The following is a 144179-nucleotide window of genomic DNA, read 5'->3' as shown; positions in this document are numbered from 1 at the left end:
AAAGTGCATTCAACTGGATGAGTCAGTATATGATTTATTTATTATGTCTGGGAACTTGAAGGCATAGATCTGGTTTCTTGGAATGTGGTTGTATGAGGGACTGACACGTCGCATTTTCACCGGCTCTACTCGCCTCACCTCGGCACGGCACGGCACGGCACGATTAGGTTGCATCTCCACTACAAAAAAGTACTTACTTAACGTGGACCGAGTCATCACTGCACGGCTGAGAGAAACTGCAGTGACTTTGTTTTATATGTGACAAACACACACACACACATACACACGAGTGACTAGTGACTTTACACCAGACTTCTGCAGTTGTTGGAGATTGACCCGCGTTTTTAGGATTGTGAAGTAGTTTTAACTACAATTCCGCACCGTTCGTCTTGATTTCTGTCCACATGTCCCCGGAGTACAGCCTCCTACTCCACATACTACAGTGGCAGCGTTCTGTGATGCCGCTCATGATCGCCGGCGCTGTCCCTAAATACACAAACTCCACTTTTAAATATAGAGGTTTCCCTGGTAGTTGTTGGAGATTAACCCAAGTTTTTTTTGGATTATTAAGTAGTTTTAAGTGATTTACAGTTCGGCACTGTTTGGCTTGATTTGTGAGTGGGACGTCTCTTCTTGTGACGAGACTGGCCAGTGAGCGGCTGGCAGTCTGACCTATCATCGCATAGTACCTACTACTAGCAGGTACTATGTACCTGGTACAAGGTACTAGTGGAAACGCTACTTAAACCGTGGCGTGGCGTGGCGAGGCGAGTAGAGCCGGTGGAAATGAGCCGTAAGTCAATGCAAACAGTGGTATGAGGGCCCCCTACAATGAGAACCAGCTTAAGACACGGACACTCACAAGGAAAACAGACTTTAGCCATTTAAAAAAACACCTGCTTCAGTATACAACATTTTGGTTCCCAATGCGCTTTCAGAATCAAAACTTACCTGTTCTGTAATATTGACAAATCCTAATGAATATTTCTCATAAGCAGAAGTGGGTATGTGGGGTAGGCTGAGGGTGACCAGAGGAAGTTTCAGTTCATGGCAACAATCACAGGTGCTGCTTAGAAATACAGGAACTTGCTAGTACAATAGCTAGTATCAGCATTTGTCCAATACTGCTTGAAATCACTGGATCAGATATCAGAATAAAAAAGGAGTATGATTGTGTCAAGTCTATATCGACTAAAAGGGCTGAAAGGCCTTTATGCATGAAGTTTGTATGTTGTCCCCGTGTGAACATGGGTCTCCGGGTTCACCGGCTTCCTCCCACAGTCCAAAAACATGCAATATGGGGATTAGATATAGAAATTGACCATAGGTGTGAATGTGAGAGTGAATGGTTGTTTGTCTCTATTTGTGGCCCTGTGATGGACTGGCAAACTGTCCAGGGTGTATCCCACCTATCACCATGTCAGCTGAAGGCTGTCATATTGACAATGGACACACAAAAGTGACATTGAGCCATCACTGTGAAAAGATATTGTACTTTTGTTCATATGAGTACACAAACAAATCAGCAACCAGCAGCAGCTCAAATATTGGACTACAATTATATATTTAACAGTCCAAGAACATTCCCACAAAACTACACCACCATATTTTACAGTAGTTACTTCTGTTAACTGCTAGACAAGAGCTAGCAACATATATGAAAGAGTAAAATGTAAAGTAGAGTAATAAATACTGTTATATGGGTTAAACGTGTGTGTTATTATGAGCTTCACCACGAGTCACCGTCAGCTACACCCGGTAAAGGTGTGATAATAATGTTGATTCATGGTGGACGTCTGTGTGTGTGTGTGTGTGTGTGTGTGTGAGAGAGAGAGAGAGCGCGCGAGAGCTAATTAGCTGACATTGTTGTAATGAACATACCTGTAATGATGCGGACTCTGCTCTGTCTTCCACGGATGATGCGTTCAGGTCACTCTCCCCTCCACACAAAGGAAACGTGTCACTGTATGAGATAGAGCCAATGAGCTGGCGGGAGTTTATACTGTGCTATGGTGTGTGTGTGTGTGTGTGTGTGCGCGCGCGTGAGAGAGAGAGAGAGAGGGACAAAGAGAGAGGGAGAGGCACGCGCTAACTCACTTTTCCCGCTCTCAACTGTGAGCGCGCGTCGGACGTTGTATGGAAGTGGAAAAATCCAGTTTCATTTTCTTCAACGCGTAAACATGTCCTGTTTCTTCACATTTACCTTCTTTACTCTCACTTCCTACACGTGTTTCTGTCAGTTTAAACACAACTGTTTGACTTACTTGCTCTGTCCAACAAACAAGGTTTTACTCTTTCCTTTTGGACTCATCACAGATAATAATAATAAAAAAGTTGTTTTGTTAAGTTTTGTGTTAAAAAGCCTATAAAAATAAAATGAACCATAAAACAAACAAAATAATAACAAAAGGCACATTAATGACTGAGCATAATTGTAACTGAGAAAAAGGCAAGGCAGTTAATGAATTCAAACTGGCAGAGGTTGTTTTGAGGAAGCTCATGTACCACCAGTGGCACTGGTGGTAAATAAAACAATAATGAATGAAATAATAATAATTAAGAGTCACCTATATCTCTCGCTCCATCTTAATCTAATTTCTCCTCTGTGAAGTAAGAGGAGGATGATGAGACAGCAAATTATCTTATTGGGAATAAATCTGCCTCTGCCTTTAACCAGAGGCATCGCCTGCAACCAGGCTCTCGAGAATTAGAATTAGTAATGTTTGCACACACACCAATTAGCAATAGTGAATTTGTCCTCAGAGTTTAACCCTAAACCTTATTACACACTGGTAGTGAACACACACCAGCAGAGTGCAGGAGCAGTAGGCAGAACTTTTCTGCACCGGGGGAGCAATGGGGCATTGGATGTCTTGCTCAGGGGCACCGCAAGACACGGCAATTTAGTTTTATTTATTTATTTTATTTGATCTGTCTTTTCATTTATTTCCTCCTCGCATGATCATCTTTTATTTATTCTTCTGTGCAGCACTTTGGTCCACTGTGGTTGTTTTTAAGTGCTTTACAAATAAAGTTGGATTGGATTGAATGGAAAGGGAATGAACTGCTCAGGAAAATACAGATGATGATGGCGTCTGCTGACAGTCGTCTGTGTCTCAGGCTCTAAAGCCGCCTTCCTTCACTGAGAAACAGAGCGAGTGCTGACCCTCTTGTTGCTGTCCATGGACCCTGTGACTTAGGTGTGGTGATTGACTCTTCTGTGGCTGCTGCCTTGACACTGCACGGTCACTGGAAAGATAAGCAAACACTAACATGAAAACCCGTTTGACCAGTTTTGTAATTACTTTACATGATGGAGGTGTTGTATTTGTACCCATGTTCTAGTTCAGAAATGGAGCATTACTCTCTAACATCGCTTTCCTTGTCTAAATATATATATATTTTAAATTTTGTTTCAAATGTTGACTCACTGCAGCACCATATTTTCTAACCCCCATGGTTTAAATGACATAATTAAACACAGATGTGTTTTCCTCTGGTTGGTTTATAGCCACAGGTAAACCAGACTGGTACATCTAGTGCTAGTTATTTTATGGTAAATAACTATTTTTTAAAGATGGTTAGCAGATTATTCGTTGCATACATGTTGTTTTACAACAGATGGTGTCTTTAATTTTGTTTCACCGTCTCCCTCTTTATGACCTTGATGTGACTTAATGGTCATTGTTCTGTTAATGTAAAACATAGAACATTCAAAATTAGAAAAAGACGTAGTTGTTTTTATTTCAAATTTCTAATTAAAATGAGTAATTACAAATATTTAGATCAACCAACACAGGTGTTTCCGCGCCACCCCCCCCTTCTGTCACCACCGTCAGCATCTGCTACTTTCACGTGTATGAAACCTCAACCACAAAAGCCAGTGTATATTTATCCAGTGATATCATTTACTGATCCAGGTGCAAATCTTCACGGTTTAGTGCAAAGTCAGACTATTGAAAGGGTGGCCCATGAGCCACATGTCGCCCAAAAGCCACCTTTGAGTGGCCCAAAAACACATTTCACTGCCTCTCAAAGACTCTTATATAAATGACTATAGTAGCAGGACCTACTGTATCGATCTACTAAAGAGAAACAAATGTTGCAAATTCTGTGCACCTTTTTGATTTTATGCAAATCGTACACTGTAACAAATTACTGTAAAAATACTGGATATTTTGCACAGTAGTGTACCGTTTCCCATTAATACAGTTGAATACTGTAAATTCTGATGTCTTTGAGGAACAAAATATTAACGGCAAGCTCCTGTAAAATCTTACGGTAAAAAGCAGTATTTATTTAAAATTTACAGCAAGCTACCTGTAATTTTACAGTATAATATAGTATTTTTTTCTTTTTCCGTTTTTTTTTAAATCAGACTTGATCTTCGGTCAGTTTAATAGTTCATCTGAGCAAAATAAAAAAAACTCAGTGAAATTAAAACTAGCCCTACACATCAGTGTTTTTATTTGAGATTGAGGACACAATAACAAAAAGGTGAAGAATTAGTTTTCATCCGGACTGCTGAAAGCACCAAACTGCATGAAGCACTTGAGACATCACCTGCTGCTTTCCTCACCGTTCTCTCCTGAACTGCGCAGCGCACCCTCATCCGTCCTGTCCCCGTGGCTTTCTTAAGAAGGTAAATATAATCTTGCAAAAGACAACATAATGCTAATGTGATTTTGTGTTGGATAAACATTTTATTGACAGTTTTTTGCCAAAAAGATTGAGTCAAAAGTATGTGCCGCATGCTAGCATACGCTAGCATACTCTCATTTAGCAACTATGTGGACACAAGTTTAGCTTTCTGTTGAAGCACAATACTTAAATTAGCACAAGTTGGCTTGTTGTCAGATCTAATTAAGATGGGCTACAAGGTTCTGTTTTACCATTTGTTGTTTTACTTTTTCAAGTAAAATGGTTTATGGGAGTTTATAGGGAGACGCTTGTTATCCAGGTTTATGCAAAAAGCTAAAAAGTAGCTTCAAATGTGCACTAATGTAATATACAGTAGCTAAAAGTTAGTTGACTAGTTGTTGATGTAATGATTTTTTTTTCTTGAGAGAGTATTTTAAAGATTGTTTTGCTGTGAAGGCTTGTAGTGAAAACATGATAACTTGCAACATACGTGGTAAAACCTGCAGGAATACATTTGCACATGTCAGGCACATTATCACACATAATAGTTGTCTGCCTAATGCATCTTTCAAGTGTGGTTTCCCTGAATGCACAAGAGCTTTTTCTAAGTTTTCAGCCTTTCGCTCCCACATTCATCGCCATAAATATGTACGTCCATATTAAATGCAAATGATCTTTATCTTATATATTTTCTCTATTATTACATTTTAGGCGCCTCATTGGGATTAATCCTGAGAGGGGAAGAAAGACCAGCCAGGGGAAGGTGGTGTCAAAGAAGACAGGGAAGCTGGTCCACAAAAAGGCAACAACGGTGAATCCCCATGTGGCCATTCTACTAAAAAATTTGATGGATGACCAAAACTAGCAGTAAGGTTAATTGAAGTTGAATTGGCTGATAATTTGTACTCTACGCTTTGCAAACAGTCAAACCAGACCTGGTCAATTTTGAAAATACAAAGTTTAATGAATGTAATGTTAGCCATCACTTGTCATAGTTCAAGAAAAAATTCTGACAACCAAGTAGTAATGGTGTTTTTATTTTGCAGATACTGAAAATGTTCAGCTTTAATAAATGCCTAATGTTGTAAGGCCATCTCTTGTCTGAGCCATTTCTGTGATAGCTATTTTAATTTATTATTATTAATATTATTATTATGTTTACATGTAAACATTTTAAATCTTTAGTTTATATCACTGTGAAGATCACGTTCTACAGTTTTACAGTAATAAGTTGTTAATGGGGAATACTGTAGGAACTGTAAAATAACAGTATAACTGCAACCAAAGAGCTGACAGTATAATACTGTAATGTTTATTTTACATACAGCACAGTACTGTTATATCTTTACAGTACTAAACTGTTGTTGTAAATCACAGTAGGTACACTGTAGAATAACAGTTTAAAGCTGGCAACTGTAGCTGCCAGTAGTTTACTGTAATTTAACGGGAAATTTTGTTACAGGTCAAATATGATAAATTTATTTTTATTTTCAAAAAGTAACAATTGTTATAGCTTATACTGTGCAATATTTTGGTCAAAAAATATTTCTTTTGCCTTCGATTATATTCAGACTCTGATCTTTTAATTAAGAAAAGATTTCATGTCCTAAAATGTATATTATATTGGTTCTAGTCATGTTGACCACTCAAAGCTGCTTTACACTACAGTTTTGCCATTCACCCATTCACACCCGTTCTATCTATGTGCAGCGTATATTCTATCACTCATCTTTCATGCCCATTCACACGCTCCCGGCATAGCCATCAGGAGAAACATGGGGTTTAAGTGTCTTGCCCAAGGATACATCGGCATGTCGACTCGCAGAGCCGGGAATCAAACCCACAACCTTCAATTTGAAAGACGACTCGCTCTACCACCGTTGTCTGCTGAATTTCAGGGGCATAAAAAGTGAAAGTCCTGGTTCTGGGGAGTAAACCTGACCCAGATGACCTCAGTGGTCTGGTTGGTTCACAGTTAACCAATAGGTCAGAAATGTTTTTGAGCCATTAAACCATTCAGAACTGGAGTTATGTGTTCCACGTGTTTGGTCTTAGTGAGAACACAGGCAGCAGTGTTTTGAATCAACTGCAGCCGTCTAATGGAGAACAGCATTGCAGTCGTCAAATCGACTGCAGATAAAGGCGTGGACCGCCATAAGTCCTTTAAGTCTTGATGTATTCTTAAGATGATCGTACGCAGACTTTGTGACTGTTTTACGGTGACTTTTTAAAGTCAGATCCATGAAAACACCATCATTTCCTGATTGGTTTTTGGGTTTTAATGGGAGTGACTAAAGGTAAGCCTCAACTTTGACTATTTCCTGCTTAGCTCCAAAGACAATTTATTCAGTTCTGTCTCTGTTTAGATGAAGAAGATGAAGTCACTAAACACTCACCTGCATTGTTGTGGTAACATATTTTGTTGTTTTTCAGAACCTGAGCTAGTGGAAGCATGTAAATGTTTAACAAAGGCCCTAGAATTGAGCCTTGGGGGTCCCCACTGGTCATGTTATCTGCTTAGATCTGTGATTACCAATAGACACAAAGTAATCCCTGTTCAATAAGCCAGTGAAGCACTGTACCAGAAATACTGACCCAGTTTTGCAGTCAGTCAAGCTGCATCTTGTGGTCGACAGTATCAAATGCAGCACTGAGATACAATAACACCAAAACAGAAATAGGCCAACACAAAATGCACAATTTTGTGCACAACATGCACAAGGTTTGTCACCGTCCCAATCCATGCTCCGCAGTGAGGGCGCTTTCATACAACGCAGTGAGCAGTGCTCCGGTGTGAGGTGATAGTGGAGTGAGTGTGAAATGATACGCAAAGCATGATATGACTGTCCAAAAATCTGGAATAAAACCTGCAGCATTAACATGAAAGATGGTGACCTTACACCAAGGACAGACATGATCACTTTATCTCTTGTAAGTGCAGATTGACGACAATCTTATCAGGAAATACAGTATAAGGACAGTTCTGTAGGCTTGTCAAACGGTGGTTTCAAGAGTCTGACACTCAGAGAAGAAGATAAAGAAAGCCATAAAGCCAGTCAGTGAAAATTCAAGGGGTCGGGTAGAGTATGGTGAACTTATGACTGACAGATTACACTGTGTTTAAGTAACACGGTGTGTTTTTGTTTGTTCTGCCTCACCAAATGTTGCTTCATGAAGCCACTGTATTATCAGTGAGGTGAGTGAGGCGTGGCATTCGGTAAATCAGTGCCCTGTCGTTTGGTAGCAGATACAGTAAGTCCACTGCTGCCGTCTGATGTTGAAAGACCAAGTTATATTACAGATGTAATAGGAGATATGTATAAAATATGTAACCTCGTAACATAAATAATCCTCCCACTCTCTGTCTGTATGTTGTTTTTAAAGACAATCAACAGGCAGAGATTGTGAGTAATAATGTGAGAATTATCACATGGTGAGAGGAGACAATAACACGCAGTCAAACAGGACATACATTAATTATCAGTGCTGGGTTAAGCCTTTATGTGGCCCTAAGACCTTCCACAACCTGTGCTTGACTATTATTGATATAAATGTAACACCATAAATGGCATTCAGTATAGTTGTTATTTGCACAAAACCAGTGTCACTCGTGTTTTTTTTTAACCTTGCACACTCACTGCATTGCTATGTGCAATGAATGTGGAATACTGGAGTGGTGTCGGTTCACAGGGCTTTAATTAATGGGTACGGGCGGGGACATAATTATGGTTAACGGGTCAGTATTCTGGGCCACACGGTTGGTGTAGTGGTGACCTGTCTGCATGGAGTTGTGTGTGGGTTTTCTCCGGCTTTTCCGGCTTCCTCCCACAGTCCACAAACATGCAATATGGGGATTAGGCAAATTGGACACTCCAAATGGACCACAGTCTCTCGTCTCTATGTGGCCCTGTGATGGACTGGTGAACTGTCCAGGGTGTACCCCTCCTGTTGCCTTATGTCAGCTGAAATTTGCACAGCACCCACCGTGACCTGGAGGATAAAGCGGTAGAAGACGGATGGAAGGATGGGTCAGTATTCTCTGTTTTGCCTCCCTGTTCGGAGGAATAGTCTCCAACTTCCTCTTGTCATTCATCCATCTATATTTTTAACACATCTTTAACACACAACTGCTGGCCCTCATTTTGCTTCTCCTCTGGTTGAAATATTGAGAGGGCAGTGAGGTTTTTTAGGTTTGCTAATGTTCAGAATTTCTGATGTCTAACAGCTGGCTGCTCTCTGAAGGAGATTTGTTCTGTATTTGAAAGATAAAAGACATGTTCCATATTAAAGAGATAGAAGTAATGCACTTTGTTCCATATTTTTGACAATCAAGTCCAGTCAAGTGCAAAACCATGACAGAAAAATGACAGATTAGTCCAGTAATGAAAAGTGTGTGAAATCCTGCTCCTGCTGTCAGGCCGTCTCCATCTGTCCGTCATTCATTATTATCCTACAGAAAATGGGAACTTTTAATTGGTCGTCTGATTCACTGTGAGTTGTAAAGGTAAAATGGTAACAGGAGGATAAAATAGGTGGCGCTGCAAAACAAAACTCCAAACCAAAACAGAGTTTGCAGCCCTAAATTTAAATTGTGAATAAACTGGCTGCACCATTGTTATCAGTGAATGCAGAATTTCATATCTCTGACATACCATGTTCATTTTTTTATCTAAATATAATACATTTCATTCAAATAACACAGTACTGATGTTTGAAGCTTGAAAGGTCATGGAGATTTGGATTAATCCTGCACCTTTGAGGTGTTTATATATTCATGAGCTCTAACACAAACCCCTGTTCTTGTGCACACAGATGAAAAAATGTAACTGTAAGGATTATAGTCATAATCTGCATCACCTTTACATGAAAAAGAGTCAAGAAGTCAGAGAGAAATACATGTGTGATTAGTGTAGTGTAATCTGTCATTGCCATGCTGTACATGACCCATTGCATTTTCACTGACTGTCTTTATGGGTTTTTTTATCTACTCTGACAGAAGTCAAACAGAGTTCATGTATGTGTTTAGAGTGTGTAACAAACATGACATCTGCTCTGGAAACAAGAGAAGAGGTGATTCTGAGGTCTGCAAACACAGGACTGTGGCCACAGAGTTCTTTCACTGTGTTCCAGTCCGTCTTGGAATGTGCAACACTTTTTTTACACCCGATCATTTGTTTTGGACAACACCGTGGAAAATGAAAAACAATTGTTACACCGGTGGTTATGAATAAGCATCTGACATTTCATTCCTATGCCTATGCAGCATTTTTGTTACTACATTTCCAGAGAACATGGCAGTTTACACGTCAAATTTTTAATTACTCAGTCTGTTTGCACCTCAGCACACCAAGTGTGATTGACTAGAACAGTATTTAGTGATTGACTAAGTATTTTGTCGGCGGTTGACACACACACACAAGTGACTGGTGAAGCAGTTGTTTTTTGCATTAGAATCAGTTAATTAAAACTATTTCTTTTGTCGCGATCAGCAGTGCTGTCGCTAAATACACCAGACTCCGTTAAATATGGAGATTTTAGACATTTCCCTGGTAAATGTTGGAGATTAACCCATGTTTTTAGGATTGTTAATTATTTTTAACTGATCCACTGTTTGGCTTGATTCTTGTACCGGACGTCTCTTCCTGTGACGGCACTGTGACATCAATCAGCTTACAGCAATCAGTGGCTGGCAGTCTGGCGACGTCAAGCATAGTATCGACTCCTAGTATCTGGGGAACCTCCCCAGAGCAGGTACTAAAAAAAGTACCTGGTACAAGGTACTATGCGAGTGGAAATGCACAATACTGTAACCGTGCCATTCCGTGCTGAGGCGAGGCGAGGCGAGGCGAGGTGAGTCGAGCTCCACGTGGTCTCCTGTCACAGGTCATAGGTCAACCTCAGGAAAAAAAGATATATCTGCTAATAATAAGACTTATTTTGAGACAAAAGCTTATATTGATCAGGAAAATGACTCTTCAGTGGAGATATCAGTGGAGAAGTCATAATGCAGTCAGAAAAGGACGTGTACATCTTATCAGGATTGTTTGTGGTGTATTCCTTTGAGAATTTCCAATTCTCTGTGTGACTCAGTGTACAGACAACCTCCAGAGAGCTGCTGCAGTATGTGCACGGTGGGAACAGTGGCTGGGCTTTTCCAGTTTCTATTTTCTGCTCCACATGCCTGTAGCAACTGAAGCAAAAATAATCGGGATTCAGCAAATAAATAATACAAATCAGTTGACAGCGGTGATCGTGTGGTAGCACATTGTGACTCCTGATGGCATTTCCAACTTGTCTGTGTTTCACTTTGGGAAATTCGCTGATGAGGCAATATGGAGCAGATGCTTCCTCTGGCGGTACTCCAGAAAATCAGAAGTACTGTTCTTCTGTATATACTGGGGGACGTGGTCAGAGTAGAGCTGAAATTAAGCATAAAAAAAATCATAATTATAGAGTCACCTTACCTCTCTCTCCATCTTAACCCTGAGAACACAGAGCATTTAGGCTGCTTTTTTCCATTACTATGTTAAAATGGCAACAGAGGCTATAAGAATAATTGCTAAATGGAACATCTTATAGCAAATAAAAAATTTTTTTTTTATATGTTCCCCATTTATATAAACACACCTGAGCAGAAACTACAATATCTTTTAAATTTGCAATTAAATTTGTGAAATTTGGATATGTCCATATACATTAAAGAGTTCTGTATTATAACCGTGGCAATTTACTAAGGGTGCACCTGCGGCACAGATCTGTGCTGTGTGAGCACTAAGGGTTAATCTAATTTCTACGGAGCCCCGGACATGAAATTGAAAAAAAAATAAAAATAAATTGTGCCCGCGAAATAGCTATAACCAACCCAGGCCTGTTGGGTCAGAACCCATTGAGGATCTAAATAAGCTAAGCTCAAGTTAGTGGGCGAAGGCTGCGCCCAAGAACCACCAAGGGCTGCATTACACCTCTCAGTGTACACCCTTCAGAAAAGCATTAGAAGAAGAAATAGAAGAAGAAGGAGACAATGAAGAGTCGTTCTCTTTTTCTTTGGTAGCAATGTGTCCTATTCCCTGCGTCCAGACTTGTACCGCCACCCGATGGTGAAGTCAGATACTACAGGATACACGATATGCGACGCATAATGCAAGGCGTGCTTCGTATAGTATACCTCAAAGTTTCCTTATGTGACAAAAGTAAAGAAAGTAAATTTTAAAAATGTGGTTCATTAGTCTTTAAACTTCTTTTTTTTTTAATTATGTCATGTGCATTGGTCATCTTGTGCTACAGCGGTCTTATAGGTTTGTCCACTGGATGCCCTCTGGAGCAGTATATGGATCCTGGTTTATCATTCACCAGTAATTACCCGATTATCTTTTTTTCAGTTTTCTGCCAGCTCCGATTCTTCAGCTCCTGTCACAGTCAGGCACAAAGCGAGTCTTTGTACTCCACTGTGTGTATTTTGAGGTTGCTGTGTCCTAAATGTGTCATAGACGGGAGAAAAAAAGAGTTTATATTTGAAAATAGCCGCCGTACAATGAAGTTGCTGTGATGTTGTGAGCAACAAGCACAAGGTCCTGACTTCTTTGCCATCAGACGTCTTTGTTTACATCGACAGAGAGACCTACGGGGAAGGAATTGGGCTGGTTGCTTATTGGTGGCTGGTTCTTGTACTGTGTGAAAAGGATGGGTTAAATGCAGAGGTCAAATTCAATATCACTAATTGGTGTGAAAAAAATAAACTATTTCATTAACATTGACACAAAAACAACAGATTACTGGGGTCACTGTCTAATGGCACACAAAGGCTCTAAATGTTCTCATTCCCTCAAAAATGGGAAAAGAAACTGCACGGTGAAATTGAATTTAGTCATGAATACTCAATGTGGCTTCCTCAGATGTCCTTATTATTGCGTTAGTTTTCACTTCAGTGTTCAGTGTGGTTTTTATTGGAATTTCCTTGATGGGTTACAAATAACTGCTTGAGCTGAGTAAGATACATTACATAGTTTGTACTTTCTATGTTTTAAGACCTTGTATGTGCTAAAATTTAAGATTTAAATCAAATGTATACCTAAAATTAAAGTTTGTGACTTTGAAGAGAACAATTAGGAGAGTAAGATAAGAAGACTGATACCAAGCCTGTACTATAGCTCAGCACGAGGTCTTGTAACTAAAGAACCTGGGGTGACCCCAGCAACCCCTAAGTATTTCTGGGTTCTTAGATGCATTTGATGCTACATATGAATGGCCCAAAAGGTATTTGCTTTACTGTGTACATTGACAGGCACAGTAAAGTAACACACACACACACAAATAAACCAGATACTACATATTTCTGAACACATGATGGCTGTAAGCATCATGGAAAATTAAAATATAACATAACATAACATAACATAACATAACATAACATAACATAACATAAAATAACATAATATAATATAATGAGTTGACTGGTAAGTGGTATTTTAAGTGCAAATAGACCAAGTCAGCAGGTCCTTACATCTGCACCATGGGGCGTTGCCTTTAGAATGACCTGGTTTCCTCCTTGGATGTAGGTCATTAAATGTGGTTTGATCATCATCGTGTAACCACTGTCATATAAAAATGTTTAGGTTTTTGTAGCCTCAGAATAAGCTTCAACCTCAAACAGGCAGATGCTGATGCTATAGATCAGAAAGTGGGGGTAAGGCCAACCAAACACAAATGCAAACATAAATAAATAAATAAATAAAAAAAACTCCAAAATAACACTACAATCATGATTTAATTAGATATCATTTCAAAGCTTTTTAGGACTTTGCTGGCGTTTTAGGACTTGTTGACTTGCTCTTGATAAAAAGCTGTACTGTGCTTCACTTTTTATTGATTTGTCAAAAGCTTTTGACACTGTGGACTACGCTGTTTTAAAACATAGGCGTCTTTGCTTGGGTTTGTCAGATCATGTAATTTCCTGGTTCACAAATTATTCGAGTGACAGGACACAATGTGTTAAACACGATGGTCTGTGTTCTGAATTTGTGAGTGTCCACAAGGGTGTGCCACAGGGTTCGATATTAGGACTCCTCCTGTTCATTATGTACATTAATAATTTAGGAGAAAATGTGTCAGATGCTAACATCCATTTTTATGCCGATGACACAATTAATTTTTGCTACCTTGGCCAGGACTCCCTTGAAAAAGAGGTTTTTAATCTCAATGGGACTTTCCTGGTAAAATAAAGGTTAAATAAATAAAAATAAAGTGAACTCTGCTCAAACCCTGATTTTAATTAAGAACCTGTGTGTTGGTTTACCTTTAAGGGTCCTAGGCTCTCATACCTAGGTGGTGTTGTTAGCAACACCCTTTTAACAAATTAATTGATTTTAGACCAAAATACACGTACACACAAATATATAGTTATATTACATCACATTTTTCATAATTTTTTTATTCGTTGTACACAAACGTGTTCCCATATATTGTAAATATGCAGTATTTATATTGTATATTGAATGTATATTGAATTGAATATATATTGATGTATGCAAAAGTGTGTGCCCCTTTCCTGATTTCTTAATTTTTTTGCATGTTTGTCACACTTAAATGTTTCAGATCTTCAAACAAATTTAAATATTAGACAAAGACAACCCAAGTTAACACAAAATGCAGGTTTAAAGTGATGATTTTATTTATTATGGGGAAAAAACTATCCAAACCTACATGGCCCCATGTGAAAAAGTAATTGCCCCCCTTCATCAGGTCACTGTGGTTAGTGATTAATAACTACTACTGATTACTGCTAGACCTTTTGAATCAAGAGACGACTTAAATAGAACCTGTCAGACAAAGTGAAGTCAGACAAAAAAGGAGGACATCATGCCGCGACCTAAAGCAATTCAGGAACAAATGACAAACAAAGTAATTGACATCTATCGGTCTGGAAAAGGTTACAAAGACCTTTCTAAAGCTTTGGGACTCCAGAGAACCACGGTGAGGGCCATTATTCACAAATGGAGAAAACATGAGTGACTAGCCAACAAGAATTACCCCAATAGTGTAGCAACGACTCATCTAAGAGGTCACAAAAGAACCCAGAACAGCATCTAAAGAACTGCAGGCCTCACGCAGTGTTCATGACTCCACCATAAGAAAGAGACTGGGCAAAAATGGTTCCAAGATGAAAACCACTGTTGGGCAAAAAGAACATTAAGGCTCATCTCAATTTTGCCAAAAAATACTAAGACTAAGACTTTTGGGAAAATACTCTGTGGACTGACGAGACAAAAGTTGAACTTTTTGGAAGATGTGTGTCCCACTACATCTGGCGTAAAAGTAACACCACATTTCAGAAAAAGAACATCACACCAACAGTCAACCTGGAAGACTTGCGTTGATAAATGGAACCATGAATTCTGCTGTCTACCAAAGAATCCGGAAGGAGAATGTGCGGCCATCTGTTCGTGACCTCAGGCTGAAGCGTACTTGGGGTCTGAAGCAGGACAATAATCCGAAGCATACCAGCAAGTCCACTTCTGAATGGCTAAAGAAAAACAAAAGGAGTGGCCTAGTCAAAGTCCTGACCTGAATCCTATTGAGATGCTGTGGTATGACCTTAAAAAGGCGGTTCATGCCCGAAAACCCTCTAATGTGGCTGAATGACAACAATTCTGCAAAGATGAGTGGGCCAGAATTCCTCCACAGGGTTGTAAAAGACTCATTGCAAGTTATCGCAAACGCTTGATTGCAGTTTTTGCTGCAAACGGAGGCCCAACCAGTTATTAGGTTTAGGGGGCAAACACCAGGGCCATGTAGGTTTAGATTTTTTTTTCCCCTCCCTTAATGGCCACATAGACCAGAAGCTCCAATTAATGCTGTGTGTGTGTGTGTGTATGTATCTGCGTCATGACCTCGTTTATGAAACCCTAAAGTTTCAGAACAAACAGTTGAGCCACTGCTGAGAAAATAGTGTTGTATTGTTTTCCTGGGCTCTGCGAAGTGGATCAGCACTTCCTTAATTTGATGTCGTCATCAGAAATCCTCACCACTCCTCTCACCACCGTAGCGCCTCCTGGTGCGGCACTAGTCCGGGCACATCCGGTTGCGTACATTCAACCGCAGAAGAAGAAGAACTACTCTGGTTGTAGCTGCTGAGATGCAGAGCATCCACCGTGCCAGAGGGGGAGCTGTGTATCTGAGAGCTGGCCTATCTATTACGTCACTTCCAGGTACCTGGCCAATCACAGGACAGTGGGAAAGCTCTCGTTGGCTGGCCAATCACAACACAGTCCACGTTCTGGGGGTGTGGTTTTGGTCTGAAACAGCACGGCTGACGAGCGTCAGTGAGGAGATATTTTGATCGGCTTGTTTGCAGCGATTAGGAGGTTTTTAACCATGAAAACAAGTTAATATATGTAAGTAGACCTCCATAACTAACATATATGTGTGATACAAGCATTCGATGTCGCCTTTAATAATAAAAACATTCATTTAAAAAACGCAGTTTGTTTACTTGTGTTGTCTTTGACTAATATTTAAATTTGTTTGATGATCTGAAACAAGTGTGACAAACATGCAAAAAAATAAGAAATCAGGAAGGGGGCAAATACTTTTGCACACAACTGTATATGTATATGTATATGTATATATATATATATATGTATACACACATATATATATATATATATATATATACATATATATATATATACATATATACCTATATATATACATATATATATACATATATATAGATTTAGATTTCTGAACTGAAAATTGTAATCCCTGCTCTTTTTTTTTTACCCAAACAACACATCACACACATGTTTCAACAGTATTTATGGTGTTGCCATAGATAACACTAAGTGAGCAGTTATAAAGCTATATAGATAAGAAAAGAATATTCTGTACTTCCACTCTGAACGATATTCTGTCACATCAAGTAATGAAACGAGACAACAATAATAATAATAATAATGTTGAACTTGGCCTGTAAGCCATTCTGTAAAGAGAAGCATATTAAATGTTAAATGTAGTGATGATGAGAAAAAAATAAAAACAAAATAAAACTGCATTGAACCTAAGTTTAGTAAGTTTAAATCATCAGGTAAAGGCAACAAAAGCATGGTTTATTGATGAGCAGATATGAGGCACTTGTTTTGTTTGTAAATAAGAAAGAGGAGGAGGAAAATTCCCAAATGCTTTAATTATCCCAGAAATAGAAAATGAAATAAGAAAAAAAAGTCCAGCAAATCATCCAAGGCTCCGTGTTTTTCCCCATCACTACACATGTGCATTTATTAGGTGCCATGACAAAACAATAAATGTCAAAATAATCACTGTATTTGCAGCAAACCGTGAATGAATTGATTATCTCTTAATGAATTACCCCCTTGTATAATCTGTTGATGACAAAGTATTTCTTTTTGAAGGCTTGCATAAGCATGAAGGCATGGTTTGATTGCGTACTTATCTAACTGGTAGGGGGTGTGACTCCCAGAAGAACCATATAAAGCAAAGTGTCAGACTCGGAGAACTGAAGAGCGCAGGCCTCCGACACATCAGCTGCAAACTACTGAGACGAAGCTACAGCCATGACCTCCATCATCAACACCACAGGTACATCTGACTCTAAAAGCTACTCACAATTCCATATTCTCTCTTGTGTTTTGTGGATGAGGAAACCGACTTTGGTTTGCAACTTCCCCGCAGCGCTTAACAAATCCAAGTCGAGGCAGAACATCCACCATTTCACAGACGTGCATGGTCTGCCTTGCATCGAGAAGATCGTGAGCTCAGTGGAGGAAATGCCTGAGTCCATCAGCACCAACATCACCGGCACCATCCCACAGTGGATCAACGGGAGCTTCTTGAGAAATGGACCGGGAAAGTTTGAGATCGGGGATCACAGGTGAGCGCTACCTTTCTGCAAATCATTGATCTAAGAGTCACCTTTTTTTTACATCTATTTATTGATTTTCAACTGGTTGGAACAGAGTAAAACACCCATTTGTGCACATGAGAAATAATGAGGCTAAATACACTAGAGTGGCAGGGATAATCAGACACAGGTGAGACACGTTAGGGCGGGGCAGACGATCAAAAGTAACAGGTAGACACAAGGAAAAACTTCAAAATAAAACAGGAAATGAAACAGAATGAAACTAAAAAAACATAGGTTAAAGAAAACAGATCAACAAAAAGTCCAAACCTATCAAAACACTGAGAATAAATCAAAGGTCTGTGTTAGGATTGTGACAATATTTGTGCGATACATTTAATCGACTTGATATTTTTCAGTGTATTGTTCACTGTATCTTCTCTTGTTGTCCTTCAACCACATATGTATCCAGAGTGGGAAGTTTGTCAAACTTCCAGACTTGTAATATCAGTTTCCCGGCCAACAATTTTACTATTTATGCTGCTATCGTGACCAGGACTCCCTGGAAGAAGAGATCTCAATGGGACCTTCCTGGCTAAATGAAGGATAAATGAGGATAAAGAGATGACTAAGACTTCATAATTATTGCTCACTCTTTCGTCCTTGAGTTAAGTTAAGTTAAAGGGGAAGATTCCCTCTGAAAAGCCTTAGCAAAGACGGATGTAAATATATTTGTCTTCCCTCCATTGTCACCAGGTTCAACCACTGGTTTGACGGCATGGCTCTCCTCCACCAGTTCAAAATATGCAGCGGTCAGGTGACGTACAAAAGCCGCTTCCTGTCCAGTGACAGCTACCAGGCCAACAAGGAGGGCAACCGCATTGCAGTGTCCGAGTTTGGGACGGTCAACGTGCCAGACCCCTGTAAAAACTTCTTCCTGCGCTTCCTGTCGAGATTTGAAATGCCGAGTGAGTTTCCTCAGAAATCAAACGTTTTGTTATTGGGCTTGTGCTGTGTTGTGACCCTCAACATCAACACGCCTCCTCTTTTCTAGAGCCCTCAGATAATGCCAATGTGAGCTTTGTGACCTACAAAGGGGATTATTATGTCAGCACAGAAACCAACGTCATGCACAAGGTGGATCCTGAGACGCTGGAGACGATCGGAAAGGTAACGTTATGTTGAATGTAAAGGTAAAAAAAATAATATCACTTAGTAGGTCATGAAAGTCTTGATCGTATTAATCTGCTTATTTTTTTTGTTTCATTTGGAATTACACAATTCAGTTTTATAAAGTAATTTCATGTACAATTACCTTTGTGATTTAAAAAAAAGAAAGAAAATAAAACATTTAAAAAAAGGTGGCCATTTCAGGGACGTGTATTAAATTTTCCAATCTTTCCCAAGCTCCTCAAATTCGACATTTTGTAACTTGAAAGTGTCTGAGAATAAGATGTTTATTTTGCACATTGGGGACGTGCTTTTACTTTGAAAGAACTGTAGGTAATTTGTTTTATACTTGATGTTAGTCTTACATTTAACTTGAAACCTGCAGGAATCCCTGTAATTATCATCTAATACATAACACTAACACCTGGATCTACTCTGTACACTCATACAGTATTTGTTCCTTGTTAGGTGAACTGGAGCAAATTCATTGCTGTGAACGGAGCCACTGCACATCCTCACACTGAGCCGGACGGAACGACATACAACATGGGAAATTCCTACACCGTCAAAGGTTTGTTTACGAGTCGTCACCTCGACGTTTCCAGTTTCCAGCTGCTCCTCTGAGCCTCATGAATGTGTGTCAACAGGAGCGTACTACAACATCATCCGCGTGCCTCCAACCAAGAAAAAGGCCGAGGAGACACTGGAGGGAACCACCGTGCTGTGTTCCATTCCCTCAGTGGACAAGAGTAAACCTTCATACTATCACAGCTTTGGTGAGTCAAATAAATACCTAATGTGTCGAAAAATGGACCGCACAGGGCCAGCCCAAGCCTTTATGGGGCCCTAAGTTGAATAGGATTTGGGGCCCCCACATCCCGCTACCTAAGAGTAACCAGTGCTTGACTTTATACATTGCATTAATTATAGTAGTGTTATTTACAACAAACCAGTGTCACTCTTGGTTTTAAACCTTTCAGTAAAATCACACAAATGATCTGGTATTCATTTATTAATTTCCGAGGCGAGCTGGGAACATGTAGTGGAAACACTGCAAAAGTGAAGCGCTAAGTGTGATGATGCTGAACCAGTTCAATTAAAACTTAAACTAAAAAACTGAGTACCTCCAAAATAAAACCAAATAACTGAAGCTCAACACTATTTAGACAAATATATCTGAAAATATCTGGATTTCTTTAATATATAAAATGATTTTTTTTTGCCACTTGCTTCTGCCTTTGGCCGTCATCAGCTCTAAAATGATACCAGTACATTATATAGTATAGAGTGTGGTTCTGGACATGTTTTCATTAAGAAAATCAAGAAAAATGGAGAACGTTGTTAGCGCATCTCTTATTTCAGTCCATTCAAAACAAACATTTTCTCCCTCCTGTGCAGCCATGTCTGAGAACTACGTGGTGTTTATCGAGCAGCCCATTAAGATGGACCTGGTAAAGATTGTCACGGGGAAGATGACGGGGAAAAGCATCAGCGATGGCTTTTCCTGGGACCCAACCCTCAACACCATCTTCCACTTGATTCACAAGAAGACAGGAAAGGTAAAGCTCAAACTGTCTGTAATACAGTTTGTCCTCGAAGATTTTGTTGAATGTAACACCAACGTGGGTTCACTCCTGCGTTTCAGGTCAGCTCCGTCAAGTATTTGGCCAAACCACTGTCAACCTTCCACCAGATCAACGCGTACGAGGAGGACGGCTTCTTGATCCTGGACATGTGCGCTTCAGACGATGGACAGGTCATCGCGAACTACAACATCCAGAACCTGCGGAAGTCTGGAGAGGCACTTGATGAGGTTAGCAGGTTAAGTTGAGCTCCACATTCAGCACTTTAATGACTTTTCCAGACAAATCTTTATGTGCAGGGGCGTTAAAAACAGCAGCTGTCTGCATCTCAGTCTAATGGGATGCTGAAATGAAATACTACATGTATTTGTTTTTACATTTATTGACTTATTTTGTTTATGTCGATCCCTTTTTAATTCGTTACAATCTGCAGGTCAACTACAGTGGCCTTTGCATAGCAGAAACCATGTTGTCCTACGTTATACGGCGTCAGCTGATGCCTCAAAACATGAGGAGCTGGTTTATCGATTCAGGCTGCTGTTGAAACGTGGAGGTGCTGAACGACGCCCCCCTGTAAAACAAAACCTTTGTTTAAAGTACATTTAAAACGCTTATTTTAAGGCTATGACAACCAAACAATATCATAAATCTTACACACTGGACCTTTATTGCCAAGTTTAGATTTTCCTTATAGCTTAATTAATCTATTTAAAAATGCATTTATGAATATTTTTATTGTGCAATCAGTAATAATTCAGCAACAACTTAATTATCACTTCTGTTGTCCTTCGCACATATACACCATGAAGCACTGCTATGCTTGAGGGAGGCAAAAAGAAATCTCAAAGTAGTTGTTCCCTTGAAATGCCGCTGCATGTGTGTATGATGTGACCGCGTGTTTACTGAAAACACTCCCGTTTCCTCGTCGTCAGGTGTACAACACCATATGCAGAGCGTTCCCGCGGCGCTTCGTGCTGCCCCTGAAGGTGGACCATGACACGCCCCATTACCAGAACCTGAACACCCGCAAACACAGCATGGCCACTTGTATCAGAACTGAGAGGAACAAGGTAAAGGCATGACTGACATGTATCTATGCACATGTGTGTGTGTGTGGCCCGTCTGGGAGAAGGTGCCAACTCCCACTGATCGAGCACAAAAGACCATAAAGTTCCTTTTTAAGGCTGTGGCTTGATACAATTCTATGACCCAGAGTGTAAACACAGTTTTATGTGTATACTGTACATCTTACATTGTCAACAATGCTTGTTTTGACCTCATATTCAAGCATTTTTTCATTTTATAGTAAAGTTTCTGAATGAACAACAAATAAGATTATAAAGTTAGACGGCAATATGTTAATAAATATTCAAATTTAAGAAGCCAAAACCACATCGATCATTTCTGCATGTGAATGATTCACAGGAAGTGCCCCAAAAGCAAAATCAAGTACCTCCTCCAGGATATAACACATATTTTTTTAATATTAATATTTTTTTAATATAATAGTTTTTATCTTATCTTATTATCCGCTTTGGTTTACTGTTTACTGTGCCATGGGTGCAGGTGGTGTGTACCCACGAGGACCTTCACGGAGACGAGCTTCATGAGTACGGAGGTTTGGAGTTCCCTCAGATCAACTACGGTCAATACAACACTCGGCCCTACCGCTACTTCTATGGCTGTGGCTTCAGACACCTGGTGGGAGACACGCTCATCAAGATGGACCTGCACGGGAAACACATGAAGGCGAGTCCCCTCTAATGTGTCCCGCACAAAGATAATGACACAGTTGTCTCTTTTAATATTGCATGTAGTCTTTAATATAAGTTAGTTATGCAAATTGTTCCCTATGTTGTGGACAAATTGAGAAATCCCGCCCTTCTTCGGTTAGATATCGTGATGTATCGCTCTCTGATTGTCTTTGTATTGTGATATTACTGCTATCGCATATTGTGAGCTACCCTGTGATTCCCACCCCTAATGCAAGAACATTTCCATAAAATTCATATTTTTATCTTACCATCAATATCAAAATATTGAAAATTTGACAATGTAAGCGCTTCTGAATGAAGAGAATGAAGTTTTTGATTTTATTTGATTCTTTTTTTCCAGGTGTGGGAGAAACCTGGTCTCTATCCCTCTGAGCCAATCTTCGTACCCGCCCCTCATGCCACAGAGGAGGACGACGGCGTCGTCCTGTCTGTCGTCATCACTCCAAACAAGGTGAGTCAGGTTAAACTTGGACAAACAGATTATTTCTCTGTACCATAAACAATGACAATGCCAGTGTTCTTTGTTACTATACTTAAGACGTACTTTACCTTACTTTATTTCTATTTCTATCAACTTTTACTCCACTGCATTTCCCCTAACTATCTAAAATCAGAAGAAGAAGAGTCGGTATTATGGTCTTTATTTATATGAGCTTTTCTAGTCTCAATGAGCTGCTTTACACTATACGTTTCACCCATTCACACGCTGCAACATGGCTCAAGGACACATAACCCTCATAGAGCCACCATGGCTCCTCACTTTTTCACTACATTTATATCAGAAAATTACTTTTGATACTTAAGTACAGTAAACGTCATAAACTTTAAGACTTTTACTTAAGTCATTTTATACTAGACTGGCCTTTGTCACGGATGATTCGGCGCATTCCCATAATTCAGCAGTGATACAGGAGTACTTCACAATTACAAATATTAATGTTGTATTAATAATACTGCTGATGTGTGGAACTCTCGCACACTAATCTGTTCTTCTTCTTTCAAGGACAAGAGTACATTCCTCCTGGTTTTGGATGCCAAGACGTTTGAGGAGCTGGGCCGAGCTTCGGTGCCTGTCAACATCCCCTACGGTTTCCATGGGACATTCAATGCTTCTGCATGAACACATGACAGGATGAAAGATGATGGAAACGCTTCTCATGCAAAGTGAATATTTGCCTTTTGTTTATAAGTTGTGTGTTTGTCTAGTTTGGAGTGTTTAAATCTCTATACTGGCATAGTTTGCTTCGATGGAAATGTGAAAAAGAAGAGATAATTGTTGTTTGTAGATATAATAGCTATTAAATGAAGGTGTTATACTGATGTTGCACTGTGACACATATTTACATTTACTTATTTAGCACATGCTTTTGTCCAAAGGTGAGTTCCCACTGAGGGGAAACACTTGAAGTGTAAGAACACAAAGAGTACAAGGTCTGCTCAGTAAATTAACAGTATCTTGTAAAGGGGTGTGGCAAAAAAAATTATCTTCAAAAGGTGTATGATTCAATTAGGTTTTTCCCACCACATGGAAACTACAGACTAGAACAGCCTGGTCTGAAGTGTGAGTGAGACTAAACCAGACACACCACTGCACTATATGCAGTATATGCCACAGGTGCGGCATAAACACTGGCCTCACTTACTTAGTTTTGGCCTAACTTCCCAGACAGAGCAATATGTTTATTAAACGCGTATTAAACGTTTTTTTAAGATGTTTTTTCTTAAAATTATTATTATTATTATTGTTATTATCATTAAGCTTGAGCAGATACAGCACTGAGATGTGCTCTATGAATGGAATAACATTCCAGGTATATTGGAAATGTTTTTGTATTTTGTGTCATAATTTAACTTTGTGTTATTGTTGATAAAGGCACACTAGATGAGAAGAACATTTCAAACTGGCTCTCCATGTCACAAAGAGACATGGAGAGCCCTGGTCCAGTGTGTAAGAATTAGTGCCATCTCATGGTGAGACCGAGAAGTGCAACAAACGCACTATTCCTCTGCTCGCCCTAACCAAGATGTTTTTGGTTTGTATTTTGAGCTTCCACTTCAAAACAATGAGGTACAAGAGCATCTATGGGGCTTATTCTAATGCTACAAAAATCCAACAACTTATTTCAAAACAGTTATACACTATATATATATATACACACCCACATATATATATATATATATAAACCGTTGAAGAGTAAGAGCTGCATCCATCACATGAGACTGGAATGCACAAAGATGCTAAAATGGCAGTCGATGCACCGGAGCCAGGTTCATAGGGAAGACAGGAGAAACCGAGTAGATAACCCTTGACATAAGCCGGGTCACGGGGCCTGGGTCTCAGCAGTTTGCTGGATGGTGTTAATCAGTTGTGGGTCTTGGGGCAAGCAGATTAGAGTGAGCTGCTTTGGTAGATTAAAACTTCCCCACATCTAGAGATGAGGTCAGTATAGAGTAGAAAAGGTCTACAGGATCACTGACCTCACTGAGAGGTCAAAAAGTGAAGGAGGAGCAGAAGCAATCACTGAGGTGAAGAAGGTGCAACTTAAACTAATGTCTGGACACACATACAAAACAAGTCCCAGAGGAATAAGCTATGTGAATTTAAAACATGAATTATAAACAGCTTAATGAAAATGTAAGTTTGCTAACTGACAATAATTCGAATATTGTAAATATTCTCTGAATAAAAAAAAGACTGATCTTTTGTGCATGTGTCTTCGCCTCGTGAATGTTTCCACAATCAGTCTCTTCTTTTGTATTGTTATCATTAATGGACAATTGAAGTACTTATTACATAAACTCTAATTCCATAACACTGAGTTATTATCATTATCAAAATGTTTCACAGTTTGAGTTGTGTGGACCAATTGTGCCCTCTGCTGGCCACACACTGAACATGACTACTGTGTACAGCCTTGCAGAGATTGACGAGGTGAAATATTGAATGGAAATTCAACATAACTTTAAACAAAATAAATTGTTTTTTTTGGAGGTTGCAACTTTGCCTTTGCAATGTTTTTTGATGTGTGCATCACAACCACACGATATAAAGCACTTGTAGTCCCTCTATTAAAGATCAGACCAGATCCTGTCTGGTCTAATGTTAGTTTTCACATCTTCAGAAACATCACACAGAGTCCTTACACACATTCGTCTCTCACCCCTGCAGTGCATCTTCCATCTGAACACACTGAGCTACACCTCAAGTTGAATTCACAAAACTAAAATGATCCATCCATCATTGACTGCTTTATCCTCCACTGGAGGGTCACAGGGGGGTGCTGTGCCCATCTCAGCTGACATAGTGGCCCATCACAGGGCCACACACTTAGAGACAAACAACCATTCACTCTCACACTTACGGTCAATTTAGAATGAGTAATTTATCTCATCCCCTTGTTGCATGTTTTTGGACTGTGGGAGGAAGCTGGAATACCCGCAGAAAAACCCACGTACACACATTACATTATATTACATGACATTTAGAAAGGCCCTTCTGCATGGCTCGAACCCGGGTCTTCTTGCTGCAAAGGCAAGGGTGCAAACCACTACTCCCACAGTGTGGCCCTGAGTAGCATCAAGAAGCATGTTCCCTCATATTTATGTGGTCAGACGAGGAGAGCAAACACTCAGGAAGAGAATGAACAACGTAATGAGGTAAAACAGTTAAATTCTAAAACCTTTACATTTTCATGACCATTTTTGTAAAGGATCTAAAAATATTCTGCTTAAATTCTCATTGTGTTGTTTGTCTGGATTTCAAAAAGCTACTTGTGGTTATGACTTTGCCTCATTGCTTGTATCTTATTCCTGCAGGTATGGGTATGAAGGATTGATCCTGTCCATCTATGGCATGAACTGCACAGAGCTGGAGTGTCCCCCAGACAGTGTGCAATTTCTAACAGCCTGAGGCAGTTCTGCAGTTATTGAATGTGGAAGGTGCAGTATTTGTTAAAGCTAAAATGTCTATCTAGGTGGCACTTCGAAGAGAAGCCTTTAAAAGGTTATGGATCAAATCAAAGATGGAAGAAAATCAAATATGGCTGAAAAAAACATGGCCCAAGGGTTCCAGTGACACATCGTTTGTGAAAAACGGATGAACAAGTCAAAAGTTAATGTACATACATGTCCAACTTTGTCCTGTTGGTGGCGCTAGAGCTCTCGAGCTTGCGTTGCTTACACAGTATCACCACTTGAACCCAAGTAAAACTGTTAAATTATTACAATATTGGGGAATTATTACATTATCAGGACCTGCGAAATGAAGGATAACCTGATGACGTAATAACCTCCCGTTAATGTAATACTTTATTACATTATTGGGAAATGCACTTTATTACATTATCGGGAAGTTATTACATTATCAGGTTTTATTACATTATCAGGTTCTACAAGCTCTGTAATGATTAGTTATTGGTACCATGATATATCTAAAAGTCACATTTTCCAGATTTTACTTTTCATACTGCATCGTATTATCTTTAGTAACGTGTGCGCACATGAAATATGCTGTGAATATATTTGAATAAAATAGATTTATTGAAGACTTTAATGATCATGTTTTAATTTCCGTTATGTGTAATTGTGGAAAAATGCATATTGATTGCACAATATAAAACTACAACCACAAAGTTTTATAATGTAAGGAAGTATGTAAGGAAGTCACATAACGTGATCTGAGGTGGGGGTTTTTTTCTCTGAGCACCACATCCCATTTCTATGTCAGAGCTCAGAAACCATGCACATATACAGTAAAGCAGTTTTACTATTGTGACTGTTTTGTTCTTGTACCATTAACATATGAGAATGAACCAATGAATTATGCTTAGAATCAGATTATTGATGGTTCACGATTAACTCTTTAAAAACAGGACACAGATATCCACCAATGAGCCACAGCATTAAAGCCTGTAACCAGTTTTAATGATGTGACCAGTCAGTGTAACTCATATTGACCTCAATGAGTATGAATAAGTTCTTCTTCTAACGTCCTTTATGGATTGCATTGTGCGTTGGTCAGTCAGTGTGGTTCTGGAGTTCCCCATTTCTTCCTTCATACGCAAGATAATCTTAAGGCTGGGACACACCAAGCCAACCTCAGAGAATGAACATCAGTATCAGCAGACAAGTGCATCGGCTTTGTTTCTACTCATTTCAGCAAAAAAGGTTAGAACACAGCAAAAACTTCAGCCGCTGACCCTCGAGCATGAACCTTTTTACATTTGACTTTGTGTGTGATTTTCTCTTAAGGCATTTTGGTATACGCGGACCCAACACGCATCGTGCAGGCTGCGCAGATTTTGGAAACGTGTGCAAAGAGCGCGCTATAGTATAATACTGAATTTCAGTAGTACTGTATACTTGGTGAGCAGAAAAAGTAGTCGCCAAGGACAGCCATGCCACTAATTGCACTACATCCCCTTCATTTTGTGTACAAATTTGCTTTGTCTGTGAAAGCACTTGATCAGCATGTGTGTTTTTGTTTTATTAGTATAAGTATGATACATTTTGGCAATTTTTCACAAGAGTAAATACTGTAATCCCATTCAAACTGAGATTTACTCCAACTATACACTCACATCAGTGAACACATATCAATTTGTTTTATAAAGTAGTCTCACACTGTAAGGAGGCTAGCAATATGTGAGTGTATATTTGAGCATTTCAGACAAACACTGCAGTGGTCAAATGTACAGTCAACACAACTATTGACAAAAGAAAAACAGAAATAATTCCTCAGCTAAATGGAATGCTGCTAACTTGCTTTCTTGTGTCGCAAACAGGCCGCGATTAAGCCTTCAGTTTATCAGAAATCAGAGCCAAAGTTTGCCTCAGACGGTTTTTCTTCTCCTTCAGAAAAGACTCCAGGTTTCGAGCTTCGGTCAAAATGCCCTCCATCTGCTTCATCTGTGCCTTGTCTGCTGCAGCTCTCACGCTGAAACAAAACCATAAACACTGACAGTGATGTTGGGTAACAGCGAACAAAAATAATATTTCATTCTTAATCAATTCAAATGGTCACTCTTCAATATCCACAACAAGCAGCACAGAGAATCACATGCTCACGATGAAGCTGAAGGTTACTGCTGCTGTGTGAGCAGAAGCAACATTTACAGGCTAAAACAAAGACGACCCCTGACCTCCCCACTGGAGGGCACCAGAGTACTACGCTAGGTCACAAAGCCCTTGTGATTTTATGTGAAAACTCTACTATTCACATAATTTCTGTGAAGAAAACAATGACATTTAAGGGCTACATTAAATATTCATTAGTTATTCATTTTTCAAAAACAAACAAAAATCAGTGTAAACTTTTTACAACTCAAAATGTGAACAACCACGATATTCAGAGTTAAATTCTGGCTTACGAAAAACTTAGAAATCGAATTAAAAAAAAGTCAGACTGCTTGGACTATTAAAATATGTGTATGACAGTGAAATTAAAGGTAAATAATACTAATACTCTACCATTCATTTCAAAGTGCAGAGAAGTTTTATGAAACTGTGCTAATTTGTTAAAAGCACAATTCATGTCCTGCGAATGAACTATTTATCCTGTTTACTGAGTGTACCTTATCTTAAAAACATGTTGACTGGCTGTAAGACAGCTTCCCCAGTAGGTTCAGTTGTTATGGGTTTTTGTGACTGAAGTGTTTGAAAGCCTTCATTTGAATCTAAGTAAGCACTTACAGATGCAGACAGCTGTGGACCAGCAGCTCCCATGTTTTGTCAGCTAAAATTGATGTTAATTTAATTTACACCTAGCATGACAACTAACAGCAAGAGACAGCAGTGAAAACACCCTTATTTTAGTGTTCTTTTGTGCAAGTGTATGTTTGATTTTGTGAATAAAAAAAGAAAAAGCTTTTTATGGCTGCTTTTTGGCACAATGAGTGTAAAAGCACAGTCACATGTATTTAACAGACTGTCTCTGTATAAGTACCACCTCTGCTCAGCAGGAAGTGCTGAAACATTTATCAACCGCAAAGAATTAGAAAAGTAAACATGCATGAATTCAGCTGTTTTTCCTAAAGACCTCATGAGACTCTGCACGGCATGCATTTCCCAAATTAAGTGCACACGTATAAAGGAAATTAAGAGAAGAGTTCCAACAAATAAATAACTAAAAATGTAATTGCTCACCTTAACACTTCAGCAAACTGTGACAGCAGCAGGCTGACCTCTTTATTTGCATCTGTAACACAGAGCAGACCACAAGAAGCATGACTCCATCCATCCATCCATCCATCCATCCAGCCAGCCAGTCAAAGAACATGGAGACAATCACTGGTGGTGGTAAAAACATCTTTCATCAACAAAAAAAAAATAATTTGTTCTCATTTGATGTTATATCTTCGTTAGGAATTCAGCAGGATGAATTCATTTAGATTATAACAGCCATTTTCAGACAGATAATGTCCAAAAAATTAGGTCCAGACATTTCTTTGGAGATGATCATCCCCATGTGATGAAAGAGCTTGTGGTTCAGATGTATCCACAACAGCAGGAGAATCTCCAGAGAATCCAGGCCAAGAGTTGGAGACTGGCTTAAGCATCTAAGAGACACAACACTCGCCCAGTCACTCGTTGTGGATTATCTGGAGTTTCTCCTGCTATGTTCTCCATGAGCTCACGCAAACATTATACAGACATTACACTAAGAAGCTGGCAGGAGAATTTGTGAAGAATAGGAGTGGGAATCTCAGGGTACCTCACAATATGATATGGAATACATGGTCCACAATACCAGTAATATCACAATACAGCAATTCTGCTATCATCACTATATTACAAGACAATCATATATCTGCGATATCTGTCTAACTGAAGACAACAAAACATCCATGAAAAGTTAAAAGTGCAGGATTGCATAAAGTGCGTAAAGTCTATGTATTGAACATTATCCCACTGTAAACTATCTCTTCTCCAGCCAGATAACTTCTACCCAAGTTTCCCTCATTCATAAGAAGACATCAACTGGCGAAGCCCAGCTAGTGATATTGGCAGGGACTGTTTACCTTAGAGCGCCTTAATTTTAATTAAAATATCAATATTTGCCCTGGTGTATTAATTATCATATTGTAGGTGGAAGGACAACAGATTGACATTTTCCATCATATTACAAGATGAATAGACCCTTATCAAACATCTTGTTACTGTTTCACACCTTGCTGCTTAGTTTACAGATACCTTCGTTCTAACTTCCTGTGACATGTTGCTTTTTTTTTTCTATAGCAGCGTAAAAACATTTAGTGTCGTGCAATTTACTTTTGTTCAGTTGTGAAAAAAATATGAAGTATATGCAGTTTACTACTGTATTTAGAGTGATGCTTTACATACCTGCACTTATAGACTCAAATAAATCTGATGACTCCAAAGAGGACGGTGCAGTGTGAGGTCTTTTCTTTTTTAATGGTGATTCATTGTGATTTTCAGGTGCACGTTCAATCTATTGAAAAGAAAAAAGACAAAATCAATCAATCTATCTATCTATCAACAGTATATGTAAAATATTGTACAATTCTTTATTAATTTCATCATTTAAAAAATTAACACTGAAGCACTTATGTGTGTGTGTGTGTTTTCTCACCTCTTGGGCTGTCGTCTGTTTAGAGCCTTTGTTGTTGTTAGCTGCCTTCTTTTTTAGCACCAGTGGAACAGGCTTTCCTGCCTCTGGTGTTGCTTCTGCCATTGTGATGCAATGCATCTGCAGAGATAACAATATTCAACAGATGACAATATTCAAATCAGAAGTAGAACAAGAAAAAGTGGCTTGAAACATTGAGGATTAGCAAGTACAGAAGATACAAGAATGAACTAATGGACATTAATAATATGCACTATGTGAAAATCAGTTTTGTTGCCAAGCTGGTAGATATGCCCATTTTTGGGCAATACGTTGTGCCAGTTTTCTTTTTTTCCCTCTGTCTGATTAAATATAATAGTTTAATAACAACAAATGATTCATAACTTCATAAAAAAAACATGTATTAACATGTATGAGTAGTCTATCCAGTCTTCTTTTATGTCTACTTTCAATCAACACAATCAATAAAATAAACAGGCAAATCAGAAACCTATGACATTTGTGTGGCGGTCACTAGCTAATATATGCTACATGTATTATTATACTAATGTCTTGCTAAGTAATTTGAACCACATGTATGAAAACAATGATTTAGTGTCAGTAATACACTCGTTGTTGTTAACATTACTGGTTGTTACTGGTTCAATTAACATTATTACCTAAACTAACAAAACCTTTTGAGCTAACTAGCAAAGAAAAAGCTAACACAAACTCTGAGGAGTTAAAGCTAGTTAGCATGTAGGCTAAGAGCAAAAATATTTAATGTGATTTAGCAAAGATATTGTTTGGGTGACATTTACTTACAAGACACGCAGTCTCCGTGTCAACGTCTTAAATGTGTCATGTGTCCCTGTAGCGAACGAACAGGGACATAAACTGTCAGTTTATTTGTAGCTAGTGTTTGTTTATTGAATTTTTATATTAAGTCAAAACAACGCGCGTGCAATTACCGTCACGTGCTGCATTCACTGCCTGTCGTAAATTCTGGCGTTTTCAAGAGAAGATACTGAACGTTCTCGATGCAATGACGGCATATTTTGAGACTGTTGTGAGCAATGTTTGCAGGCAAAAGTCAATAGCTAAATTGCGTTCATATAAAAGGAGCAGATGCATTTTAAAAAGAACATTTTATTTTGTATGATTGATTACCCCTTTTTGAGACAAACACCATTATGTGTTAATATTATTAAAGCACCAGTTGTAAAATTATTCAGACTTTATTTGGTTATTATTATTATTATTATTGTCATTATTAATATATGATGATAATAATCATCATGATACTGTCCAGGGTGTACACCGCCTATTGCCCTATGTCAGCTGAGATTGGCACCCCCCGCGACCCTCTGGTGGAGGATAAAGCAGTAGATGATAGATGGATGGATGGATGGATCATCATCATCATCATACCAAATGCCCTCTTTTTCAGATCTTCCTGTTTGTTTATTTTTATATCTTTTATTGTTTGTTCTGTTGTGTAAATTTGTAAATGTCTATATATTGAGTTAATGTGTGACTTTAGTTGATTAGTTAACAGAACACAGTTGTATCCAGTGTTGGAATGTAAGTAGAAAATTCACATATCAGTACATTACTGTTATTTATATTTTTATTTATTATTTTTACTCCACTACATTTCTCAAATAAATTGTGTGCTTTCACTCCAGTATATAAATTTACCCTAACTATCTTCGTTACTTGTAGTCTTGATGACCACTCAAAGCTGCGTTTTACCATTCACCCATTCACTGTCACAATCATGTTCAGTGCAGTTTTGACTCACTCTACTACTGAGCTACTGTCGCTCATCACTTTTTTAATACTTTTGCTTATATATTACTTATATATTATATTATAATTACAGTAAATGTAATATTCCTTTATTCAATTAATATTGTAAAAGTTGACTTCAGCCTCTACTAAAGCCATTTTTTTTGGTAAAGTATCCCTTTTAGGTACTTTATAGAGACTGGTTGTATCATTTATGATCAACCAAATATGGTTGACGCCCAGAAGCAGAAAAACTCTTGACTGTGTGAAACAGTTAGTTTTCACACTCCTTATCTCAGACAATGTGTTTAAAGGAGAATCACAGCTGTTTCTGTTTGACACCTCACACTAACTAACACCTTAGTTGACCGATCACAGCTGCAGGTTGTTTGTTGTTGTTTTTTTGTTAAATTCCCAGTGTTCGCACAGATTCCATTCAAAGAACCGAACTATTGACTGTTAAAGACATTCCAGTAACAATATGTTAATTAACAACAATGAGGAATGTGTGAGAGACACAAGAGGATGAATTTCAACTTTGTAATAAGGTAATTGTCACTTCTGCGTGTGTAGGTATTACACAAATAGTAGTCTACAGTCATTTTTGTTTCCAAATTATTACCTGAATGGTGCAACTGTAACAAAATCTTCTCTACACCACACTATAATCATTGTAATTGATTACCATTTTGCTATTGTACTGTAATGTAACGTGCTGCCACTGAGGAGGACAAAGATGTATTGATTTTATTATTGCACCTAACAGGAAGAAGATGTTTATATAATAAATATATGGGGAAACAATAACATATTGATATGAAGATATTGGAGGACAAAAAATGGGAGAACAAAAATGTGCAAGATGAAGCAAAAACAACCCATAAAGGTTTGTTGTGTAGTCCCCTAATGTGAGATATTCAAACACAAAGCTAAAATAAAACAGAACAGAACAGCAAATAACAACTTGCAAATACTATAAATATATTATGATGGTGAGAGTTGTTATGATATGGAATTACGTATTTGATCCAAAAAGAAAGATATGGCAGATTTCTGAAATGACTGTAGGAATTTCTAACATGAGAATGTAAATGGTTTTAACAGTAAAGTCCTTGCAGTAAATGATGGAAACAGAGTGGGAGTGAACCGTGAATAGAGACTGTGAAACAAAACAACACATTAAAAAATAATAACACACAAAGCGTGTGAAGAGAGACCTGGCAAATCTATAACATAATGTTATCATTTTCATTAAATGTTTACAGCAACAATACTTGCCCATACAATGTTCCAAGTACGCTGTTTGATCAAGAAGACAGATTATTTCATTAACATTTTCCATATCCTTTTAAAAATAAGGGCGTTAGGATTTTTTTCAGCAGAAAATTTGAAACCGTAAGAGTTACATAACATTTAGTGACAGTGAATCATTCCATAATGTACATTTGGTAAAGTATTTCTGGTTTGTTGGTTCCTTGGCATCAAAGAAAGAAAGAATAGCAACAGTCTTTAAGGAAACAAATTAAAGCAATTTTTTTTTGCACAAATTAAAGTTGTTTGTTATGTAAACTGGCTGTTGTGGACATTCACTGTCTTCAAATCCCATCGGTCTGAGTCAATTAAATCAATACAAAGGAAGATTACAACTAAGTATAAGGTGATAAAGTGTTGGGTTTAGCTGCAGATCAATGCTGCAGCCCAGTGGCTGTAAAGTGGCTTATCTATAAAATGATACCATAAAGCAACAGTATAAACTAAAGACGCAAAAATCTGCTTTAAAATTATATAGATAATTCAAGGCTCATAAAAATAATGACAATAATAAGAACACAATTGTTAATGTGATTGTTGATTAATGACATAGGTGATGCTTTCCATTCAGGAGGGAACTTCAAAACGGGCTGTGACATTAAGGCATAAATGTTACCTCAGGGTAACATTATATAATAACAAATGGCAAAGGAAACTGCAACAAATTTAATCACCTAATTTGCCAGTCAGCAATAACTGTACATGAGTAGTGCTGTAATAGATACTGACTGTGTGGACACTTGTCAGTTATCCTTTACTTGTGATTAACATGTATCAGAATATAGATTACAGAATCCGTGCAGTTAGAAATTCTGTTAGATTAATCAAAATGGCTAAAGGACTTTGGATAACGAAAACAAAACAAAAAAGAAAACAGTGCCTCTGAATATTACAGTAACAGCATTTGATGACATTTGAAACAATAACTTTTGTTTCGGGTGCAACAAAAAAAACACTACAGAAACATGGAATTCGTGTAACTATTATTGCACTCAGATACAGTATTAGGGGTGGGAAATCAACCATGATACGATATTATCACAATATTTAGGTCATGATGGAATATTATCACGATATTTAGGTCACGATACGATATTATCACAATATTTAGGTCACAATACAATATTATCACAATATTTAGGTCACAATGCGATATTATCACAATATTAAGGTCATGATACGATATTATCACAATATTTAGGTCACAGTATGACATTATAACGATATTTAGATCATGATACAATATCACAATATTTAGGTCACTATATAATATTATCACAATATTTAGATCATGATACGATATTATCACAATATTTAGGTCACTATATGATATGATCACAATATTTAGGTCACGATAAGATATTATCACAATATTTAGGTCACAATACGATTTTTTGATAATGATAAATATTGTGATAATGAGGGTGAGCACTAGGCACCATCTAGTGGATTGAAACATCAATAGATTTTTTATGCTAATCCATAAAAAGTTTAATGTTTATTTGTAACACAATTTAATTTAATTTAACAATTATATGCTCAAAAAACAAGACTAGGCTCAAAAGTGATATAATATCAAGACCCAAAATATTGAGATATTTCACTGTATTGATATTTCTCTATACAGTATATGCCTTTAAAACTGAGGTGTGGAGATTTTTTATTTGTTGTTCATAAGAGAAATATTTGATGATGTATGTGAATTTCCTCTTTTTATTTTTTACAACAACAATGCTGATACTGCGCATTGGAATGTTGGAATGTTTTACTATTAATCGCAAACTAATCATAGCCAAGTGCAATGTCCAAATGGGAAGACATTGCAATTATTTGATGAAGACAAAATTTGTGGCACCACAGCACAATGTTGCAACTCTGCAGTGCAGCAGAAATTCACCATCCAAAAACTCCTGCCCTTTAGGTGACAAATGTGTTGTTTGTAAACAACAGAAAATACACAATCATCATGATTTGCAGATATTTATCCCGTTGCAAAAGCTATCAAGTTTGAATCACAAAATCGCAATATCTGTCAAAATAGGCAGTATTTTTGTGACCATATCATGCAACTCAGTTTGCATATTGCTTATGTTTAACAGCTGTGTGTTTCTCTGATGTATCTGTTGTTGTTGGGGCTGGTCATACATATGAAGAGCATAGATATGTGGTTTTTAGGTTAAAACACTGCTTTGAACAGCTGTGTGTTTGCGGTTTCTGTTTTTTTGTGTTTTATTTTGACACAGTCGGACTGTGTATCTTCATTAAACGGTGACTTGCTGACTGCCTTTGTAAAATACATCAGACGCTTGTTGTGTTGCATGAAGTGTCGTCCCTCTCGACATTCCCATGGTCAGTGAACGCAGCAGTAGCAGCAGCGGGGGCATCGCTGCCTGTAGAAGGAGCTCTTCTGTGTCTTACCTAACCTACAGCCAAACGTACACAAACATGGCGATATCACGGGCGGTCGGGATGCCTTCGTCTCTTCGGTGTGCGTTTTATTTACTCGTCCTCGGCTTTCCTGGAATAAATTCGTCGACTCTTCGTCTGCACCCGGAGCAGCGCAACATGCCGCCTCAAAACAGAGGCTTTTTCACTATAGAAGCTAATGAGGTTTCTCCAGACGGAGGTGGAGGAGGCGCCGCCGCCGCGGCTCCAGCGCTGCCCGTGGCCGACCGTAGTAACACTGAAGGCGGCTCGTACTCCGGTACATACCCGCAGCATCGAAGCCGCCGGAGCACCGGTGACTCTGCCGTGCTCAAGGTGTACGGACAGGTAATGTAACGCATCCCCGCGACACTGTCCGGTGAAGTGTAGTGTAGTGCTGTGCATCACCTTAGACTGGCCTTTAGCTGCTGAGGATGTCTTTGGAGGAAAATTACGCAAGCGTATGTACCGTTGATTTGAAGTGCCATCATTTCTTGTACCTTGTTGTGACAGTGTTCACTGGTGTATGGAGAGAAAGAAGTGCCTCGTTCAGCCTCAAAGCCACAAACCCGGTGAACAGATGAGAACGCGTTCCATTCCACCTGATGTTCTCGGTGTAGCTGAGGAACGTTGCGGTTCAAATGAATGGTCACTCTCTCTCTCTCTCACACACACACACACACACCATAGGTTTCCCTGTCAGTCAGGTTAGTGGCAGTCTGACGGTGACTCTTCACAAACAGTGTGTGAGTACCACAAACCTGGTCCTAATGTGGCAGAACCTCATTTCTGAGGCTTTGGTAAAAGTTGGGATTAAGGATGTCAATTGTGGTTTGGTTAAGGTTAAGGATTGACATTAACTGGTTATGGTATTGATAGGGGTAAGGCTTTGGTTAGGCAGTCCAGCTCAATGGAAGTACATGCAGTGCTCTCTCTTTCTGTTTGTGTGTGTGTTAGTGATCAAGACCATGAAACAGGTGTTTTGCAGTAGGTTATCTGCCCTCAGTAGAAGAAGAAGTGCTGATGCCAACTGAGAGAAGAATGAAGTAGAAGTAGAAGTGGATGAATGCAGCCTATTGCCATGAGGAAAGGCATCGGGCTCGTAAACAGATGGTCACCGGTTCAATCCTGGCTGGGGTACCCAGTACCCCATTGTCCGGGGTGCATATAAGTGCTCACTCCTGGTGTGTAATAAGGATGGGTTAAATGCAGAGGACAAATTCACTAATTGTTGTGTTTGCAAAAATAACAAATTCTAGGGCAGAGTGTTTCTGATGCCAGCTGAGAGCTACTGTTTTTTTTTCTATATGCAAGGTCTTTACAGTTTTGGTATAATGTCAGGCATATCACACCCATAGCTGCAGCTCACTGTGTCTGAGCCACTCTGCTTCCATGCCTGGGTTTTGAAGTACCAAAGGCTGCGTTTTTTGTGGGTGGTGCAACAGAGCAGAAACCAAAACCAAACCAAAACAAAACGTGAACAGTGGTAAGTGAATGAAGTTTTAACTCGTTAATCCTGGCTGTACCATTGTTATCAGTGAAGCCAGTATTTCATTTTCTCATGTTTCATCTCTGATGATGTGCCAGGGTCATTTTATGAGTTAACAGTAGTATTTGTGCCAAACTGAAGGGAAACAATTGAGTAACGTGGAGCATCTTGTGAAGATATTCTTTGGTATGGGCTTCACAAATAAGGAAATACTTCCTCAATTTTAGAGCTTTGAAAAGATTTTGTAAGAAACCAAGTCTATTCTGAAGAAATAATTTGTGTGAAATCCTCTTTTGTGGAGGTGGAAATGGCTGGTAGTGGTTAACTGGTTACACTGGAGGTAGGGCTGGGCAATCACATTCGATATTGAAATGTACCATGATATGAATCAAATCAATATTTATATCAAGCTTAAAGGTAAGGCTGGGTGATTTGCTTATAAATAATGTCTGGATATTTTTAGGCTATATCACAATATACGAGATATGTGGGAATATAAAGCTGCACACAGGTTGTTTCTCTGGACTCATGAAAAGTTTTCTTTTGAGATGTTTGCGCTTTAAAAAAATAAGTGACAATACACTGTGAATATACTCCAATAAAACATCTACTGTTTATGATCTGTATTATGATCTGTTTATGATCTGTATTATGATCTGTTTCTTTGGCATTTTTATGTTAAATAAAGGATATTTACATGCTTGAAACAATGAAATTGCCCATCCATATGGACAAATTCGGCTATAACACAAATAATAAGGCTTATATTTCTCAAATGTATCCAATAATAAATATGATTATCAATGCAACAGCCTTTAAAACCAGGAAAAGTCATCGTAGATACCTTATCTCAGTGTCCAAAATCCAAGACCATATCTGTCTCATGTCAAGATATAGATTTAATATGATATATTGCCCAGGTCTAATCTGAGGTTGAACAATTACATTGATATTTAAGATTTTAAGCCCAGAAGAACTGGATCTCTGGTGAGCACAGTGTCTCCGACGTCGTCAAAGAGCCAGTGCTTTATCTTATATTGATTCTTTTGATAAACTGAAGCTGTATGGCATTGCTATTAATTGCGGCACAGAAAGAATTATCCATCACATCATGTGGATGGAGGCATACACAACTAAAACTTAAAACAAAGTCGAAATATTACAACTTTATTCTGGAAAGCTTACATTTTTTCTTGGCCCTAATACATCTGAACAAAATGAGTGTGATCATGACCGTGCATGTGTAGATCCAGGAGGAAGTGCTGGTTACGGGTTATGTCTTTTTGCGTCTTGTAGAGCCCTCCGTTGTGTAAGTGACAGATTACCCCGGTCTGTCTCTCTCGGTGTTTAAAGCCTTTTCTAGTCAAAGAAAAGCTCAACGCAGAGTTTTGCTATTGTTAATGTGAATCGACGTAAACAAGTGGGAGAAGGAACAATTCAGTTTGAAAGAGGGTGAAAGAAGTGTAACATCGTCACTGGTCTCCATATACCTTTTTCTGTCCTGTCTGTGTTCCACTTCCCTCTTCTGACCCACTGTGGTTGTTCACGGTGCATTTGTGACATCAAACATGACTCACTGGGGAAAATGAAAGACAAACTCCACACCATTTTGAAACTTAAGATACAAGCTCTAAAGCTTGCACACAATCGTCCAAATACTATAATGCAACTCAGTAAATGTCATTAGCTGACTTCCACTCCCACACCCGGCGATTGTTGAACTTCTCTGCAGCTACATCACATTTCCAAGATCAGTTTTAGACCTGAAGGGGAAAAAGAGGCGTGACGTTGTGTGTGTGGCTTCATTAAACAATGAGGTGTAGCGAAAGCAGTGTTTGAAATGTAAACAACAGACAGTAAGTTACCCAAAGGTAAACACACATGCAGGCTCAGGGTGTGTCGGCTTCTTTCTCTGCTGCTTCCATCTCTTTTACATGAAAACCAATGGAAGCGCAGTGCAAGTGCTGCAGAATCATTTTTTCTTTGCACATGCACAAACACACACACATCAATTAGTGAAAGTGAATTTGACCCCTGTATTTAACCCATTCTTTTTTTTTTTTACACACCGGTCGTGAACACGCACAAACCACTGATCTGTTGCCTGGGAGCAATGTTGGTTGTTCAGGGTGTGTTTTCATGAGAATGTCAGTTTGACCTGTCTGAGCTGGTTGAGGAAATCCTCCTCCTCCTCCTCCTCCTCCTCCTCATGACTGTACATCACAACACCACATATTTAAAAGTGAATAGAAAAGTAAAGTGACTCCATTCTTTTAATAAAATAAATAACCAAAAAATGTAAAAATTAGTATAAAACTTGGGTCAGATGTGCTGCATATTGTGCATCTGAAATTGCACGCTATCTACCAGAGGACACTGGTAATAATCAAAAGTACATTAAAAGTATAAATATAACTATTCTTTTTAATTACTGTATGAACAAATCAATACATTATAGGAGGAAACTTACATTTTACATTTAAGAGATCAGATAAATAGAGTATTATCAGATGTCCCATATCACTAAATAAAACATAATGTTATAGAACATCATGAACATGTAATGTGGAGTGATTCGATCTCGATTGTGTTCACACATACAGCAAATTTGGAGCCGTCTACTTCTAGTAGTGTCATTTGAGACGGAGGAACATCAGGAGGAACTTCCCTGTAGTTGCCAGGAAGATCAGTGTCAGGAGACTGAGAGTGATGCTCTCAAGCTAAATGGAATTCAGCCGTTTGTCAGGCTTTTATTTCCACTCACGTCCTATTTGCAGCAGGTGAACTCAAGTAGACACAGCTCACACCGTGCAATAAAGTCAAAGTAGGAAGGATCCTCCCTGAAGCTGCTGATACACACATGTTTATTTCACAATCAAACACGGTGTGTGTGCTAAACAAGTGGAAGTAACAGGCTGAGAGTGTGGTGAAAACCTAGGGAAAGTTGTTGACATTTCATTGGTGCACTTTACAGTTTATTAGGGGTGTTATTTTAGGTTATTTCCTGAATTTGCCCAGGATTGTTTTCATAGTTGATCAGTCTGTCGATTAATCAAACACTTGTTTGGTCTGTAAAATGTTGATCAGTGTTTTATATGGAGCAAAGCTGTAACATCTGAAAACTTGTTTTAATTACTGAAAAACACTCACACTGATCAGTTGATTATCAAAGTATTTGACGATTACTTTAGTAATTGTTTAATAATCGATTACATTAAATGAATAATTGTTGCTGCCCTAACTTAGGTGTTTGAAATCCTCTATTCAAATTGACTCGCGTGGACTTTTTGTGCTGGAGAGGTTTACTAACTTAAATTTACAGTTGGCAAAGACTTATGTTGGGATACAGCAGCAAAGATAAGACGTAGGTGTAGATTTTATGAGGTGGCTGTAATCTCTTCCTCCTCCTGTCCCTGATGGCAGCCATGTTACAGTGAGGAGCGTGAGAGTGTTCGACGCTGAGGCAGGTACACAGAAACGGTGTGAAGTCACATGATAATGTGTCAATACCTCAAACAACCACATGTAAAAACCACCAAAGTTATCATAAAATACAAAGTCATCATCTCTAATTGCATCAGCTATTGAGCAAATGTTTTTTTTTAACATTGCTATTTAAAATCAGCCCAGAATCTTATTCACGTGGTTGTTTATTTAATGGAATACAGACCTTTACGGCCTCGCATACAAAAATGACTGTGTACTTAAATCGGCAGCTCTCTGACAAAAACAGAAATGAGTTACTCGCATTGTCATTTTGTTGGATGTGGAAGATGTGGACCTAGAATGTAGCACGCTTGGTTGCGCAGAATGAGATTGCCTTTCACCTTATTAACAGAGTTTCCGCTGTGTAAATATGAGAGAGTAATGAGGAGGCTCTGCTCTCTGCAGGAAAAGAACATCCTAATGAAAAGCTTTAAATCCTCATTGCTGTTGTTGTTTCACCTGCTGCTGCTGCTGCTGTTGTTGTTCGCAGACGGTGTCCGTGCTATTTCTGGTCCCCTAATGGTACAATTACCCCTCTTAGTCATAATGTACTTGCTCCAGTGTGGAGTGTAAATAAACAATAAGAAGCCACAACACAAGACTAGGAACACAAACATACATGCATGCAGTATATGTTCAGAAATACTAATGTAAAGTCACCTCCATCAAGTTTATCTTTTCTGTCCTGTCAATTATTCCATTTTGCATGTAAACATTGACTTTTTTTCTTAAACATTCCTATGATTTCTCAAATTTAGGGCAGATTGAGATATTTTTTTAATCTGAAAAATATATCACTCACTCATTTACTGTACAGTTTTTTTTTTATATGATGGTTGACTGCCCCATGCATTGTCCCAGCCTGAAACATGGAGGCTCACTCTCACTGAAAACATGGCAGCCAGCAGGGACACATGGAAAAACTAATTTCAGTCAGAGATCTACACCTGCTGTCATCTACAATGTCCTAATGTCACATTGTAAAGTGCTTTATTATTCAATTATTCTCATTTGCATTTGAAACACATATTTCAAATGATTACTGTGGGGAATGTGTGCAGATATACGTAATCTTCAGTCTGTAGAATGAGATGTGTATAGATCAAGACAATAATTCTTCTAAAATCATATCCTAGGATTTGAAAATTCCAGTCGGCTGTCGTGCGATTTCCATAGAAAAATTTTATGTACTATTAACTCCTGTGTCTCCACAAGCTAAAAAAGTGAGCTATTTATTAACTTTCAGTTTCCATTTGAAAACATAAACATTACACAGAGCACATTCTTAAGTAATCAGTAATATATTTTTTCAGCTTTTTGTCAGTGGGTTAAAAGTTGTTGTTGTTTTTCCTTGTGTCTTTTTGCCGGCAGCCATGTTTTAATGAGAGCTGGTTCCAGGCTCAAACTCATCTCATGACAACCGCACTTTAACAAACAAGAACTGTCACTTTATTAAGAAATAACTTTTCTGTTTGGATGCAGATATGAAAGTGTTGAGTAAACAGTCGTTCTTTGTTTATTTAAGGACTTCATGTTTTGGTGGATGCGCTGTATCTGCTCCCACAAGCTTCCACTTCAGTATGAACTGGAGGGTTTTCACTGCCTCATTATTTTATTTATTCATTTTTTTACAGCAACACAAAAGCCTGAATGATAAATCAAGCTTTGATGTCTGTTTGGACCATGGACACAGAAGTATTTTTTTCTGACGCTATCGCCTGATGAGAGCCATGGGACTTGATAACAGATAATCCAGAACAATGAGCTGGATGATGCTAAAAAGCTCCATGGACTTGAGATTTGGGGGACAATTATTTTTGGCTATGACACTACTGTTAGCCACTGGCACTAGGGTTGTGCCGATGGACTATCGTGATTGGCTTACCGATGGAGAGCCAACATCGTGATGCCACGCCCCCACCCTGTCAGACACAAACTAAAACTCAAATATTGAGATTTTAGACTTTTCCCTGGTAATTGTTGGAGATTAACCCATGTTTTGAGGACTGTTCAGTCTTTTTAACTGATCTACAGTTTCGGCTCGATTCTCGTGTCGGCATCTCCGGAGCACAGACTCGTCCTGTGCCGTGGTGAGGCGAGGCGAGTGGAGCCGAGCGTCGCGTGTGACGTCAGAGAGGCGCGCGGGTGGAGCGCGAAGTTTGTTTGTTTACATTAGCGAGCCGCAGGCGAATATCTCTGTCATCCCTGCGTATTTCGAGTTATTCCTCTTATTGTGAGAGCCGCACAATAATAAGAGAGGCTGTGTATCACCCTGCAGTGCTGTGAATAAAAGTCCCGTAACGAGCTAATCTGAGCTAAAGGAGCTAGCGGTCTTCGGGGGTCTGCCAGCTTGGTTGTAAGATTATGAACTCTTTGAGACATTGACTCGGACATTCAGACACCCCTCGCTGACGACGATATCATCATCCATCACGATGATGTTTCACTCAATTTAGGGGACATCACCGAACCCTAACTGGCACAATAACAAACTAGAGATGTGGAAATGTTTGGAAAGATCCTAATTCTAATTTCGGTCGTGCAATAGCATTGCTCACAGACTGAGTCAGCATAAACATTGTGTGTGCAGGTAGAGTGAATGTAAACTCCACCTTACTGACCACATCAACCACAGGAGGAGAGGAGTATGTCTGCTGCACTGTCAATCTCTGAGAAGCTGAACTCCCATGCTGTAATCCCTGAAGTTGGGCTGGAGGCATAACAGCTAACTGTGTGTGTGTGTGTGTGTGTGTGTGTGTGGTTGCACAGCACTCCAATATGGAAACATCTTCATTAGTTTTTTACTACTGCTGAATTTGTGCAGAGGCTGTCAAGACCTTTTAAGAGTTTTCCCTTTGACGAGGAACAACCTCTCTTCATTTCTCATTCAGCCTCAAAAGAAGAAGCTGAACACAGCGCAGTGTTTTCCTCAGAATGTTTCTCAGTCACGGTGCTGTTGTGTTGGTATTCATTAGGATGCCATGAAAGAGCAACCCTCATTCATTCAATTCAAAATTGTTTTTGAAATTAAATGGCCTAATAATTGTTATTTTTTATCTTCATTTGCAGTTTTTTGAGTGGTTATCATTTGAAATTTTAGCAGTGGAGCACAACAATCCACCATTGCTTGGTGACTGTAGGGTGAACGCCATCCATTTTCTACTGCTTTATCCTGCACATGAGGGTCGCAGGGGGTTGCTGGGCCAATCTCAGTTGACATAGGGCAAAAGGCAGGATTACACCCAGAACAGATCGCCAGTCCATCACAGGGACACATACATAGACAACTAGCCGCTCTCACACCTATGGTCAATTTAAAGTGTCCAATTTACTGTGGGAGGAAACGGGAGAAGCCGGAGAAGACCCCCCACCCACACACACACACACAGGGAAAACATGCAAACTACATGCAGAAAGGCCCTTGTTCCGACCTGGTGGTGAACCCGGGTCTTCTTGCTGCAAAGACAAGCGTGCTAACCACTACACCAACCGTGTGGCCCTAGGGCAGGGGTGTCAAACACATGGCCTGGGGGCCAGAACCGGCCCGCCAGAGGGTCCAATTCGGCCCATAGAATGAATTTGGTAAAATTTCACACTACGATTACAATCTAAACGTAATGTCAAATACAATATTTTTCACTTCCAGATATTGGTGACTAAATGTTTGTACCTTTATAGATCCAGATGTGATGTGTAAATAATACGTTTAGGCATGATATTGTTGAAATTGCACTTATATTTCTCAAGAAATGTCATGTTTTGTAAAAATATCCTTCATTAAATATAAAACAAAGGAGAAAAAACAAAGGTTGTTCATAGGTTATTATGCTGTTATTTTACTATTTTTACTGGTACGGACCACTTATTGTTTACTACAGAGTGTTGAGAGTGGTAAACGTCCAGTTCCATGCACGCAAACATGTTACTCAGTTTGTCTGTTTTTGTCATGTTTGTGAACACCGTTCCTTCTGTTATTGAGGGCTAATCTGGACCCTACGTCTGCTGTCACATAATGCAGACGACAGAGGCTCAGTCATGCATCCTCCTCGTAGTCGGAATATTACAATGGTGGCTCAGGAGCACAGGCAAACTCCTCACACATCTAAACTGTGCTCAGTGCCTGCCAAGAGCACAGCCAGTCCTCACTGCCTGCCAGTCCTGCAGAGATGATGTCATTGTTTGAGACGGGGCTATGCCGCCAAAGATTTCCTGGCCATGATACCCCCCCACCCCACCACCATCACCACATACCCCCATGCTATTGAATAATGGAGACCTGGGGAGAAGGGAGGGGAGGGTGGAAGTGAGCGCTGCTCTGTTCCACTGAAGGAAATTAGGTCAATTATGAATTTGGCTAATATTTATCAGTTTATCAGTCACAATGCCTCTGTAGATGAACAGGGTTATTGAGTCAGACTGTCCCTAATCCAACATTAAGTGTAGTGTGATGATGTGTACTATTAAAGTTTATTGTTTTTACACTGCAGTAGAGCTGCAACTAACGATTATTTTCATAATCGATTATTTTCTCTTAAAAAATGTTGTTCTCAAATGTCTTGTTTTGTCCACAAACCAAAATGATTAACCTTTAATGATTTCTTTGTTATCCAGAGCAAAGAAATGAAGAAAATACTCACATTTAAGAAGCTTAAACGATCGGAAATCTTGTTTTAATCACGGAAAAAGCTTCAAACCGATCAATCGATTATCGAAATAGTTGTCGATTCATTTAGCAATTGATTAATAATGGATTAATTGTTTCAGCTCAGACATTACACATAAAACCACTTGTCACAGGTCTCCCGTTGGACTTGTGTTCACCTGCACCTTATTCAGAGTCTCTATCAGAGTTCTCTGAATTCTTATCTGAGTTGGTACAGATAAAATCTTGTTTTTTGTAGCGGAAGCCAGTCCCATTGAAGTTAGCCAGTCCCCTGTAGCTGGTGTGGATCAGATAGCGGTAGCGCCATTAGCTCCCTCAGCAGCTCCTGTGTAGCCGGGAAATCAACAGGATAACTGAGTGGCTGTTTGTAATAAGAGGTGTAGTTCTAAACAGAAAACCCCGGTTCACCACCAAACTCTTCACATTTCCAATAACAGTGTGTTGCTGAGAAGCAAACTCTGGTGATTGGTGTCTCTGTTTTAAGGAATGTGAAAACCGTGACCACACTTCAGTGTCGTCCCGGAGCCAGAGCGTGCGACAAAGATAAATCGTAAATTCAGTAATGTTACTATTCCTGTCGGCAGTAATGACACCCTTTTACGCCAATCCGAGGCCACAAAAATTATTAGAATGTTGAATGTGTGTATAGAAATGCAAAGTTAATGTCGGACACCGTCATTTTCTCTCGTCCTCTTCCCAGTGTGACCAGTGATGACATGTGTAGCCGCATGTCGTCAGTCAATCGTTGGCTGTTAAGATGGTGTCCAGAAAACAGCATTAGCTTTATAACTGTCAGACTTTCTGGGGAAAACCTGGTCTCATGTGGAGACACGGCGTCCATCCCACTTTGGATGGAGCAGCTCTCTGATCTAGAAATGTGGCAAAGTTTATTAGAAACCCAACACCATGACAATCCAGAGTTGAGACCAGGAGGCAGAGTTGCAGTCTTACACGCTTCTCTGTGCTTCTTTTCAAGCAGTTACCACCTAAGAACCCTATAGAGACTGTGTCTGTCCCTCGACCTACTACATTCATTAAATAAATAAATAAATAGATAAATAATAAACAGAAGAGGAGTTAGACATTCTAATTTAATAAAAATCAACACCAATAATAAATCATATTCCAAGATTATCACTTTAAATGTGGACTATTAAATATAAGATCACTCTCCTCAAAATCTCTTTTAATTAATGATCTAAATGACTGAGAATCCTATAGATTTATTCTGGGAAACATGGTTACATGAAGAAGAATATGTTTAAATGAGTCGACACCACCCACACATATTAACACCCATGTTCCCAGGAGTCGCAGCCATTTATAATACTAGACTTTTAATCAACCCCAAGCACAAACATGGATAGTTATCTTTTGAAAGCCTTATTCTTAGTCTTTCTCATCCGAGTTGGATATCACAGACACCAGTTCTGATCGTCCACCTGCACCTTATTCAGAGTCTCTATCAGAATTGTCTTTCTTATCTGAGTTAGTACTGCGTACAGATCAAATCATCATTGTCATCATCCATGTAGATGTTGACCGTAATAGTCTTAGTTCTGCATTTCATTCGCCGTTAGAATCAACTGGTTTCACTCAACATGTGAATAAACCCACTCACTGCCTTAGTCACACCCTCGATCTTGTTGTGACTTATTTGCATTTAATTGTACAATAATTTACTACAATGACATAAAGAAAAGGTAGTGCTACAAGTTGGTGCCAGTCTGATAATAATATTAATACATTAAAAGAGACAGTGCTATATTTATTTACCTCAGTGTCCATTTGTCCTCTGAAGTTACCTGTCAGGATTGTACTCCCTCCGTCATCGATGATCTTGTTGAAAGTGGTGAATCTGAGCAGAGTAGCACCATGGTTGAACTCCCACACTCGTGCTCTTTGACAGGCTTTACGTAGATTAGAAAGAATATGGCGTTCCAGTAATCTAGAGGTATTTCATGTAGCCTGGAAAGATGATTTAATAGAAGAATAATCACAGGTTTCTTCTCAGCGCTGTAGCCAGGCTGACACAGAGCCACTGCTCCGCTGAGTTGTCCGTTCTTTAAACACTGAGCAGTGACGACTTCATGAACTGCTTTGTGAATAAAATAACATCAGAATTGATCATCTTCTCCCCCCAAGTGGTACTGATACATATTTTAGCACAAGAGCTTAAGAAGCACCAGGTGTACGGTTAGAGAGTTTCAGCATGCGCATTTCACCACGAATGTTACCGCCCCACCAGTAAGTTTACTTGGAGACCTCCACCTTAGCTCCACCCTCTCCCTGCGAGAGTGCAGGCGAGGGAGGAAGAGCGGTATTATGTCAACGCGGAGGGACAAGTGTGCTGTTGGTGGCTGCACAGTGGAGCACAGTGTTTTACAGAGGATTTTATATATGAAGCTAATGTGCCGGATAAAGTCAGCAAACGTGTGTTCGTATTTGTTCAGTACGTCCTCCATGACCGGAGCACAGTCACCGGTCTGATACAGCGGCAGTTTATTCAGCTTGCCGCGCCCACTGGCGATCAGCAGTGGTGATCAGTGGTGCTGTCCCTAAGTGTTTTTAACTGATTTACAGTTGGACAGTGTTCGGCTCGATCCTTATGTAGGACGTCTCTTCCTGTGACGGCACTCTGCGCACGCTGCCATGTTGATATTGTCTGAGAACTAGTGGAGGGAGGGGGAGACGAATAGAGCTGTAAAGAGGACAAATCAGAAACCCCCTGGAAGAAGTGGGTGTGTGTTTGCCTGTGTCTCATTTGCATATAAAGGGCACGAAAACCGAGCGTTCTGAAAGGGGCGGGTTTAGCAGGGTTATTGAACTGCTATGATGCTTCATCCTTATGGTATTTTGACCAAAGCATGTCACTGACATGTTCATTAGGACACCAGGGAACTATTTTAATGGGGGAAATAGGGTATCATATGTCTCCTTTAATTAACAGTTCCATATTAAATCACATCAATCTATCCACCAAGCTTGTAAAGTACCAGTTATTAAACCTCTTTAAAAAAAACAACCCTTCACCCAGATGTCTTGGCTAATTACGACCCATATCCAATTTTTCCTTCTTTTTCTAAAATCCTAGAAAATGCAGTTGTCAGTCACATTGTGCCTGTCTTTATTGGGTTGAGGAAGGCTAACCATAGTTTGGAAGCATATCCGGTCCAGTAAAGAAGTGCCCTGAGATGTGTGGTGTGTGTTGGAATGTTGACGATTAATGACTCTGATGGATTTGCAAATATCTACAAATTTCTTGTCGATTACTATCACATGGGTTGGGCTTATGAGCACATGGCCATTGCTTGTTTTTAACCAGGATTAATTTTGCATATTCTCAAAATAATTAGTTTGATTAACACAAAGTAAACAAAAACTGTGTGCAAATTAAAAAAAAACAACAACAAATGATAGAAGGAAAACACTGTTTATACATTACAATAATTCTCTGTGGGTATGTAGTTTGGGTGATAACACCCATTCCACCATTATGTTATCAAAGATGCAGATGGGTGGAAGGAAGGAGAGGAATGTAGCTGATAGCAATGAAGTAGGTTCCTTATCTTTTGCGAAGCATAAGCTGCATGTAAAATCCCTCTTTAATCAAATCAAGTGTCACTTGATGCAAATGCATTTTGTTTATTTCCTGTTTCCTGAAACAGATTTAAAAACCTTATTCCACTGGTTAAAGACGTTAAGGCTGAAGAAGAGTCGGAGATGTAAACAGTTGAAATGAACTGAATGAGTGAACCTCTCCTTGAACAGCCTGACAGCGACTCCTCCCCTGTGAGATGATGGGAAATAACAGCCTGTGTGCATGTGCCTGCAGGAGTTTGGATCTCATGCGTTGATACTGGGTTAGCAGCATTGTCTCAGGTTTGTTTAACTGTGTTGGTCTTGTTGAAGTTTCACATGCAGTGCTCTGCTCTGACATGATATGAATGGCGTGTCTATGTCTGTTGTAGATGACTAATGCTTCAAGACCAGTCCTGTGTTACAACTCAGCCAGTAACATACTTTCTATGGAATCCTCTCCGTCCCATCGCTGTTAATGCGCTCTGTGAATACTAAACACTGAGATTGGATTGGCGGAGCTTTAAACAGCGCTCGTCTCATCCTAAATAATCAACATATATTAGTGAGGCTTGCACGAGGGGTGAAGAATTCATTTAAATGGCTGTCGGCAGCTTCTTATTTGGATTCAAGCACGAATAAGAAATGTGGCCAATTTCACAGCTGCATTAATGCATGTTAATACAGAGAGAAGCTTGACTTGAAAGGACAAAGCACAGCATTTAAAGTGATAGATGATAGTGATGTGTAGTATGAGATTGGTACCATGAAAAGCCAGTCGTGACAGACCTCAGTCTACTGGGTGTGTCATTAAAGCTACTGGTCAGGTAATGTCATACGATCCATAGACGTCCAGTTGGAGTAATTGAATAATGCATTCAAAGGTTAATGAGATGCTGAAAGACTGCATTGTGGTCATTCTGATTTATTTACACACCTTCAGCTCACAAGTCACACACACAACATGGTGTCAGCGTAAAATCCACAGGTAACGACCTCTGTAACAAGGGCTCTGCCGTTACTATGGTTACCCCACTGTGCCATCTTAGTTCAAATGACAGAGCAACACGTCATACATCAATAGTTCCTCACACTATGCTGAATCTAAGGCTGGGCAACATGGCTTATAAATTATAATCAGGATATGTTTAGGCTATATCAATGATACACGAGATATATGGGGATATAAAGCTGCACACAGGTCGTTAAGTTAGTCATTTCTTTTTGCACACACACTAACTTTGGAGCAATGGGGATTGGGTGCCTTGCTCAATGACAATACACTGTAAATGCACTGTTTCTGTTTAAAATAGAGTTATTTACATATTTAGAAACAATGAAATTGCCTATAAATATGGTCAAATCCTGCTGTAACACAAATAATTGGGCTTAAAATGAAAGATAATATAATATAATGTCGATATATTGTCCAGCCCTAGTTGAATGTCTATCAAACAAGCTTTGGTGAATTTTGTATTTTTTGAATTTAAAGTCTGTCTCAGCACGGCACGCTACTTTCAACACCTAAAAGAGTTTTTACAGCACCAGTGATTTAACCTTGTGTTACGTGAACGTTTCCCCTCGACACAGTCTGCAGCTCTTTCCCTCTCTGCATTGCATGTCAGTGCCATGGAATTGCAAACTGCACATGTCACAATAAAGAGGGAGGGAGTACAACAACATGGGATATGAGTCTGATCATGTATTTCACATACATTTAAGACTGCACTGCAGTGTGAAGGCTCCTTCAAATGTAGCAAAACAAGCAATCTAATGTGCGCATCCTCTTTGAGGCCAGTTGATTTACGGACAACGCTAACGACCTCGCTGTGCAGGAGGCCAAGCTATAGAAACTACAGCAGCTGAAAGGAGGTAATGACGCAGTGATGAGGGTGGGACAAGCTTGTGATGTCTTTAAGAAGCTCTCTGTTGATCTTATTGTTGGGTTTGCTCAGTCGACAAAAAAGTGGGACACAGCATTGTGCATTATACATATTGTCTAAACACACTCAGGCCAATCCTTTTCTCCTTCTGTTACCAAAGCTGTAGGAGAGACATTGTCAATACCAGTTTGTAGGAATGCACAATATTATCCGGCGTGATATCAGTATCAGCAGATATTGACTTTAAAATCTGCTGTTAGTCAAATCTGCCAATATGACTAATGGCTTCAACAGTAGGCTAAATAGGCTGCTACGTCCCTGGGTTCTAGAAAATGCATATCTACATCTGCTGTGACTTGAGTATGACAAATATCATACTAATTTCACTACAGCAGACACTGTATTTAGGCACATGGAAAAATATCCAATATTGTGCATCCCTACCTGTTTGATCACACAGATCTGGTGCGGCCTCCATCTTGATACCAGCTGCTGGACTGTGCTGCAACCTTGCATGCACTGTATGCATTTCTCATCTCCATTCATCATGATCATTGTCTCAGATTCATGTGTGATCATCTGCAGAGCTGCACTCTTTCGGTGCGTTCACGGCGTGGCCGGTGAAGCCTGAAATGAAGAGATATACTGTGGTAACACCTTGACCTGACAGACAGCCCTGACGTTATACCGAGGCAGCCTGAGGGAGGAACTCTGAGGATAAATGGAGAGTGGAGGCAGAGCAGAAGGATGTTTATTGAAGCAGGAGATGGAAGAGCTCGTTGTTTATCATCAAAGCTGGCTTCACAACAGAGGCTCGTTGTCAATTCTCTGTTGGAAGTCACATTTTGAAAAGATTGAAGTTGTGCCGTGGTGGCAGAATAAAGGCTTCAATATCACGTGTAGTTACTTTCTGATAAAGTGGTAAAATATTCTCTGTAGTCTAGCACTTAATGATTTCCTACTTTGTTAAGAATCACTCAGCCCTCTAACATTAGCACAATATGGGTTGTAGCTTTATTGGTTTATGGATTACTGAGTCTGCCCTCTCATTGATGAATTTTTTCCTTTTAAAATTACTGTTCGATGTTGGTGTGGCGTGGATAATCCCAACCCTGTTTTATTACAACATAAAGGCCCAGCACTGCAGACCACTCAGCTAGACGGTGCTGCACTTAATGTCTGAAATGTCTACAAGTGAATGTTTTATTTACCTCATTTTCCTTCCTTTGGCAGAGTCATCCACGTCTTTGTTGTGTTAGTCGAGGTAACAAAGCAGAACTGGGTTGTTGTTTGTTGTATCTGATCACAACTGACGGGGCCAGCAAAGATACTTGATGTTTACGCCACCGGTAGGAAAAGGGCACAAAAGGTTCTGAAGGGACAAAAAGAGCGCGCCTCACAAACGATTATCAATAAAAAGATAATGCAAGGAAGGCAGCTTGGAGATGAGATGGCAAGACAGTGACAATGAAAAAGATGAAATAGGCCATTGCTTTTTATTGATCCATGTGCCTGATGGGAGGTGCACTGAAGGGGAGAGTGTGTGTCGGTGCAAGTTATGGCATAACCCGCCTCACACACAGGATAATAAACATGAAATGTGATTATATGCAAAGAGGGAGCTTATAAAGAAGGTAATAATTAAGGCTGAACAGTTCATCAAAACCACAGTTTGAAACAATGCATTTTGTTAATTCAAATGCCTGCCATTTCATTAGGGAAGGGATAATATGCTTTTTTCTCACTGTTTGATCGTATCACGGTAGTTTGATGTCGATTGAATGTGTACTGCAGATTTGATTCATTGAGATTTGATAGTGTCGGACATTTAAATCGCATTGGACAGTAGTTATTTTTAGGGCTGAACAATTCATCGAAAATGTTATTGGAATCGCAATATAGCCGACTGCAGTTTTCAAATCGAAGGAGGTGCAGTATTTGTTAAAGCCAAACTGTGTGTCAAAATATAATTTTAGATGAATTATTGTCTTGATCCATACACATCTTTGTTTCTCACAGATATGCACAAATATCCACCCTGGACAGTTCGCCAGTCCATCACAGGGACACATATAGAGACAAACAATGACCCTCTCTCACACCTATGGTCAATTTAGAGTGTCCAATTGACCTAATCCCCATATTGCATGTTTTTGGACTGTGTGAGGAAGCTGGAGAACCCGGAGAAAACCCACGCATGCACAGGGAGAACATGCAAACATGCAGAAAGGCCCTTGTTCCAACCACGGCTCAAACCCCGGTTTTGAGCCCTGTGAATATCTGCTTCATGTAGCTGCTCCTGCAGTTAGTAAAATAAATACACTCTCAATTGAAAGTCAAGTGTTTTTAGCTTTGACTACTCAGTGTAAGCAAATTAAATAATATGCTGGGCCAAAATGAGTAGAAACACTCAAACCAGGACACAGACACAAGTGTCTCTTCAAAATGGAACTGAAACATTTATTTTCAGAATCCTGGTTTGCAGAAACCACTGATACAGAGAACCAATACTTTGTTTTCATCAAGGTGGTAGAAATGTGATGATTCTAAAGGAAACATGTTGTGTTATTTTCCTACAGGCCAACCTGAACGACTCCCATAACCAGATGGTGGTCCACTGGGCTGGAGAGAAGAGCAATGTCATTGTAGCCTTGGCCCGAGACAGTGCTGCAGCCACGGGGCCAAAAACCAGCGCTGTAAGTACAACTGAACCCATCTGTGCCAGAGAAAAAGTACCTATGCACACAACAGCTATGTCCTCACTTAATGTTCATGGTATTTCTTGCTGTGAAATTTAATTATTGGTTTATTTAAACAGAGACACTTTCTGATACATGTTTCTGTAAATGTGCCAGAGTTAGCCAAGAGGAAATCTTTCATCTGTAGTCCCTGGATAGATGTAACAGCGTCCTCCTAAAAACAGAATGAAGAACTGAAATGATTAAATTCTCATTACTCTAGTGTGCAGAACAGTAATGCTTTTATAAATTTAAAACTGCAACATCGAGACGAACCGAAGATGAAACAAAACAGACCTGCAACTGATGATTGCTTTCGATTCATTTGTTGTTTATTTTACCGGTTAGTCGCGTATTTGTTTTGTCCATTAAATGCCAGAAAATTTTAAAAAATGTTGATTAGAGTTTCACAAACCTTGAAATGATGACGTTCTCAAGTAACAACAAATTATTTCTTTGTCAAATGGAGCAATGGAACCAGGAAATATTCACATTTAAGAAGCTGAACAATCTGAAAACCTCTAAATCAAAATTGTCTCACATATGCAGCCATAGCTGTGGAGCTGAATATTACAAAGAATAGAAAGTTTATCTAAATGTTAAATTGTCTCCCCTGGGAAGGGAATGGGACAATGCCTCAATCTTTTTAAAATCTTCCTCAAAAAATGTCATTGTCATTGTGATTCATTTATTTTGAAATTAACCACTGGTGTCCCATGTCTCAGTGATGTATAAGAAGAATTAAAATCATAATTGCCTTTTCTACTCCAGTCCAGTTTCCACATGAGCACCTGCCCTAGGCTGACGCAGCTCAGCCTCAACTGTTACCTGCAGTTATCTCTAAACCACAATTAAACACAGGAGCTGAGCTGCTGCTGGATGCTGAAAGCAAGAGCTTTGGGGCACGGGATCCTGTCGAGTCGCACAACGCTCAGAGGTTATAAATGATACAAGCAAATAATAATACATTACTGCCTGGAGGCCAAAAAACCCAAAACACTCAGTTATTTCAATGGTTATGTCAACTTGTGTTTCTTTCTGCACTGAACCAACTCCTCTCAACTAGGTCACACACACACACACACACACACACACCTCTTCCAAAACTTTCCTCACACTATGGATGTAAATGTTTTGATGTCCTTGGCTGTTTTTCTAAAATGTAATTAGAAATGTCATCGTGCAAGGGCTTTTTTGTGATCTTCTCGCTGGATAAATGACGGCCAACACCATGCAAATATTCCCTTTTGCATTCAAAGTGGCACTGGTGGCTGAGCAGCAGCAGCAGCAGCAGCAGCCACTACACACACATGCATCAACTTCCTGTCACTTCTGCCACTAACAGTAGATTTGTTGTGATATACTGCACATCAATTTCCTCTGAGTTGCTTTGAAAATTCAGCCTCTACTCCTGCATCACTGCTTTTAAAGGGTATGGTATTCCCCATAATCACTACAACAACAACAAATATTTATATAAAGTAAACACAGTATCAGATAAATATAAATAAAAAAAAACCTAGAATAAAATGTACAGGTTTATAAAAATATAAACCTATGTTTAAATATAATCTTAGACTAAACATTTGACTTAAGTATAAAAACAGCAATAGAATCTTAAAATAGATCTATAGTAAGGCAAGTAAATGACTGTTAACACACACAATGGACTATTTACAGTAAATAAAGTTGACTTGACGTGACATTGTTTGATTAATCCTATAAATCAACTGGACAGAACCTGCTCCAAAGAAGATTATTTATTTTAAAAGCACATGTTTGCATGTTCTTGTAAAAGTCTGTTAATGAGTGTAGTGTATTCACACACACACACACACACACACACACACACACACACAGAGCTGCTGCAGCAGAGACAGCAGCTCAGAGCGAACAACGGTGAAAACTATGTTGAGGGTTGATTCCCACACACCATCCCACCGCACCCCCCCTCCACACGTCTTGTAATGGTTTCATAGTTTCTTCTTGTTTATTAAAAATAATGGGGTTTTAGGAATGAAACCGGCCACTGCGTGAAACGTCATCAACAACACGTTAGTCCGAAAAGGAAGCTCGGGAAAATCAACCATGATCTGAAAACATAACATTAATAGCAGTCACAATGTCGCACAGCCAAATTATGCAGTCGGTGTGACTGCTGCGTTCATTGGACACATGTTCTAAAAATACTTTGTCACTTGTCACACGATAAAGCGTGTGCAAAGGCCTTTAGAATGAGCATTTTATATGTGCAGAAGACAAGGCTTTGCTCTATGGAGGCAGCTGTCTTGTGCCGCCGTGTTTCTACAGCTACGGAGTGTGTAAGTCATGTTTTGAAGCAGAATCTTACCACTCAAATGAAGAACAACAGCATCCTTCCTGGTATGTGAAGGTCACAGTTGTACCTTGATATAAAGGGAGGAGGGAGCAGAGGACTCCTCCATCTGTATCAGTGTGCAGTCACAGTATTCGATCTCACTATTTCTTACACACTGGCCTTTAAACTACATTTGGATTATTATAAAGAGAAGTAAAATACAAAAAAAAGTTCCATTTGCTACCACTTTCAATTTAAATGTTAATATAACTGACTCTAGGGATGAGAGGAGCTTTTGTGATCGGTTATTAATACGCCTTGCCTCCACTTGCTATTCTATGTATTGATAATGTTATGTTTTCAGCCTCTTCCTTGTTGCATCAAGCTTCCCTGATGATTACTAAAGGAAGAGCTCGAGTTTGCTCCAGGACACTCATTTAACTGCCGAGTTATCAGATAACTTGGCAGTTAAATGAGTGTAAATGACACAGCTCTCGCCGTAATATACACATTTATAAGGAAGTAATGGAGTCGTATGTCTGCTTCTGCAACTCTCACCGACCCTGACAATGTGTAGACACCAGCAGAAAGGGAGTGTATTTATCAGACACCAGCCAAGGGTTCGCTCTGTCTCTCTCTCTCTCTCTGTTGATGTGCTGACTCACACGGTCACTGTTAATTAGCCAAAGCTAAATGAATCTACCTGTGACGGCTTAAATGATGGTTGGCATCTCCAACTTCCCCTTGCGTTGTTTGTTTAGGCTCTGTTCATCATCATTATTGACTGGATGGCTCAGCTGGTTGCTCGGCATGAATATATATCATTGCAAATGCAAAAACGACTATTTCCTTTTCACAGATGTATATCGATCCATTTAAGCTGTAAGTAGCTCCGGCTGGCTACTCTTGAATCTTAACAACATAGTTAGAATTTGTTTATGTTTTGTCCTAGCAGCAGTTTCATGTGACAAATAGACCTGATGGATTGATTCATTTACCAATACACCGCTTTTGAGGCTGGTTTGACTGTCATGGCATTAAAAGTAAAAAAAAACTCAATGCAATGTCTTTAAGTCATGATGTGGTAATAAAATGCATTCATTTGATATGAAAATAAGGATTTACCTCTAATCTACATGTTACAACTCCATGTGTAAACAATATTTGGTTATTATAATAATAACATTGACCCTGTTGCCTTTTAGTGCATTCAAGGTCACCCCTCATGTTGTAATGAATAATAAAATAAAGAATCAGTAAGACTACCAGTAATTCAACACAGATGTGTGTACGACTAGCAGTAGAACTCCAAAAGGTGTCCATCCTAATAACGCCTTCTTGTTTCTGTCTCCAGGTCTATGTCTCCTATGATTACGGCACCACATTCCTGCTTATCTCTGAAAAGTTCCAGCTGTCAGGAGCCAAGTTCAAGGAAGGCTCCAAACAGGTCATCGCCCAGTTCTACCACAGCCCTGCAGACAACAGGAGGGTGAGTCACAGTCACCGTGGTCACATGCTCCTGGATACAGACTGTATTTAGTGTTTTAAGGGGAAGGTAGCTGTGATATTCAAATCCCTTTGAGACAAGACTGGATTTTCAGGCCCAGCGTCTGTCTGACACTAGGTAATATAAGTGGGACTGAGGTGGAAAATGATACAGTTTGTATTATATAGAAATAGGTCTCTCCATTCCCACTCGATTCTTAGCAACATCTACCAAACTGCACAAAGAAGAGTCTGAGGGTTTTCTGCTGTGCTCATTGGTGCTGCTTTATCTCATTATGGTATTTTTTACCTTCCTTCTGTGACCTGATCCTCAAAACTGAGCTGTCTTAGCGACTTCTTTTGGTTTTTAAACCAAATTCTTCCTCATATTCAATAGTGAAATGTTTCAGACCAGACCTCAATGTAGAGCAGTGACCCTCACGTATTAAACAGTCATGCAGCACTGCAGAAAAATCTTTTTCAAAAGCTTTTGATAGAGGGTGAAGTTAGGTTTGAGGGCTCAATAAGTGAACTCACTTCTGGTCTAGTGCTCTTCTCACACTGACGCTTCTAACTGCCATCAGCTGCTGGAAGAGTCCACTGTGGCTGACTCAGGTTGGCAAGCTCCCATTCCCTTCATTAGCAGAGATAATTTAGACGACATGGATGTCTGTGAATATTTCTGACTTTAAAGTTCACTCCCAGGTCTTAATCAGTAAATGGCTGACACATTTAGGCTTGGCTCCGTAAGTGTTTTAGACATTCAGACATTTTGAGTTTATGGAAGGTTTCTCCAGCGTACAGTGTTTCAATACGATATATGGTGTCAAAATGTACTCAATTATTAGATTTTTAACGAAAGGCAAGTTCATAAAAAGCCATTTTTCTAATTTGTGTAAAAATGTGTGTAAAATGTGCCATGTTACATGAACATAATCCCATCCCAAGTACATCCATAAATTCACAGTGCAGGAAAATGCACATTTATGTCAGAAAGGCACCTAAATAAACATGTTGGTGTCATAGCGATGTCATCTATGAAATTTACATTTTAAAAACACATTACATTAGAGAGGGGTTACCAAGCACATGTTTGAATTTCATGGTTAGAAATGCAGAACACAGCGTCTTTGCAGCTGATCACACAGAACTGGAAGTTAACTAGGATTACAGTGATGTAGCAAGCTGAGTAAAGTGGGATTAACACCTATTGAGGACGGTATAATTACATAATCAAAAATAATGAGACCGGGGAATACATTTGACAGAGCACTGGTGTTGTAAGAATCTCATTACATTTCTGTTTTCTTTCCAAGAATCGTTTCCCTCCAACTTGTCAGATTAGTTTAGTGATGAGCGTATTTTCTGTTTGAAATATTGCTTTTAAAATGCCTCCACATGTCGTCTAATGTGTGTTTTCTCTCTTATTGGCAGTACCTGTTTGTAGACTCCACCAACAACTACCTGTGGAACACCTTCGACTTCTGTAAGAGTGTCCAGGGTTTCTTGCTGCCCTTCAGACCAACAGACCTGCTGCTGCACAGCACAAGATCCAACCTGGTACTGGGCTATGACAGCTCTCATACGAGCAAACAGGTAAAGATGGCCTCTAATCCTTTATGACGTCCTTTGTGACACTCTATAATATCATGTGTGAAACCACAATCTCGCAATAACAATCTATATATAATTTGAATAAATTCTAATGTTCTTTCTTTTTATTGTTTTTAGTCACCGTTTATTTTCGTACTATGACGTTAGACTTCAAATTTGTAGCTAATGTTAATCAACGTTCCTGTGTTTTCAGCAACAATAACAACAACGTAACTATGTCAGAAAACGTTCATTAATATTCTTTTTCTAATTATTTCTCATTAATGTAAGATGTGTTTGCCCCTGGGCTGTGATTTAAATGTTCAGCACTTGTTTGATTTAAGACATTTATTGTAACAGCTTCCACAGCAGCCAAGAGAAGAAGCTATTTATGTTTGGTTTTTTTTGTCCCTGCTTTGGCACGTTAGGTCTTTTATTTTCCTCGTTGAATTCAGACACAATAGCACCAAATGGTTCTCCATTGTTCTCCTCACAAATGTACGAGCCAGAGTGAAGGAATGAGCCTGACCTACATTTTTACATTGTGCCACCTCGCCTTCTTTTTCTCCATTATTCACTCTCTTTGCCCCTTCCACCTCCTCCTACTTACACCCCGTCTCTCCTCCTTCCCCCACAGCTGTGGAAATCTGATGACTTTGGGGAGACATGGGTGTTGATCCAAGAGCACGTGAAGACCTACTTTTGGTAAGACAACCACTGTTCACTTACGCTCTGTTCAAACGCGGCATTAACACCAGTCACAGGTGATTTGATCTTAAGGAAAGAACTCCAAGTACTCTCACTCACAGCTGACATTAGCACATTAGCTCATGTGACCACTTTTGACTGCTAGTGTTCATTGTGTCACCCATTTTTTTCAAGTAGTCTCAATCTTGGTTCAAATGTCTTAATTAGTGTAATGTCTTAATTAGTTTTTGTCATATAAAAGATTTGAGTCTTCTTCTAATAACTAAAAACAAGTAGTACAGAAGCAGATTATTACTGAACAAATCCTTTGGACAACATAATATAGAAATGAAATTGAGGAAGCAAAATCATAAAACTCAGGAAAAAAGAAAGTAAATGACATAATTGAACCAGATTTGTGAGATGAAGCATAGCTCTTAGTCAGTGGGTATTGGTAGGGCCTTGCTGCATTTCACTTTTGATTCTTTATTCAAATACGTCCTTGTGTCATTTGGGTTTAAAAAGTCCTATACGTGTTATGAAGTTTGTTTTGATCTGTATTATTTATATAGAGAATAAAAGTGCAACCATCTCAGAGCCCTGTGGTACACCCCCGTTGACATTTTCAGTTTTAGAACATCAACCATCAAATCTAATACCCTGATCAACTTCTTGATGGAAAGTCACTTCTCTACATGTTTGTTGAACCAGTATGATGACGTTAATATTCTGTACAAACACAGACAAACTGTACTTGTATTTGTAACCTCTTTATGACCTTTTCTGACATGGAGACCATTTCTGAGGAACTGGTTAAGTTAGGGATAATGCTTTGTTTAGACTGCAACTCAGAGCAGAGAATGTTGCTAAATTGGACATGATTGGAAACCAAACTTTTAAACAATGACTGTTTTTAATCATTCACATTTGGCAAGGTGGTTAATAAGACATTTTCCTGCGGGGTGACAAAGTCAGAAAATATATTTTTCATGGCTTTACACGCACCTTGAAGTCTGTTATAATGAAATAGTGTTGGCTGCAGACCAGTTTTCTGTTGCTGCTCTTGCCATGTTTCCATCTATTTCCAGCTTTATCAAAAGGTCAAAAGAGAACATGTGTCATATTTACACATTGGAATAACTCAAACCAGGAACTCTTAATTATTTGGGCCTAGTTAAACATAGCTATTGAGGCCAACAGTAGTAAGTGTGTTGTAACTAAAGCTTCCAACAAAATGAAGACTTTTACTTTATCGCCTGAGGAGTTACCTTTTGTTAATTATCTTTCTTGGTGTTTGAATTACAATAAGCTTGTATTCATTTTGTGTGCAGCAACTTTCAAACGCATTTCTTCAAAGAGTTCGGGCAGAACACATGGCATCTTTAGAAACAGGACATAATGCAATTTTAGTGATATATAATGTGGACATGTTCACTTTAAAATTGGGAAGAGGAACCAAAGTGTTGTTGTGTGTGTGAGAACTGCGATGAGTGATTTTTGCAGCTTGAGTTGTATCTGATCGTCCTCTATACAAAACCGCTCATTGCAGTCACTCCCATAGAGACACCATGGGAGTGATTTATATGACGACATTAACGGTCCCCTGATATTTTCTATTGAACTGTAGAATTGATCAATCCTGCAGTGAATTAAAAATAATTGATTCACTAGAGACGCATAGTCTGATGTAGTCTAATTTAATAAAATCTAAAGAATAGCGTAGGATAACACAAAGTCTTTTATTTAAATCCTTCTCCAGCTTATCCACTGCAGACAATCCGACAATAAAATCAGTGACTTCATATCCCTTTTTCTTGCCAAAAGCTTGAGCTCTCTGTGACTTTAAATTTAAATGAAAGCAGTCATGGTACAAGGCAGAACTTCAGAGTCAGAAAAACAAGGGCTAAGGGAAAATGAGGACGCAGCACTTAACAGCACCATCAGACATCTCTGATGTCTGCTTGTTGATAAATGAGTATTCAGATGAATTAAAGCCCCTCCCCCCCGGTCTCTGCATCTGCTCATGTCCGAGTAAGTGTGAGATGGAAGAGCTTTTCGACAGATCACGCAGAGCTGCAGGTCGCCCTCGCTGCTGCTGCCCCTCTGTGAAAACGAATTACTTTTTGCTGTGTAAGTGACTTTCTGTCACTGATAACAAGATAAAACAGATGCACAGTTAACCTGGCACACTCACCTGCACATGTTCACACTCAAAGTGCACAACTAAGGGCCAATTGATGAGAATTCTGAAACAACCATAGGAGGTTTTTTTATTGATGTATGTATGTATTTATTTATTTATTCATTTTAATTATTTATTTTAATGAGAAATATATAATCTATGAGCCGTTACATAAATGCTAAATATCAACATAAACATTTGAATTGCATGCACGAACAGCATATCAGCTAGTCAATATGAATGGGAACAGCTGTGATGTAGTGTGAACAGTGACTTTTCAACATAAAATGTCCTCAATATTCGGACCCTTGTCAAATGAGTTCACACAATTCACACAAGCCTATCAACTCCACACGTCTCTCTCTCTGTTTCTCAGTATATAGCACTGCTTAGATCTCATGTCACCCAGAGACATTTCTGGCTTCACACAGGAAGTGATTCGCTGTATGTTGACACAGTCATTGCAAGATGACTGTAAGCAGGTTGGTGTACGTCTGAAAACAAAGTGACGCCCACAAAACATTTGAGAAGTGAATTCTGAGCTCAGGAAACTGCTTGTTTAGCAGTTTGACATGAAAAATGGCTCTTGTCCCTGCCTGCCCTGTGCTGCTGTTTCATTTCATTTCATTGATTTCATTAGGACAATGCACGTTGATCAACATTTCAGCAAAAGCATCAATGTACTGTAAATATGTCAGAGTTAGCACATTTACTACATCGGTGTTGCTATTGTATACTCACAAACGCTCCCTCAGTCAGGTCTGATAGTATTGCTTGACAGGGCCTGTTTTCAGATGAAGGAAGCGACATACAAACAAAGGAGTGCTGGTGCTGCGTTCATGAACGTGGGAAAAAAAACAAGTTGTGTACAAACACAGTTGCGCAAACAATCCAATTCATGCAGAATCTATTCATAGAGAATAAATACACATATTTAATGTACCGAAATATTGCGGTTTACGCCCCCAAAATGAACCGTGGCTTGACTGTCTATTGAACATATTTTTTTTACGGTACGGTTTTGCGTGTTTACTAATAAGACTGGCAGAAGATTAGTAACAGTGGAGGAAGGGATTTTCAGAAGTGTTCAGAGATTAATTCAGAGGAAGAGACAGAGACAGACTGCGAATCGCCCTCTTAAGCACTCCATCAGTTGAACAGCAGTCTTTGAAAGAATGCCACAGAGTCAGGGCCGAGCTGAGACACTGCTCTCTCTGTTTAGCTCTCGAGACTCTGGAGGAAAACACACTGATTTGAAAGGCTCAAGTTAAGAAGCAGTGAATCTCCTTCATTCATTCTGGGCCTCTCTATGCCATGGTTTCGTAGTCCTTGGTCACAAATAGTTCCACCAGGCTGTTTGTCGAGGTTGACCGACAGACAGTTATTTTTGTATTAATGATTTTGCTCTGACATTTTGTTTTTAGTATTTTGGGGAGCAAAGTGACAAGGATCCTTTGACAGGGTGAAAACAGTCCCAACAGTTCAGCGAAGGCCAGAAATACTCAGTCAGATTTAGGTGATGTAACCTTTAAGGGCAGAACATGTTTTTCACACTGAAACGTCTGAAAAAGTTTCCTGAAGCTGGAAGAAAACACTGATTATCAACATTAGGATGGAGTTTTTCACTACATGAATAAATAAGCGGCCAAATAATTAGGCATGGAATAGGTCAAAGCAGAACAGCCTCAGGGACTCTTTTTTCTCTTGGTGGCTGTTTTGTAGCCTTGTCTTTGGAGTCAAAGGAATTCTGTGAACTTGGCAACAATTTGAACCTTTTAGAAAAAGCAAATACGAGTCAATAGTCTCGACTGCCTTTGTTAGTTCCAGACAGTTGAAGCAGTAACTATTTTCCCATTCAGCACTGACATGGTTCAACCGGCTCATGCACCTGTGCTCATCGGAGTGGTCAAGGTTCACGGCAAGTTTGGTTTTATAATGAGCTGTGGTCAGGAGTGACATTGTCACACTGATGTTTTTAGTGGGAAAAGCAGTCGTCACCTGTGACCGTAGGCAAATGATGGTCACCTGGGGCGGCGGATTACAATGTGACGCACGTGGAAAACAGTTGTGTTTAGTCCATGTGGTTGTTAGACATGTGATTTGTGGTTGGGCATTTGTGATGAGTTAGATGGTTATTATCAGAACTGCACAATACTTCTTCTCCCTGGTATTGATTGATTAAATGCCAAGTGTGCCAAGCTCCCCCAGTTTCAGAGCACAAAGTTTTCCTGAACAGAAGAGTCATTTTTTTATTGGAGATGAGACATATGGTACACATAAAATGCAGGTCTGCATGAAGACTGGCACTGTTACATAAAGTGCTAAAACACAATGTGTTTGGAAGGAAATAAATAGATTTAAACATACAAGGAAACAAGAACGTCCATGTTGCAAACAAAGCCTGGTAACAAACAGCTTTGGCATTCTCTTCTTTACCTGCTTTCCCTTTTCCAACACTCCTTTTAACACAGCAATGTCTCCCTCTGTCACCCTTGTCCCTTTCCTCCACCCTTGTTCTCTTCTCTCCCATCCTAGGGGTGTTGAACCGTATGATCCCCCCACGACAGTGCTGGTCCAGAGACACGAGCCCCAGGGAGTCTCCACCATCCTCAGCAGCACAGACTTCTTCCAGAGTGAGCAGAACCGCAAAGTGATCTTGGAGCAGGTGGACAGCTTCCAGCTGCGTGAGAAGTACATGTTCGCCACCACCACCCGGGTAAGAGAGAGAACATTTAGCCGACAATTGATCTGCAGTACGTGGTTTCTCTTTTCATTTGAATTCAAGTCCATTTGATCTGTGTCAAAGAATACATTTTCCCTACAAACCCGGCATTTAAAAAGTCCCCATGACATGGCTGTCGTTCCTGTCACAGTATTGATTAGTCACTGACGACATAGGTAAACAAGCAAAACCGCCTTCTTCCTGTTGGAGGACTTCTCGCCACCCCAGTGGTCTGTATCTGCGGCGTAAACTGAGGAGGAGACAACAGTGTTTTGTTTCGGAGGACGAGGATGAGACTGGATTTTACATGATGCCAGTGACGTGCCGAGGAGGGAGGGATCAGGGAAAAAAAATTGATGGACATGTGCTGTCAGTTTTACACCACATTCACTTTACTAACTCAATGATTTCGATTTAAACATAAATGTACCTATTTCAAATATGTCTCCGAGGGCTTTCTAAAAACCTCAAATTTACAACCTCACATGTCGTGTGTTATGTTGACAAATAAAAGATTATTTCCATAGAGGAGCCAATGAACCATAACATAGTCACATTTAAGAAGCAAAAAAAATCCTAAAACTTGTTTTCATATGAGAAGAATAACCTAACCTAACACTTGGTTATTTAAATATTTAATAGCCCCTAAGATAATATTATAGTGCAAAAATGTTTTTGCTCCTGTCTTAGAAATTAAAAAGTCCCTTTTTTTTTGTCCTGAGAATCACTGGCACAGTTGAACTGTTCATTGTTATAGGTTGAAAGCAATTTGTTCTGGTTGTTGGAGTTTCTGGGTAAAAGCAAAACAGCTGAACTGTAAAATGAAAAAGCTTGAAAATATTGGCTGAAGGTGTTGGAGTAAATTAAAAAGACAAAGTGTGTTTCTTGATTTTTTTTTTTACCCTCCTCCCTTTTTGCTTGGTTTTGCCACCGCTGGTGTCTCTGGCACGGTTGCAGAGCTCTCTGCATTTCCTGTGGTTAGACAGATATCACTCCCCACCCCAGTCTATGCATAAGGTACCAGTCACCAGCACTCCGCAGTGTTACATAGCATCTCAAATTAACTTTCCTGCTGTTCCTCCCGTGCACCTGCATGCATTTTTAACAGCCTACATTGTTTTGCAGCCAAGTTAAGCAATGTCATGAGCAGCCAATCTCCCACCTCAGCATATTCTGCTGAGTACAACAGATGTTAGATCAATATTTGGCTGGCGGTAACTTGAAACACTCTGTTTGTCATCATTAGTCAACAGTGTTTGCGGAGCAGGAGACTCATCTATGCAGCAGGCAAACAGATAGTGGAGCAAATGGTGAATATGATTTGAATCTCACCTCCTCCTTAGTTTCACAGGCTGCTCTAGAAATGCTTTCCTCTCTGCTGCACGCCAGCTTTACCACGGTTTGATGATGCTGCAGACACAGTTGATTACAAAGGGAGGTTAGTGGTGGACGAATTGTCAGATCTAATCATGAATTTCAGTTGGCATAAGAAGTTTTGATGGCCAGCTTGTAATATTTAGGACGGTTTATTGGCAGAAATGAACTACTCATAAGTTTGTATGAGTGTATAATTGAAATAAATTCAATTTAAATAAAATCATTCAGCCATCGCCTTCTATGTGCTTTAAGTCAGCCATCATGTGTAGAAACCTGTGCTAGACAAACTAGTCAGAGCTGACAGAAGACGTCGTCAGTAATATCTGTATCTATTGGAACCTCGTCAGCTGATCTCGTACATCTTGTGGCACCACACCTTGTAGTTTGTGAATACCGCAATCCAGCTCCCTGATGTGCTTGGGAAAGGGAGGTGTGAGTGGATGAGTCCTCTGTTTGTTGCGGTCTGCAGTCTCACCCTTCAATGCCACAAAGTCTTACACACTGGGCCTTAATTGCGTCTAATATGCTTTAAATCAGCACGGGAATCAAAACATTGCATGAGGTTTATCGGTGTTCACCTCTAAACATTTTGCTAGTCCTGTTACAAACCTTGCCGCTAACCATCACAATTAATTGCCCATCCTTCGACCTTAACATACACCTAATTATAATCCAACACTACAACCCAAACATGTCCCCACAACAATGGTTTTGAACCAAATAAAATAGAGAGACCAAGTGAAATGACAGTGAACGTGCAGTGTCGGGGCACAACTATTAACAAATCATATTAACAGCATTTATACAGTAATTACTATCCCACATTTAAATGGCTGATCACTGCAATCATTATCTGGATTAGAACTTTCACGCCATACTTTATTTATTCAGGTAAATGCTGTTTGAGAACAAGAAGCACAGTAAAAGGGAAGCACATCATCCCTCGTCAGTTTTATCTGACTGTGAACAGGAAGTTAGAATGTTTTGCATCACCAAAGTTGTGAAAATAATTTTAGGTTACCACTACTTATCTCATTTAGCCCTAGTAAAGCATAGCCACATATCATTTTCTCACCATTTTCTTTAACATATATAAATAACAGCGTCTTGTTGTCAGTGAATATCATAGTTTGTAATTCTAAGAATATCTCTCTATTTCCACAACCATCAAAAGCTCTGTGCTAAAACTAGATAAAATCCAACAAATGTAGGTAGAGAACGAAACCTCAATTTAGCCTGTGACCTAATACTGATGATCAGAGAGACTCTGAGGAGAAGAGGACTTGATTGTGAGGGTTTTGTGTCTGAATCCTTTGCTCAGACATGGTTGTTTCTAAGCACTTCATCAGTGTGAGGTGGTATTAATGTGACCAGCAGGGAACAGGATGTGATTCAGATAAGCTCAGGGACGCTGTTAGGTTTATTCAGAAACCAAAACAAATGGCCGCAGGCGGCTAAAGATGAAATGTGGTGCTGTGGTAGACTCTTTTCATCAACTTGGAGAAACTTTGTGAAGTGAAACCGTCTCAGTTCCCTGTTATGTGCCATTGTTACACCAGTACGACTTGAAATACTTGTATTACTGATTAAAATGGTTCCTTTTCAGTTTCTTCTCTTTCACTGTCACTGTAATCTATGTTCTGTGATTCCTAACGACACGGAGGGTGACACTGGCTATGCTGTGATCCCTTTATTCAAAGATTTACTGCTGTTGTCATTAAACCGTTGCCGATGAAAAGGTAGAAAAAAAACATAAGTCATTTTTAGTTTGAGTGGATAATAATTTGAGGTTATGTTTACCAGGTGTATTCTTTGTCTATCTCTTCCTGGCTGACAACATGTACCATCACTCAGGCCCTGGGTGGGCTGTTGATTTATTTAGAATTAGAATTAGAATTTAGATTATGTAGAAACCTGCAGTGCACAGCTGCTCGTGATGCCTTCATTAGAATACTGTTGGTGCCTTCAGTAGGATAGGGAAATCAGAAAATATTGGTTGCAGACATTGTTGTGGTGCACTGCTACTTTCACCGTTCATAGCACTTCTGTCCAGTGTGTTTCACATTAAATCAGTTGAACACATCGTACTTTTTGTTTTTCTCTGTAGACATGTTGCAGTGCTGTTTGTGTGGCAGTGAACTCACCGGGGCGATGTCACTCCTAATTCTGAGTTCCGACGTAAATGGAATGCAGCATAACAAGCTGAAAGGGCGCATACTGCCATCTAGTGTAGCGGAGGCAGACACACTGCTTCATTAAATGGATTCCTTGCTAGTGCTTGTATACTGGGACAAGGACAGTTGTCTTATTAAATATTGGTAGCTCAACTTAACCGTGCATGGAAACATGACGACTTTGCAGAAACTGTGTACCAGTGTTGTTAGAGAGAGATCAGCACTGAGCCACCACTATTGGAAGCATAGGCAGTCAGATGCCCTCCTACATCTATGAGCAATAGTGACAGTGAAAAATGATGACAAGTGGAATCCCATTTTAATAGGATTAGAATAATGGATGTGAATATATCACAAGGGCCTTTGGCTGTGCCGAAGTGCCCAAGATAATTAAAGAACCATAAATGGAGTTGTATCCAACATTAGAGATTCTGAGGAAAGGAGATCTAATCAACTCACATAGACACCAGCCTAGAAATATGCCTTTTTTCTTCAAAATGCAGGTGCACTGCCCGAAAATATGGTGCTCAAACACCATTACCTGTAACTGTATTCCTAAAACCCCACGCATTCAACAAAACTAAAACCACATGCATCATACTTTGTATTTTGAAGTGTCGACTTGATTAAATACACAGTTTATTTAATACCTGAAGTATTTTCTAGGTGTAGTGTATCAATGTGGTTTCATACATTACATACTCAAGGAACCAACCCCACACCACTCATGGGGTATGTTGATGATTCTTCATATGAAACCTGTGATTGTCTTTGCTGTGCCATGGCGATACGATGGCTATCAAAGGAGAAACCAGGTGTAACTAGCCTAGTTATCAGTATTTAAGAGAAGAAACACTCCGTCTAGAGCCATTTAAACAGGCTCCTCAGACCCTGTGGAACAGAGATGACACATGTTGACTTCTTGCAGTTTTACCAGCTGATCTGAATAACATTATTGTCTGACGGGCAGTGGGTCATGAATATGTAACAGATTATCCTTGATATAAAGGCTGGAGAAAGAGCAGACAGGGGACCTCATTACGAAAACTCTCAAGTATGTAAAGGTCTGATGGTAATCAGCCTACACCTGTTGGGTGAAACAAAGACACTTTGCCTCAGAGGTTTAGCCTGTGACATTTCCAGATTGTTTTGGGGTCAGTGAACGTACCTTTCAATATGATTTAGTGTTGGCCTTAAATGAAAGAGCCACCAGTGAACACACTCTTCCTCTGGGCCAGTTTTGTCACCTTGTTGTTGTTTACTGCGCTTTGAGCGGAGCTCTCGTTCTCTCTCACTCTTTTGCTTTGTGGGTTACAGGGAAGTATTAATGCTTCACTAGGGTGTTTTTGTTTTATGCAAATCATTGGGAAATGTGTGCATGACTCACCACAAACACCAAATCCTTTATCAAAATGGCTTAACGTAGGTTTGACATGCTGGTATTTTATAACTCTCATATTAGAATAACTGTTTTGAGAGTGACCTGACAGCCGAAGGTTATGGATGCACACACATAGTGCAGCTGGTGCCTGGTTTTGACAGGTGACTGCTGCAGTATGTAAAGTGATGGAGACAGCTGGAGACAACAGTTAGACAGTTGTTGTTTTTACCTGACTAGCTTATCTGGAAAGAAGTTTATCATGAAAGAGGTATGTAACAGTGTCCACGGAAGATTTGTAAATATTTCTACTGTAAAGCAAAGGTTAAGTACCCAGTAATGAGCCCTGCTGAACTCCTATGTCCTACCAGGACACATGGTTCTCCCTGATTATGTTATTAGATTTCATCATTCTCTGTAAATGCTGGCAAATAGTTGCACTCATCACTTTCAAGACAAAATGGAGAGAAGAAAGACTTAATAAAAGAATCAGTATAAATAAAAGGCTCGTGGTTGTACTAAAAACATAAGATTTTCAATACTGCAGGTGATTCTACTTTGAGAGTCTCGATGAATGACTCCTTTGACTTTTTGAGGATAATACATCTCGTCCCCTAAAAAAAATAATAAATACACATGGATTTAAATGGCGTTCATTGGATGTAGACATATGCAAGTCTAACAACATGAATCTCACTGATAGAAATGTATAGAAAAATAACTACCCTAAAACAAACACCAATAATGAATATATAATATCCATATTTCTTCTATGCTGATACCACTGACCATGTACAGAAGCTTTTTATTTAGCTTAGCCTTTATTCGTCTCTGTAAATCTTTGCGCTACACAGCGCTGAAACAGCAGAAATGAATAAACATATCAGAAACTATTAATGAAAGCCTTTTTAAATGAAGTCAACTTTAGTAATTCATAGAAACTTAATCTGATATGGTCACTGCACTTCTGGATCCATCAAGTATTTTTATTGGACAACATAATAAATGTTGTCTTTCAGGATCTAAAGGAATCTCATAAAAGTCTCTTTTACTTGCCCCAGGGTGTTCAAGCATCTCTGCACACACTCGCTATTCACTACAGTTTGTATAATTGCAGCAGGCAGTTGTTTGCTCAGTCAGCAGTAACGTTACTCCTGCTATCCCTGCAAATGGGACTGTGTTTTGATTTGGACTGATAAATGCCAGGATAGGATAATATCAGCAACTGGAACTCTGTATTATATCTGCAATCCATTCAAAATGATTACAATTGTGTCTGTTTGCCACATGCACCGGCTTCAAGCCCAAGACCCACATCTCAGTTCAGGGATTTGATAGTGTAGAGAGGATGAGTTTGAGTGATCATGAGCACAGTGTAACAACCATTTATCACAGTTGCCTCTGGATTGCAATCTGCGCTTCAATTGGAGTCATTTATCATCGCCATGTCACTTACACGTGTAACTACATCAAAAACATCCTCCTGTCTAACTTTTCCCTTTTACTCCCATCTGATCTGATCTGAAAACCCTGACTGAATTTCTGAAAGAAAAGTACTGGTTCCTTCCACACTGACTTGTATTATATGCACAATTCAAATGATTGTGTTTTTGACCTTTCATCATTCTATATATACTTTTCTTTACGTACCATACCTCCATTTGTCCCTCTTTCCATTCCTTCCATTTGTCTCGGGAATAGTTGCTGTTTTGCTTTCACACCACACGGTCGATGTGGCTGCCACGCTGGATAAATCAATAGAGTGAATGGAAAAGGCTGAAATGCTTTGTCTGAGGATGCTCGGGCACTATAGAAGGAACACAAATCTTTTCAAGGGACACACAGGACGCCTTACTGCAGGCCTCAAGTACACTTGTTTTCTTTTTTTACCTTTTCTATAAACGGCAGCCTCACCTTGTTGAAATGTAAGCTGCTGATTGTTGTAATATGCCTTTCATTAACTTTACGTTGAAGATTTTGTTATTTTTTTTTATCTTAAAGAACTTTATTTACTTATTTCTAAGTGTAACAAACAAATTCAATTTTAGAACTTAGAATAACGTAACTGTCCAACAGTAGTGCAGAATATGAATCTTCAATTGATTCATATTCTTCCCCCTGGAAATAAGGACTTTATCAAGAACTGTGTGTGTTTTGACTGTGCACAGTTCCTGGTAAAGTCCTTATTCATTTTATTTGGCTTAATATTTTACCCCCTCAGAAAGAACTCGCTCATAGGGAAAGTCCAGGAACCTTCGAAGTTGAGCCTGCAGCACTGAATTTACCTGGTCGTGCTCCAGCACTTTATTTCAGGTGATCAATCTCCACAGCAGCTCGTAAAGTCACAAACATAAAGTCATGCACGGGCAAAGTCATACACTTGTAGAGGACACAGGAGAATGTGCAGATGCTGATGAGCTGCAGGGTTAGCAATAGAAACACAATAGTGACGGAAGGTGAAGTGTGGTTAATCTGGAATAAAGGACAGGAAACCTACAAAGTAAAACAGGAAGTTAGCTAGATGAGATAGATAAGGAAAAGTCAATTATTATTATTATGTGTGTACTACAAAGTAAAACCAAACAAATAACAACATTTTTTAAAACGTATCATATATCATACAACTTGGGCTTGTAACCGGAGGGTTGTCTGTTCAAATCCCTGGGTGAGTCAAGGACTTAGGTATCCCAGAGTAATCCTCCTTTGGATTTCTGGTTTGTGTGTAATAAGGATGGGTTAAATGCAGAGGTCATAATCACTGTCACTCATTAGTGTGTGTGTGCAAAGGTGCCAAATAACTCATCCTTACCCGAATATACTGCAATATAGTCAATGTTTTCACCTGAATCCTGTTTTATTTCACTCTAGATGTAGCTAAGCTAACAGTTTCAACTTCTTGGTCATTTGAAGTTAACCTTAGCTCACCTCTCCTGGTTCTCACTCGGTGTGTAACACATCTGATAGCGTACTATCCATAATAATAAGTGCTGCAGCACACAATCTTTGACACCCAAAGGGTGATTACAGTTCAAAACCTGTTAAGAAGTTACATCTTAATATGAAAAGCTTGTTTTAATTAGAGTAATGCTTTGAAATCTCAACTCAGGGTCTCAGGCACACTGACACTGAAAGGCTCATCATTATATTCTATTTCTATTGTCATGAATCAAGAGAATTGTCCATGTGCCGCTTTCCTCGTTGAATTCCGTTCTCTGAATTGTCCCCGATCCTCCCTGTGTCTTCATTCCTCTATGTCTTTTCTGCCACCTCTTCCTCTCGAGAGGCTGTTGAACAGTGGATCAGAGTAAATAATAGATGTGCTCCACTCTCTGTAATATATTTATACAAAGAGTGGAGGAGAGTATGTAAACTGACTAATAGAGTAGGTGTAAATAGAAGTGCAGAAGTGGAGCCTCAAGGCTGGAGTAATCACAGAGAGAAGAGCAACCACCTTCATTCATGGCTTTAACAATAGATTAGAGGATCCTGGACTAAAGTGTGTGACATGTTCCGTTTTAATGCAGTTTACACAGTCACAGTTTACAGTTGGAAAGCTGAGGCTGGATCACTGGACAAGTAATTGATTGCTCTTTTTTTACCCTCTTTAAATTCCACTTTCAATGTCTGTTCTGGGCTTAAAATCTCAGATTAGAGAGATAATCTTCAACATTTGAACTTTGTTTTTATGGAAATGTCTTTTTTTGATCGTTCACAGATGATAAAATGGGTCAAACATCATGGCACCTATCAAAAAATGGATGAACATCATTATTGCATAAGGAAAATTATGAATAATCAGGTATTGAAGAAAAGTAGTATTCAGGAAAATAGGGTAAACAACAAGCATAATATGAATTAAGGAGTCCAAAACAGAAATTATATAAAAAGAGACCATAAACAGGATGTTACATGTTTACAGTTTTAATAAATATTTTGTCATCCAATAGATCCACTGATTTGATAATATAATTAATTTCATGTGGTAAGGAAGAAGATTAGATTAGTAACTTGAAATATTTAAGGATTTGCCATCAAGGATAATAAAATTAATCAGATATTCAACATTATCATCAACTTGATTGAAAACAATAACCAATATTATCTTTCAGGTTAAAATTCCAAGATTCTTGTGATATTTCCAGGAGCAATAAAAGAAATGTTGACATTTGAACCTTCATGACCCAGAAATCATGGAACATGATGTCAGTAAAGTGCACACCCCTTTGAATGCAATGGTTTTCTTTGTAGGCAATAAAGGCTGTGGAGGAAAAACAATCTCGGGTATCATTCATCATCTGAGTGTTTTCTCTGACACTGCGAGTGTTTTCTCACTCTGTGGGAGACGATGCACACCCTTCAGTTTAAGATCTGACGTGTACGTTGTCTGTTCCATTCAAAGCCCATTTCGAGCAGTAATGCTTGAAACATCCAAACTTTGAACATATCAATCTCCACAAGACAACACATTTAAACCCTAAAACTACTGTTTGGTTTAAATATGGGCTTTACATGCCCCACCTACAATGACTTCTTTATAATATGGAGCAAAGAAACCAGACCTTTTTTACATTAAAGGAGCTGAAAAATCAGAGTGCATGTTTTCATTATTAAAAATACACGTATGAGAAAAGCTGATCTTGATGTAAATCTTTGGTGGAATTACCTGTCACATGTGGGCCACACGGTTGGTGTAGTGGTTAGCACGTTTGCCTTTGCAGCAAGAAGACCCGTGTGTGTGTGTGTGTGTGTGTGCGTGTGGGTGTGGGTTTTCTCTGGTTTCCTCCCGCAGTCCAAAAACATGCAATATGGGGATTAGGATTAGGTAAATTTGTCCCTGTAGGTGTGAGATTGTGAGTGCATGGTTGTCTGTCTCTATATGTGTCCCTGTGATGGACTGGCAAACTGTCCAGGGTCAGCGGAGACTGGCACAGCACCCACTGTGGGATAAAGTGGTAGAAGATGATGGATGGATGGATTTCACGTGCAAATAAGCTTTTTATTCTGTATATGAGATGGACTTTATCCCTGTTTTTATTCTGTGATCATTTTACCTCAGTGATTTCTCTAGTTATACAAAAAAGGTGTTCATTATGAGCCCAAGACACTAAAAATAAATAACTAAAAGGAAGTAAATACTTGTCAATCAAACATTTGACACAACATTGATGTTTTTAAGTGTTCAACTAAATTAGACGGGACTTGAAGTTGTCTTTCCCCCCAAAAAAACATCACAATGTGTTCCTCCGTAACTCAAAAACCTGTTTGTCAGTGCGGATATTGATTCCAAGTTGGAGCTGATGCAGCAGAATTTCACGGCATGTTACCATATTTCCTGCCTCCAGGATGTTTAATGGTTTGACAGAGTGATGAGCAGTTGAATGAACAGTGCTGCTCTCTGTGTCCTTTTACTCTCCAGAAACTGCTTGGCAGCCATGAGTCGTCATCTGTTCAGCTCTGGGTCTCCTACAACCGCCAGCCGATGAAAGCTGCCCAGTTTATGACCCGCCATCCAATCACAGTGAGTCTCCTTCGACATGAAGAGTAATGATTCATAAGTAAAGAATTTATGGACGCACCACGTGTTCAAATTGGGCCGTGTATCAAGAACTCGGTACATTTGGGTGCAGACGAATGGACAGGTGGAGGTCTCCTCTCCTGCAATAATGTCAGTGAAGCACCACCATGCAAGTTTTTGCTGAATGTGCTGTCACTGAAGGAAGTACGCCACAATCGAAGCAGACGTTTGATGACTTCCAAGTCTTTTTCTTAACTCACTGTTGTTCAGCATTACTCGTGAAACGGCTGGACCTGATTCTGACAGTTTAAGTCGCTGAATGACATTATGCTGCACCCTGTTTATACCAAAGGCTTAGAGTCAAAATGACTGAAGCTCCCTGTAACAAGTCACTGAGCCATCAACATGATTTTGAAGCTGTGAGGTAATAAAAAAAGGTTGCTGCAAAACAAATTATTATACCTTAATTTGACCTGTGCTTAGGTCTAACCACACGAGCAAGGTATTGTTTTTCTCTGTGTGTGTGTGTGTGCATCTTTGTAAAGGGCAGTTAAATATAGACTTTAAGGCTGACTCGCACGATTGCGGTGGAGGTGTCAAATGAAACACTTCTCATTTACTTTGAATGGGATGGCGTCAAGTGTTGCTTCACTGTTGCTTGCAGAAATTGAGCAAGCACTGACCAGTCACATCACTTTATGCATTTAAGCTCAAACAGTTCTCCTGGACAAGGCCGTTGTCCCAGGTGCTGCGTTATCTTAGAGTCATACAGAAGATTTACATCACATCACTATACAACTTTAGCTTCCTTTAGTTAATTAAAGCAACTCCAGTTACCTATATATATATATATATCTATATCTATATCTATTTATACATATATATATATGTATATATATATATGTATATATATATATATATGTATATATATGTATATATATATACAGTCTAACAAACGTACTGGCCTCTGGGTGTTAGTGGGGGGATTGAACCCGTGGAGCATGTGCAGAACCTCTAGCCCAGCTTGAGTCCGTCTCTGGTCAGACTAAAGCTACACATGCAGTAATAATTTGACTCCCAATTGCATTCGCTGGTTGTTCTAGTCTGATGTTGAGAAATTAGATTTAGTTCAGTCAGTCTAACATGTTTACATTCATTTCAGAAGTCCGGGTTTAGTAGGACTTCCACAATAATGTTTTTTTTGTAACGTCATGTAAAGTGTGGATTGCTTGAAATGAGCAGACTGGTGGAATAATGTGGTAGAAAATAAATTACGACTTTCTTATTTTTATGGAAAAACCAGCCACACTACTGTCAACAGTATAACAGACGTAGAGTCTTTTCACAATGTGTCTACTTATGTATTCTGTCCTCAGTCTAACCAGACAGTAGGTCACTGACCTCAGTATGTCACCCACTGTCTCCCGCTCTCTCTGTCTGTCTCTCTCTCTCTTCAACAGGAATACTACATAGCAGATGCATCTGAGGACCAGGTGTTTGTGTGTGTCAATCACCTAAACAACGTCACACACCTCTACATCTCAGACACACAAGGCCTTTCCTTCTCTCTGTCGCTGGAGAATGTGCTCTATTACAGTCCTGAAGGCTCTGGCAGCAACACACTCATCAGGTGCAACCACACACACACACACACACACACCTACACACACACACTGTCAGACCTGCTAGGCTTGTTGGACACAAAAGACTCAGAGAATTATTATCACTAAGATCCTATCAAAGATGCACGGACGGCTTTAAAAAACGAAATCTTTGCCAAGGACACTGAATCAGCCACTGTCCTCACACGTACTTTACGGGTTCATTGCTTCATGTTATTTGAGTAACAGTATTAATACCTCATTGTCAACATGGCACACCCTCCATCCAGTTTTTACTGGATGAGTTTTCTATGCGTGTGTTTTCAGAGAGAAGGATCCAGTTGGTAACTTAGTCTCGCCGCACTTTAGCAACACTAATCACTCATTTTCAATTTGGATACTTTGAAGTAATCGATGTGTTTTTGTTATTTCACAGTATAATGGAAGGTAGTTTACAGCCATGCTCCTGAAGACAGGCTTCTACTGGTTGACGTGAGGCTGGGTCACAGAATGTCTCTCGCTTTTCTTTTAATCACACGTTGACTGATGAGATATGCGACACGTGTCTTTTTGGAAATAGAATCCTGTTTTTTATGCAAACCACTCGCGTCTCATGAGCAGTGCAAAAATGATCTTTCACCACAATTTGAAGACATTCTGTTCCTGTTTCACAGTGAGAGCACTCTTGGCTTTCAGATCCCCGATTCCATTCTTTCAACAAAGCTTTATGGTGAAATATGTCCAGTAAAAAATACTGAGAAGTATTTAGTGTGTTCAACGGTAGATTTTCTGACTTTCAAATGCAAACCCTGTATAAAACATGAGACGTGCTCCCTGAGCGAACAGCAGATCGTCTAGTGCACAAGCATTCAGTGTGAACCCAATATGAAGTGAGGAGGTTTACTTGAGTTGATTTGTGTAAATCTTTATCTAATAAGAATTCTTATGCATGTGCAGGACAAACTAAACCTTAAGTTACACATTTCCTCTTCCTACATCGCCAACGTGACTGGAAATGATATTTGGTATTCATTATGTAAGCTGTAGCAGTAGCCGTAGTCCAGTTAGCTCCACCGTAGTCCATTAATAAACCAAAACTTTTTTTTTTTACAGTATACATTGTCCCTGAACCTCCCCAGCTGGTTGAGCAGTGGACTCTGTCTCTGTGTGTTCGCATGAGTGCGTGTATGTGCTTGTGCATGGTTCTTTGTTTGCACGGTAAGCAAACTACTTGAAAACCCGAAACTCCGCTTTATCGTCTCGGGCTGCTCTAGAAACATGGTGGTGTAAGATGAAGTGAAGCAAGACCCTCCCCTAAATGACACACCAAAATCTATTGTTTTTTACACTCGTACAGATGTTGAATACATATATTCAACTGTTCACACTTTATATAATCTATTTAACTTATTTCATCTGAAATAATCAACTTTTTTTGAGGGAGTCACTTAAGTACAACGCTGTGTTTGCTCTTCAATCCTCTTAACACTGTGTATAAATACATGTAGATATAAACAGCTAAATAATTACATGATAAAACTCTAATTACAGACAATGAACTGTAATTATATTAAGCCGCTGCATGGTGACATCTGCCTCTCAGTGTATCCAGTGTGTCACCTCAGACATATTTAATGTAAATAATGCTAAAGTTATTGCTGAGGTATGAATTTGTACTTGCACTATATAAACTCACTGATCCACACACGGGCACAGAGCCCCCTCTTCTCCTCTGTCTCACTCCCTGAGAGGTCTCCAATTGAAAAACCACAGACGTCTACCATAAATTATACTGCATACAAGCCTTGGCTTAAAACTACCAGTCTTCTCCTTTCAATCCACGTCTGTCCAACGACTCTGTAACTCACTTAATGTTTCTCAGCTAATGTTTTTCATGTCATTTAGTCCATCGCAGAGGAGAGCTGAAACCTGACACGTCAGGGTTGAGTCAAAAATCAGCCGTGTTACCATACTGCCAACTACTGATCATGTCTAATTCAGCATCCTCCATAGAATTGTAATCAGAGACGTGTTGTTCTGCTGACTGGTATTTTATTATTAATAGTGTAAGGAACTATTTTGTTCCCTTATTTAGCCAGCAGTTAATCAAATATGTGGCGTTTATTTGTCATGGTTTAACAAACGTCTAACCTTACACTCAGAACAGATTTTGTTTTCTTGACAAAGATAGAATTACTTTATGTTGATGTCCTTTCACAGTAAAAGTTCCCAGCACACAATATCAGCAACACCTTTACTTTGGGGAAATTTAGACCATAGCCTAGTGGGAAGGAATTGGGCTTGTAACTGAAGGGTCACCGGTTCAAGGCACCCAATCTGAATTGATCCAACAGAAAGTTCCAGCCCCTGATACTAATAAACCTACAATAACAGAGAAAGAAATATAAGAAAGTCAAAGCCATGTAAAAGAATAAACCTGAAACTAAACTAAATAGAAAAAGTAGTATGTTGCACAATATTAATACCGTTGTATGCTGACTCAGCATATACAACACAAAAAATAATGTCATATTAAGCTATTGTTCAGGAAAGTCAGCAGCATCACCATGTTCTACACTGCACTGGACCCTTCTGTTTATCATATTGACGCTCGTGACAAAGGACTATTGTAGAATTTTCTATTCCCCATTGTTGACCTGAAACGTCTCCCTGAGGATAAAAATTCATCTTCACCGTTCGGTGGATGAGAAGAGTCGTTAATAATTCTGTCAGCTTTACTACATTGCACATTCCACGTAATGTCATCATCTGTAATTCTCTGTAAGATCATGTTCATTATTCCCCCGCAGCTTGTTCTTCCTCGCTCTTGTTTGTTTTTCATTATGACACAACATGTTGCTGTTCAAATACAGAAGGCTTTCCGCTCTGCTCTTATTGTTATTGAACACTTTCCAGAGTGTGAAGCCTCACTCAGACGTTGTGTTTGAAAAAAAAAATGATTTCATTTTTCTTAAAAGATTATCCTTCTACCGTTTTTTTTTATATCGATAATTTCAAACAGTTGCCCATCACTCATTCTTGATCGCATGAAAGCAGTAGTCGGCAGGACCGGGCTTGATCAAACACATGTTTCATACGTGACAGGTGACCTGAGGGAATGTCTTTATTTCTGAAAGGCTCCACCCATCTTGACACATGTTAGTGTCAGGAAGTGCAGTTGCTGTTAGGGCTCTTTCTACCAGAGGCACCTGTATGCAGAGCAGTTGTCGTAGAACTGCCCTGGGATTACTGAAAGGTTATTATGCAATTATTTATCAGTAACGCCAAATACGTCCTCCCCATTGTTCCTTTAAATCTTGCTCCGTCCTCTATTTGCCTCCTGTCAGTGCACAAGATATGCACAAAGGACCCTGTATACATATTTTATAATCAGAATAGGATTTATTACCTTCAGGAAGATGTTACGTTAAGATGTTTTTGAACAGCAATGTTGGCTCAGGTGCTCAGGTCCTGCCAATACAAATGAGCCTCTCTGTTGTTTATGTTTTGTGTAACACACAATGACAACAAAGGCATCGTATCTTATCTCATCTACTATCATGGCGATGGATCATTGTTTCTTGTTTTATTTATTTTTTTTGTAAACGTTGCCAGTCTAAGTGTCCTTGGGCGAGACACTGAACCACTTCAATGATGAGCTCACAACATAAACAAAATATTCCTTATGATATAAAACAGCATGAAACTAAGGCTTTGCGCTCAAACAACAACAAAGTGAACAGTTGTTGATCATAGTGACAGAGACTCTAAGCCGTCCCTTAGTTTGACCATTATCTCTCTCCTCTGTGTTTCAGGTACTTTGCAAATGAGCCGTTTGCAGACCTGCATCGCGTGGAGGGGCTTCGGGGCGTCTTCATCGCCACGCTCATCAACGGCTCGGTCAGCGAGAACAACATGCGATCCGTCATCACCTTCGACAAGGGAGGGACCTGGGAGCTGCTGCAGCCGCCTGCTGCCGACAGCCTGGGAGGAACTGTGGACTGTCAGGTACAGAGAACCGTATGAGTTGAGATACAGTATATTATTCACAATGGAAACACAAAAGTGGTTCAAAGTAAATGGCAGACAGCAATATTCTAGAAGTGTTGTCGGTTCATTACGGTAAAAATTGATTTTTAATTAATGATTGGAAGGAGAAGAAGAAGAGGAGGAGGCTGTTGATACACACTACTAATAATAAAGATAGAAGTACTTTTGAGTCTTTGCTGAAAGTTCACTTAACCTCCTCTGTCGTAAGAAGATGTTGCTGAGAGGTTAATCTGAAATGCAGACGGCTCAAATAAACAACTAAAGAACACCATCTGCCTGTCTCTCTCTCTCCTTCAGCTCAGTAAAGGTTGCTCTCTTCACCTGGCCCAGCGCTGGAGCCAGCTGTTCAACATCCAGCTGAGGAGGATGCCCATTTTATCCAAGGACTCTGCGCCCGGACTCATCATGGCCACAGGTGAGACGACAAGCATGAACTGCACAATCATTTTTTTTGTGCAGGCAAATCAGATGTTGTTTTTTTTTCAAGCTGACTGTCTACACTGTAACTGCAAGTGACTCGGTAGGATTTGTGGGTCCAGACATAATCAACAAATGTGGTCACAACATAGATGTAAGCCACATTTATGAACACAGATGTGGATAAAATGGAGGTGCATTGTCTCTGCTCTGCTTTATTAGATAAAGTTCTGGCACTGGTGCCGTGTGTGCTAAAAGGCATGCCAAAGATTTGAATTTTATTTTGAGCAGCCACAATATTCTGAGACTGAGCCGTGTAGTTTGAAACAAACTGCATTTGACTTTTGCTGTCTAAACTCCACAAATTCATTGAATTCTTAAACTTTTCAAGCCATGATTGTATTCTCGAGAGAGAGAGAGAGAGCGTTGGCTGTTGTACTCTGCAGCTGCATGTTTGCATACATCCCTTTGACACTAGTTAAATGTACCTATGCTGCAGCCTTAAAACCCCCCAAAACAAAACAAAAAAGAGAAAACACAATGAATCGCGTGCCAGTATGAGCAGAGCATTTCAGAGATGGAGAGGGTTTGCCTGGGGTCTGCCACATTTGAAGTGCATGTCTCTGTCCAAGCAGAAAAATCAACTTCTCCATAGTGACCCTGCCTACTACAGCTCTAAGGCAGAACAGATGACTTTGGGCGGCTCACTGACTGAGTCTGCGTTAATCCTGGATTTGTAAACTGTTGGGCTTTCATTTACCGTCCATAGCCCTCAATGGGGCAGTGTGTGTGTGTGTGTGTGGCACCGTTGGTCCTTTTCGGCTTTGACAGGAGCCCCGTTGACGCCCTTACGCCTCATTCAGCATGTTGAATCTGCAGTCTTCATCAGTGAGAGAGCTCCCTGTGATTGGTTGCCTGGCTCCAGCCACTCAGAAGACGAGAAGAGACACGAAAATGGCGAAGCAAGCAAATGACTTTCAAACATGAGGACACAAACCATTTTTAGACAAGGACATGGTCATCGGCAGTGAGGACTGAGTGACAAATGGTCTTCCAGTCTCCTTCCGTTTTTCAAAGACAAATACAGACTGTTACCACCTGCTGGCAGGAAGGAGCATTTCCTCTCATGCAGGAGCAGAACATACTTGCTTTTGCTTGTCAGCTGTTGTCGCTGAGGTGTGTGCAAGTGCAATTTTCAACTTCCTCTCGTTCTGAATACACAGAAAACAAAATAGGAAACAAGCCACACCAAAGGTGCTGCAGGTCCTCTGTGGTGTCCGAACACTGTTTCTGTCTTTCTCTATAAAAACGTGGCGTCTCACGACTGTGGCAGGAGACACATGTTGAATGTCTCAGCGTTTTGAAAGTTTGGTGGACCTCTCAAACTTGCCAGAGAATGTAATACTATAAGAAGATGAGGAAACTGCTTCAACATGTGGCCGACAAAGTCCATCACAGTCACGCAGCAGACTCTCCCTGCTGTCGGAGGCTGCGTTGCCTTGTCACAGCTGGTGGAAAACATTGATGTGTTTATGCTCTCCAGTGTCTCGGAGACTGTTTTTCCATGTGCCCAAACCAGTCCCTCTAATTAAATCCTTAATGCATAATGGGCACAGAGAGTGCGGGAGAGGAGGGAGGAGTGTCATTTGCTTCATTATCACTCTCAAACAGATGGGCTAATTACAGCTGCAGTCCCCGTCGGGCACTCAACGGGTCAAACACACTCATGAATGCAGACACACTACTGCTGTAATGTTTACATACACAACAACTTCAACTGCTCATTCCTCTACATGCTTGACTCGGTCAAGACGATTATTATTATTTGATAAATGCATAGTCAGTGCGTCGTATACACTGGGGATTTTTCTATACATTATGTAGTAGGGTTGGTCAGTTTTTTGAAACTTTCTCCACATTTTGCTGCATTATACTGATATTACTGTGACTAATTATAAAGTGACTCCATAGGGTTTAGTGGAGTACCCAAGTCGATTACATTAAACAGTAACATCAAACATAATAATAATAATAAACATATAATTTTGTCTTTGTCTCAGTCAAAGCTGTTTCATTATGGAATTAGAATTTTGTCAATATTTTCAAACTAGACTTTTTAAGAAGCAAATAAAATATCGATTTAATCATTCAAAAATACAAAATATACAAACTATTAATATATTTTATTGTTTGAAAATACACTTGATCTTTCCATCTGGAACTTATAATTTATATATACATATGTATATATAATATATATAAAGTATCTGACTTTTGTCAGATTATAAACGTCAGACTACTTAGAATTATTTTGTCGGCTGTTGACAGGGAAAACTTGGGGGACGAGTTCCACACCTGTGACGACCTCCGGTCCATTGAGCTGTCACTCCAAAACTCAGTAGCCAATCAGCAGGCAGCTTCCTTAAGCCCCACCCATGGTCAGAATAGCAAACAAAAAAAGCACAAGGCAAAGAACAAGTGTATTTTCAAACAATAAAATACAATGTTTTTGAATGATTAAATCGATGTTTTATTTGCTTCGTAGTATCAAGGGTTGAATGAGTGCATGCATTTATGACTCACTTTCAACAGTTTGGCAACAATTCCAGCTTTTATTGACTTTGTTCACCGTAAATGCGACACATCAGGTGCTGCGGTTCTCTTTGGGATCAGATCACTTCATATGCAAGTTCACCATATCCTCTCCAGCCTTCTGCCTCTGAAACATAGCAGGAAAGTCGCTGGTGTTACCTTAGCTTAGCTTCGTTTACCTCATCAGTGACAACAACAAACAGTGCAGGCGACCGTGCACTCAGAGGCAGGTCAGCGATGGCTCTGGGGCACATGAGAAAAGTTACATAGCTTTATTGTTGGTGCTCTTGCGTCACAACGTTATCTGTGTGGAGAACAGAAGGTGCCTGCTGGGAGACCAATATGGCCTTGAGTAGAGACGACTGTAAATCAGGTTTTCTGAGCCTTGCTCAGATTGCAGTGGACCTGCTGATGATGTTTAGACTAAATATGTATAAGCTGTGCTGTGCACATACTGAGTTAAAGGTGAACAACTTTGGATGCACTTTTACGACTAGTGTCTGGTCTTGTGTCAAAAGGCGATGTGACTAAACCACAGTGAACTGCTGAGAATTCTGTGCTCTGTGTCCTGAAACAAGGAGTAAGAGTAAGTGTTATTTCCCACTACAAGGACACATTTGCTTTATATTTTATTTATATGCATCCTTAGCCCCTTACTGACTGCAGTATTTTTTTCTGGTAGCATGAGTAGAGCTTTGAATCACTCAGGCTCCTCCGTTTTCTCTCACTCATGCTGAAACAAACATGCTGGCAGCAGAGTCATGATGTCAGTTTGTGTTTGAATAACGGGTGGGGAAGCCCAGATCCGATGTTGCGTGACGACTTTCAGGGCACATCAGGGCTGTGATCGGGTCACTGTTAACTTCATTGTTCGTGGTGAACCATGCACAGACGTCTCTCTGCTCTGGCAAATGAAGCACACATGCACCCACTTCTCTGCAGCTGCGTCTTAACAACAACTCTCTCACTCTCTTCATTTCCTGAATTCTACAACTAACTTCTCAAAAGGCCACCTATTTAAAGGTACAGGCACATTTAACATGATGCAGGGTCCTCAATATATGCACACTGGGCAGCAGTTTTTTTTCTATGATGGTAATGGTAACGTAAATGTGGCTATTTTCATAAACGGTGGTATTATGTATGTTAATATTTTATTATCACCCGAATCTAATGTGCAGTTTAGAGTACAGTACACCGCAGCTTGCATAAAGCATCAGACTAAACAAAAGCAGATGACATTGTATACAGTTGCTTGCAAAAAGTCGTCCACCTCAGTGCAGTGGATTTAACATGTGAAAAAATGTCGCCACCAAATGTTAACACACTAGGGTTCTCCTCCCTCCTCTATGTCACTTCATGAACTGTTATGAAAAACCAAAATATATATATATATATATATTTATATATGTATATATATGTGTGTGTGTATATATACATATATATATATATATATATATATATATATATATATATATATATATATATATATATATATATATGTATATATATATATATATATATATATGTATATATATATATATATATATATATGTATATATATATATATATATATATATGTATATATATATATATATATATATATGTATATATTCTTTATTAATCCCCTTAGGGAAATTATTTCTCTGCATTTGACCCATCCTAGAATTAGGAGCAGTGGGCTGCCACACTGAGTAGCGCCCAGGGAGCAATGGGGGTTGGGTACCTTGCTCAGAGGAACCCCAGCCCTTTCGACCTGGTGGGGACTTGAATTTTTGTTCTGGCCTGTTTCCACCGGCTCGACTCGCCTCGGCACGGCACGGTTAGATTGCGTTTTCACGAGCATAGTACCTGGTACCAGGTACTTTTTGTTGTACATGCTCAGACTGCCGGCCACTGAGTGCCGTCACAGGAAGAAACGTCTGACACAAGAATTAAGCCAAACAATGCCAGACTGTAGATCAGTTAAAAAGACTTAACAATCCTAAAAACTTGGCTTAATCTCCAACATTTACCAGGGAAATATCTAAAATCTCAATATTTAAGAGAGAAGTCGAGCAGCATCACAAACTCTGCGGCTGTACTATTTTTGTAGTGGAAAACCAACCCGTGCCGTGCCGTGGCGAGCTGGGACCATAGTGGAAAAGGGGCTTTATATTCTCACAAGCAGAGAGGACCACCTCTTTGTGGATATTTTGCAAAGTGTCTTCTATATTTACAATTTCTATAATGACTGAGAATACTTTACGTGATCGCTGTCAGAATACGAGTACTTGCCTGCAGTAACTTGAAGTGAATTTAAACTAAACAGTGGATTACACCATATGATCTTACCTTAACCTAAAGTAGTTCCACATCCATATTTTGTTGATTTAAGATGATGAAATACATTCATAATGTGCTGATAGTGAGTAAAAATCAGTTCAACCCTCCAGCAGTGATTCCTTTACCTCTGGCAGTGGGTTCTCCAAGCACACCTTTAAAGACCGTGGACCTAAGAGTCCAGATTTAGTTTCATATGCCCACAACAACTCATCTCGACTCAAGCTGATACAGATGGTGCTTTGCATAATGAATTTGAATATTTGACAGAAGAAAAGACTATTCATTTTTGGCCAGCACTAAATTTCAGCACCACAGAGGCACGATCGTGGCTCTGAGTAGTTAAAAAAAGTATCACTTTTCATATGGCTTTTTTCAGCAGAGGAAAGTATTTGTCAGCGTCTGCAATGGCGAAACACACACAAAGCCCTAACCCAGAATGCAATGGTTTGAGTTCTTTGGTTACACATTTTCCATTTGTGAAAGTGACAACAGCAGTAGCCACACTGAGTGTGTAATATCAGGGGGAAGCCCCGCTAAAGTCGGTGTGTAAAATGCCTTTTTTGTCCTCTGGCTGCAGGATCTGTGGGCAAGAACTTGGCCAGCAAACCTAATGTGTACGTATCCAGCAGTGCTGGAGCCCGGTGGAGAGAGGTCAGTACAACATGAGACACTAGAAAACACTGTCGGCAAATAAAGACAATGAGATTTGATCCATCTTTCCCCTTAATTCCTTTATTCTCATTGAATAATTTGCTTTTAATACTTTTTAATTCACGTATTATATAGTTTAAGATAATTGGTAATGTTGATGATGGACAGCCAGTACTAATACTGACTTTTCATGAAGGGAATTCACAGCAACTGGACTTCAGATCCTGGATGTCAGTCCAGTTGCTGTGAATTTAGTGACATGCATTTCACTTTTCATCAATGTCTTGTAAGTCTCTCCATATTTAATGTGTGTCCTGCCTTCTCAGAGTTGCACACGCAGGGTTCCTTTCATACTAAATGAGCGTGTGATTTGATGTGGTCGCCGTGTACCGATGTCCACTTCGGGGCCAGTGTGGACCCCAGTGGGCACGTTTGAATGAGAACATCTACTTTGGTGAACATGGACATTATGAATGGGCCTTAATGCTGCATTAGCTGAATAATTAATCCACCGTGGGACGACAGAACAAGCAGCAAACTCAAGCATTTGATATATTTTCAGTTTCAAATGTTGATGCGGTGCACATGTTAACCATCAGTCTTCTCTTGACTCGTCCAGTAGTAACACAACAGCATTAGCATGCATTGAGTTGACGAAAAATACCAACTAATGCTGCTTTGATAGAATCAAATAATTAGTTTTAAATGAATATGTAGAGTTTGACCCCAGACTCTTCTCATTTATAAATATTTATTCATCACATTATATAGTTATTTATTATTATAATTATTATGACCAGTCTTATTGTTTCCCTCATACGATTCATACTTGTGACACTTAAATCATAATGAAACACCGGGGAGTGGGATAGCACCCTTTTTCCTCTTTTGTGATTGGATCACATTCAGGAACTTTGGAATTAACAGTTAATTGAAAGAAGATTTTCTCTTGCAGATAAGTTGGTTATTTAAATTCGAAGATACAATTTGTTCACAGATAAACAGTTTTCTGCACGATACGTTCCGATAATAGTTAATTGCCCATGTGTCCTGTAATCTAGGCTCTGGCAGGCCCTCATTTCTACACATGGGGCGACCACGGTGGAATTCTGATGGCTATCGCACAAGGAGGCGCCACTACACATCTTAAGTAAGTCCAAAAAGGCTATTTCGATACTTTCCACGTCGGAGGAAAAGCTCAGAGGCAAAGTCTGTCGTTCAGTTTGTTGTAGCGAAACAGTTCCGTCCTAGAGAGGCTTGTCACACCTGGAATATTTCCAAATGAAATCCCCAAACAGCTTGAGGGAATCTGGAGAGTGAGTAACATTAAAGTGCCCCTGCCCCAGTGGACTCATAAAATAAGCATAAGCAGATTGTTAGCAGCTTGTTGTTGTAGTAGAAAAACAAACAAACAAACCTTCATTACACTGAAGAGTAATACAGTATCTTTATGTTAAAAGTAGCACTGCAGGCTGTTTACATACAGTAGGTTTGTGTTAAATGCTTCTAAAAAGGCTCAGACTCTGAAGGATGAGTGAAATATCAGCCATGTTCTCGTCAGGTTCAGCACCAACGAAGGTGAGACTTGGGCCGACTTTCAGTTCTCTGACAAGGAGGTGTACGTTTACCAGCTGCTGACGGAGCCCGGCGAGAAGAGCACCATATTCACAATCTTCGGTTCCTACGCAAACCAGAGACACAGCTGGCTCATCCTTCAGGTCAACACCTCCGACGTCCTGGGTAGGTCTGAAAATGAGGAGGTTGACACCCCCCCCCACCCCCCACCCCCCCAATCAACATTCACAATCTGATTTGTGAGCTTTGAAATGAACTCTAAAATGTGTGACTTCTTATTGCTTTAACCTTTGAAACCATGATATTAAATGAGAACCACTGGCACATTATATTGTGTCTTGAATCCCATGGTGTCGACAGCACCGTGTTCTGAGTTAAACAGATGACGGTTATCTCACCTGCCATTTTATTGAATGTTCCGTGCAGTTATATGATGGCCAGTTTGAATAAAAAGGTGACTTTACTCCGAGATTTATGTGTAAAACCTTAAAATTGTAGCTTAAATAACATTTTCTGAGACCTATCAACTTTTAATTGAGCTAATTCTGTTGAAATAGGGACAGTTTTGTATCAATAACAGTATAATATGGTGCTACTAGTATGTTGGATGTATATAGCAGATGTTGCTGTGTAAAGATTATGGTTAAATTTCTAATTGGGTAAAAAAGGAAGATAAATACACATGTGATGAGGTTTTTTAAACACTATGAACCATTTCTGCTACCAAATATCACTTAAAAGACTGACTGACAAATGGCCCATAAAAGGAGCTTAGCAAAAATCTTTTCTATATTTTGACCCTAGGTGTGCCGTGTTCAGAGGCCGACTACAAGCACTGGTCTCCGTCAGACGAGCGGGGTAACGAGTGTCTGCTGGGCAGAGAGATAACGTTTAAGAGACGAGCTCCTCACGCTACGTGTTTTAACGGAGAAGACTTTGACCGACCCGTCACCGTCTCCAACTGCTCGTGCAGACGCCAGGACTATGAATGGTTAGTGAACCGCACATGCTGCATTCCTCTGCTTTGTTTTTTTATGGCAATTGACATCTGTAATGCTTCCTTATTGCCTCTTTCATTATAGAGCTGTGTATTGTAACATCCGTATCAATGTCTTCAGGCAGACGACCTTTGGTTATATGCAGCATGTGTGGCCTTTTCTGCACATTTATGCCATAGTCTCAGGCCTTTTATCAGCCAATCTGAGCAAAATAGCATAAAAACAGTTTAAATCAATAAGACTTGCGTTTGCGAACAAGGACCTCTCTCTGTGGAGTGTGCATGTTCGCCACAGGAGTGCGTGGTATTCCTCCCGGTACTCCAGTTTCCTCTCACAGTCAAAAAACAGGCAGAGGATAAGTGCACGTTCTGTGTGTTTGCCCCGTGATGGGCAGGCAATCTGTCCAGGGTGTGACCTCTTCTTTTGCCCAGTGTCAGCGACTCCGTGACCCTCCTGTAGAGAGCGGCAGATGATGAATAATATGTCTGGGTGTGTAATGGCTTATGTTGCTGTGAAATCTGCTCTGTTGTACTTTTTAATGTGCCTGTGTGGTCATATAAATCGAGGAATCTTCAGTGTGAAGATGTTGCTGTGCTAAAAACAAATCAGTGGATCCAAGAAAGAGAAACAGGAGAAGGATTTTACTTTGAAATTGTACAGAAAGTGACTTTTATCATTGTCTTAAGATGGGTTTTTTTTTAGGTCAAGAGAAGACACATTTTCAAATACTCATTTGTTAGTTTGGCTGTTGATGGAAAATTGGAATTGGTCAATAATCTGACTCGGAACTCCCATAACATAACGTAACAACATAAAAATGCAGTTTTTAAATGTACCTCAGATGTTGTGAGTAATCAGAGGGCACTCACTATTGAACTTATTTTTCTACTCTTCTCTCTCTCTCTCTCTCTCTCTCTCTCTCTCCCTGCAGTGACTACGGCTTCAAGCTGAGCGAGGACTTGTCTCTGCAGGTGTGTGTTCCTGACCCCGAGTTCTCAGGTGACCTCTACGCTCCTCCAGTTCCGTGTCCTGTCGGGACTACGTACCGGCGCAGCAAAGGGTGAGCTGCAGTTAATGGACTTAACAGTACAAAAATGTGCAAACTTGACTTTTTTGGGGTTTATTAGTAAAAGGTCTGCTTTACTTTACGATCAACTGTTGTGAGGGAACTCTGAGGTGGTAGTTGAAGTGCTTGAGCTTAAATCTTTGGTCTGAAAGATTGTTTACATTATTGATTAATCTGTTGCTTCTTTTCTTGATTCGATCACACAATGTCTAAATAATATTGATTGTTTCCATATCCTCTAATGTCTTATTTTGCCAAGAAACAAAGATATTCAGTTTATTGTCATGGAGAGCAAAGAAGCTGAAAAAAAGTGTTTCAGAAACAAATGAAAGACAAGAGCACAATTATATACTGTAAACCTGCTTAGTGAAATATAATATGAACATTCGTTTAGTCATCTGTTTCTATGAGCTTATTAATTTTTTGCAAACAAGCCTTTGTTCTCTTGTCAGTACTGTTTCTGTGAGCCCTAATGTTGTTGTGTTTGGATCTGTTCGGTAATGATGAGAACGTGTCTGTTCCTGCTGCAGTTACAGGAAGGTACCCGGGGACAGCTGCGGTGGAGGCGATGTGGAGTCCAGGCTGGATGGAGAGATGCTTCCGTGTCCTGTCGGAGGTAAAACTGCACTTTATTAGATTCAATGATCTTACACCAAAGCACTTCACTCCACTGTGTGCATGTGAAGGCTTTAACTGAGATGCTGCTCGTTTACTTAAAATGGGGCGATGTCGTGCGTTGCTGAATTGCATTATGCATCCAGTGCTTCCCTTTGCTTGCACCGCGTGTGGTCGACGTTGAGAAATGTTGTCGTAGTGGTACTTATTGTCATTTAAGTCACATACATGGTACACAGTGAAGTGAGTAATTGGGACCAAGGTGCAGTATTAAAAAGTGCAGTGGGGGCAGTGTAGAATAAATGCTTTTTACTACACTCCTGCGCTGGTGCTGGATAGAACAACAATACTAATAATAATAATAATAATAATAAGAAGAAGAAGAATAGTAATAATAGTAATAGAATCAAGAACATTACACACTGCAGCTTTAAGCTTGTTGGTGCCCTGCACAAACTACAATACTTTCTACACAGACGGTATTACGGAGACGGTGTTAAAATGTGCATGTAAGTGTCTCACCTCCTCACTCGTGTCTCTTGTGACGGTGCAGAGAGTAATGAGTTCATCCTGTATGCGGTGAGGAACTCCATCCACCGGTACGACCTGGCCACAGGCACAGACCAGGCCCTGCCACTGGTCGGCCTCAGGGAGGCTGTGGCTCTGGACTTTGATTATGACAAGAACTGCCTGTACTGGGCTGACATCTCACTGGACACCATACAGGTGAGTGACTGCCTCCTCTGAGGGACTTTGCTTTGACCTTGAGTGTTGATGGAGGTTGATTGGTCACGTCTGCCCTGCACTGACTGTCCTCTCTGTGTCCTCTCTGTGTCCCGCAGCGTCTCTGTCTGAATGGCAGTACAGGTCAGGAGGTCGTAGTGAGGAAAGACCTGCAGAATGTGGAGGCCCTGACCTTTGATCCCGTCAGCCGACTGCTGTACTGGGTTGATGCCGGAGCACGGAAGATTGAGGTATAAGAGTGTTTTTGTGTAGGTATGATTGGCATTATTAAAATGCAGGCAGTGGTGTAGGTTACAGGAGCAACCAATCTTGACATATTAACTGCTGTAGCCACCAGGGACAAGCTGATTCATTCCCGATACTAAGTATTGTCTCACCTGGTCCCAATACTGACCACAAACACTGCATCGGATGTCAGAAAAATAAAAAATCCAATACAATCTGAAAATATGAGGTTAATGTTCCACCAAGCCCATCTCTACATGCTGTAGAGAGACGTTTACGAGCACCGTCATGTGACCAGCATGTGAGTGAGCCTGTGGTATAGAGCTCCGGCCTTTGGCGTCACAGAACCACACAGAACGCCTTACGACATGCCCCCCTGACGGGAAACAACACGGTTCATCCCATAGACGTATACAGTCGAGAGAACATAAATCAGGCAATCATGTCAGAAAACTCCTCTCTTCGCTGGCTGTTTCCATCATAAACGTGAAGATGGTGGATAGTTGTGATGCCCCGGGATGCCAAAACAGTCAGAAACAGGGTAACGGGGCAGACATGGTCGAGGTGATTCACTGCTGTGAAACGTGCTCGGGGCAGTGTAATGTACAGTAAATCACTGCTGTGTTAGCGTCGCTGTGCAGACTTGTCACGTGACGTCCGGAGGAAGGAAGGAATTCAAGGCGCTACAATTTGAGGCACATCTGAGTCGTGATCGTTAAACACAGCGCTGGCAGGCTAAAATAATCCCTAGTTAACAACATTAAGGATCTTTTGTAATCTGTGCATGTTCACAACCTCAAGCATGAGAGTGAGATTTAAATAAGGAGGTGAAGGAGTAGGAATGTGTGGCTCTGCTGTGAACGGTGAAACACAGAGAAACGACAATGATCAGTCAGATTTAAAATTGGCTAAATTTAAAATTAGGATTCTGCTGACTTGTTATATGTACCTAAATTAATGATTAATAAATAAATAATGATGATTCTGAATCCCCTGATCCTGATCCAGTGCACTCTAAATACACCTGCATTTAGCAGCTTTGGCTTTAAATACGTGTTTCCCTGACAACAACTGCACTTTTGAATCCAGTGTTGAAGAACTGGAAAATCCAGACTTCAACCCAAGCTAACCCTGGACTGATAAACATTGCAATGGTTGCAAATACTATCAGATCTGTGCAAGGGGAAGTCATACCTGAAATGTGGTCCTTTATATTAGAAAAATGGGTTTAACTCATACAACATGTGTATGTAATGCTCAAACATGACTTGAATAAACCTGGTGTAGTGACATTGATTAGGGTTACACTCCAGGTTTAAGAGAGCTGGTGTAGGTCACACTTTATACTAAATACTTTAACCTGTATTGTAAGTATGTTTTTTTTCCTTGTGTTATTATGGCTCTGTTCAAATAAAGTGATTGAGAAGCAATTATAAAAATCAAACAGTATTTTGTATTTAGATTCTTTGTCCAGCTGTCCAAAGGTTATTGCAGCTGTTACACTGAACATGATGAACATATGCAAACGATTCACTGTGTTTAAAGGTTTCCAACCCTGATGGAGACTTACGCCACACTCTGCTCAACTCATCCATCCTGGAACATCCTCGGGCTCTGGTTCTGCTTCCTGGAGAAAGGTAAACAAAATTAGACAAGCTCTAAGCTATCAACAGTTCTTACACTATGGTGTTCATGTTTCGCTCTTTCCTTGTCTGTTCAGCAAATTCATTCAATTCAGCCTCATTGCGCCGCCTCCCTTTCCTCTCCTGCCTGGTGTCTCTTATTGGGGCAAACAAGGTTTCTTTATTTATCTTTATTTCTTCCTGCAGACAGTCTCTCTTGTATATGTGAGGAAAGAGTCATTCAGGGCTGATCAATCAGGAGCACAGCATTGTAGACTCTTTATTAAGTATTAAATGAATATTATTCTTAATAAATCTAATAATTTGTTTGTTTTAAAACTCTTCACAAATTGCTATGTGGGATAGTGATAGTAAGAAATAATGACACGTCGTCGGCTTTCATACAACCGATGACACTGTGTTTATCCCCTTTGTGTACACAACCCACTCTTTGACACACTCAAAGAGAGCATGGCTGCCAGTGTGGACCAGGAAAACCACAGATTTTCTTGAATTTGGAAGGTGAGAGGTTTAGAAAGTGACTCAGACTTGAGATGAAGTGGCCAGCATATTCTCAAGATGCTCACATAAGATGACATTCATTTCATTACACATCACAGTTGTGTGTGTACCTCATACAACCACACTTCAAACACCTGAAGCGTACCTTTTAAGGGTCCATGTTAAGGATTAAGTTGGATTAATTCCACTCAAATTCATGTTGTAATTTTTTTCCCACAGTCTGATGTTCTGGACTGACTGGGGAGACAGAGCGGCTGGAATTTACCGGAGTTACATGGATGGAACCAACGTGTCTTGCATTGTGTCAGAGGGCGTCCGCTGGCCCAACGGGATCACAGCTGATGACCACTGGCTCTATTGGACGGAAGCTTACAGCGATCGCATCGAGAGAGCTGACTTCACCGGGGGCCAGAGGAGCGTCCTCATGGAGGGGCTGCCCCACCCGTATGCCATTGCTGTCTTCAAGGTGAGCCAGTAAAAACCATACATGGAAAAATCTGGTTCAGATTTCAGATTTGTTTAATAACTGACTGAATTATCTTTTTTAGAATGACCTGTACTGGGATGACTGGTCCAGAATGGGAATCTTCAAAGCTCCAAAAGTCGGTTCCCAGAACAATGAGCTGATTGTTGGTAGATTAACAGGAGTCATGGACCTCAAGATCTTCTATAAGGGGAAGAATCGCGGTAAGGACCACACAAAGGAATCCAAAAACAAAGCAACTAAACTCCAGAATTTAGCAGGAAAATAGAAGAATAAGCAAAACAGTTCAGTTCATGAGAATTCTCCGAACGCTGTATTTCTTTCCTCACTGTGTCCACCAGGTCATAACGCCTGTGCTGACCAGCCCTGCAGCCTCCTCTGTCTGCCTCAGCCTGGACACCGACACACCTGTGTCTGCCCAGATGGTGCGCCAACTGTAACCATGCCCAACGGCGAGCTGCAGTGCCAGTGTCCCACAGGTTACCAGCTGCAAAATAACACCTGCGTAAAAACTGGTGAGACAAAAGCACGTGCTGCAGGGTGATAATGTGCTGTGAGATGATGTATGATCTAATCTCTGATGGAAATAAGGCCTTCATGCTGAGCTGATGAATTAGTCATGTTGCATCTGTTCCTTTTTTTTCCCCCCCAATCAGAGCACAGCTGTCTCCCCAACCAGTACCGCTGCTCCAATGGCCGCTGCATCAGCAGCATCTGGAAGTGTGATAGCGACAATGACTGCGGAGACATGAGCGACGAGCAGGAGTGTCGTACGTATTCACCAGCTTAACTCTGGTCAAAGTGAAAAAAAACAACATCCTTCATTTCTTTGTGTCCTGTCCACTTTCAGCCACTACGACATGTGACCCATCCAATCAGTTCCGCTGCGTGGCCTCAGGTTCCTGCATCCCTTTGGCCTTCAAATGTGACCATGAAGACGACTGTGGGGACAACAGCGATGAAGAGCACTGTGGTAAGACACAGTGACTGTAGTTAATTCTCTCTGCAGCAAATGCATGTATGCGTCAGTAGTGTTGACAGACTGTGCACTAATAATACAGTTAAAAACACATTTGACTGTATGTTAAGTTTTCACTGCATAAAGTAAACATCCTCAGAATGGATGGCATGCTGGTTAGCCCTGGACCTTCACTGCAGGAGTTTTCCCTGAGCTGGTTTGTTCATTTTTTTGGGTGCTTTTTTGTTTTTTGAGTGTGAACTAATTTATACAGGGTTAAAAATCTGATTATATACATTCATAATGATTTATATTGTACAGTTCTTGTGTAAAGACTGCATTTTAAAGAAAAAACAATTGTTGTTGTTTTTGATTAAAAAGATTAGAGACCTGTGGAACTCCACAGATTTCTAAATTTCTGCAAATTTCTGTAGATTATGTTCACAATTAATCTAGTAATCGTCTGGTCCATAAAATATCAGAAAATGTCAAAAAATGTTGATCAGTGTTCGACAGTTCTGGAAATGATGATGTTCTCAGATGTCTTGTTTTGTCCTCAAACCAAAATGATTTCTTTGTTATACGGAGCAAAGAAATGAAGAAAATGTTCACACAAACAATTAGAAATCTTGTTTTAATTGTAATTGTTGTGTTTTTTTGTTGAAATGTTGTATTGCAAAGTTAACTTTTTGTCACACTCCAGAATTATTAAACTTTTTCCGACGTCTAACCAGTTTCCCGTGAACTCTATCCTAACTGTATCACTGGTACTTCTCTCAGAGTCTCACCAGTGTGGCCCAGGGGAGTTCACATGTGCACGGGGAGTTTGCATCCGCGAGGCATGGAGGTGTGATGGAGACAATGACTGCAGAGACTGGTCAGATGAGGCCAACTGCACAGGTGAATGTTCAAGCTGTAGCACGAGTCGTGAGAAAACCCTGTGTATTTGCTGGTGTAAAGACTCACACGTCACGTGAATGATTAATATCGCGTGTGCTCATTCTAGACAATCTTTATCATCACCTTCACCCATTTTCACCCTTCTGTCTTTGTCCCTCAGTGGGCCACCATACATGTGAGGCCAGTAGCTTCCAGTGTCACACCGGTCACTGTATACCACAGCGCTGGATGTGTGACGGTGATGACGACTGCCAGGATGATTCTGATGAAGACCCGAGATATTGTGGTGAGTCAGCAACACACACACACAAGTTCACACAAGCCGTATGGTCAAATGTGTCATTTGGTATTTAGAGAAATGTAAAAAATATTCAGTGAGATGTATTTTTAGAACTCTTTTACTATACAGCGTTTATGCAACGGCTGCTTTTGAGAGAAAAAGACTGGGCCAAGAATAGATTCCTGAGGAACCCCACAGATTTATAATTGTTTGGGCTGTGTTTGTTGTGTAATAAAAGTTTTGCTAAAATAACATCAAGGTCATGAATATTCATACAATTACATCCTTTGAACATAATATGTTTGTAATTATTATATGAACGTGTTAGCTAAGGAAAATAAAAAATAAAAAGGTTAGTCTGAAGAAATGCAATTCTTGAGTCTAGCAGCTCCATTTGCAATGTATGGCAAAGCATGAGATAACATCTAATCACATAATACAAGTAGACACAATTAGAACTGATCACACAATACAATTAATTACACAAAACAATTACAGCAAAGAGAGAGAGAGACATGGACTGATGGCCAAAAGTGTGCGATCTGATCCTATTAAATCAAAAGATTCCCCACAGTAACTGCATTTATATTGAGATACAGGCATCGATTTATATGACCACATTTATATCCAGTTAACTTACATCATTATTTCACTGAGTCTGCCACCATGCAGTCTTTAAATCATTCATACAGAGAGGCAGTCATGGTCAATGGGTCTGCACTGTCATAGCGTTGTTAGATATTTGCTGCGAACTCAACAAACTTAACTGGCCTGAGAAATAACCCTAAACTAAGGAGCATAACTTATTATCAAGTTATATTTTCATTTTTTCTCTGCCCATATTGTAAAAGTTTTTCAACTTTGTCAAAGTCACGAAAGAATGTCTCATGAGTTATACTTTCTATTTTCCTATGTCCACACCTCATAATCCTAACTCATAGCCATTTGTTCTCTTAGATGTTGAAAGAATGATTTGTATTCTTACTCTTTTTAACCTTAATAATAAGAAATGAACACATTTCCATTGAAAATGAAAATGCAGCTCACATACTTTAACACATAAGGTCCTTTTCTTCAAATTGCATTTGAAGACTCATCTTGAAAGTATCTCTACTTTATAAGTAATTGATCTTAAAGCTTTCAGAAAATGAACAGTTGCAAATATGGCACAGTCCTAATAAAAGCAGGCCTGTAAAATGACCAGTTACAGTGAGTGCTCCAATTTAAACGTAACATATTACTCACGATTAATAATTGGCCAAAAAAACTACTTCAATAACTCCAGAAGTCTGAATATTTTCTTACTTGCATAAATCAAATCAAGTAAAAACCTTTCTTTATTATTAATGTTACATGATGTGTTTTTTGAAGGAACTCGGTGTAAAGGTTTTCTCTGCTCCAACGACACCTGCCTGCCAGCGACTGTCCACTGCAATGGTATCAAGGAGTGTCCAGATGGCGCTGATGAGCACAACTGTGGTGAGTGACGGCTCGGTTACAGGAAGAGACGCAAGGCATCGATTTTAAAAAGACACACTGAACCATGCAAACTCCTGTTTTAGCAGAATGCACCGTACTTACTAATGTGTACTATTTAAATACGCAGTTTAGTTGTGAATGACGTCAATTAACATTTCTATATTATCTTTCACCCACAGACCCGCTGTGTACTCGCTACATGGAGTTTGTGTGCAAGAACCGAGCCCAGTGTCTGTTTCAGTCTCTGGTTTGTGACGGGATCAAACACTGTGAGGACGGATCGGATGAGGATGCCGAGTACGCTGGATGTGGTGAGGAGCACAAGCACTCGCATGCCTGCACTGACACCGAGTTATAGAACTTTATGATCCATAGAAAACTCCTTTCATGCTATAAACCTGATCAGTATGTTTTGGGGAAAAGGGGCAATGGGATGCACTGTCCTCTCAAGATCAGCTTCCGTCAAGCTGTAGTGCATAGTTTTTAATTAGAAACCAATGTCCATTATATTCAAACCACATGAGTTCACACAATGCTGACATGCAAGAATGATAAAAGCTACACTAGTAAAATAATACAGCAAGACAGCAGTGATCTTTAGGTTAAGGAATTAACCTAGTTCTCTGTTACGTGAGTGACTGAGGTATATTGAGATTAATTTGAAAGAGAAACGGTTGGAATATGGACCATGGTTTGTCTCTGGGAGTGGATTGAGTCTGATGTCTCGGCTGAAAACGCCACAAACTACCAACGAAAAGTTTTTTCCTGAGGCCCTGTTCACACTGGATGCCTCTTGTGTGCAGGGAGAGTGTTCACACTGCACGTAAGAGGTGTCTCGCCTATTTTTCACGCAGTTACCAGCAAAAAATTGAGAATAGAGCAAATATCTGTTGAAAATGATCCTGACATTGTTATTAAACCGACACCTCTTATTGTAGTTTTAGTGTCTACGCTGAATCTGAATATATGAAGAACAGAAATCATAAATTTTTATGGGTCATTATATTTTCCATGGGTCCTTGAAATCCTTGAAAGTTTGTGGATTTGCAGAACAATGAGCGAGTAATGTTAAGCAAGAGAGAGCAAATTCCAAGATCTCTGTCTCACCAAAGAAAATCCCAAAGACTGACTTTGACCAAGATCTCAAGGACAATGCCTTGTCCAGATGCAGAGCGTGCTGCAAATCAATAAAAGTGGACGCCGTGGGAGAATCTGCTCTTAAAAAGTTATCCTCCCATTCAATCCTTTAATTTGAAGGAATCGTTCTTGGAAAATCCTTGAAAGATCCTTGAATTTGATGTCAACTAAGGTGTGGGAACCCTGTTTTTAAAAGTACGTTAGCAGCTGTGCAGATTTCCCTGTCTCTCTCTCTCTCTCTCTGTCCCATCTGAGGTCCAAGTGAACAGAAATTGAGATAAATCAGAAAATGAAGTCACAGCCAGTGTGAACCAGGTGTAATCTCATAGTCTAGACTTGAGCAGGGCCTCAGCACTGACACAGTTAACAAGAAGAGGACATCATGTGTTAACGCTGAGCTGGACTGGTCGCACACTTCACTGCACCTCAATACTGGCTCATTTGTGTGTGTGTGGGCAGGGCGTGTTGGTGTGAACGTGTTTACGCTGCAACAAGCTGTAACAGCTGCTCTGTCTCTCACAGAACTTCTTCTCCAGCAGCAGATCATCATGTGATGTCATTCACTTCTCTACAACAAAAACAGACTTTGTGGGTCCGAGGTAAAACATGGGATCCTTAATCCGAGCCCAAACACACAAGTGCCAGTGGGCCTGGTCAGGGATTTCCAAACGTTGCATCTCTTATACAAAGCCAATCAAATTAGATTAAAGAGGATTCTCACCCAAGTTGTTGTTGTTGTGGACTAATATTGTTGTTGAGGGCCCCCCTCTCATCTCAGATCCTGTGGTCTAACCTGTTTGTGTTAATCAGAGGAAAAAACAAAGAAGATAATAATTATTTTGACCTAAAATTCCCATTTATGCTACCCTTTCTTCACGTTTTCCATTCATACATTTATGTATGAGTTCCCATTGTCCTCATGTTACGCTGTTCACCTTTTAAGTGACCTAATGTGCTTGTGTGTTTCCCGTCAGCCACACCGTCTGAATTTGGAAAAGTGTGTGACGCCTACACCTTCCAGTGTGCCAACGGAGTGTGCGTGAGCCTGGAGTGGAAGTGCGACGGCATGGACGACTGTGGGGATTACTCTGATGAGGCCAACTGTGGTGAGACGGGAGGACTTCACACACTAATGTCCCGATTACACCCAGAACAAAAGCTGCACTAATGAATAAATACCATTATTGTGTTCTGCTGATGTGTCTGTGAAATGAATGAGTGCAGTAAAGTTGAAGCAGCAGTGTCGGGTTTGTCACTTCTCCCGCGTGGATGTGTGTGTTGCAGCCGCTCCCACCGAGGTTCCTGGCTGCTCCAGGTATTTCCAGTACGAGTGTAAAAACAGTCGCTGTATTCCCACATGGTGGAAGTGTGACGGGGAGAACGACTGTGGGGACTGGTCTGACGAGGCCCAGTGTACAGGTACAGCTTTCATACATCAGTGAGGTCATTGAAATACTACTGAAAGGAGGTTTAGGGCACAACCCATTGAGGAACTCATTCAGCAGGTCAGATTTGATCACTCTCTTTAGTATTAGAATTTGGAATTTAATTTTATTAATCCCCTTGGGGAAAGTATTCCTCTGCATTTGACCCATCCTAGAATTAGGAGCAGTGGGCTGCCACACTGAGTAGCGCCCGGGGAGCATCGGAGGTTGGGTACCTTGCTCAGGGGTACCAGAGTTTGACCAGTTTAATGCCAGCTGGGATTGCCTTCACATGTTTGATGTTCTCAGTCAGACTCTTGTGGCCAAAATGAGTATTCTAATACCATCTCTGACAGTTTTTTTCCCTTTCATGTCTCTGATAGTTAGCATTTGTGATGTTTATTATTACAAACATGCTATTAAGAGGTAGTATGGGTCGCCCACTAACCTACAATGTGAATGGTTTGATCTCTGGCTCCTCCAGTCTGTGTCACTGAAGACACTGAACCTCAAAGTGCTCCTGGCAGCTGTGCTGACAGTGTGTAAATGATGTGCAGAAGAAAGAAGAACTGCTGCATATAGATGCATTGTATCAATGTGTGTGTATGCACGCGCAGCAAAACCTTAGTGTGAGGGCTTTAAAATGATGCCACAGTTGCCTGCTTTCACTGCCTGTTTGGTTCTCATGAGTTTTTCATATTTATTTGTAGTTTTTAGTTTGTCATTGGTCTAATAAAAACTGAAGATTCACCCTAACATCCGTCTGCTCACTTCACATGAGTGCTGTATGTTTTCAGGTGTATGGATACAGCTTCTCTCTATCTCACTGCTCGTTTAACTTGAATCTCCCGCCTCCAGGTGGCGTTACTCCTCACACTGTGGCCCCTGGTCCTTCCACCTGTGCCCCCAACCGCTTCCACTGTGGCTCTGGAGCCTGTATCATCAATACCTGGGTGTGTGACGGCTACACTGACTGTCCTGATGGCAGCGATGAGCTCGGATGTCCCACAGGTAAAACGTCTCTGCTGAAAAGGATCCGACAACTTAATAGTCATAGCTTTTATTTTACATAATGAACACCAGCATCTTCCTCCCACTCCCACAAACCCTAATCCTACAAGCAGGAATATTAAAATGTTTTGTAATTCAACAGATGAAGTAAAACACACTTGCTGTATGTGTATTTCTGTGACAGTGGTGAATGGAACTGTGACTTTGGCCCCAGTGCCCACACTGGCCCCTCCTGCCCCTGGACGCTGCAGCCGCGGTCAGTTCCTGTGTCGTCGACCCCCCCACTGCATCCCTGACTGGCAGCGCTGCGACGGGCAGCTCCACTGCGAGGACGGCTCTGATGAAGCACAGTGTCGTGAGTCTCCCCCGTGATTCCACCACAGACACAAAGATGCCAGACAATGAAATTTGAAAATCATATTTTACTGTGAAAAATGTTACGGATTGATTCACACGACCATAAATCCACCACACATTCACAATGAATGTCAGTCTGTCCTTTATCCTAAAATCTGTGAATAATTTAAGATCAGCCTTCAGCTTTTTCGTCCAAAAAAACTCATATTAAAGAAATAAATTACACACATTAAGAATTATAGTTCAGGTGTGTTATACTGCGTATGGAGTGAAGAACCAGTTCTTAAATGCTTAAATCTGCCTTTGCCTTTACTTTAAGTGCATTATCGACTCTGAGGGGAAGCTTTTCTTCATCTGCTGATGTCAACCATGCGAAGAACCTACAGCTAAGAACTGTTGATGTGTAAATCTGAAACGGTTTACAGTCACACGGTTAGCTCACAGTCAGGCGTGCTTTCTATAAATAGCAATGATGTCATTCTGAGGCTGCTCTCCTCAGAAAGTGAGTGTCCAGAGGCTGAACATGATTGATGAGTGTGGTAAAAATACAAAGCGAGAGTGTTGTCTGCAAACAGCCACAGTGACACTGAGAAAATGTTCGTAGCCTCATGAAATTAAGATTGAAATAATTTGGAAACGAGAAGCACGACGACATGGAGACGTCTTTCAGGGACTGGTGAAGTCGAGTGTAGAGAGTCTGCAGCTGCACATCAGAAAACTTCAAACTTAGAACAAAGGAAAAAGCTCAACAGAGACTCAGACAGATTCCTCCTAAATGTTGTTAAGGTCAGATCTTTGTCTCCACGAGGAGCCGCCTGTTCTCTGCCAATCAGCTCTGTCTACTCTTAATAAATCCAAGGTTTAATTTACTTTTCCTCCAGCACTGTGAAGGTCAAATGTCTGTGTCCACTACAGACATGAGCTCTTTGTCTGTGTGATGTTAGTGTAATCACATTACATTTGTCTCTTCTTGTGATTTAGATGAGTGAGATCTCTGTTCAACCACTCAAAACAGATGAGTGTAAATATCTGTGATGCACATGAATCAATAACAACTGTATAAAACTGCCGTTGTCCCCTCCATGCCTCCCCCCACGCCTCCCCCCACCTCCATGGCTGTTCAGCCACACGTGGTCCTCTGTCTTGTGCCAACGGGTTCCGCTGTTCTGATGGTGAAGCCTGCGTGCTGGACGGCGAGAGGTGCGACGGCTTCTTGGACTGTACCGACCACAGCGACGAGGACAACTGCACCTGTAGGTCCACACAACGCTCCCACTGTGACCCTGTGTGTTTGTATGTGAATATGAGCTCCTTCAGTAGACCGTGAAGGTGCAGCAGGTTCAGTTTTGTAATTAAACTCTCAATCCTTGTTCGATATACAAGTACACATACTTATACTCAGTCTGGAAAGAGTCTTATTGGTACATTAACTATTAACTAATGAGAAGTATTAAAACAAAGCCCTGGTATTTAAACAGGGTGTCTGCGGGGTCTTAAAAAGTATTAAAAAGTCTTAATCGTGATTTCATGAGGTATTAAATGTTGTCCATAGAGTTTGCATGAATGTATTTATTTTCCTCCCCGCGTTTGTGCAGGCATGCTCGCCCTGCTAGATCGGTTCGGGGGCCGTACACGTGACGTTAAGCATCTTCTCTCCTCCTGGCGTGAAATAATCCAACAAAATAAACTCCGAAATCGCCAGACATGGGAAAATATAAGTTAGCGGACTGGTTGGAAATCCCTGAATTTCAGCTATGGCTGAAGCCTGTTACTGAGAACACCCGGGAGGCTTTTTGTATATATTGCAACCTATGAGTTCCTTTTATATAATTGTGTTCTATAGATTTAACTGCAAATGATGTTTTGTAAGTTAAATATGTGTTGATTGAAGTAGCGATAAGATCTTAAGATATTTTGAGAAGGTCTTAAAAAAGTCTTAAAAAGGTATTGAAATTCACTTAACAGGCATATAGCCTGTTAAGTGAAGTTAAGTGAAGTTTTTTGTTAGAAGCACAGAAGATAATTTCCCACACATGTCCTCGTCCTTTGACTTGTAGCCTTTTTTTTTCTTACCAAACTCTGAGCACCGACAGGTCGTTCTGTCCAGACGTCTGTCTGACATTGTTATGCTGTTACAGGTGTTCACACTGGAAAACATTCACACTGGAATATATCAAACGTGGTGGGGGGTCCCAATGATTGGTGTGATTATATTCTGAGGGGCTACAGAATTTAAATATGTTAGGGGATGAGATGAAGAACAAGCACGACAAGCTCACCACATTCTTTAATTCAATAGTAGTGCAATGCTGCCACCTACTGGTTTTTAGCGTGCACTTGCACTTTTGATCTCCAAAGTGAACCTGTAGCCTTTGAAAAAAAAAACCTCCCCCCTCTCTCTCTCTCTCTCTCTCTCTCTCTGTCTCTCCTGTCCCATCCCCCTCAACAGTGGACACCCTGGTGTATAAAGTCCAGAACCTCCAGTGGACACCAGACGTTGAAGGTGCCATCACTCTGACCTGGTCTCGTCCCAAGAACCTTCCCCTGGATTCCTGTTACTTCCTCATCTACTACAGGTGAAGTCCTCTATATCAACAGAACCAGAACCAGAACTGCACACTGTTAGGAAAACATGGGACATGTGATAACATTCAATATGGTGATGACACTGCGACACAAAAGCATTGAGTCTTACTCTAGGTGAAGTGCTGTGAACCCTGTGTCCCCCTGATGCCATCCTGTCTCATTTGTCCTCCGGTCTTTTTGTCTCCAGAGTGGTGGGCGTGCAGCAGTGGACCATCATGGACACTCACAGCAACAAGACCAGCTACAAACTGACCGTGCTGAAGCCGGACACCACATATCACGTGAAGGTGCTCACTCAGTGTCTCAGCAAACTGCACAAGACCAACGAGGTGATCACAGTCAGGACGCCAGAGGGAGGTGAGAGTCACACCGACCATATTTAGGATTGAGGCGTGTCTGCTGTCATCATGGTTCATTAGCTGGAATCATTTGCCAGTGAAAATTGCAGTAAAATCAGGATGTACGCCAATTAACGGCTTCATTGCTGTGATCGTATAATTTCAAGCAGCATGTGATTTCTTTCAACAAAGACATGGAAGAGTACGGCAGTAACAAAAGTAATTCCGTACTTTCTCACTGGAAACAAATCCAACACAATCCTTTCCGTTCAATAAATAATAAATCTGAACAGACATGAGTGAGTATCGGTCTTTTCTCTTGTCCTCTGTCCTCCTCCCCCTGCTTCTGCTGAGTCACTGTCTGCAGGTGACATTTACAGAGGGAAAAGGGCTGGTTTGTCGCAGACAGCAGATATTTTTAGTAGAGTTCACTGGATTTATGTCAAACGAACCTAATCCCAGAGTTATCGCTGAAGCTTCCTCGTAAGAATTCGCTACTGCAGTATGACTTCAGTAACTGTGATAGTTTTGTTTGCTGCTCCACATCATTTTTGTTCTGAGACCATTCTATAATAATGTGTTTTATTTGAATAGCACTTTTTAAAGCAAGGTTACAAAGGGTTTGATATAATAAAATACAAATGATATACTGTATAAAATAATACAATGAAATATAGATAATAAAAAAATTTGATTAATGGAAGACATTGAGTCAGACATAATAAGACTTATTATGCATCTTATAAATATACATAATGTATAATGAATGTATGTGCATGTGTGTGCTTCAGTGCCTGACCCTCCTCAGAACCTGCAGCTGTTATGTGACAATGGTGAGGATGGGACAGTGCAGGTCTCCTGGAGTCCTCCTGATAAAGGACACGGCCTCATCAGGGAATACATTGTAAGGATTTCTTCTTCTTCATGAGTAGTGTTTTTTTTCCGCTGGTACAGTCTACACTCACAGACTTAATCACTCTGAATGTTAAATCTTCCACACCAGGTTGAGTACAATGAGCGTGGAGGTCTTGAATGGACGTCACAGAGATGCACAACAACCAGTACTGAGGTGAAGGAGCTGCAGCCGGACACACTGTACAGGTTCAGGGTGAGTCTTTCATACATACACACAACATGTTTGCTTACACTTCACTTGAAGTTTGACGTGACACCGTCATGAACATGTCATAAACATTATAAACAAGCCATAAACGTTTATGACATAACGCTTCTGTCATTAAGGCTCATTTGGTTTTTGTCATGACAAGTTAGGGAGTTAGGGTTAGAGTAAGGGTTAGGGTTAGGGTTCATGTGTCATGAGAGTGTAGTGACTTCACCGTCACTACTTAACGCCTACGGCCCAACACTTTCACAAAATATAAATGTATCCTGAAAAAAACTAGGGTTGCAAAGGGGTGGAAAATTTCCATGGGATTGGGAACTTCGGTTTGGGAATTTTCTAAATATTCCAAATAAACTTTCCATGGCAATTATGGGAATTTCTGCAACTCTAAACATAACCCTCCCTCACATTAATACTTTGTAATAGCTTTACCTGAAAGTCTTTACTCTAGTAAAATGTGCTCACACTGCAAAAATGTCCTGATTTAAACAAATCATGTACTTTTGAAAAATGTCCTTGTTTACAAAAATTCCTCAATTTCTTAACTTTCTTACCAGAATCTACTCTTATAAAAAAAAGTCCTCTCTTTACCAAAATATCCCAATGCCACCAGGTCTATAATTATTGGAACATTTTGTTGATCCTTTTTTCTTACATTAGGCTTGTACGCTCAAAGGAGAGGAAATTAGTATAATTAACGATGAGATGAGTATTTCAAGCAAAAATCCTATTGGCTAATCACAGTGGGTTATTTGATTGGTTTGCATCCTCGTTATGATAAATGTCATTTCTTATAACTCATACAGCAGGTTTGGAGCATAATTTGTCTTCATACCTGAAAGAACATAATAAATTGTGTCCCAAGAAAAGGAAACGTAACGTATTATTGTCGAGTGCATTGAGAAATGTAATTTTTTTGAGTTGTTCCTTGAATTATTGGAACAAATAAAAAGTATATAAATGAAATGAATACTTTACGAAAGTGAAAAACACCACATAGGTGTAAGAGTTGGTATAATAACACAAATACACACAGTTCTTCCTGCCCCATCACTATGATCAACAGTAAAACTGGTGATTTCCGCCACCATTACAGTCATAATATTATCATGTACAGTTTGGTATCAATGTTGACGACACTGACATGATGATTGACAGGTGGCAGCAGTGACCAGTCGAGGCATGGGAAACTGGACGGAGGTTAAATCCATCACTCCTAAGAAAGGTAAGATGAGTGTCTGTCTCCACACTGAGACAAAATCAATCCCAATCAGTCCTGCACTGCCATCTGCTGGTGTTCAGCAGGTATTGCAGGCTCAGTGCAGGTGTGCCGTGCTTGTGTCCTTCATTAAGCACACATGTTTCTGTTTTTGGAATGAATTTGTTCCAGTCATCAGAAATAGCCTCACCAGGCCACTTGAAAACCACTGGCGGCTCCTTTGGTTAAACCGCCGACCACATGTTTTCACTCGTCTCCACACAAATAAAAAATGTTCCGCTGAAACCGCTGAAGTAAATGAATTCCCACTAAAGTAAAACCTTATTAAAATCCGGCTCTCGCTTGCAGAAGCGTGTTCATTATAAATACCCACACTGGAGCTGGTGCTTAATAGCACAGTAAATCCATCAGTACTACACCACAGTCATGGCATTATCATTATCATCGCTGCGTGAAAATGAAAACAAGTCACACTCTCAGTCTTCATTGACACATTTGGTTTGATTGTTTTTATGATGTTTCATAAAATGAAGGAAGGAAGGGGACTGATATTCACAAGACCCCTTCCTTCCTTCCTTCCTTCCTTCTTTCCTTCCTGTCTAGGACTGTAAGTAATCTGATAACTATTTTTGATAAATTGGTAAATAATCATCAGATAATTACAATTGGTGTTTCTCAAACTCAAAAATGACAACATGCTAAAATGTCCTGTTTTGTCCACAAACTACATATCAAGTTTACTGTGATATAAGTGCAGAAAGAATTCACATTATGAAGCTGAAATCACAGAACATATTGTAGTATTACAAAAATATAGAATAAATAATAATAAGATAATGCAAATATTAATGATTCATGGATGCAAAATGGCTCATCTTATTGATATATTGGATAAGGTAAATGAAGATAATAAATGTTCTTAATTGTGAGGGGAAACTTCCTTTTAAAAAACATTTTACAATGTTCTTTTAGTCACTAGAACACACTTGTTAGTACAGACTCTGTTAACGTGTAGTAAAGTGCTGTGTTTACTAGCGCGTTGTCCTGCTGTGTCTCTGCTGCAGCGCTGCCTCCTCCCTCTGTGATCGCCGACAGCATCACCACCGACTCCATGAGTCTTTCGTTCAGCCTCAACTCGCAGTACAATGTAAGAGTCTCTCTCTCTCTCTCTTTACGACGCCTAACGAGACTGTTCCGTGTCTGCGCGTCTGACCGTGACTGATGCGTCTCCTGCGTGTGTTTAAGGTGAAACAGTACGTCGTGATTCTCTCATGGCAGTTTGACAAACACGTCAAAGAGAGCAAGAACTACACCGTAAGAGAGGGGATCCTCAAAGGTACTGTTTATCCATTATCATCGTGTCTGTGAATTCAAGTGACGCAGTTGCTTTATTTATGATTTATGTGGAACTTATGTGGAGTCATTGTTCGTTTACAGCTACAAACCTGACAGCAGGGACGGTGTATGAGGTGGCAGTATGGGCTCACACCAGCATCGGGGACAGTCCCACCGCACTGTCTCATCATCAGACCGCCGGCACCCAGCCAGAGAGACCCCTCCTCAAAGCCAGGGCTCTCAACCAGACAGCTGTGGACTGCAGCTGGACCATCAGTGGACCTCCTGCACAGGTACGACAAAGCTGCGAAGCCTCTAAGAGAATATTCTTTGGACTTGTGAGACAAAACTAGAGCTTTTTTAAAGCATATGTTCATGGACAGAAAAAGAAATATATCTGCTGTATCACATGGAGCTTTTTTTAATGCTGCTTGCTACATCTGGTTTCAGGTAACATAAAATAACTTTTTTGGAGCGGGGGGTTGGAGGTGTGTAACTGATCAGTAATTCCACAATAACATTTTATTATTATGAAGTCAGGTGATATGAGAGTGGATGTGAAAGTGCTGCACCTCCTGTGGGCTCTATTTACAGTCTTAGGCCTGAGGCTTAGTCTGGAACAGTTTGTGACAGCTGCAATGCTAAACCTCTGTTGCTCACGCGGGGAGTATGTCTGCTGTGGAGCTTCTGATCTCTTTCTGGAGCTTCTGGGGTCTTGCATTTGAAAATTAGAAATACTCCTACTCAACTAAATGCAAGGACTCGGTTTAGTTTCTCAGAAATGGATCTTATGTCTTAAATGAGGTTTCCTTTTGTAAGCCCATACAACCACCACTTCATTGAATCAATTAACAATTGAGTGTACATGGTAACTTTGTTTTTGTGTGTGTGTGTGTGTAGATGTACGGTGTGTTTTATGCCACCTCTTTCCTGGATCTGTACCGGAGTCCTCGTCTGGTCCGCACCACGTCTCTCAGCCTCACAGTTACAGTGAACAGTGATGAACAGTATCTGTTCCTGGTAAGTCTTTGGGATCTTTATAGACTGTTCCACTCCAAGTTAACACTCAGTGCCTTCGAGTCTGGAAGTGTGATGAACTTAAAGGTCCAATATGCAACATCTGCCTCACAAGCTATCAATATTGTCTATACTCTGTGTTTACCTTCCTCACAAGACGACCCCATTTGAACACTTTGCTGTCATTTGTGTCCTGTTCACTTGCTGAAAACAGAAAGCAGACTCCAGGATGCTTTGTCTACAGTGTGTATCGGACAGGATTAACTTCATTACTCCCCAAAGGGGAAGCTTGTTTGTTTCATGGACATCGTACAGCAACAACACAATGCTCAGCATGTCGTAACAGGGATGCAGCAGAGACCATGGCAAGCGCATACAGCCATTATAAGAAATAATGGCACCACACATGAACATCAACATCAAAAGGGCCTGCAGAAGCTAAACATAATGTACAGAAATAAAATATGCCGAATTACACAGTGTAAAACCATACGATAAAACATCACCAATCAACAGCAAGGGTCAGCAGTTCTTGTTAAAAAGTCTAATTGCAGCAGAAACAAAGGAGCTCCTAAATCTTTCTGAGCCGCTGACTCCTACGACTTCTTGTATATCATCATTACGAGTTCCACTTGAATGCAGGGATAGTTAGAGTTATGAGCTGCTGGACAGTGGTCACTCAAAGTGTCCAGCTGAAGGCGACTCTCAGGATTTACTTCCAAACTTGTTCCTTTGTCAAAAAGACTTCAGACTAGGAGAGAGAGCGAGAGAGCTGAGGGTTATTGGTCTGGTATTCCTGTGATGAAACATCACAAGCTGCAGAAGGGCTCCTGGGCTCTTTACTAACGTGATGCATACATTATTTTACACACCTGCTTTCATGGTACTTGCTATAATCAGCATGATAACTTTCTGGCTTCAGTTGCCAGACTTTTTGTCACTTTTTTTGTTTGTTAACATGTTTTTTTTGTAGATTTTGTGACATCTGGGCAGATGCCTTAACACCCAAAATTCTCAAGTAGAGCACACTTTAATCTCTCAGTCATGTCGAGCTGTGTTCACACTGAGAGCTCTGCGCTGGCATCGAGCCAGGGAATGTGAACAGAGAAGCATTTTTTAAAAGTAACGTGGCCTAAAATAATCCACAGTCTTTTCACTTTAAGGGGGGAAAAGTCACCACCGAAGTGTTAAATTATTTTGTGTTATGTTTGTCAAATTCAGGTGTTAATAGGGAACCATGATCTGCTCCACAGCTCGACTGTGAGAGTTAAAGCGAACAGTTGATCAGTGAAGACAGAACTTAAAAAACAAACTATGTTTTGTTTTGTTTCAGTTTGAGCCAGACTTTCAAACAATATCACATCAGAGTATGTCATACCTACACGTTGACTATAACGATCAAATGCATCGGATCATCGTCATGATCAGGCAATACCTTTATTTCATCTAAAAGACTTTTAGTATGAAAGTATAAAAAAAAAAAAGGGTTTTAAAAAAACAAAAAAAAATAGTATCTTATATTGTTGTTGTTAATTACACTGTTGGGTTCTTTTGTGGGGGTTTTGCATGCATTCAAATGCTGATGTGGACGATTCTGCATCACTGCTGTGACAGGCTGTAATATAACCAACATCACTGTGCAGCATTACTGTGATATTTTACATGATATTTTATATGAGTTACATATCCACAGCTAATGATTCAAAAGTATTTTGTAAGCAGACACCTGAGCATATTACACTATATAAACTCTGTGTTCACTTCCTGTGCGTGTTAGAAGACTAGTGTACAGGATTTAGTGGCATCTTAGGGTGAATTGTAATTTGAGTTCCTAGTACCCTCACCTATGAGCGATGGCTCTGGACTGAAAGAACAACATTGTGGGTACACGTGGCCAAAAAGGGTTTTCTCAGAAGGTTGAGAAGCACCTGGTAACGATGCCACCTGGGTGCCTCCCTCAGGAGGTGTTCCTGGCACGTCCTGGGAGCAGATTAAGGACTCGGGTTAGAGATTATATCTCCCCGCTGCAAGTAAAGATTATTTTCTGATCTGAATCGGTTCATGTATTTGCAGGGTGTACCTGCTCTCCTTGTGTACCACGTTATCGTTACATTACTACCATCATGATGTTTGTGGTCTTTCGTCTGTGCTCAGGTGCGTGCCGTTTCCCCCTGCCTTGGTCCTCCCTCTGACTACGCTGTTGTGAAAATGATTCCCAACGAGAGGCTGCCACCCAGGAACCTCCATCGTGTGCGAGTAGACAAAACCCAGGCCATGCTGAAGTGGCAGCCGCCCTACGATGCCCCGAATACATTTCTGGTACGGCACTGTCTCGTGTTGGTGATATGATGAATATATGCCAGAGTTAATGAGCGGGGGGGCGGGACTGATTATCAGATATGCAAATGCTGATCTTCACACCTGCACTGACAAGTGCTTCTGACTCAGCAGTGAGATATATCATTTAAGTTAATCCTAACAGCTTGAAGAGGATGATTCCATGAGCGTGGGTTTATCTGTAACTTTGTCCTTCTCTTAGTTTGTTCCTGTCTACATTTTTTGCCAGGTCAATCTGAATTTTTTGGGCTGATCACCCAAGTATGTTCCCATTAGTTTTTTTTAAGAATATTAATCTGAAATCTCAATATTTTATAATGGGCAAAAGTGTAATAATAAAAAATCCCGTCAGATTTGAACAACATTCGTTATCACTATCATCAGACTAAGACTACTACTGATCCAGATTATGAATATAGTGGTAATCTAAATGTAATATATTGGAAGTCCTATAATAAGTTTTAAGGTTTTAAGAGAAACTGTCTTTACTCCGTTATTTTTAACTTCACATGTTGTAACTCTTTCACATTCTCAGCTGCTATTTCCTAACATACAGTAGAAAGGGGAGAATGTCTCTTTAAAAGTCATATCTAACCTACATTAGTGTGTCTTCCTCTTTGTCCTTGCATCTGTGTCTTTAGACATATGCAGTTCACGTGAGGGACGTCATCCGTAAAATGGAGCGAGACTATAAACTGACCACGAAGAACAACACAGTGGAGTACCTGCTGAAAGGCCTGGAGCCCGGAGGACGATACAGCATCTCTGTCCGTCTGCTCAACATGAGCAAAGAGGCCAGCTTCACTCTGAGCACAGGTTACACACACACACACACACACACATGCATGTACTTTTCAGCTGTAATCCATCACATGTGAAATTAAAGAGACACATTGAGGGGCTTCATGTGACTTAATGAAAATAATAATCAATCGCAACCCTCTTGTACCGCATGTAACGTTATAGTTCTTATTTACGTAACTGTCACGTGACGTGTCTCAGTGTAAAGAGATATTTACTCAGTCTAACTTCACACAGGCCACATGTTGACTTATAGAAGTATCCTCTCGTCTCCTCTTCTGCAGTTCCTCTTCCAGCTCCTGAAGCCTTAAAGATTTTGACAGAGAAAGACCACGTATTCCTTTTCTGGAAGAGTCTGGCTGTCAGAGAGAAGGACTTCAATGAGACCAGGGTGAGACACCACTAACCACACACTTCTCTTTTACACAGCGTTACAACCACGTGGCTTGTTTTGGACGAGAGGGTGAAGTTTGGTAAGAAGCGGAGGGTAAATAACGCCACATGGTCGCGGCCTGAAGCATTCTCCGCTTTATGGCTCCATTTGTCTCCAGATGGGGTCATAATTTACTAACTGGACACAGTGTTTTATTGGACTAGACCTAAAACTAGCGATGGAGACCGTAAACCTCAGGAAAAAGTTTAACAAGAGTGTAAATCAACTGAGGAGTAGACTCATTTTCCTCTGGACATGCATATAAACCTTGTGTCTATCTTTATGTATTATCTATGGTTATAACATTGTTGTCCACTTTACTTAAACTAAATAATAATATTGACAAAATAAAAAAGGCCCAGGGCCACGTGGCGAGCACTGTTGCCTCACAGGAAGAAGGTCAGCGGTTCAAATGTGGGTTTGACTGAGTTGTTTTTCTCCCCTTATGTGTGTGGGTTTTCAAAAACACGCAGAGCTTAATTGAGACTCTAAATTGGTTCATCTGTTCATCTCATTAGTTGTAGAAACCAATTTTTCTTTTTTCTTATCCTAACCCTAACCCCTGATGTCCTGGACGTGCTCTTCACAGGGTTATGAAGTGCATGTGTACGACAGTGCGACCAACCAGACGTCCTACCTGGGAAATACCACGGAAACATTCTTCCGCATCAGCAACCTGCTGATGGGACACAACTACACGATCTCGGTGCAGGCTCGCTGCCTGCTGAGTGGTCAGCTGTGTGGGGAACCCGCTCTGCTGCTCTACAATGACGTGACCGCCGGTACGGCAGCTTTTAGCTACTCCAACTGATTCAGTTCAGCTTTTGAAAGTGTCCTTGTATGAGACATTGACACATAAGCGACACTGAGCAGAGCACACTGCATTTTCCAAGGGCCAGCATGATACCAGACACTGGCTCGGACTGATAAAGTGACTGCCAGCAGACAGAACAGAAGGGGAAAGATGGAAAATCAGATTGAAGCCACTTAACAAAAGGCTAACCTAATGAAGTATATGCCCTCTTAAGTGTACAACATCTTACACATGTGTTTGCCACTTTATCTCACATTCAACAGCCAGGACAGAGAGCGTTACAAATGTTAAACACAGTTCCAGGCAGTCAGTGTTGATAACACATGGTCAATACACTCAGAAACACACAAAAAAACCTCAACTATCCGTTGAAATCATTTTGAAATGAGAGCTATAGCAACGATAAATAATAATAATTTGCACATTAAAATCCTGTTCCAGGAGCCGCTGATGCCGCCCGCAGCGAGGGCCACTCGGGGGACACGGCAGCAGTCGTGGTCCCCGTCCTCTTCCTGCTGCTGCTCGGTGTGTGTGGCAGCCTGGTGGCGCTGTACCTGCGACACCGCCGACTGCAGAACAATTTCACAGCCTTTGCCAACTCCCACTACAACTCTCGCTTGGGCTCCGCCATCTTCTCCTCTGGGGATGAACTCGGTAAGAACACATTTGCTTTTCTAAGATGGGTGTGGTCGGGAGCCGTCCAGGAAGAGATCAGCAGGGTCCAGGACCGATCTGTGATTCTGTCATTAGACGGGGAGCTTTAATGAAAGTCCCAGTTGTTTACATTTAATATTTTTAATTATAATAATTATATCAGGGAGAAAGTCCTTACACACAGTCAAATACATGAAGGCTTATATGGTACAATCATTGTTCACACAATCAGAAGAAAAACACAACATTCACAACTTCTCTCCCATTTTTATTCCCCCTGTCATATTCAAATTTAAATGTAAGAAAATCAGAACATCTGAACAGAGAATGTCACACTTCATCTACTCCCAACACCTCAGTTTACCTTTAAAGTGTGACAAAAATAGTAGAAATAATAGTTTACCGTCACTCATAGGGGAGTAGATTTTATTTGATTTTTTTCTAAAAGAGTTACTGTACTGTTGCCATAGTAGATGGGAAACTTTTCTCTGTGATAATAGACAGCTGGAAGAAAAAATAAAGTTGCCATGTTAGTTGAGGAGGAGGAACAGTTACAACTTCCTTCAGCAAGTTTTGGGGAGGTCAGCAAACATCTATGTCCCACACACACACACACACACACACCACCTTAGTCCCTTACCCTAATCCCCATCACAACTAAATGCCTAAGAGGAACAAAGGTGCTCATCACTTTATACGAGGATGTGTTGCTACCAACCCACTCAAGCAACACCTATGATAGACAGACATGACACATGCACCTAATCCTAACATAAGCTCTCTATTAATACATTAATCCACCATTTCTCTGACTCTCTGCTTACTTTCTTTTCATTTCTACATCCATCTTAAATTAATCTTAAAGTGATAGTTTGGGTTTTTCCGGTGTGTGTTGTGTGAGGTACAAAATACTCATCTCATAAAATCTGCACCTGCTTAAGTCTGCGATAGTTTCAGATTATGTTTGCCACTTTATCTCACCAGTAGATAGTCTTTTCTGATTGGGAACTGCAGTGAGTAAAACTGCTTACTCTGCTGCCAGAGGCTTATGGAGGCGACGGTGGAGCAAGAACTCGTGTGTGGCGTGATGTAAAAGTTCACCCCCAGGGGCTGCTCCATAGGGATACAGTAGAAACAAAATCATTGCCTGTGCCATCTCAACACCTGCAGGTGTTTGAATTTATCGTAAGCCTTATAAACTGACTTTAGTGTGCACTTAACAATCATTTTAAAACCACAAGCACATACTCTCTGACTGTGTTTGGTGTCCTGCTGATAGAGTAAGTGAGCCAAGGCGATCATAGAGCTTCATTTTCTTTTCTCGTGGTGATGCTTGAGGAAACTTTTCAATTATAATTCAAGTGAATGGAAAGAAAGAGAGAAAGCTGCACACCGTGAACATCCATTTCTCCTACAGCAAAGACATTGTTGTTAACATTCTCCTTTGTTCTGTCCAGGTGATGATGATGAAGACGCTCCTATGATCAGTGGCTTTTCAGACGATGTTCCCATGGTCATCGCGTAGCAACACATCCCTCCACTGCCTGTTAATCTCCTCTTCCGTCTCCCTCCCTCTTCTTCTGCCCCCCCCCTGATGCCCAATTACCGTCCCTCCTATCATCCCCTCTTCCCAAATTAACAGGAAACATGAAGAAAAATTGAAAAGTGTAACAAGAGAAAGAGATATTTTTCAAATATACAATGCACTTTTTTTTGGATGCGCAATAACTTATTTTTTATAATACTAAATCGATATATATATGTATGTATGGGGTCAAAAAAGGGCGAGGAGGAAGAGATGGACTCTGAAACAAACTGTGAAGGATTTGAGTTTGTGCAGCGTGTCAGGGAAAGAGAGACCCTATTTGTAATGCAAACTCACCATCCATAGGAAGCCACAATAAGCATCCAGAGACTGGAGTGTAAAATGCAAAGATGTTACACGTATAAAAATAAAATCTCACAATTAAAATAGGGTAAATACTGCATACAAAATGTAAAAAAATAGAAAATATCGGAACAGTGAGTGTTACATAATTTGGTGACAGAACGGTGTGTACGATGTTACATTGGTGCCCCGCGTGAGGGCTTTGGATGAGTTAATGGTGGATCATGTTTCTTCGTTTACAGAATCCCGATGTTGTCTTTGATCACCAGTTTGAAAACTGTTGATTCTTGTTTGAAAAAAAAACCAACAAAAAAACAAAAACAAGTCAACCAAACAGATCTGTGATTGGACTGACCATTGGCACCATGTAGTGTCCCCATAGGTACACTTGTTTTTACTCTCTTTTCCACCACCAGCACACTGTTCTATGTCTGTATGTAGAGGCAACACATGTCCCGCAATATATGAGAATATCTATGGCTTCGAGGGGGAAAGATTGACCCTCACAGCTTTGCCAAGATGGTAAATATTTGTAAATACTGGCTTTTAATATGTTCTCTCCTTGTAATGCTGTATCATATCATTCTGTAAAATGTGCATCTTCTTTTTCAGTTCTTTTATTTTTTGTTATCATTCAGGACCACAAATTATTGTCCCCAGCATTTTTGCCATAGCTGTAGTCACAGAGGAAGTGTGTTTGGGGTTCTCAGGGAACTGTGTCAGAGCGGACACCAGCACAGCACCGCCATCACCATCAGCACCACCACCGCCATGGCTTAGGTAGCGCTGTCCATCTACTGTTGTATAGGTACAGAAACCTTATGAGGGGCACGGGATCAGCTGTGGGTGGAATGACTGGCAGGCACAGCTCATTTAAGTCGTGATTGAGAGTTCGTTTTCATACCTCTCGTATGTAGTCGCAGGTTTGGGCTTTATTCGTGCAGGTTTTAGGATATTAGTCTGTGAGATTTCAGCAGCCATGTTCACAGACTGTTCCTTAGATAATCCAGATTTGCCCTTTTGTGACTGTTTACCTAGAACCTTGGTCACACAGTGAAGACAAGACAATGTTATGGTGCAAAGTTTACCAGGCAAATAACAACATAATAATAGCACTTTTCTTCTTATTATACAGTTCCAGCATTACTCGACTCCACACCGTTTGGTGTCAGACATGTCGTTTCCATTACTTCATAGTCCCTCCTCAACGTGGGTGTGGTCTTCATAGCACGGCTGTGCGAAACTGATGTGACGTTGTTTTATACGCGACACAAACGGGCAAAGCTGTTGTTTTCGGCGCATACTGAATCAGTTAATTAAAAAGTTTATTTCAGTGCATTTCCTGCATGACCAGAGCACAGACTCCGTCTGACACTGAACTGAAATACAGCTGAACGGGTCGTGATTGGGCTCACGATCTCCGGCTTTCAACAGTGCTAACGCCAAAATAAACTGGACTCCTCTGTTAAATGTTAATGCTAAATGTTGGAGATTAAGGCATGTTTTCAGACTTTTTAAGTATTTTTAATTGATCTACAGTTTGATTCCTGCGTCGGATATCGCACTCATGACTCTGACCAATCGATGGCCAGCAGTCTGTTGACGTCACATTTTAGTATCGGCACACTATCTGCTCCTCACCAGAGCAGATACCAAAAAAGTACCAGGTACTATCCCTAATGGAAAAGCAAAAAAAAAACAAACCGAGTAGAGTCGAGCTGAGGCATGCTAGAACAGTGTAGCGGAAAAGTACCATAAGTAAACCATACAGTTTATAACTGTATTTTTTTAAATTATCATCTAAAACCTATTGCAGTTGCTTAAAGAGAGGCAGCATCACTTCTTGTATAATTTCAACATGGAGTAGAGACACTTACTGCGGCTGCTTAAATAACCAACAAAATGCTAGTTAGCTCATGTTAGCCAGCTACAACCAGCACGCTCAGTAGCCTCAAAGCTAGCTGCTAGCTAGTAGCAAACATCTCCTCAATCTGCGTTGTTTTGTTTTTTTTTGTAATTAATAAACTTCTTCAGCAAATGCTTATCATAGTACCATTAAGGTTTTTTGTTTTTTGTTTTTAACAGGTATGACATTTTGAAGCCCCTTAGTAAGTTAGTGTATCTGTCAACAGTTGTGTTGGTTTTCCCATAATGAGCCTTTTATATTACACTGGAGCATAGGAGACTGCCATGTTTGATAGAAAACGTTATTCAGTTGGTTGCAATATGCAACATCACCCCTAGATGCCACTAAATCCCACACATTGGCACTTGTTTAGTATTCTATTAGATTTATATTGTTTGGTTTCTTTGGGAAGAAGGCAACAATCTCAGAGACTGATATCTGAAAACCTGAATGAAAATTCAAGTGTAAAAGAAAGAAATGTAGATTTTGAGAGAAAACATGTTTAAATTATTTAGCTGCTCCCTTTATGGGGCAGTTGAACAAGTCTTTGGTCAGCACCAGTTGATTGGACAGGGGTGATGTAATCGCTCTGTGTCAGTATGTGCAGAATCACGTAGTTGTGCGTCTGTAAATGTATAACACACCGCCCCGTCACCTGACTTTGCACTATAGTCCATTAACTGATAATTTGTGCTTTGCCTCTCAGCTTGAGCCATTTGATGTGGTGGTGTTCTGCTCTTATTGACCTTGTTTTGTTTGTTGACACGTCGTCATGAATGTATTTTTATACTGTATCTACACTTTCCAAGGTACTGTCCCAGCTCATTATGCTACAATCACCACCTGTGAAGTCAATGCACGCTCTCTGTTTTTGCCCTTGACACGGTGAATTTATAAAGCAGCCAATCAAACACAGGCTTCATGTTGTTACTGTGAGGACTGGCTGCTTTTAAAGGCATTGAAAGGCTCAGATGATTAACCCAGAGCAGCAAACATTTTTATTTGTCAGGTTAAAGCCCAGAAAACTCCTGCAACATATGTCTTTTCATCATCTCATTTTGTTTTTCTTCCATTTCATTAAACAGTGTCTGAGTTGTAACATGTAAGGTCTTCTAAAGGGTGGGGCTTGTGTTCATGCTCTCCACCCTGATTGTCTCATATTTGGTCTTCTTTCTTGGCCTTAAAAACCAATTTTTCTGGCATTGATGCTGTTTTTTTTTTTTTTTTATTTTCTGATTCTGTGTTTTGCCACATAATGCCTTATTAGAATGCGTTTGAACTTAATGTAATTGTGTTTGTGTCGTAGAACACAAGTGCACATGCATGCTTGCATATACACACACAAACACACACAGGCTAATGAGGCTGAAGAAGAGGTTGGTGTTAGGGCATTGGGTAAACTCCGTCAGATCACTGCTCCGTCCTGTGTCAGCTGCTGTACGCTGGCCTCTTAGTCTGTTTTTAGTCAGGTTTTTACTCATGTACAAAGTGTGATTATTTGTTCTTATGTGCTGGTTTGCTCCACACTTGTCTTAATGTCAACTCTTGTCAAATGATTTGCTTCAAAATGCCGTGAGGGGCAGAGGACAGTTGGACTTGGTCGTGTCTGGAGGTGTTCATGTGTCGCTTGCTTATCTCGGAGGTTGCAAGAAAACGGAGATATTTGGAGAAACAGTGTGAGGTGTTTTCAAAACCACTTATACTGAAATAAACTTGCTGAAAAATCGAACTCTGTCATACTCTTCTGTTACTGGGTAACACTTTAGATTAGGGAGCACATATTCACCATGAATTAGTTGTTTATTAGCATAAAATACAGTACAATAACATATTGGCTCTTAATAAGTGATTATTAAGTACTTATTAATGCCTTACTCTGCATGGCCTTATTATACAAGTAGTAAGCCATTACCTAAGTTTTCCCTCAATAACCTCAGAATTGTTGCATATTAGTAGTAAGTAAGGAAGTTACTTTATAAGGTGGAATAGTTATTCTCCCTTAATAACACCTAATGAACATGGTCTGTTCTTACATCTTAAGTGTTAATAGTGTCCAAATAAGTCTAAATGAAGTCTTCGTTCCTCATACTAAAGTGACTTCTTGATCACTACTAATTCACTAGTAGTTGAACACTTACACATGTTCACTAATCTAAAGTTGCCTCCTTTTCCTATTCCTGTGATACTACCACCTTATAAAGTCCATCATTCATACACAACAACTTCCTTACTTACTTACTACTAATAAGCAATAATTCTGAGATGAACTCTTGGTTAATGGCTTATTGCTTGTGTAATTAGGCCATTCAGAATAAGGCATTAATAAGTACTTTATTATGACTAGTTAAGAGCCAATATGTTACCAATTTGCATGCTAATAAGCACTAATTAATGCTGGATATGTGTCCTCTAATCTAAAGTGTTACTGACATTTGTAATGTCTGTAGAAGATGACAAAACAATTGTGTTTCTGTTGTTGTCTTTGTCATTAGACGATAGGACACTGATACTTTAAAATTCCTTCAGGTTTTGCCAGATGAGCCCAGATTATAATTTGGCTTCTTTCAAAACAGATAAACCTTTTGTTTGTGCCGCATATTCTGACACTTAAGGGGAAGAAACTGTGCAATAGTTAATGGAAAAGAAGATGAGTCAGTGATTACTTAAACCAACCCCTTATAGGTGTAAAAACAAAACTGTTAATCAACAAACCACTTCTTATTCTTGTAAGAAGAGGAGACCAAGAGCTTTCTGACAGGTTGAAAACAGTGAAGAGTCAAACCAGCGAGTGTTGGCTTATTATCATTATTATTATTATTATTATTATTATTATTATTATTATTGTTATTATTATTATTAAAAAAGGAGAAAAAAAGAGGATGAAAATTGAAAGAGAACACCTGCTTCTTCAACAAACTGCGGTTAAAAGTGTTTCACTGAAGCTTTTACAGGCCTTTTGCTCCTGATGGGACCGTTTCCCATGAGCACTCCCACGACTAGAATTACTTTGCAGATAGATCTGGTTTTGAATGATGATGCTACTTTTTTGTCATTATCGCTGTCATCTGGTCGCAGTCTGAGTTTAATGGAATTCTCTGTGGACTCTCTCCACACTAATAAATCACTGTAAGTCTCAGCCTACAAGATTTAAGCTGCTTTAATTAAGGCTATCAAGAGCCTTTAATTAATTCAATAAATCTTTTATTCAACCAAATCACCGTACATACGTACTACAGTCAGTCATTTGCTGTGATCTACAAGGATAATATTACCATTTAAGAAATGTGCCAGGTCACAATGACACAACACTTACTATGCATTTTTGAAATGTGCTCCTTAAAGGATTCATGATTAAACAAAATGCAACGATATTCATAGTTAAATATTCAGGGTATCTTTTAAAACCTCAAGCCACACCACTTTAGAAACATTAAATGCAAGTGTTTAAAAGTGGAAGAAATACTGTGACATGCATCACCTTGTTATCACAAGATCAAAGTGATGCATGTGCACTTGTAAATGGATGAGAGTACTGAAGTTATGGTGATTAGGGTGTTTACTGAATAACATAGTGAGGCAGAGATCTGTGCCGCAGGTGCATCCATGGTATAATACACAACTCCTTTTATGGACATCCTGGGGGGGGTGTGTTTATATGTCACATATTCAGGCTTCTTATGATTCTTCTTATGTGTTATATCGCGTTTCAGTAGTGATATAAAGTAGCAATAATTGTGCAGAAGTCACAAAATAGACAACAGTTTTTCTTTTCTTTTTGTTCATAAAAACGAGCCAAGTGAACTTTGAACTGTGACGTATTTACAAATTTCACAAATTCAATCCGATTTGAAACATTCTGAGTACTTTTTGCTCAGGTGTGTTCATATATTTGGTGAAGATTATCATTATTATTATTTCTTTTCATCCGATTGCCAAGGTTGTGTTGAAATATAAGACACTTCATCACAGTTTACTGCTGCATTTACTCATCAAAGACTTGTTTAGCCAGTCAGGAAATACACCAGTGTTGGGACAACAACCTGTGAGTATGATTTATTGTTAATGAATTTGTTGTTTGAAACAATCGTGGCAAAGCTGTAGCCTAAACTGCCTCAGCTAACCTCACGATGAACTAACAAGTTTTTGTTCTTTTTGTCAGTTCAGGTTTTTACCAAAATGAATTGTAAGAACTATGACAATCTCAAAATACAAAGAAGTTTTCAGCTATGGAGGTGGGTTATTGATTGTATAATACAGTATGTTGCTGCTGTTGGGGCCTGGTGCGAGTTATTAAAGCCTGGGCCCCGTAGTAGCTGCTGCTCCTGCTGCCAATGGGCAGTCGGTTGTTAATCTAGTTGATTTGTCTGCTCTACCAATGGTGCTGATGATTTGAGGCCATTGCTGTTCTTCTTTTGTTTAATGGCGGCAGTGTTGCCAACTCCTCAGTTCCTCAGGAAAGTAGCTAATGTCTGCCCGGCATCACCTAATATGCATAATTGGCCATGTGTATATAATTGTAATGGACACTGTAGGACAGAGGAATAACGTCAGGGCTCTTAATTCTCACACATTGAATGTGACAGTCACGCTCTTCAGTCTTTTTGTCACACACACATTGTATTTATCACTCTGAAATCTTTTTTTAATATTAATCTTTTTAATATTAATTTCTCTGGTGTGCCGCTTTGGAACCGGGAGGAAATTGTTGTCATACACATATGCTTGTTTACAACTGAGCAGTGCTCACTTTTGCAGATACTCCACCTTGTGGCCAAAAGGAGAAACCACACCTCTCTGCGTGTGCTACTTCTCATCACAGAAACTGGAGCACAGATACGATTGTGTGAGCTACACAGAACAATACATAAAAAACTGGACATTATAACCTCTTAACATTTGAAATAACTTAAAAATATATGGGAGGGTGTGGCTTATTCTGTTATAATTTCTTGTCCTTACACTAGTGTAGTCATATTTCCATCATCTGTTTTTGTTGTTGTTGTTTATTTTCTTTTTGAAATAACAGTTTGCAGTGCAGTTGCAGTAAATACAGTTTCATCGTTGCATAGTCAGGAGGCTACTTTTAGTTGTAATATTTCATTTTTGAGATTTTATATCCTGGCCATGCATACATTAATCATTGCATTTGTCTGTTGCAAATCTGCCACCAACGCCTACAACACACAATCATAACCTAATGTTTAGAAGTCATTTATCTGGGTTGGAGCTCTGTAGCATTCACCAGTGTTAACCGATCATGCTGATATTTTGAAGCTTAATGAAAAATGTAGTCGATTACAACAGTGCTGACTGATTACCTGTAGGATGTTTATTTATTTTATGTCATGTGCTGTTTAATTCTTGATATAATAATCCATGGAGGCCATTGTTGATGTAGTTTACCCGTCTGCACAACAAACGAGGGCTAAATGAAACCGGTTGTTTACCTTGTTTACCCCTGCCCCTGAGCTACATCACTGCCTATGGGTTCTTCCTCGTCTCTGTCGCACTCGGGGTAAAATAAGTATGGTGCGTGCCTTACCGTGGTTGTTATTATTGTAGTTTTTAGCAGCTGGCTAAGAGAGTGGCCGGCATGTTTACCCCTGGATGTGGTCAGCAGTGTGTGGTCAGCAGTGTGGGTCTTGCTGTCGCACTCCTTGTAAGATAAGTACAGGCCATGCCTCGCCATTGTTGTTATCACAGTTGTTTTTAGCAGCCTGCTAAGAGAGAGCTCTGATGTGTTTATGGTCAGTGGCCGTGGACATCCTACACATGCTGGAAGTGACCACTCAACAGCAGACGGATGTAAACAGAGCTGGAATAATATCCAGTTTGAACGTGTAACATTTTTCAAGAAGTGACCGAAATTAAAAGTTTGCTCGTCCTGACACAACTGTCACATTCATTCAGGCTTTGGGAGCGGCTGGGGTCAATTTAGAGTTTCCAATTATCAATGAGCATTTGGGTACCTTGCTCAGGGGCCCTTGACCCGACGGGGACTCGAACCGGCAACATAAATTAAAAGCATAAACCTTTTTCTTTCTTTTTTTTAGAATAAACCTTAACATATGCACAATATGTCGCCTTCTGTCTCACTTTACTCGCGCAACCTTGCTGTTGCCTCCATCTGTCTTGCCAAAAACACAAATCACTTCCTGTGTGCAGCGTGGGAAGGCTGACATGCATCATGAGACCTTATCACCGACAGACACATGGAGTCATGTAGCGCTGATACAGTATAGACTTGATCGGCATTGTGTTAACAGGCGTTTGTTTATATTTCAAAGTCATAAACTATAGTTTGAATAGTTTGAATGGAACTATATGCATCACCATGAACTCCTCCATGGCTGCTTGTAGGGAGCTCGCTGTGTGCAGAGCTCCGCCCTGCGGTGCCTTGCACAAGTATAAACAAGGCTATTACTATGATTCACCATCATGTTAGTGTAGTGGAGGCCATTGGTCTGGTTACACATTGGTATTGAACGTCTGTGACAGTCTGACTGCTGGGGTTGTGTTTTGGGCTGAACTCTAACTCCTCTGGTCTGCATGAGGAATCACTGCTCTGACCTTGTCAAACACCCTGACAGAAGCAGGAGGCAGAGACAGCCCCAAAAAAATGATTATGTCTTCCTCCCTCACCCCCCCAGGGATCTGAGAGTTTGCCTTTTTTTTGCCCTGACAAAAGCTTCAGAGGACTTCAAAGTTTCTGGAGTGTGATGGGTACTGCAGTATGGATGTTGCCCTGGAGACAAACAAGACTTTTCATTGAATCGTTATTTCTTTCTTACCTTTATTTCACGATCACTTCCCATGAAAGGTAAATATCACATTATATTGTGTAAGTCTTAAAGTTCACAATATTTTCAACCCCCTTCACAAACACAGCCGTTACCATGGTTACACTACTGCTTCTCAAAGGGACTAATGACGGTACAAAACAACATGAGTTTTTTTTTTGTTTTTTTTTTGAAGTTAATACTGACACAAATACTCTGGAAAAAAACAATTAAAGCAACTTCACACAAGGCTCTCCTAATAAAATGTATAGCTATGATATCTTGAGAATATATCTGAAGCTTTTATTTCACCATTAAACAGTCTTAGCTCTTAAGGACATGAGAGAGCTGGTTTAATGTTGCCTCATTTGTGTCACTCAGGTAAACCCAAACAACAAACTTCAATTCCCGAAGTCTCAAAATAACAGTTAGAGCTACAGATAGATGCAGCAGTAAATCACTGATTTCCTCAAAGGATTTTGCAACAGGGAGTGAGCAGAACTTACAAACTTCAGTTTCCAGCAGGGAAAGGCTGTGTTACAGTGGAAATAAGGCAATATTGTAATAAAGCAATCAGCAGCCATTATTCTTTAGATACTGTAGACTTCAGCAGGCATATATTTTATTTGGTGAGCCTTTTCTGTGATATGTACCCAACTGTTTCTCCCCTGTTGTACATTTACAAAGAAAGAAGAAGAAGAAGAAGAAACCAGTAGGTAAGTCAGTGGTAGCGGCATGTGCTGGTTCATGTGCTGTGTAATTTTGGAGCGTTTACATGGTAAATGCTGAGAAATGACACTATAAACGCTTCATTGTGTGTTACTGACATTGTCTTAAACTCTGCTGAGCACATTCGTGGCTGACAGGGTGCAAAGCAGATAGATTTTAATGACTTCACGATGGTGCCTTTAGTACAGTCCCCACACACACAGCTCTACTTGTGACTCTCAGCCAGTTAATTATAACCAGCTTACAGCTCTCTACCTGCTATAGGAACACTTGGTTTCTATAGCCTCTCTGTTGACACTTCTCTCTGACATTTGTGTCATAACATGGTCCTGTTGCCTCTCAGGGAGCAACAGCAGCTCTAACTGTAATAGCACGTTTCCTATAGCAGCATGTCGTGCAACGCTGTGTGCAGTGGGCAACTCCTTAACAAGATAATTGAGGATTTCATGCACATTAGTACATTAATCACAGTTTCCTTACACTCTACGTGGCAGAGTTTGATCAAGTGAACTGGAGTGACAGATTATGTAAAGTACTAATAAAGAACTGATGGTCTTTTCCAAGGCTGGAAGCAAAAGAAGAGCTGAACCACTGGGGTTAAAGACACAAAAAGCATGCTACTTTCAGAATTGGAATCAAAATTGCCTTTAATGTCATTGTATGTTCATGCAGCAAAATCTACAGTGCAAACATAAGGGATGTAGGATGTAGGACAGACAATAAAATGAGGGTCATTCTAAAATAAGTACTGATTCTGATTCATGGGTTTATGCCAAGCTTGTGCAATGGCTACCTGCGAGGATGATTGGTTACTCAGGAAAGAAAATACTGGTTGAATAGCGATCACGTGAACACCTACACTTCTGTACTCTTTAGAACGCTGCAGCTACAAAACGCACGTTCTGACTGATTTGTCCATTCTGGCCGATCACCCCTTACTTCAAGTACCTTTAAAAATGAGTATTCTGAGGCTGTGAAAACCCAAAGTATTTTATTTTGAAATTATTATGCACTTATACAAACATACTGAAGGGTAGTAGTCAGTGTCTGCTAATAAAGCCCTCAGAAATATCACACACTGGACCTTTAAATCATTTAGATATGTTATCATTAGCTGAGACTAATCATACAACTGAATTTAACTGAATTAATAAATAATTAAATGAGGAAATATATTCGAACAGTTGACTAATTCAATACTAATAATTTGAACGAACGCAAAGACATGTTGTGTAAAATGAATTTAATCACAAATTGGTAAGGACTATAATCTAGACCTAATGTTTTCTCACCTCCTTAAATGTGCCAAACAGCTAAATCAATATATTGCTTTAGTTGTTTGTCTCTGTATGTCAGTCTTGTGATGAGCTGATGACCTGTCTCACTCAATATCACCTCTCTCTGTGATCCTCACAGATAAACAGCATAGATAATGGGTGGATGTATAGAAGTGGTCATCCACATCCACTCTCTAAAAACAGTATTTCATGTAACATGTGTGTGTGTGTGTGTGTGTGTATATACTTCCGCCATAACCTATACCCTCTCCAAACGACATCCACTTACATTTTGATTGCTGACCTTTGCACCGGCGAGTTCCCCGTCCACTTAAACTGCAGTCAAAGGCTACAAAATGATTGTGTCTAGATGGTTATCAATGTCCTGCTGCTGTGGGCCTTTTATTGGATGAACGTCCTGCTCTTTCTGGCCAATAGGAGAGGTTGGAGTCACAGCTCTCATAGCAACAAGGTTCATTAGCCATGAATAGTCACCAACCCACTGACACCCTGAAGAAAAACTGTTTGTTTGGACTTGATAGGAATGTTTTTCTCAAAACAACCACTCTGAAAATAAAAGGAGAGGGTGTGTCCTTTCTGTAACTGATGTTGTCCTCTAAGTAAACATGTTTTCTTTTCAAACAAGGAAGGCCACGGATGTTGCTGTTCTGCCTCTCACTAAAAATGACCAGATATGTTTTCTGCTCTCTACAATAGTGAAGGTGTGCTGCTATTAATAGTACAACCAAAGAGATAATACAACAATTTTTAATGTAACCATAATATATAGTTGCACAAAAAAATTCAGCCAAGAATTTTTTGTTGTTCCTAATTAGACTAATTAGTTCTTTAAGTTTCTTGGGTTCCTTCTCAACGTGTCATTGACAGTTTTACACCTTACATCACCAGACAAGGTAAGTTTGCGTGTAAGGAAATAAGTCTGTAGGTATTTGGATGCTTAGCATCGCTCCCTTTATGCTGCAGGGTCATTGAAGTTGATTTCCAGACTTTTGGAATGAAAACAAGAAACTTATGAGAGATGTTAAATTAAATTTGTCAGTGGAGATGTGGTGATCCACTCCAGGCAAGCTATTCATCAATTTAGAAATAACCTAGACCCAAAAAACTCTACTTACTTGTTGAGGCAGAGGGTTAGGGTGAAGTGTAAGCACTCACTAGTCCTTCAAAATGGAGATTTTTCAAGGGCACACTTCAAATGGGGAGCTAGACTTAACTAATCCAAGGAAATGATTAGTTATGGTCATAAAGCTAAGTTGAGTCAGGAACACTCGTGTCATAATTTGACAATCCATTGCAACAAATGGAAATGCAGTAAAACTTGGTGGCTCTGCTTAAATATTTCAAACAAATTTGCTAAAAAATAATTTCACTTTTGAGCCTGTTAGACTCTGATCTAAAAAGGTGTGTGTGTGTGTAAATGGACCACCTTGGTGAGAGAGTGGCTGTGATTGGAGGTTGACTGTCATAATAGTCTAATAGTCTGCTAGACTGAAACGAACCGGAACCTCCTCACCTGAGGTGGCGCTGCATCAATTATTACTGAAGGAGAAGACGAGACAAACAATGAACATCTGTCGGTTAATGCAGGACAACTTCTGTTTCCACCACCTAAGACATGGTCTTGGTTTTTTCATTTGTTTGATAGGAACCTAAGACACATATATGCTGCAAGAATGGCCTCAGCCATTACTCCCAGTGTTCTACACGCACATGTTTTGGCTGTTTCCTGCACTTGGTTCACTTGAAGCAAACTGAGACATACGTTTTTAGACGGACCAGACTTGGTTTCTTTGGTGCACATCAGAGTTCGGGTTGCGCATTCACACCCCAAACCAACCGGACTTTCAGAGCAAACGAACAAACGAACGAACGGTGCACCCTAAAAGAGGTGGCCGTGGCTCAGTGGTAGCAGGCAAGCATTCTGCAAGTAGTAGGGTTAGAAATGAGTATTGGGCCAAAGCAGTTCATTAATAGTCTGTCAGAAAAAAGTTCACTACGTAGTAACACAACCTTTTAATTACGGAATATTCTTTACTGTGCTTTAATTGTATATAAATGTGGCTTGTCTTGCTAAAAAAACAAGTAACTGTTGCAATGTAGAAGTGACTGTTGTGTCACTGGAGGACACAATGGAGGACATCCAGCAGCTCAGTGCTGCACATGAGCCAGTCTATAGCTCCACCCTGACCGTACCATCCCGTTTTACTCATGGTCCCAAAGAATGGCACAGTTATTTTGGTACGTGCTGGAACTCTATAGTGGAAAAGTGGCATTAAGGCTATGTGGAGTTGCCAGACATTGGCAAGAATACACATTTCCTACTTCTTGTCTCTCTCTCTCCACTGCACTGTCGATTAAAGGCGAAAAAACCCCAAAAATATACTTAAAAAAGAATACACATCATTTCACTCGTATTTTGACAAGCTGACCCATAGTTTAAACAAAACATGTGCAAAGAAAATACTTAATGAAAAGCCAAATATCTCTATAGATTCTTGTCAAAACAGATAAAGAATGTGTTCAATCACATGTGTCCTTGAGTAAAATTAAAACAAAAAACCCTCGTCTGCTCAAATATGAACGCAGTCGCCATCTGTGTGCTTCCGAAACAAAGGAATGAAACAAAGGAAACAATGTCATTTGCTGACTTCAGACTATAGGGTGCTGTCATCATCGTTATTATGAATCATCATTGTTGGCAAACAGATTCAAAATTGTTTGGAACTTTTCTGGAACTTTTTTTTTTTACCCATCAAGCATTCATTCATGAAGAAAGAAAGTGCGCTAGGTCCGAGAGTTGCTTATTTCTTTTTCTTTTTTTCTTTTTTTTTTGCTTATTTAGAGTTACTTATTTCTAAAATCACCAGCTCAGTGGTAGAGTGAGTCGTCTTTCAACTGGAAGGTTGAGGTTTCAATTCCCATCAGCACTAGCCTTCATGCCAATGTGTCCCTGGGCAAGGCATTTGACCTCCTGCTCCTGACAGCTGTGAATGGGTATAAAAAGATAAAAATGTGCTGCACGTGTGTGTGTGAGTGAATGGGTGTGAATGGGTGAATAGCAAAAACTGTAGTGTAAAGCAGCTTTGAGTGGCCGTCAAGACTAGAAAGTGCTAAATAAATACAGACCATTTACCATCTTGGCATTCATAAGAAGCAGAATCTGTTGTCTATTCTTTTTAAAGTATTTTTGCAGCATTTTAATAACACCACATTCTCTGCAATTACAAATTTTCCCCTCTCGCCCAAACACTGTATTCCACTCTTGTTTTCTAAAGAGACAGAACTCCAGTCTAATTGTATACTCATTTATCATTCGGGTACAAAGGAGCATTGATTGAATGTGTTCATGTAAAAATGAATATTAGCCTCTAACTGATGGCACAGGAAGATCTCACAGCATGCATTGTATTTTTTGATTCTACCACTTGGAGTCACCAGATATAGACTTTAAAAAAAGTCCACACATTGTGCCTTTAATCCTTTTGCAACGTCAAAACTTTGTGACTAAAGTCCACATTGAAAGAAGTAAAATGGACCTAAGGGCATTGACTTTGTGCAATTAAAAAGAAATATAAATCACGCAGACCTCCTGTCAATAAACACCGACGACCGAGCTGAACTGAATGAGTTGTCAAGCCACAAAAGCCTTCAGAAGAAATGAATCAGAAAGGGTGGAATTCAAATGACTCATGTCTGTGTCACTCACTAAACAAACGAGATACTATAATAATGTTTCAGGAGATCCTCCACAGCCTTAACAATCCCATTAGGTCACAAACAAAGAGGCCAAAGACGCAAAAGAAGTCGAGAGATTTTCCACAGTAGAGAAATGCAGCGCTTCTTACAGCGTACCTAATGACACACTGAGGAAAGACATGAATACACGTCAGTCCAACTTTCCTTTGACCCTACAGATGTGTTGCATTAATGCAGGCCACAGATGCAATTGTGTGTCTGAAGAGACTCCCTGCAGCTTCTGCCAATAATGCTCCCCACAATGTTCACAAAGGGACGGAACCACCATGGGAGCGGTAAAACTTTGTTTGATGGATTGTTCTTGGTGTTTTTTATGGCATTTGACATTGGTAACGTTGCATTACGGGCAGCCTGTGGCCAAGTGGAAAGGGAACTTGACTTGTAACCAGAAGGCCGCCGGTTCAAATCCCCACCCGGCCGAAAAGGGCTGGGGTACCCCTGAGCAAGGTACCCATCCCCCCAATGCTCCCCGGGCGCCACTCAGTGTGGCAGCCCACTGCTCCTAATTCTAGGATGGGTCAAAATGCAGAGGAATACTTTCCCTAAGGGGATTAATAAAAAACTAACTAACTTTATTACTTCTTCTCTTTCTCTTCTGAGCGGTAAAACCCTTTTTTCAGTGAAGCTGAAAATGTACATAGATGTTCAGATGTTGAGAACATCCCAGCTTCTTGTTGGTCTCCCTCTCCCTTTACTTTCTCCTGCTGCATCTCAGCTCACCTCTGTTTCCATTAAAATGTATCACAAATTTTCAAAAAATGTGCTAAAATAAATGCACATTTATGTGTTTTTCCACCAACTGTAAAGCAAATATTGGGAGTTATGGTTTCCTCATCATTTCCCCTTCCACCTGTGAGACTGTTTGATAACAAATTTTGTTATAATTTACAGCATCAGTAAAGGTTTTCTTGAGGAGTTAATAGTCCCAATTGGCAGTTATAGCTTTCCCTCATTAGAATGTAGGGGTGGGAATCACAGACGCGATATATAGTCCACAATACCAATAATATTGGGAATGATTTAATCAAAGTCTATGTATTGAACGTGGATGGGGCATCTGTTAACGCAGCTTTCTCCATCATTATCCCGCTGTAAACTCCCTCTTCTTCAGCCAGTTAACTTCCTCCCAAGTTTCCCCTCATTCATTTGTGCAGCGCCACCATGAGGAGACATCAAGTAGATGTAGTAGCTGTAGTAGTAAACAATTATCGTACTGTACGACAAGGAAACGCGATATATGACCAAATCGATATTTTCACCCACCTCTATAAGAGCCTGAGTGGAATATTGTCAGTGAGCTCTACTATGCTGTTGAATAGCATGAATAGCATAAAAGAGCAGAAGAGTAGTTCTCCGTGGAGCTTAGATGCTATCACTTTTCAACATATGATCCTGGTGACTGGCGCTGTCGTGTCTAGTATATGCTAGTACATGCTTTTGCTGTTATGATTCCTTCCTCCATGATCTACACAGAAAACTACAAAATCTGTCTCATATTGGTGTCCGACTTAAATTTGTGTCTATGTGTGTGAAGACATTCTCATTTCCATCTGCAGTGTGAAAACACACCCCTCCTCGCACATTTCACTTTCCTCTCCTCCCATCCATTCTTGGAACAAGGCCCCCATTGGACATAAAGGCCACATTTGTTCTCAACCTTGTGCCATTGTTGTGCAAGCCTACTGTTAATATCCGTTGCAAATCTGCTTACTTTCAGATTCCATCAATATGGGTGGGGAGGACAAAGAGGGGACTATTTGGCCCGTTCAGGGCCCAGAGAAAGGAGAGAAAGGATGCAAACAGAGGGTGTCAGTGTGTTCCTTGACTCTGGGAGGGCGCTGACAATGACAGCAGTATGAAGCACTCTGTTGATTGATCAGTCTGATGTTGCGCTGTTTGGGATGGATGTCGCAGTCAGAATTAAACAAACAAAGGCTGTGAGGAAGTGGCCTCATTTAGCTGAGGGATTTGGGGAAGGATGAATTCAGTTTGAGCTTAGTGGTTGTGGTGGATCTACATGTTCTTCTTGTAATCCATCAATAATTTCACACTGTGTGATAATTAAGGCCAATGGGGGGGAGCAACAGAGGCACCTACAGTCGATTTATTTGCAGCAAATCACTACAAATCAAACTACGACCACTGCGTTTCTCAAGGATGGTGCGGCTCTGGGCGCAGACATTAACGGATGAACATCATCAGGTCATCAGTGAAGGTCTTACATTCACAGGAGAATGATACAGTAAAGAACCTGACAGTGTTGGTCTAATTATAGACTGAATAGGAATGAATATTTCTGAGATTGTGTCTCAAGCTTTAATAAATTCGTGAGTATAAACATATACTGCATATATTTTTTTTTAAATGTGAGCAGAAGCACACAAAGAGGCGTTCTATATATTTTGACCTTTAGTGAACAATCAAAGTTTGACTGCAAATAAAACCAGTTTCCAAGGGATACGTGGGTTAGACGTGCAGCTAAAATAAAAACACAATAGGAGACTAAATGAAGAGAAGAGGGGAAAAAAAGACAAGCATGGGGGAAGTCGCATTTCATGATCTGGCCATGACAGTTATATCGTAACAAGTGTTTGTTTACTTCTTTCAATTTGGAATGTACAATCATTGAATATATGAAGTCCTTGGGCTTCAGTACATAACAGTGCTATACAGTATCAACAATGTACCCTATTACATAAACATAGTACAATAAATGTGGGCCTAAATCAGAGCCTTGTGGTTCACCATCATATAATATATCATATATAGAAAAAGAGTGATGCAACAGAAATGCCACAACCTTCGTGAAGCAGTCATATTACTACACTTTAATCTGGACATGTTGACAAATTATTGGAATGGTACATCAATCAAAACTTTGATTGATTAGCGACAGAAACAAACTTAGCAAGCACAGACAAACTTGATATTGGACTGTAGTCATTTAAAATGGTCCTTTCCTCTTCTATTACAAAGAGAATAAAGGCAGATTTTCATTCCCAAGAGATTCAAGTGTTAAAATGATATGCAGGGGATTTGACTGTAAAGTTAATTGCCAATTTTAAGTTTAAATTTAAAGTACGGATCAACAAGATCAGGTCCAGGAGGTTTTCTTGGATTTAAATTGTTGTAAAAATAAATAAATTGAATTGTATCTGAGAGTTTTTACTCACAGAAAGGGATTTTTTCTTTTCCCAAAATCTCCAAGGATCAATTAGACCGGACAAGAAAATTTTGACCTGTCACAAACCAAACCCTCATCCACAGTTCCAATAATGTTTAAGCAGTCGGTGTTTTTGTGTTTCGATGGGAGAACAGGCAGCAGGGTTTGATTTATCAGTTGCATTGGTTGTAGCCTTGTACTCGACAAACCAAACTCCTCACCCTAGATATTTTAGATCTTTTCCAATCTGGAGGTGAAGACGATCTTATTTCAGAAAAATTTTAATGGACTCAAGTTATAAGTGGGGCTTAAAGGCATCCATCCATCCATCCATCCGTCCATTGTTTACTGCTTTATCCTCCACATGAGAGTTGTAGGGCTGCTGGTGCCAATCCCAGCTGACAAACGGCCAAAGGCAGGGCACATCCTGGACAACTCAGACTTGAGGACAGCCAAACATATTTCATAATTCCATTTTGACTAAATATGCTTCAAAAGCTTCATTTCACTGTTTTAGTCAGAAGGAAACATTTAATACCAGTGCCAGTAACACAGAGGCCCTCATTACCAACCTACCTGTCATCCACCAAGAGTACAGCCGGTGATATATGTGCTCTTTTCATTTTGTCAATCCGACAAGCACAGACAGCAGGGACCGTTAACAAAAAATGGCCTTCCTTAAAATCCTCAAACTGTCTAGTAGACGTCTTAAAGTCATCTCTGAAGTAAAGTTGAAGTTTCTGTATCAAGCAAACTCTCCTCTCTTCTTCAGTGACAGCTGTGCCTCATCGAGGTTAATGTGAGTAGTGAGGATGCGTCAAATTGTTCCCATGATCATGCTGCCATTGAAGTGCAAATGAGCATCTAAACGTCATTATTATTTCACTTTTATTTTCTAAGCAACACTATACTACCTCATCAGCACCAGAGTGAGTTCATATGGGAGTCGACAGTTCGGTTTACCAATGAACATGTCGAGGCAAGTTTGAACAGAAACAACAACACTGTAGAAGGTAGTTCAGGAAACTGGTCATGGTCAGCCAATGAGTGAGTTTTAATCTTATTTTTGAATCATTTTTCGTGGATTCACAGTGGATTCACAGTGGATTCACGCAGCTGCCAATAAAGCACCTTTTTGCTCATTCAACATCCTGGTAGGTCTTAATATACAGTCATACAGTCACCATTGTCAACAACCTTGAGTGTTTTACGCTGTCACCTTGCTACAGTGATGTTGAAACATCCCAGTTGGCTGTTGTTTCTTGTGCAACGTTAAAGTTTTCTGACCTCAGCAAACTGTGATAGTGATTGAAGTTGAAAGTGAGAGAGGCGTAAACCTTTAGCCACAGAGGGCAGCAAAACACTGCTGTCCAACCTGCTGGGTCATTAATGAGGAAAAGATGCCCCTTTAGTACGGTTGTCATGCTCCTCCTCTGCAGGACTCATAGTTTTTTAGATTCATTTGGTCTTATTTTGTAATTTTACTTGTTTTATTTTGTAGCCATGTTTGTGTCTCATTTCAGTAAGCCTTACTTCCTGTTGTTGCCTACCTGTCTGTTTTACGTGTCCTGTCCTAATTACGATCACCTGCGTTCACTCAGTGTCACCTGTTGCTTGTTAATTGTCACCACTGACCTCTCACTCCCTGACAGAGCATCTCTTCCATCTCGTAAAATGTTCCAACCATTGCTTCACGTCATTATCAGTAAGTTGCCAGTTCTTCTTTTTATTTTATTCTTATTCACTTATTATTCATGTGCCTTGTTGCTCACTCTGTCTGTGCACCAACGTTTGTTTGTTTACTTACAAGCAAAGTTTTTCCGTGGACCTTGGGTCCTCCACATCTGAATATTGCAATAGTGAGATACGATAGAAAGTGTGTAGAGGTTGAGATGATGGATGTGTGAATTAGTTTCCCTCCTTTTAATGAAGACATGCCTTTATCAGCTATAAACATTGCCTATGGGGTAAATTACTACAACCACTCTTACCATAGTGTGATTTAGCTGTTTTCATCTCCACGAATTATAAATGTATCTGGCTGTAACAGAAGTAATCAAGACACCATAACTGCAGTGGCGTCTCGTTGCAATTTTAATGCAGATTACAGTTTTCTTGTGTATTGTTTACAACAATGACATTAAAGTTGGGAAGGAACTGCGTTTTCAGCTGCTCCACTTGTAGTGATACTGTTAGACCTGACATCAGTCTTCAGTGCCGGCCCTGAGTAATTTTGGGTGCCCCCTTGCATCGCAGCAGTCAATTTCACAATTAACTTTCATACAATCACACAGAAACTGCATGTGTGTATTCAAGATTTTATTTCTTTGAGTAAAAAATATCACACCAAATAAAAACTAAAGAAAGATCAAATTAAAAAGGACAGCAGCACCTGATGCTGTGTCACTGATGTAAACTTTAACAAACATAAACTGTGACACATAAAACCAAAGGCTTACAACCACCCTATTACAAAGGGGATGGACAACTAAAAGCATTTTAACTGACATACAAGCAGGAAAGACACCTGTAAAATAACACCTGAACAGGCCTAACGTTAAGTTTCCAAACGTCCCTGATGAATTTAAGGTGGAGTAACATTAACACACGTCGACTCAGCTATTTATTGATTATTAAACAATGTCGCTATCGTCCGAAGTAAGCTAGCAAGACACTCTGCTCCAACAACGGTAACTACGATGCATTAAACTATTCATTTCATGACATTACTGTACCTCTATCTTTTTCACGTTTTTCTTCCTCTTCTTTCCTTCTTTTCCTTCCTTGGGCGGCGGATGGCTTCAGTCTTTTGGACATAATTCCGATACAGTGTCGTTAATCTTTTTCTCCGTCTCTGGGTCACGGTCCGTTCAGATTCAGGCAGCTGGCCTCTTGACCCCGCCCCCCTCACAGAGGGCAGGTACAGAGCAACTGCTCGTTTCACCCAGAAAAAAGGCTTCTGCATTATTTAATAGTCTTTGCTATGACTTTTTGTTGCTGTGGGCTTATATAATATTTCGAAATAATAGTAATAATGGCACTGGTAAAAAAAGAAGTATTTATAATTTTAATTTTTTTTTTTTTTTCTTTCCTCCGTTTTCGGCACCCCCTGCGGATGACGGCACCCCTAGCATTTGCCTATACTGCCTATGCCCAGGGCCGGCTCTGTCAGTCTTGACTTGATGAAGAGTTTCTCTGTGTATGGTTCCTGTTTGAGGAGGGGACCAGTATGTTCACAATTTAATCGTTTATCTCTCTGCTCTGTAATATCAGTCTCCACTCTCAATAGGTTTGCTTGGCAAGCCTGTAAACTACAGTCACATAAGTGTGTTGCGTGGTACTTTTATTCCTTCCTCTAAGGCAGAGGTACTTGACATCACATTATAATAAAAACATGGCCGGCTAAACACAGCATAGTGGTTAGCACTTTTGCCTTTGCAGCAAGAAGACCCGGGTTCACGACCCGGTCGGAACACGGGCCTTACTGCCTGGAGTTTGCACGTTCTCCCCGTGTGTGGGTGGGTTTTCTCCGGGTTCTCCGGTTTCCTCCCACAGTCCAAAAACATGCAGATTTGGGGATTAGGCAAATTGGACAAACTCTAAATTGAGTGTGAGAGTGAGTGAATGGTTGTTTGTCTCTATGCGGCCCTGTGATGGACTGGTGTTCTGTCCAGGGTGTACCCCACCTTTTGCCCTATTCGTGACCCTCATGTGGAGGATAAAGTGGTAGAAGTTGGATGGATGAATGTATTACATTCAATATTAAATTATATGCATGTAAGCTTGTATGGTGTTTTACTAACAATTTTCTATGTTATTATTTCTGTATGTTTTTAATATTGATATATTTATTTTGCATCTTATGCATGTATTTATTGTGAAATATACATCGTTCCACATCAAAACAAACATTTTTTCTTCAAGTATCTGTGGAGTATCATCATGAATCTTTATTGTGATGTCATGCTGGAAAATTGTGTTTCCTCTACTGAACAGTTGTTTTTTCCCACTTTTCTCTCTAGAGAGGCCTCCTCCTGACCAGGTAATTTGAGTTTGTATGTATGTAGATTATGGCCTGGCAAAGAAATGACTGGATTCTGGCAGTGATCCAGATGTGGATTCAGGATTTTATCTTACCTTAGGAGAATTTGCACTCTGAGTGCTTTCTCAAGTTTTCAAAATCTAGTGTTACCGAACAGTGGGGATTGTTCTAAGACAGTAAGGGAAGCTCAGCTTCCTCTAAAATGTCAGCAAAAATGTATTGTGTTGTATTTACATTTCAATACTAAACTTGTGCTAAAACGCGATTAGAATGTGTCACTAGTTCGCTCAGAATCAGCTGTTTATCACGGATGACGGATCGTCTTACGTGGTTTTCGTATTCTCGTAGCAGCCTCCACATTAAAACCACTTGAGGCTCAGATTCAACTGTTCTCTATGGGACGACGCAGAATAGGTTATTTTCACTGCGGTGAGCTCGACAGTGATTGGACAAATGCGGCAAAACTTCTGCATGGTGATTGGAGGAACTGTCTGAAAGGTGGGGACAGTTTTTGTGAGGGACGTCTGTAGACGAGTAGCTGGTTATTGCTTTATTATTATTAAGGTTGTGGGTTCGATTCCCGGCTCCACTAGACTACATGCTGATGTGTCCTTGGGCAAGACACTTAACCCCACGTTGCTCCTGAGGGCTGTGTCGGCAGCGTGTGAATGGGTATGAGAGATGATCGATAATGTGCTGCACATTATGAAACTGTGAGTGAATGGGTGAATGGCAAAACTGTAGAGTAAAGCAGCTTTGAGTGATCAACAAGACTAGAATAGCGCTATATACAGACTATTTACTATTTGTGTCCTCATCCTGTGATAATTCTCTGCTCTGTTTCATTATATTATTATCAATCCTTGCCAAATTAACCAAATTAAAAATGAGCCAAATACAATAGATTCAACATTTATTTTTTTTACACCCATCAAATGTCTCTAATGTCTTCATCTGGAATAGGAATTTCTCTACAACGTCATTTACAGTTGTAGGTGTTGCATTGGTATGCTAATGTGCTGGTTAAAATCACACACAATTGGTTAACATGTAGTTTGGTGACATCACCTGGACTTCTGTTTTCATTCTCTCAACTGTATTAGTTCTGTAACTGTCAGAATAGGCAAAGCTGTCTGAAGCAAAGTCAGATTATTGTCAGCAGGAACGTTTTTACATTTGTTCTTGTGTTCACTGAAGATTCTTTGCAGGGTAGTGTGACCTGACACTTGTGCTTCAGAACAATGGATCTGGCCATGCAAGCTCTCATTGTGTCTCATTGTCTGTGTAATGAGGGAAGTTCTCCCCAGTGATGAAGCCTCATCCTTTTAATTTTAGACACCCTCCATGTCTGTTGCCCCGCCTTGCTGACAATCTCCTCTGCTTAATGAAAACACAACAGACATAACAGTTTTTCTAGTCTGGGTAAGATTCCTGTCATTTCCCAGTCATACCAGCCAAATGTGCCCCCACTGTTCCCTCTCTGTCTCCCCTTTACCTCATTTACAAAGCCCCCCTGTCAGACCCCTGGCCCTCCACATGCATGAATGTCAGCCAAATGTCCTCCTCTGGGCTTCTTCCATCTTCCCCATTGCTCCTCAGCCTCTATTCCCTTGTCTTCTCCTTTGTGCCCAGGTTCTCCTATCCCACAAAATCCCACCCCCACCCAAGCTTCAATTTGTCTTCAATTAGTACACCTCCAACTACACATCCCTTGGTGTCCATCAACGTTGCCCCTCCTGCCGCCTCTCTTTCCCTTACTTGTCAGTTTCTTGCTGTGCTCGTCTCTGTTTCCCCCTTCCCTTCCTCACCACCTCACCATCGCTCTCTCCCCTCTCCCCACTTTGTTTGTCTGTTTGCTGATTCAGTGGCTCACATCCATTTTACCCAAAGTCTGGGGAGGCTGGCCAATGACTCTGAATGCAGCCTGGGAGACAAAAAGGCCTGCCAGCTTCCAGTGTCATTCATTCGTCGAGCACAATACAGTCAGACAGGCAGATATGAAGGGGCGTACACTAACACACCACGGCTGTGTATGCATGCAGAAATATAGGTGGAGATTTAGCATTTTTTATTCAAAGGTCTATGTTTGTTTGTTAACATTTCACTGATTTATTAATTAGTAATGTTCTTTTTTTAAACTAATTCCTGAAGACCTCACACAACTGGATTTTCACCATCTGGACCTCATATTTACCACATTTCTATTTCCAGCCTGGTCTCCCAAAAACATGCTGCCGTTTTACTTTTCTACACCACATTTCAATATGGGAGTTTCATGAATGAAAAATGAATTAATTCTAGATTGAGTCATTTGTTGATTGTCTTTGGTGCTTGGACATGGTGGGGAGAGATCAAAGCTAAGAGCTTCCACTCTCAAATACAAGACCAGCTGATGAACAAGTGATTACACCACTGCCACCCTGGGAAATCACTAGATCACTAGGAATGAGTGTGCATGCTTGGAAGGAGATAAAACTAGGAGGTATGACAATATGACAACAGTTCAGTATATCTCACAATTTGCATTTTCACTGTCAAACATTGAGAAGGACACCAAAATAACCAACAGTGCAACAGGACAGTAAAACTGTATCGTTTTTGCCGCACACCGAGAAGAAACGATATGGAATGTGGGATGTCCTCCATTGTTGCTCTTTGTTTATTGTGTTGCATTCTTCAGTGAAATGTATTGATTAGCTACAGTGTGTCACACTGGTATGATGTCACACGATTTATGTAGCTATGTAAATGGCATGAGCAAAGCTATATTATTTATATATCCATCCTACACACTCCCATCAAGGTGCACCGTGGTGAGCTAAACTGCACTGTACTGCTTGGTGGAAACGAGGCTAAAACAAAACCTTGACTGAAGCCTGCAACAAAGTTGCAATGTTTCTGATTGAACTCGAGTGATTGATGTGTTTCATCATTGTCATCAAAATTGACGCAAAGTAACAAAGTGACACACTTCTTGTAGTGTTTGGGGACCAGTGGTTATCGTGAGCCAAGTCTGCTTAGCAAGAGACAACGGAGACAAAATGGCAGCATGTACACTGTTTTGAGAACATTCCGGAGGGTTTTGTGTGGTTTTTATGGATCTTGACGCTTTGAGGAGAAGCCATGGTATTGATCTAGCCCTGACCCGGTGCTTTTTGTGCTTATACATATTCAGGAAATGGTCATCATCACCCTCCATTGCAACTAAACTCGTCACCAGAAGTGACACACTATCTCACTGATATGCATCTTTGGAGACATATACAGTACGTAAGCAACATCAATTTGGTTCATCACTGTCAGCTCACCTTAATCTGTGATACAATAGCGGCAAAATACGTGAGTGGGTTGGCATTCCTTTAAGCATTTTAGAAATGTCTCATGCACAGTAGCATAATAGCGGAGATTTAATGCTCAATCTTGACCTTGCACTCATCAGACAACAAAATCGTTTAACCACAAAGCCCCAGGTGTCCTGGGATTGTGATGCTATTACTTTTTGTCAATTTCCATCTCCAAGATCGAGAGTGAATAACAAATACTGCCAGCTGGGGTGTATAAGTGATCTGTTATGTGCCTAAAAACTTCTCATTTGAGAAAGATGTGATTAAATGAAGTGTTATTGAAAACTCCAATTCAATTCAGTTTCCAAGTCACATTATAATTACACCACAGTTTGTACGGCTTAATCATAACCCTCTCAAATCATATCAAACACTTTGAAACCAAGGTCCTTCTTGGAGCTTCCAAAGAAAAACTACTTGTATTAAATGTATTAGTCAAAGACAATCAAAGCGATCAAACTAGTGTTTCTGTCGAATGAAGAATGGACTGAAAATGGATGCTGAACTGGATCACGAGAACTGGATTTGAACTTGAACTGACCAGTGAGGGATCATTACTTGCATCTATCATGCGTGCATGTGTCCTGCAACGTGTGGCTTCTAATGTCCTGAATGCTGTCTGAACAAGTAACGCTAAATTTACAACACAACACTTACCAAAATACCACATGCACTAAAAGCAAATGTCTTGTCCAGCAGAAGGCTGGCCGCTGTCTTTTTCTCTCTCTTGCTGTGTTTATATACAGTATGTGTGTGTGTGAGGAGGGGAGGGAGAAGCGGTGGGTCGGGCGCTGTCAGTGTCCACAAGGGGCAGTCTAAGTTCTGCACTGGAGCTTTAAAAACAGTATACAATTGTTGGGCTTTTACAATACTGGGGAAGTTGTCTTGTTTCATGAAGTCACTTCTCTCGTTTTACAAACGCTTTTATATGTATTAACGTTTTTTTTTACTGTTGTAATGATATTGAACTACGTGCAGGAGAGAGGGTGGAGGTTGGGTGGCTAGTGCAGTGGAGTCAGGCTGCCGTCTGGCTTAATGTACCCACGGTGTGATTGGCTGGGTCTGCTGGCCTGCATACCTGATACCCAGCTCTGTTCTAATCATCCTTTTCCTGTAGCTTGGCTTGGACAACGCTCCTTTCTCCTTTTATCTCGTCCTGCTCCACTCCTGGCTCAGATCAGGTTGCTAAAAACGCCGCCTGCCACCAACTCTCTGTTGCATTGCCCCCTTACAATCCCTCTCTTGCTCTCTCCCTCTGTCTCTACACGTATACTCACTGCTTCTACAACTCTCTTTTCCTTCCCCTCCTGTGACTGCCACCCTCTCGGTCTCTGTTTCTTCCCCATTCAATACAAATCCTGTGCTTCCTGCACTGGAGGCTGACGCAAGATGGCTGCCAAGGGATAAAAAAGGACAGGGAGTGAACGTCTGTTTGCAGTGAGGCTTTCAGCCTCGCAACCTGATATGTTTCAAAGCAAATGACTGTTACTGTGAACATAGAACTGACAGATATTGTGAGGACTGACAGCTGCTGGAAACAAAAAACAAATATGGAGATAATGAATAGTACTGACTGTTGGGACCCAATGGAAATGCATCCCATAACTCTGTCAATAGTCTAGTTTGTCCTGATACTTTCTTTATCAATCGAACGAGTTTGCACGGCAGTGTTAAGTTTCTTCAAATTACATTGAAGAATATTGTCATGGGGTGAAATGCAACACAATACAATGAAGTTGCCTCAAAGTAACCACTTCATAATCATTCTGCTGCTGCACTGACTTGTAATAGGGAGACTTATGGTGCCTCTGTAATATCTGTTCTTGCATTATGTGACTTTAGTGAGCAGCTGCAAACACTGAGTGATCTTAATCTGCTGCAATATGGCACAGCAAATCCAAGACTACTGTAGATCATTTATAAAGACTCATTATAAACTAGTGTTCATGTGTGATGTTCAGCAAGCAAACGTTTAGAATATCAAATGTTCTTAAGTAAAAGAGTTTGCAGCACTTTTATACCCAGTTGTCTTGAGTTTCATTCTAGTGACTGTAGAGTCAGGATAGGTTTTTGAAAACCACTTATCGGTGATCACTTGTGTCTACAGAGGGCGCTGCTGCTTATTAAAATGACAGTGTTAGTTCACAGATCAACTGCAGTTCTCCTCAGACCCGCAGAGCAGTCAGCTGGGGGTTTTGC

General features: G+C 40.1%; 2 protein-coding genes across 2 annotated transcripts; both read left to right on the top strand.

The window, feature by feature from the left end:
- The first annotated feature begins 17167 nt into the window (after window positions 1-17167).
- Window positions 17168-24729, top strand: LOC122773125 (beta,beta-carotene 9',10'-oxygenase-like). Its single transcript, XM_044031528.1, has 12 exons — window positions 17168-17235; window positions 17329-17527; window positions 18254-18465; window positions 18552-18667; window positions 19136-19238; window positions 19315-19443; window positions 20066-20226; window positions 20313-20480; window positions 21183-21320; window positions 21817-21999; window positions 22366-22476; window positions 23029-24729. The coding sequence occupies exons 1-12, from the start codon at window positions 17211-17213 to the stop codon at window positions 23143-23145; spliced, it is 1662 nt and encodes a 553-aa protein (XP_043887463.1). The 5' UTR covers window positions 17168-17210; the 3' UTR covers window positions 23146-24729.
- An 11347-nt stretch (window positions 24730-36076) lies between these two features.
- Window positions 36077-116661, top strand: sorl1 (sortilin-related receptor, L(DLR class) A repeats containing). Its single transcript, XM_044032263.1, has 48 exons — window positions 36077-36465; window positions 53797-53913; window positions 57627-57761; window positions 59192-59353; window positions 59988-60055; window positions 64755-64935; window positions 75287-75388; window positions 76846-77015; window positions 80802-80994; window positions 81334-81451; window positions 86948-87021; window positions 88083-88171; window positions 88583-88761; window positions 89401-89587; window positions 90526-90654; window positions 91191-91276; window positions 91829-92001; window positions 92118-92249; window positions 93790-93881; window positions 94608-94854; window positions 94937-95075; window positions 95214-95387; window positions 95529-95642; window positions 95723-95845; window positions 96611-96730; window positions 96891-97016; window positions 98382-98489; window positions 98669-98800; window positions 100601-100732; window positions 100911-101045; window positions 101909-102061; window positions 102246-102416; window positions 103543-103671; window positions 104868-104994; window positions 105192-105361; window positions 106134-106246; window positions 106346-106450; window positions 107624-107690; window positions 108749-108831; window positions 108930-109020; window positions 109122-109312; window positions 109920-110039; window positions 112191-112355; window positions 113015-113189; window positions 113459-113565; window positions 114197-114389; window positions 114863-115075; window positions 116533-116661. The coding sequence occupies exons 1-48, from the start codon at window positions 36139-36141 to the stop codon at window positions 116598-116600; spliced, it is 6705 nt and encodes a 2234-aa protein (XP_043888198.1). The 5' UTR covers window positions 36077-36138; the 3' UTR covers window positions 116601-116661.
- Window positions 116662-144179: the final 27518 nt, after the last annotated feature.

The sequence above is a fragment of the Solea senegalensis genome, linkage group LG8 (genome assembly GCF_019176455.1).
Source record: "Solea senegalensis isolate Sse05_10M linkage group LG8, IFAPA_SoseM_1, whole genome shotgun sequence".
Lineage (NCBI taxonomy): Eukaryota > Metazoa > Chordata > Actinopteri > Pleuronectiformes > Soleidae > Solea > Solea senegalensis.
Note: the sequence above shows the minus strand (reverse complement) of the source record. Positions and strands in the feature narration are given on the sequence as shown.

Excerpts from the sequence above, each read along its gene's own strand:
- LOC122773125 (XM_044031528.1), top strand. The coding sequence starts at position 17,211 with ATGACCTCCATCATCAACACCACAG. Across the intron at positions 17,528-18,253 it reads TTTGAGATCGGGGATCACAG|GTTCAACCACTGGTTTGACG; the intron begins GTGAGCGCTACC and ends CATTGTCACCAG. Across the intron at positions 22,477-23,028 it reads TCGTCATCACTCCAAACAAG|GACAAGAGTACATTCCTCCT; the intron begins GTGAGTCAGGTT and ends TCTTCTTTCAAG.
- sorl1 (XM_044032263.1), top strand. The coding sequence starts at position 36,139 with ATGGCGATATCACGGGCGGTCGGGATGCCTTCGTCTCTTCGGTGTGCG. Across the intron at positions 108,832-108,929 it reads GCCTCAACTCGCAGTACAAT|GTGAAACAGTACGTCGTGAT; the intron begins GTAAGAGTCTCT and ends CGTGTGTTTAAG. Across the intron at positions 112,356-113,014 it reads ATGCCCCGAATACATTTCTG|ACATATGCAGTTCACGTGAG; the intron begins GTACGGCACTGT and ends CTGTGTCTTTAG.